Source organism: Oncorhynchus mykiss, chromosome 12 (assembly GCF_057628025.1).
Source record: "Oncorhynchus mykiss isolate SJ-2025 chromosome 12, ASM5762802v1, whole genome shotgun sequence".
NCBI classification, from domain to species: Eukaryota; Metazoa; Chordata; class Actinopteri; order Salmoniformes; family Salmonidae; genus Oncorhynchus; species Oncorhynchus mykiss.
In genome coordinates, this window is record NC_143033.1 from 80,904,800 (window position 1) to 81,045,862 (window position 141,063).

The following is a 141,063-nucleotide window of genomic DNA, read 5'->3' on the forward strand; positions in this document are numbered from 1 at the left end:
TGACCTTCATTCGTCGCTCTCTCTTCCTCTCACAGACATTTATTGAAGGGAGTGTGCTAAAGGTCCAGTGGTGGTGAGTCCAGACCAAAGCAGAGCGGAACGGAGGTGAGAACAGTCGGGCTAATCCAGGGCTCGCTCCCATGGACACGGACACAGGAAGCTCTCGGTTTACCTGAGCTGGAACACACTTTGACCAGAGAGTGTGCCCTGTTACACACTGATACTGTGTTAGAGGTAGACATACATACAACAATCCACTGACACACTGTTAAACTGTACAGCATATCATGCAAACATACAGTACCAGTCAAAAGTTTGGACACACCTACTCATTCAAGGATTTCTTTATTTTTACTAATTTTCTACATTGTAGAATAATAGTGAAGACATGAAAATTATGAAATAACACATGGAATCATATAGTAACCAAAAAAGTGTTAAATCAAATATATTTTATATTTGAGATTCTTCAAAGTATCCACCCTTTGCCTTGATGACAGCTCTGCACACTATTGGCATTCTCTCAACCAGCTTCATGAGGTGGTCACCTGGAATGCATTTCAATGAACAGGTGTGCCTTGTTAAAAGTTAATTTGTGGAATTTCTTTCCCTAATGTGTTTGAGCCAATCAGTTGTGTTGTGACAAGGTAGGGGTGGTATACAGACCACATCCATATTATGGCAAGAACAGATAAGCAAAGTGAAACAACAGTTTATCATTACTTTAAGGTATGAAGGTCAGTCAATCTGGAAAATGTCAAGAACTTTGAAAGTTTCTCCAAGGGCATTCACAAAAACCATCAAGCACTATGATGAAACTGGCTCTCATGAGAACCGCTACAGGAAAGGAAGACTCAGAGTTGCCTCTGCTGTAACGGATACATTCTTTAGAGTTAACTGCACCTCATATTGCAACCCAAATTAATGGTTCACAGATAGACACATCTCAATAGACACATCTCAACATCAACTGTTCGGTGGAGACTGCGTGAATCAGGCCTTCATGATCAAATTGCTGCAAAGAAACCACTAGTAAAGGACATCAATAAGAAGAAGAGACTTGCTTGGGCCAAGAAACACAAGCAATGGACATTAGACCAGTGGAAATCTGTCCTTTGGTCTGATAAGTCCAAATTTGAGATTTTTGGTTCCACCACCATGTCTTTGTGAGATGCAGAGTAGGTGAATGGATAAACTCCGCATGTGTGGTTCCCACCGTGAAGCATGGAGGAGGAGGTATGATGGTGTGGGAGTGCTTTGCTGGTGACACTGTCAGTGATTTATTTAGAATTAAAGGCACACTTAACCAACATGGCTTCCACAGTATTCTGCAGCGATATGCCATCCCATCTGGTTTGTGCTTAGTGGGACTATAATTTGTTTTTCAACAGGACAATGACTCAAAACACACTTCCAGGCTGTGTAAGGGCTATTTAACCAAGAAGGAGAGTGATGGAGTGCTGCATCTTATGACTTGGCCTGCACAATCACCCAACCTCAGCCTAATTGAGATGGTTTGGGAGCAGTTGTACCGCAGAGTGAAGGAAAAGCAGGCAACAAGTGCTCCGCATATGTGGGAACTCCTTCAAGACTGTTGAAAAAGCATTCCTCATAAAGATGGTTGAGAGAATGCCAAGAGTGTGCAAAGCTGTCATCAAGGCAAAGGGTGGCTACTTTGAATAATATAAACATATTTTGATTTAACACTTTTTTTGTTACTACATGATTCCATATGTGTTATTTCATCGTTTTTATGTCTTCACTATTATTCTACAATGGAGAAAATAGTCAAAAATAAAAATCCTTTAATGAGTAGGTGTGTACAAACTTTTAACTGGTACTGTACACTGACACGAACTGTGACGACAAAGTGTGCCGCATTGCACGCTGTTTTACTGAGTAAGACACGCAGACTGTACACACACATACACACACTCCTTTATCCTCTTCCCACTCAATCCATCTCTGTCTCTTCCTGACTGTGTAATGAGGTGATGTAATTGGTCAAGGTAAGAAGATCCCTCCCAGCGAGCAAAAATGGAGGGGTACGTAATAGATGGACACACTCACAGCCATGTTGTTGTTTTCATATTTCCTCAAAGCTTAGGCTACCATGACTCATCAAAGGACTTGTCCTTTCCACTGTAGTCTGAACTGGTCCCACCCAATGCATGCATACACTTTCCAATATATAACACCAACAGAAAACATACACGCACAGACACTCAAATTCACACACACACTTCTATCTCTCTCTCTCTCTCTCTCTAATGAGATGGATATTCACGCATAGACATTGCAAGTGTTCAATGACCTTTCTGCTGACCTTTGCATTCTATGTTGATAGCAAACGTCAACTGGTAATAGCTAAAGTGACACCGTTTTTTTTTTCTTTCAGATCTTTGACTACTTCAGTGGAAATCCCTCCCTGTTTATGATCAAATGGAATTCACAGCGGTAAGCGGGAAGGTAAAGGGGGAGAGGAAGGAGCGGGAAAAAGGTGGGCGGTGGCAGCTGAGGAAGAGATCAAACATTATACTTTCATAAACAAGTCTGTGGAAATCAGTGGAGGCTGCTGAGGGGAGGACGGCTCATAATAATGGCTGGAACGGAGCGAATGGAATGGAAAGGGGGTTACCTAGTCAGTTGTCCAACTGAATGTATTCAACTGAAATGTGTCTTCCGCATTTAACCCAACCCCTCTGAATCAGAGAGGTGACGGCATCAAACCATGTGTTTAAAGTATTTGAAACCATTCAACTCATCCTCCCCAATTAAGATGTCACAAAGCTTCTGTGGTGGAAATAGAAAAAGAGAGGGAGAGACTGAGAACAGAGAGAGAGAGTAAAGAAGGGGGATAGTTCTGTGGGATCACTGAAAAGAAAGATGAGGTCTGCCATTTCATGACTGGCAGTTCAGACCCAATACCTCCATTACCAACTTTTATTCCAAAACAACAGAACAAGTTGGTTCCATGAGGAAGGTAAAAAAAAAAAGATGGTCAGATGGAGGGAAGGCATGGGGTGTGTAAGAGGTATAGATAGTGTGTTTAAACCACAAGAGGTTGATGGTACCTTAATTGACCATGTTGTTGCTACCATACTGTGTTGTCATGTGTTACTGCCTTGCTATGTTGTTGTTTTAGGTCTCTCTTTATGTAGTGTTGTGTTGTCTATCTTGTTGTGATGTGTGTTTTGTCCTATATTTTAATTTTATATTTTTAATCTCAGCCCCCACCCCATAGGAGGCCTTTTGCCTTTTGGTAGGCCGTCATTGTAAATAAGATTTTGTTCTTAACTGACTTGCCTAGTTAAATAAAGGTTAAATATATACAAAAAAAATAAAAACTATTTGAGAGGACCTGCTTGTGGTAATTGTTGGAGAGGAATTGGTGAAATGGTATCAAACACATAACCATATGCCATTCCATTTGCTCCCTTCCAGCCATTATTATGAGCCGCCCTCCCCTCAGCAGCCTCCACTGGTTTACACATGCGAGGCGAAGGGTGGAGGATTAGAAGAGAAGGGGGACAGGTGTGGAGTGTTTGTTAAGGTCAGGAGGGAGCTCTTGCTTGCCACACCTGTTGAGGTGCATTCTGTTACACAAAAACACACACACATTTTTGTGCACTACAACTGTATGTATATGTTCAAATCACATCAGCATTGGGTGTGTGTCTCAATGCTGGCACATGGGAAGGGACAGGGTGACTAGGAGTGAGAGAAAGAACACAGCCTGTTCTAAAACAAGTGAAGAGAGAGAGGTTATGGGAGAGAGAGGGAGAAAAGAGGAAAGAGAGAGAGAGGGAGAAAAGAGGAAAGAGAGGAATTTAAGTACCACAGTTATTTTTAAACCTAGAACAGGAACTCTTCTGTTGACTTCCACACTGGTAGAAGAGTAGAGCAGCACGGAGACGGAGAGGACAGAAACATACACACACACACACGTCCCTTGTGCACCTACACACATGTGCACTCCTCTACTGCTACACACTATCAGGTTTAGCTCCCTCCATGCATTTACAGTGCCTTGCGAAAGTATTCGGCCCCCTTGAACTTTGCGACCTTTTGCCACATTTCAGGCTTCAAACATAAAGATATAAAACTGTATTTTTTGTGAAGAATCAACAACAAGTGGGACACAATCATGAAGTGGAACGACATTCATTGGATATTTCAAACTTTTTTAACAAATCAAAAACTGAAAAATTGGGCGTGCAAAATTATTCAGCCCCCTTATGTTAATACTTTGTAGCGCCACCTTTTGCTGCGATTACAGCTGTAGGTCGCTTGGGGTATGTCTCTATCAGTTTTGCACATCGAGAGACTGACATTTTTTCCCATTCCTCCTTGCAAAACAGCTCGAGCTCAGTGAGGTTGGATGGAGAGCATTTGTGGACAGCAGTTTTCAGTTCTTTCCACAGATTCTCGATTGGATTCAGGTCTGGACTTTGACTTGGCCATTCTAACACCTGGATATGTTTATTTTTGAACCATTCCATTGTAGATTTTGCTTTATGTTTTGGATCATTGTCTTGTTGGAAGACAAATCTCCGTCCCAGTCTCAGGTCTTTTGCAGACTCCATCAGGTTTTCTTCCAGAATGGTCCTGTATTTGGCTCCATCCATCTTCCCATCAATTTTAACCATCTTCCCTGTCTCTGCTGAAGAAAAGCAGGCCCAAACCATGATGCTGCCACCACCATGTTTGACAGTGGGGATGGTGTGTTCAGCTGTGTTGCTTTTACGCCAAACATAACGTTTTGCATTGTTGCCAAAAAGTTCAATTTTGGTTTCATCTGACCAGAGCACCTTCTTCCACATGTTTGGTGTGTCTCCCAGGTGGCTTGTGGCAAACTTTAAACAACACTTTTTATGGATATCTTTAAGAAATGGCTTTCTTCTTGCCACTCTTCCATAAAGGCCAGATTTGTGCAATATACGACTGATTGTTGTCCTATTGACAGAGTCTCCCACCTCAGCTGTAGATCTCTGCAGTTCATCCAGAGTGATCATGGGCCTCTTGGCTGCATCTCTGATCAGTCTTCTCCTTGTATGAGCTGAAAGTTTAGAGGGACGGCCAGGTCTTGGTAGATTTGCAGTGGTCTGATACTCCTTCCATTTCAATATTATCGCTTGCACAGTGCTCCTTGGGATGTTTAAAGCTTGGGAAATATTTTTGTATCCAAATCCGGCTTTAAACTTCTTCACAACAGTATCTCGGACCTGCCTGGTGTGTTCCTTGTTCTTCATGATGCTCTCTGCGCTTTTAACGGACCTCTGAGACTATCACAGTGCAGGTGCATTTATACGGAGACTTGATTACACACAGGTGGATTGTATTTATCATCATTAGTCATTTAGGTCAACATTGGATCATTCAGAGATCCTCACTGAACTTCTGGAGAGAGTTTGCTGCAATGAAAGTAAAGGGGCTGAATAATTTTGCACGCCCAATTTTTCAGTTTTTGATTTGTTCAAAAAGTTTGAAATATCCAATAAATGTCGTTCCACTTCATGATTGTGTCCCACTTGTTGTTGATTCTTCACAAAAAAATACAGTTTTATATCTTTATGATTGAAGCCTGAAATGTGGCAAAAGGTCGCAAAGTTCAAGGGGGCCGAATACTTTCGCAAGGCACTGTACATCCTTATGCAGGTACACTTTACTACACTACAGTATGTGTGCATGCACATATTCACACTCACTCTTAAACACATGCGCACATTAGCATTATACTGTACGTGTAAATATGCTTTCCTATATATCGACAGTCAGTGTAAACATAGACCAAGTAGTCATTCATTTCAATCAAACAAAGCCCTTTTCAAATAGCTATGCATTTGAAATCAAACAATCTCCTAATTGACAATAATTTAAGATGTATAGAGGGGAAATAAAGAGCAGACAGAGGTCTAAATTAGAGAGCTTGCGTCTGGACAGAGAGAGAAAGGCTCTGAGTCTGTATACAGCACAGATGACAGAGCAGAAACAGTGAAAATGAAGAGACTGAGAACAAGCGGACTTGGACTTTGGTGTCTGTTTCACTTTAATTTAAATAAGTACAAGGCTATTTACTGTACTTGCCCTGTTGGGAACAATTTGAGCTAACAACAGCCATTTTCCTGTGCCATGTACTATATGTGTCACCAGGCCATTATGAGTAAGGACATTGGGGTTTGGCGAGGATGAGGCTTGGACAAAACCCAGATAGCACCCTGTGAACAAATAGTGTACACTTTCTCATTCATTATTCCTTTGTTTGGGGGTGACATAAAATCTCAGCCTCATCAATGGTTGTTCTGGGCCCACTGTCCTGTCTGTCCTGTGGAGTGAATGGGCAAGGGGGAGAAGGAATGAGAGGAAACAAGCTAGACCAGTTAGCAGTCCAAAAAAGAGGTTGCTGCTACATGTGACATGGGGCCTTATAAAAGCTACGTCAATGGTTACCATTAGCCTAGCGCTCGGGTCAGCTTGGTGATGAGTGAGGTCAGGGGTGGCACGTACTGTGGGCTCAAGGAACGTAACAAGGTCAAAGGGCACCGGAAACTGGGCCACCTGTGCCTGTTGATCAGTCGTAATGAAGCTTACTGACTCTGCCCACCCCCTGCCACCCAGCCTTGGTCACACCCTCTCTTTTGGCCCACTACCCCCCCCCCCCCGTCCCCCCGTGTCCCCGTGTCCCCCCTCACCTCACCTCTAAGATGTCACAGAAAGCACCCTTGTTCTCGACCTCGCCCCCTGTCTGCTGGGATCCCTCAAAAATCCCAGATATCCCTGAAATTTCCGGTGCAATGTTTGTTTGGCGGCTAATGGGAGGGGCGGGTGGACTTTAAAAAAAAAAAAGAGCCTGACTCACAAACATTTTGGGCTGCGTTTGAGGGTAAACACATAAACGGCAGGCTGTGCGAGGCGGGCAGTGAGGAGGACTGAGACGCCGGTGTTCTGGCCCTGACATGCAGCTCCCACCACAGGCTGCACACAGAGCACAGCACTGTTCAGGCCCCAACAAACACCTCAAAAACAACATGGGCCTCCTCTCTGATCAGGGGAGGGGGCTCTCTGCGGGGGTTATCTGGACACGGTCTATAGACGGTCAAGGCAGGGCACACCATTACTGAAACGCTGAGGTTGGTTCACTTGTTGATGTTAATCCTGAGAAACAACAACGCCCTGGATCTTTCAAACTATACATGCTAAATTTAATGAAATTGAAATGTGACAGGACAACATATCCTTAGAAACTATTCATGTGATTATTTGTAAAGGACGTACAGTATAATAGGCAAGAGCAAAACATTATACCTGCATAAGACTTGTTAAGGATGTGTAGGCGTAATGAGCTATAGGCAAATACATTATATAACCTTACATAAGCTAAGTGTCAGTCAGAATATGCCAAAGTAACAAGACATAAAACCGCACACAGCGTAAACACAAATGGGCCTCTTGAGTTGAGACCCCTTTCCTTTGCTGGACAATATCACTTCCTCCTGAAGGGCAGAGAGTGGAGGAGGGGTACAGGCAAGGGGTGGAAGGGGGCGTGTGGGGAGGTGCATGGCGAGGGTGGCGGAGAGTTTTCGGGAAGCAGCAGGGGTACATGCAGGAGGGAGCCAGACTGACAGATAGGCGGGAGGAAGTGGGGGCGTCTGTCTCTCCTGTGGTTAGCTGCTGGATGTGAATACCCCTCTCTGTGTTCAGCCATCCTCTGTCTGAACCCACTCTGCTGCGGTTTACTTCTGTTGGGGGAAATGGCCTCCTCCTTTCTATCTCCAATCCCCAGACTTTGTAACCACTGGCACAGTTCACCATCTCCCTCTGTCTCTGGGGTGAAGGACGGGACATATCTGTCATTGGCTTGGTCCTCTCCTTTACAGTCCAGCCTCCTCCTTCTCCTCTTCACCTTCTGCTTCTCTTTCACTCCTCCCTCTCCAGTCCCAAGATCATCTCTCATTTTAAGAGGAGACACTGCTCTGCCCCATCTTGCCCTGCCTTTGATATGGGTCCTTAGGGGTGGGGAAAGCTGAGAAAAAGGCTGTCCGCCCTGCTGTCTGCTTTCAGCACTGACTATGAATGAGAGTGTATCTGTGAGAGGTCCTGTTGGTGGTTCTAATACAGTGAGCCCATGTGCACTCATGAGTCTCTTGGGCTGTGTTTGTGTCTCTGAGTCTGTGTTTATGTGAACGTCCTTCTCTGACACTACGTCATTGGGAGTCAGTTGATGTGGGAGTGTGTTGATGTGGGTGCCTGACAGTAAATCTTGGAGGGTGTGTGTTCCTGAAACCTCCCCGGCGTGTGTATTCGCAGGCAGCACCGCTCTGGATCTGCGGAATATGGAGCGGAGACGTCGGTGGGGTGGTAGGCTGGCCGACAGCCCCGACGGCCCGATGCTGCGGAACAAGGGTGGGGGGCAAAGGGTGATAGAGGGTCTCTCTCTCTTCACCCGTCCTCTGAAGGATTACATCTGCTCCTCTCTCCTCCTCCCCCTCTTGAAGGTGCCTGCAGAAGTCATCAGATCTGTCCACACGTTCAAACTGCCAGTGTCGGGAAGGCTGGGACATTTTCCCTTATTACAGGTGGCGGTAGATGGGAGTCTGTGTTTAATAGTATTGGATGGGGTAAAACATTTCACTTGGTAAAATGACCACCTCTGGTTGATATGCTCAGGGAAGACCTCGTTAGACTTTTCCTAAATGTACTTAGTTTTAAAAAAATCCTGAAGTCACTTCACCAATGTCCGGATAGTTCATAAACATCTCGTTCAACAAGGCACCCTATAAGTAGACAGTGGATACAAATTTACAGAATTAACACAGAGCACAGGAGGTTGGTGGCACCTTAATTGGGGAGGACGGGCTCATGGTAATGGTTGGAGGGGAATTAGTGGAATGGTTTGAAATACATCAAACACATGGTTTCCATTTGCTCCGTTCCAGCCATTATTATGAGCCGTCCTCCCCTCAACAGCCTCCACTGACACAGAGTTATTCAGAGTTATGTCATCAAATCTATGGTACTGCACTACATCCAGAGAAAACAGTCACTGTCCATGAAATCACTGAGACATAATACAGCAGTGGTGAAACAGAGGAGGCTGGTGGGAGCAGCTATAGGAGGACAGGCTCGTTGTAATGGCTGGAATGGAATACATGGGACGGTATCAAACACATCAAACATATGGAAACCACAGGTATGACTCCGTCCTATAAATTCCATTCCAGCCATTACAATGAGCCTGTCCTCCGATAGCTCCTCCCACCAGCCTCCACTGCTGTGAAAAGACAGAATAATAAACACAGAGAGGAAAGGATAGTCAGGGAGAAAACATTGAGTGCAGTGCAATGAGTATGTGTACAAAAGCTAATTCATGGTAAGAAGTACTACAGGTCTACAAAGAATACCTGAAAGCCACTCAGAGGGTCAGGAGTATTCTCTCTGCATTCTCAGTTCTCAACTTCAGGAATGAGCTGTTTTTGATTGAATTCATTGTTAATGCAGCAGTCTGGTCCTCCTGTCCATCTCTCCACATCATCATCATCAGCAGCAGCAGCAGCAGCAGCAATGCCTTGCCCCCATTTCTGAATCCATTGTCGGTCTGTCTGCTGTCTACTCTACTCTCTCCACATCTAGTCTCAGTCTCCTCTGCACCTCACACACCCACATCTCTCTACCTTTCATCCCGTGGCCATCTGACATGAAAGGTGGTCGAGACAGCCTCACTTCTCACTTTCATTTTAGTCTCCCCATCAATTATGAATGAATAGCTCTCTGAAGAGAAAGGGCCAACATGGTACCCATATTGACAATTTCGCTTAGGTGAATTTATAGGTGCCTGAGCTCAATGCAGTGAACTTTGTAGGCAGATAGCTTATAGCGGTTTAGAGCGTTGGGGCAGTAACCGAAATGTCGCTGGTTTGAATCCCTGATCCGTGAAGGTGAAAAAAAGGTGAAAAATATACCGTTCTGTCCTTGAGAAAGGCAGTTAACCCCAAAGAACTGCTCCCCGGGCACCGATGACGTAGACGTCTATTAAAGCAGCCGCCAGTACCTCTGTGATTCCGTGTGGTGGGGTCTCCACGATTTGCATATCCACCTCACCTCTATCTCCAGGTCTTCCCATTGTTTTGCCAGAGAACCTTTCATAGCCCTTCAAGTGCACTGGTGCCACTGTAGTTCTGTATTTTAACTCTTGGCGGCGCTACTCGCTCAAACATGAGATTTACAAATAACCTGTGCGTTCTCTTTAATCTGAACTGTAAACGGAAGTACTTCATACAGGACGTTAGTGTACAGAACGGTAAGTGTTTTGTGTTATTTGTCTGTGCCACTACAATGATATTCTGGGTGACATTGGCACATAATGGCAGTAGTTTTGCTCCGGTTTGTGGATGTGGGCGTTTTATAATGGGAGGACACAGGCGCGTGGAAAGAGAGAAGGAAGAGAGGCAAAGTCACACGGAGGTTATTCGAAGAAAAAATCTAAGCCCAGTTCGTAAATACTCGCACAATGGGTGCGAAACACGACGCCGTTCTATTGGATGGTCAAGCCACAAAAAGAACTATCTAAACTCTTTGGTGGTTTATTGCCTCCCCCCATCAGCAGTTGTCCGTGACGTTAGCTAACTAGGAATCTGTTTGAATCTTGTTCCCAGCTGTTTATGTTGTGCATAGCCACTAAGCCAGCCATCTCTCACACACCTACATGTTACTACTGTATGGTGGTAAACATGAATGTCTTCTATAGGTGTCCTCCCCCTGATGTCACTGTCCAACCATAGTAGCTCTTGCCTGAGTAGTGGCCCTGTTTTCTATTATGGTGAAATGAAATGACATTTATTGATCATTCTTCTGTTCTCTTCCCCCTGTATGTCTAATTTCAGATGGCTCACCGGCTGCTAGTCCGTAGAATTTGGACCCTCTCAGTGAAAGACCTTCGCTGTCTCCCGGCCTCCACCTCCTCCTTCTCTACCTCTCTGCGTTCATCCACTACCCCTCTATCCCTCCTTTCCCCCAAACGCACTCTGCCCCGCTCCCTGCCCCACACTTCCCGCAGAGAGGTCTCCTTCAATGTGCAGGACCATGAGGACTTCACAGAGAGAGTCATCAACAGTGAGCTGCCTGTGCTTATTGACTTCCATGCCCAGTGAGTAGCTAATATATTAATTAATGAATATGCTTCATGGACCCCCAGAGGGGATATTAGGCTCCACTTACAGCATTTACAAACTACCCTCTAATGAGAAAGCAAAGCCCCTAAGAGAGAATACATGGATAAGCATTTGTCTGCCTGTTGGAATTAGACAACTGAGATGACAGCAGGAAACCATTTTTATAGAAGGTATCAAATTATGGTTTACAACAAGGCTTGTAAATCTGACCATAGCTTTTTCAACAATGCACCCAACAGGTGAATGTATTTATCAATTATATTGAGTTGGCATAACATGCTCAACAGCTTTCCTATTGTAAGACTAAAGCATAACAGTGAAAGTTGTGACTGAGTACATATCATGTGGGATAACAACACCTTACCCATACTGTATGTGTCTGGCTGCATGGCTTGACATCTGATGGTGTTTCCATTGGAGGGAGATCATTTGAGGTTACACAACAAGAGGCAATGCGAGGACAGCCACATTGGGTTCATGCTCTTCTACAACGTGTCAAACTCATTCCATGTAGGGCAAAGTGCCTGTGGGTTTTCGCTCCTCCCTTGGGCTTGATGAATGAATGTCACTGTTTAGTAAGGAACTCCCCACACCTGGTTGTCTAGGTCTTAATTGAAAGGAAAAACCAAACCCCAGCAGACACTAGGCCCTCCATGGAAGGAGTTTGACACCCCTGCTCTAGAAAATTACATTCACAGCCTGAATGAATATACTTGCATGAATACACACAGTGGCTTGCGAAAGTATTCAACCCTTGGCATTTTTCCTATTTTGTTGCCTTACAACCTGGAATACAACCCCCCCCCCCATTTTAAAAAATGTATCATTTGATTTACACATGCCTATGACTTTGAAGATTCAAAATATTTTTTGTGAAACAAGCAAGTATTACGACAAAAAAACAGAACTTGGAGCGTGCATAACTATTCACCCCCCAAAGTCAATACTTTGTAGAGACACCTTTTGTGGCAATTCCAGCTGCAATTCTCTTGGGGTATGTTTCTATAAGCTTGGCACATCTAGCCACTGGGATTTTTGTCCATTCTTCAAGGCAAAACTGCTCTGGCTCCTTCAAGTTGGATGGGTTCCTCTGGTGTACAGTTGGAGTACAGCTATCTTTAAGTCATACCACATATTCTCAATTGTATTGAGGTCTGGGCTTTGACTAGGCCATTCCAAGACATTTAAATGTTTCCCCTTAAACCACTCGAGGGATGCTTTAACAGTATGCTTAAGGTCATTGTCCTGCTGGAAGGTGAACCTCCGTCCCAGTCTTAAATCTCTGGAAGACAAACAGGTTTCCCTCAAGAATGTCCCTATATTTAGCGGCATCCATCATTCCTTCAATTCTGACCAGTTTCCCAGTCCCTGCCGATGGGGAAAAACATCCCCACGGCATGGTGCTGCCACCACGCTTCACTGTGGGGATGGTATTCTCGGGGTGATGAGGTGTTGGGTTTGCGCCAGACATAGCGTTTTCCTTGATGGTCAAAAAGCTCAATTTTAGTCTCATCTAACCAGAGTACCTTCTTCCATATGTTTGGGGAGTCTCCCACATGCCTTTTGGCAAACACCAAACGTGTTTGCTTATTTTTTGTTCTTTAAGCAATGGCTGTTTTCTGGCCACTCTTCCGTAAAGCCCAGCTCTGTGGAGTGTACGGCTTAAAGTGGTCCTATGGACAGATGCTCCTCCTTCAGGGTTATCTTTAGTCTCTTTGTTGCCTCTCTGATTAATGCCCTCCTTGCCTGGTCAAATCAAAATAAAATTTTATTTGTCACATCCACATGGTTAGCAGATGTGTAGCGAAATGCTTATGCTTCTAGTTCCGACAATGCAGTAATATCCAACGAGTAATCTCACAATAATTTCACAATTACCTTATACACACAAGTGTGAAGGAATTAATAAGAATATGCACATACATAATGGTCCATGAGTTTGTGGGTGGCCCTCTCTTGGCAGGTTTGTTGTGGTGCCATATTCTATCCATTTTTTAAATAATGTATTTAATGGTGTACTGTCAGATGTTCAAAGTTTCTGATATTTTTTTTATAACCCAACACTGATCGGTACTTCCACAACTTTGTCCCTGACCTGTTTGGAGAGCTCCTTGTTCTTCATTGTGCCCCCTGCTTAGTGGTGTTGCAGATTCTGGGGCCTTTCAGAACAGGTGAGATCATGTGACACTTAGATTGCACACAGGTGGACTTTATATAACTAATTATGTGACTTCTGAAGGTAATTAAATTACAGGTTGTAATGCAAAAAAAATAGGAAAAATGCCAAGGGGGATGAATACTTTTGCAAGGCACTGTATACAGTAAACATGATACAAATGACCTTTATGCATGGTGGTCAGTGTTGCCCTGGTTTATGTTTTTGCCAACTTGTTGACATTGTCTTGCTCGGCAACAATTTAATGTTATTGTCAGGTTTTATTCTGTACTCATATATACACTGCTCAAAAAAATAAAGGGAACACTAAAATAACACATCCTAGATCTGAATGAATGAAATATTCTTATTAAATACTTTTTTCTTTACATAGTTTAATGTGCTGACAACAAAATCACACACAAATTATCAATGGAAATCAAATTTATCAACCCATGGAGGTCTGGATTTGTAGTCACACTCAAAATTAAAGTGGAAAACCACACTACAGGCTGATCCAACTTTGATGTAATATCCTTAAAACAAGTTAAAATGAGGCTCAGTAGTGTGTGTGTGTGGCCTCCACGTGCCTGTATGACCTCCCTACAACGCCTGGGCATGCTCCTGATGAGGTGGCGGATGGTCTCCTGAGGGATCTCCTCCCAGACCTGGACTAAAGCATCCACCAACTCCTGGACAGTCTGTGGTGGATGGAGCGAGACATGATGTCCTAGATGTGCTCAATTGGATTCAGGTCTGGGGAACAGGCGGGCCAGTCCATAGCATCAATGCCTTCCTCTTGCAGGAACTGCTGACACACTCCAGCCACATGAGGTCTAGCATTGTCTTGCATTAGGAGGAACCCAGGGCCAACCGCACCAGCATAGGGTCTCACAAGGGGTCTGAGGATCTCATCTCGGTACCTAATGGCAGTCAGGTTACCTCTGGCGAGCACATGGAGGGCTGTGCGGCCCCCCCAAAGAAATGCCACCCCACACCATGAGTGACCCACCGCCAAACCGGTCATGCTGGAGGATGTTGCAGGCAGCAGGACGTTCTCCACGGCGTCTCCAGACTGTCACGTCTGTCACGTGCTCAGTGTGAACCTGCTTTCATCTGTGAAGAGCACAGGGCGCCAGTGGCGAATTTGCCAATCTTGGTGTTCTCTGGCAAATGCCAAAAGTCCTGCACGGTGTTGGGCTGTAAGCACAACCTCCACCTGTGGACGTCGGGCCCTCATACCACCCTCATGGAGTCTGTTTCTGACCGTTTGAGCAGACACATTCACATTTGTGGCCTGCTGGAGGTCATTTTGCAGGGCTCTGGCAGTGCTCCTCCTGCTCCTCCTTGCACAAAGGCGGAGGTAGCGGTCCTGCTGCTGGGTTGTTGCCCTCCTACGGCCTCCTCCACGTCTCCTGATGTACTGGCCTGTCTCCTGGTAGCGCCTCCATGCTCTGGACACTACGCTGACAGACACAGCAAACCTTCTTGCCACAGCTCGCATTGATGTGCCATCCTGGATGAGCTGCACTACCTGAGCCACTTGTGTGGGTTGTAGACTCCGTCTCATGCTACCACTAGAGTGAAAGCACCGCCAGCATTCAAAAGTGACCAAAACATCAGCCAGGAAGCATAGGAACTGAGAAGTGGTCTGGTCCCCACCTGCAGAACCACTCCTTTATTGGGGGTGTCTTGCTAATTGCCTATAATTTCCACCTGTTGTCTATTCCATTTGCACAACAGCGTGTGAAATGTATTGTCAATCAGTGTTGCTTCCTAAGTGGACAGTGTGATTGACTTGGAGTTACATTGTGTTGTTTAAGTGTTCCCTTTATTCTTTTGAGCTGTGTATGTATGTGTGTATGTATATATGTGTATATATTGTGGAGACTTTTGATTGAAATTTCACATACATTCAGTATTATTAGTTCTAACCAGAAATCCCATGTTTGTTCTATGAAGGTGGTGTGGTCCCTGCAAGATACTGGGGCCAAGATTAGAGAAAGCTGTCGCCAAACAGAAAGGCAAAGTTGCCATGGCAAAGGTTGACATAGACGATCACACAGACTTGGCCATTGAATATGGGGTAAGCGGAAGCTGTTGACATTATTGATTGATATTGTAAATGTTAGTTAGAAAATGTGACCTTCTTTCCTCCCTTTCTTGAAGTAATTCCTGATCTAAAATGGTGGGATTTGTGAAAGCAGGGATTCCACTAAATAGCTTACAGCAACCCAGTCAGATCAGGGATTACTGGAAGGAAGGAAGGAAGGAAGGATGAATTTTGTTCTGGAACAGTGCCTTTGACTGATGTCATTGTGGTTACTGACCTCTACTTCTCTCTACAGGTATCGGCGGTCCCCACGGTAATCGCCATGCGAGGAGGTGATGTCATCGACCAGTTTGTGGGAATCAAAGATGATGAGGCGCTAGACTCGTTTGTCAGCAAGCTCGTTGGACAATGAACATGTCAATCACATCCCTGTGATCTAACCCCTTATGACCCCATTGTTGCCTGGCCTGGTCCTCAGTGCTTCATGGCCGTGTTGAACCTGTTTAAAACAACTAACAACCCACCCACCACTTGACCACAACCCCACTTGACCACAACCCCACCTGAAAAACAGGCACACGCTCACACCCATCCCTAACCTCTCTGCTTTGTATTATTCTGTCTGTCTATTGTTTAGTGATGGGTGTGTGCTTGTGTGAACTTCAATTCCCCTCTTTACTCATATAATGCTCCCATCTTGCAGCGGTTTCCTCCCTCCATCAACATGTAATGTAATGGCCCCAACCTGTAATATAATGGCCCCACCCTGTGGAAACTGGTAGAGCAGCCTGAGCCAGTGTGTACCAGTTTACTACAATAGATTGTTTAGGGTGGGCAACTACACTGCTGTACTTTACTGCATTGTACGGGTGGGTACAACTCGTTTAGTATTAAGTGGGGAGGGACGTTAACAGGAAATGTGATATTGGTGAATGAGCTGTGATGACGCTCTCCTTGCAGTTCCTGCTTAGTCCACTCGAGTGTGACCTTCTCCAAGCATTGTTGGCTGCACCCTCATTTTACACCATTATGCCTAATGTGAGTTGGATGGATGTATCTGTGTATGAGTTTCTCAGTCTGTCTCTTGGTTTTGACTGAGAAATTTGAGATAATCGGGAAACACAAATATGGTTATATGGGTTCGATTTGAGATTTTATTTCAAACTATGTAATATGACCAAGAGAATAAATAAAAGATATTAAAGGTGTTCTATATTTGGAGTGTGAATTGGTTTGTGGTCTGCTATTACATGCGGTAAAGGACTAAGAATCATGAGGAAGTGGTTTCATAGTAATATTGGAGGACTTTAGACCTATATATGACTTCTTTAGCTGTAAAATAATACTCTTTATCATTTTATTTTTGGGGGTATGCCAACTATGAAGTTTACATCTAATCAGTTGTGGTAATATTTCAGCCATGTGATTCCCTTGTTAACTATGTGGGCAGTCTAGTTAGGGGAGTGGTGATGGAATGTTGACTAAGGATGATGGTGTGATGTTTGTTTGCCTGGGAGGCAGGGATGTTTTCTGTCACGCAGATTAATTTACATATTTCTTTCTAGTCGAATGGGTGTGATGTTCTCACCATTACTGACAAACCTCTGTATGGCCCTAATGAGCTGGAATAGTCTTCTGTCTATAGCTACCTTGCCACATTCTTTTCCTTCTCATTTAATTATTTATTTTTATTTAACGAGGCAAGTCAGTTAAGAACAAATTCTTATTTACAATGACGGCCTATTTATCCCCCATTCAGTTTCTCCTCTTTTCCATTTCATGTCTCTCTCCATCCTCCTGTATTTTCAGTTTTATCCTTTACTCCAGTTTCTATTTAATCGGTCTGTCTCTGTTTCACTCTGTTTCTCTCTGTTTCTCTCTATCTTTACTTGTTTCACCCCCCTCTCATCAGTGTAATGGTGTGGTAGGCTGAAGCATGCCCCACCCCAGCCTCCACTTAACTCCTCTAAATTACCCCTCTCTCTACCCCACCCCCCCAACACCACCACCACCAAGCTGTCTAGGTAGGCACCTGGCTCTGACTCCCCCTCTCCAGTTGTCATTCCGTCTCACATGACAACACACAGGGTCATTCCCACACTGCAGTAAATTAGTTAATAGACTAATAAAGAGTTCCAAAGAGAGTTCTAATGAAAATCTATTACAGTAAGGTACTTAATTGTTACCCTGAAATTATTTGCTATTGATATAAAAAGGCTGCATTGGGCCTTTAACTACTCTTTGTCTGACTTATGCTGTGTTATTAACCAAGTGGGAAATTACAATTTACCACATTTGTCTGGGAAAAATCCACTTTTACACCCCTTCAACTGGTAATCACTAGTGGGAAACTCATCTATCATCCCGAGCTCCCACTTTTCCCACATGCTGACCTCTGACATCAACTACTAAAGAAATTACCTCGTTAACAGCATTTTCAGCAGATAAATGCAATAACAAAACATTATTTATAAAAAGCAATCTATTAATAGGGTTTTTGAACACTATAATTTCTTTACAAGCATTATAGCTGTAGTTTTAGTTTTTGGTTTATGCAGCTTGTTGGTCATTAGCCAATCAGCGTTTCTCAACAAGTTCAAAGCGCATGAATGCGTACACCTTGTATTTACGACTTCACAACTGGTAAATTCCCACCTCCCACTTGTTTATGAACATGACATTAGTCATAGGAACGAGGTGAAGAGATGACGGAATGCTGGAAAGGTTCATGAGTAGTGTAACCCTACACTAACCCTTCCGCCAAAAACAATAGACCACACCTCCATCCTCGCTCCGCTGTCTCTCTCTCTCTCTCAACCACTCTGTTACCATATAAGGCAAAAAAGACTGGGGAAGCCAGTGACTGCTGAACAAACGGGCTGAGAAGGGAGAGTTGCAGAATTCCTCTGCCATCTCTCTCTGCTTTTCTCATACTCTAAAACTTGTAATGTTTGTTGTGGGATAATTTGACTGGCCCTGCCTGTGCCACATAGTCAAAATGCCTTTGGAATGTGTGTGATGCTGTAACAACGGCCATACCTGGCACAGCCAAGAGTATTCTGTGTTTATAGTAAATACTTCGCTCTATTTATATTTCAAACACATTTCACCCTCCAGCTTGTTGAATGTCCATTCTGTTCCAGACAAATGTACATTTACCATACACAAAGCAGACACCGTTTCTCTTTATCGCCCCCACCTTTTCCTCATCATGTACATTTATTTTATATTTAACCTTTATTTAACTAGGCAGGTCAGTTAAGAACAAATTCTTATTTACAATGAGGGCCTAGGAACAGTGGGTTAACTGCCTTATTCAGGGGCAGAACTACAGATTTTTACCTTGTCTGCTGGGGATTCGATTTAGCAACTTCTCGGTTACTGACCCAACGCTCTAACCACTAGGCTACCTGCTGCCTCAATGAGCAATGTATACTTTTTATACATACTGTATACATGATCTGAACTTATATTTTGTCTATGAGAGTTGATTACTGCTGAGTGGAAAAGAGAATATGAAAGAAAAGGAGCCCCCCCCCCCCTTCTCTACATTCCAGAATGTTGTGAGTCAACATGGGTCTGTCTTATCACCCTTTCCTGTGCACTGATTACTGGGGGAGGGAAGACGCGCGAGGGATGCTGAAAGGGACAAATGAAGGAATAAATTGCCATGTGTTCTACTACTATAATTTCATGACACCATATTTGGCATGCTGGAGCTGTTTTTAATTACTTTGCGGTTGTGTTTGGACATTGCCCCTCAGGGATGCTCTATGCCATTTAAGGACACACAAAAATACTTTCACACAGCCATACTCTGTCATGTCAAGACAAGCTGGCTAAATGTAAGTGAGCTGCGTAAATAGTTTTGGCAGGTGGTTTGACATTATTGGTGAATGGTGTAAAACAACAGCAAGGTGCTGGATGCTGACAATGTGTTTCTACAGATAGCCGTTAGGCTCATATTCAAATGTGTTGTATGCTTAATATGTGTCACACCATGTTTAGATATGTTTTTTATCTGGAATGAACAGGATACAGCACTCCAATCACTTACAAATCTGACACACATGTAGGCTGGCCCATACACATTACTCTCACATATGAATACACATACATGAATTCACAGAAGCTATTGGTGTGTAAAAGAGCTCAATGAACTCATTCACTAGCCTGTTCACATTGTGCGAGTCAATGGGTGCCTTTCTTTCAGAGCAGATGATGTGACTTTACACACCCAGAATTACAGACACACCCAGTTGCTATTACAACTGCAGGTGAAAGAGAGATAGACTGTCATAGCAAGGGAGAAGGGACAGAGTGAGGTCAGGAGTGTGTCTCCATATTTGGTTATCTACTCTTAGTTATAGGCTTCTGTTTTAATCCCTCGTTGCTGCCGTCTGGGCCCAAATCACTTTGTTGTGTCCTGTCACTCCTGTTGTGACTATGATTGAGCAGAGTATGATGTAGAACTAAGATTAGGTCTGGATGGGCGGCTGCACATATCTTTCCCAAATCCCTTCCTTTCTGCTCCCTCAGCATCTGGTAATGCTCAGAGGAGACCCTTGACCCCCGGGCTAAATTCCTTGTATTTCCCAACTGACCGATGTATTGATTTTTCCAACTACATGGCATGTTTGTCAGGGTCGTCGTGTGCTATATGTGATGCACAGTTGCAAAATATGCAGGAACAAACACAGACACATTCCACACAGAACAGTATAACGTTGAACAAGTCGAACATTAATCATGTTTTTCTGCTTTAAATTTTTTTACACGTAACGTGTAAATATTTGAATGAACATAACAAGATTCAACAACTGAGACATAAAATGAACAAGTTCCACAGACATGTGACTAACAGAAATTGAATAATGTGTTCCTGAACAAAGGGGGGGTCAAAATCAAAAGTAACAGTCAGTATCTGGTGTGGCCACCAGCTGCATTAAGTACTGCAGTGCATCTCTTCCTCATGGACTGCACCAGATTTGCCAGTTCTTGCTGTGAAATGTTACCCCATTCTTCCACCAAGGCACCTGCAAGTTGCCCCTGGTCAGACAAAACCGTGACTCATCAGTGAAGAGCACTTTTTGCCAGTCCTGTCTGGTCCAGCGACGGTGGGTTTGTGCCCATAGGTGACGTTGTTGTCGGTAATGTCTGGTGAGGACCTGTCTTACAACAGGCCTACAAGCCCTCAGTCCAGCCTCTCTCAGCCTATTGCAGACAGTCTGAGCACTGATGGAGGGATTGTGAGGTCCTGGTGTAACTTGGACAGTTGTTGTTGCCATCGTGTACCTGTCCCGCAGGTGTGATGTTCGGATGTACCGATCCTGTGCAGGTGTTGTTACACGTGGTCTGCCACTGTGAGGACGATCAACTGCCCATCCTGTCTCCCTGTCGCGCTTTCTTAGGCGTCTCACAGTACAGACATTGCAATTTATTGCCCTGGCCATATCTGCAGTCCTCACGCCTTCTTGCAGCATGCCTATGGCACGTTCACGCAGATGAGCAGGGAGGGGCCCTGGGCATCTTTCTTTTGGTGTTTTTCAGAATCAGTAGAAAGGCCTCTTTAGTGTCCTAAGTTTTCATAACTGTGACCTTAAAATGCCTGTCTTAACGACCGTTCCACAGGTGCATGTTCATTAATTGTTTATGGTTCATTGAACAAGCATGGGAAACAGTGTTTTACAACTCTTTACAATGAAGATCTGTGAAGTTATTTGGATTTTTACGAATTATCTTTGAAAGACAGGGTCCTGAAAAAGGACCGTTTCTTTTCTTGCTGAGTTTATGTTATTTTAAATATATATATTTTCAAATATATTTTCCTTCTTTATTATTTTCCCCAGAACACAGACATATTCCACACCTGCTGACACATTGAACAGTGTAATATTGAACATTGAACATATTTCTCTGCTTGTTATTAACATATATTCTACCTTTATTGGCTCATACTTTTAGTTAGTTATAGGCTATATCTAGGGTCCTTTTGCTGATCATATTGTGTGGTCTGGAAAAACTCCTTTCTCTAATAATCGTTATGTCATCCTATGGTTATAATAAAGCTGTTTACCCAGACTGCTTCTGTTAAGTGCACATGAGATATAGGTTGTGTATGTCAATATGTTGATGTCACCTGTGTCGAGGATGTTTTTGCCAATGTTGGTTGTGTTAACCCTTGTTTATCCAATGAGGTCACAACATCATCTGTTTCACATTCAGGTCATTTGGAACGTGTACAGAGCCAGCGTCACCCCTAGGAGAGAGTGAAGATGAGAACGAGTGAGGTCAGGAGTGCAAAGTATTAAATTACCTTATTCTTCCTCTTTCATCTTTATTCCCACCCTTTTCTCCTTGTTCCACCATACTAATTTTCACCTGGGCATTTCTTCAATGTAGTTCCTTTGCCACATTTCCTTTTTCTTTGCAAAGGGTATTGTCTCCCTGCTGTTAGTAGCCTGGACACTGGTCCAATGCCTTTGTTCCGACTGTCTCACCTTCTCCAGATCTCAGGGGAACACAATGGAATGACTAGGTAGACGTGGTACTGAACCACTCTCTATGTACTTACGCTCTCTACCCTCTTAGAATCCATCAGCTCATATCATCCCCTCTTTCTTTTTCATCTTTTCATAGTCTCATTCTTCACTTCTGCTTCTGCTACTCTACCCCCAATTCCAGCCCTTCCCCCATCACTTAACCATGAAGTTGAAATTGTTGTCTTATGTTTTCCAGTATTGTTATTTTAAGGTTCCTTTCCAGGTAAACTTGTCCAGAGATCTGGATATGCCTAGGCTGTGCAGCCTTGGTACACCCACACACACACATACACATACATACACACAGCAGTGCTCTACTTGGGAGTGAATCTGGTTCTCTCCACTTTTTCAGCCTGCTGTCCATATTACATCTCTTGGCTTCAAGTGGGGACAAAACTTGCCCTTCTCACTACAGCCATAGTTTTAGCAATCTCAGCTACTGTATCTAGACTACTCTCAGTAAGCAAAATTACAATGAAATAAGTATTTCCCAGACGTTGACATTACATGCATTTCAGGTGCTGAATGGAAGGTTAGAAGACGTATATTCCAGATGTCAAAAATAAACATTTTCCAGATGTTGAAATCAGGTGCATCTTAGGTGTTGAAAAAGTAAAAAAAGTGACATTTCCAGTACATGTTTTCCAAAATGTTTGAACATCACAGTACTGTATGGCAGTTTAGGACAGTAGAACACAGACGAATACAGTACAGTACAATACAGTACTGTATGGTACAGGAGAGTAGAGTTTTATTCAGTAGAGTGCAGTACAGTAGAGTTGAATTCATTAGAGTAGGGTACAGTATAGTAGAGTTTAATTTAGTACAGTAGAGTTTAGTACAGTAGCATAAAATATAGTACAGTATAGTTTAATTCAGTAGAGTACAGTACTATACAATAGAGTTTAATTCAGTAGAGTACAGTGCAGTAGAGTACAGTATAGTTTAATTCAGTAGAGTACAGTACAGTTTCGTTTAGTAGAGTAGAGTACATTAGAGTAAAGAAGGGTAAAATACAGTGCACTATACTTTACTAGTCTTTACTGTATTGTGTACTGTAATATACCTTACACTGCTGTGATCTACTGTGATGTAATTTGCTGATCAAACTTGTGAAACATAGATGCCGATGATTGGTTCAGATTCGATCTGGTATGGGACGGACCAAATCTGGCCCAATTATAGACGTCTATGTTTGGGCTAAATCATGGCTGGACCGGACAAAATCTGAACATCTATGTTTGGCCAAAATCATGGCCTGTTCGGACGAGACCAAATCTTAACCAATTATACACTTCTATGTTTGGCCCAAGTATAGGCCGGTCCGGACGTCTGTGGACGTTGAAATCAAGGCCATTCTGGACCGCACCAAAAAAAGACCTAAAAAATACCGTCAGTCCGGACAGGACTGAAAAAGACGTCCAGAAGACGGCCCCTGACGGTAAAAGCTGAGTGGGCTTTTGCACCTCAACAGGAAAGCACATGTTGTTGAATCTACCTTCCTTCTTTCAGTTGTTATTGTTTTTGTCCATTTTTATATTTCCTGGAAGATTCTTGATCATTCAGCAAGACACTGTTGACAGCTTTCTATGTTATCAGCATTGTACATTGTTTTTTGTTTGACAATAGACACTTCCCTGTGGACCAGGTCTACCTGTCAATAATCTGAAACATATCAATTCACACAATCACACTAATAAGTGCTTTGCACAGGTCAAGTTTCTGTCACGTGGAATGCTATTGACCATTTTAATGCAATTTACCTTTTTTTTCTTAAGGTGGAAAAATCATCTGAATTGTTGTTTTGTCTATTTGGTGCGTATTTTCATATGCACATACACCTACATTTATTATGCCTCAGTGTGGTTTCAGTTTCAGTATGTTTCTCCGGACAATAGTGTTTCTGTGTCCCTAATATCACTATTATTAGTGTGGTGATGGTAATACTATCACCAACTGAAAATGTGTTCTCAGTTAACTTACCTGTCAAAATAAAGGTAAATGGATAAAGAGTAAAACAGTAGGCTACAGTTGTAGCCCAGTTTGTGTAGTGGTAGATTCCTTGACATGAACCTTGGTAGGTTCTCTCTAAGCAGTGTCTGTGAGCTTCAAAGCAGCCCCAGTCTAGCCCCATTCGAATGACACAAGGGGATAACCTGGATGATGTAGCCCATCCTGAATGGACTGGTACTTATATGGTCATAAAAATCCTTACAGTGCACATACCTCCTTCATTAAACACCACCTTATCTGTGCCCCCCTTCTCCTCCCCTCAACTATTTCATGTTCATGATTTTTTTGCCCAGTGGCACTAGTTTCTTCACTGGGAAACGCCCCTTCAATAACATTATTGGCCCAGACGGTAAGGATTATTATAACATTGGCTGGGAGAAGCTGGGAGGGCGGAGACATAACATATAGGCCCCGCCTCCTCTGGACCGCACCCCGACTGACAACGCAAAGAGCGAATTTAACTAGCTAGTGGAAGAGAGAAGGAAAAAGAAAGATAAAAAAAGAGAGTGAGGGAGAGCAAGAGAGGGAAGAAGAGAACACTATAGTTTGATCCGAGTTCTTTGCGAGGCTGCTGTCGACGGAAAATAAGTTTGTTTCGCGGCGACACGGAGACAGACTCAGCCACCGGTTGTAGCTAGCCAACCCCAAAAGCCTCTGCATCTCAACAGCAGGTAATAGTCCCGCTAGCTAGATATCTATTCTAGCTACATTCTCATTTCCTTCAACCTTGGTTCTACACATGCTTGTGTCTAGCGGTGAGCAAGTGTACCTAACCAGGAAGGACGAGAACAGCAACTTCATCACCTCACTGGGTGGGACCTCATAAACCAGATGTATGAATTATTGTTAACTTTTTTTGTGTACATAGTTAATACAATTTAAGGTGGAAAGTAGTTTCATTTTACCAGGCGCGGTGTCAAAGCAAGATTATATCAGCGAGTAAAGAAGCAATGGCGAGAAAATGTTGCAAGTAACGTAAGCTAACTTGCTAACTACAGGAAGTGATTCGCATGAATGAGATGTAGAAAGGGAGGGAATGAAAAGTTACGCAAAATAATGGAACGCATCAACTATAAGCAAGGTCCTGTTATAGAACCCTTTTGACTTGTCTATTCCATCGCGGATTAACATGTTTTATTGTTTAGGACTCGCTGTGTGATCAGCCGCGGGGCAAGCAAACAAGTTTGTAGGCTAACGTACCCCGGGAGTGTTGTTGCGCACCATTACGTCACACTTTAATTGATTCGCTGTGTACGTCCACGCTTCCTGTTCGATTGATGCTTTTAGGTCTACGTCATTGAATTTGTTTGCATTTCTCATGCATTTCATCCTACACTCCAATGAGCTCATTATGCGTGAAATGGCAATATAGCCAGTCGTGTGCAGTTAATGTATATTTTTTTTTTAGGATAATCTATCTTGGTTTAAGTAATTGAACTAAATTGAACTAGATTAACTTTACTCGGTAGGCCTAGTGAACCTTGTTACACGACCAGACATTATATATGCAATGACCCCAGTCTATTTAAGTGCTTTGTCAGTAATTTGGGTTTGGTTAGTCAGTGTTTTGTGTTGTGAAATTATAGATTGCTGCAGTACTTTGATTCCGATTATTTCGACCTCAGGGACTTTGCCTGGCCAACCAAACTCGTTGCTCCGGCTAAACGCTACGCCACGCCCATTGACATTTAGTTTCTTTTCCACAGTGAGTCTGGATCGGAGTACCTCCCCAACGCAGAGGCTAGCATTCTATAAATCAGAGTCCCCAACAAGGGTGTTTTCAGGGTAAATGGAGAGCATCTGTGATGCCACTTCCACTTTTGGACGTTAACAATGTGACTCCATCTTAACTCCTCCTGCATATTTATCGGATTGGTTGAACATTGCAGAAGATAATCTCCCAATAAATTGTTTTTCTCATCAAGACCAGTATGTAGGGGATCTAGTTTCAGGAGTTTCTTTTACACTTGCTAGTTAGGTTACTAGAACACAAACCCGTTCTAACCATTCTGATTGGTCCCAGAAACCAATGATTTGGGCCAGAACCATGTTGGTAAAGCAGCATTTTGAAAGTGTCATTGGCTTTGATACTGTTTTTGTTTTGAGATGATCAAATCACTGGAAAAAGCAAGTTGGTTTTTCCACCACAAACGACTTCAACGTTGACAGACTCAAGCTGAAGTGTAGCAAATATAGAGCACAGGAAGAATTCATTTTGAGTCGTCAGGCAATCCGGGTCTCACAAATTACGCATGGTTCTCCAGTCAGCTTGGGCAATTCTCCTGTTATAGGAACCTGGCTCAGTCTAGACCTGTGCAAAAGTCTGTTCCCACTGCACTGAGTGAATGTCTGCCCTACAGATATGGCCACATTTGAATATCATGCCCATTAATTCAAACATGTTATTTCAAGTGAAACACAGGCCTGTGTCTTTATAACAGGGTTCCTGTCTTTTGAAGGCAACAGTATGCAAAGTCAAGTAAATTACTTTCTTGCATACATCCTTGGTCTCTCCGGTGTCTTTCTATTTCAATAGCGCAGGGTGTTTGTTCCTGTCAAGAATACATAATTTCCTGTTTGTGCTTTCACTGCACTGAACTGTGAATCAAACCCCTAGCAACATCTGAAAAGAATCCTCTGGATTTCAACATTGCTCTTTGGAAAGGCATTCACCATTATTATTAGATATAAACTGATTAGTCTAACTTGTAATGATCCTCTTACATTTTACTGTTTCAATGATGTCCCTACTAGAATGTATCCAGTTCATGAACAGTGGGTCGACCACATTTGATCCATATGTAGTCTAGCCTAAAAGTCTGCTTAAAATCATACAGGACAAATTAAAATGCCTGTGAATGTTAATGCGTTGAAGGCCAGCTAGGATGCAGACATCCTGGCTAAGGTAGATTACTGTAGAACCAACTTGTTTTTGTTTCAATTGGAAACATTTGGGTCAAGGCCACCGTGGCACAAAAGTGGCCCACAGTTATCCAAGGTTCAGTGGTAGCTGTGATTCTTGAGTTGATGCCATCAGTCAGTCCCAAGGTGTTTCTGTCGGGTGACATTCTCTAACCTAACTATAGATTTACAGGACGATAGTTGCCCTTTCAGTGATGAGGGGCAGTAACATGGGCAAATGCTTGCTGATAACCCAGAAAAAAATGAGCCCTACATTTGACCATACCATTACAATTAGATCATTTCAATCCTCATTAAGTAAACAATCCTCATTTTATATCCATTTTAGGCCTGATAATTCAGCTAGCTACAGCAGATCAGATGTATTTGATCAAAGGTCATCATCTGGACAGGACTGCAGTTTATGCTACATTGATATTTATGAGCCTTCTCACATAATGTACAGTACATCTCCAGTCAAAGAGGCAAGTGGAAGGCAAAGGTCAATCATCCACATGATCGTCAATGTCATTTGAGTAATGTATACAAACCTGCTCATAGCCACAGATCAGCATATAAACATGGGTCACATTCGCTTCTTAAAGCTGGAATCCTTAATGGTGAAACTGTCATGTCAGTTTGGGATATTACAACAAAGTTACTGTAAACAAGTTTCTTCATCAGACGCCATTGCACGTGTGATACAATAGCAGAATATGTACTGCAACCTTTTTTAACTACACTGCTCGACGCACCTCACCTCTGTTACATTCACAAAACGATAACGACGGTGCTGGGGAGGACAGTGGAGCTGTTTCCCCTAATACGGATTCCATCTTTAAACTAGGGCTGGGAATTGCCAGGGGCCTCACAATATTTTCATGATACTTGGGTGCTGATATGATATGTATTGCGTTTCTCACAATTGAATATGTATTACGATTTGGTCTGTGATTTAAAAAAAAAAATAATAATAATAATTATTGTGTTTTGACAGTCCAAACATATTGCTCATATGCTGCTGAGATACAAGTGAGAGCATGAAAAATAGATCATGGAAATGAAAGTCCTATAAACAAATTGGCTCCCTATTTAATAAGATGGAGAACAAGCTATGAAGGAAAAATACTGGAGTTTTCAAATCAAGTTCAAGGAAATTTTTTCCCATCACTACTTTTAATAAAACAAGTTTGATATCATGGGTTCTTAGTAATGCAGACATCAAACACAGGATATTACGTGCGTGCATACAGTGCCTTGCGAAAGTATTCGGCCCCCTTGAACTTTGCGACATTTCAGGCTTCAAACATAAAGATATAAAACTGTATTTTTTTTTGTGAAGAATCAACAAGTGGGACACAATCATGAAGTGGAACTACATTTATTGGATATTTCAAACTTTTTTAACAAATCAAAAACTGAAAAATTGGGCGTGCAGAATTATTCAGCCCCTTTACTTTCAGTGCAGCAAACTCTCTCCAGAAGTTCAGTGAGGATCTCTGAATGATCCAATGTTGACCTAAATGACTAATGATGATAAATACAATCCACCTGTGTGTAATCAAGTCTCCGTATAAATGCACCTGCACTGTGATCCGTTAAAAGCGCAGAGAGCATCATGAAGAACAAGGAACACACCAGGCAGGTCCGAGATACTGTTGTGAAGAAGTTTAAAGCCGGATTTGGATACAAAAAGATTTCCCAAGCTTTAAACATCCCAAGGAGCACTGTGCAAGCGATAATATTGAAATGGAAGGAGTATCAGACCACTGCAAATCTACCAAGACCTGGCCGTCCCTCTAAACTTTCAGCTCATACAAGGAGAAGACTGATCAGAGATGCAGCCAAGAGGCCCATGATCACTCTGGATGAACTGCAGAGATCTACAGCTGAGGTGGGAGACTCTGTCCATAGGACAACAATCAGTCGTATATTGCACAAATCTGGCCTTTATGGAAGAGTGGCAAGAAAGCCATTTCTTAAAGATATCCATAAAAAGTGTTGTTTAAAGTTTGCCACAAGCCACCTGGGAGACACACCAAACATGTGGTGCTCTGGTCAGATTAAACCAAAATTGAACTTTTTGGCAACAATGCAAAATGTTATGTTTGGCATAAAAGCAACACAGCTGAACACACCATCCCCACTGTCAAACATGGTGGTGGCAGCATCATGGTTTGGGCCTGCTTTTCTTCAGCAGGGACAGGGAAGATGGTTAAAATTGATGGGAAGATGGATGGAGCCAAATACAGGACCATTCTGGAAGAACCTGATGGAGTCTGCAAAAGACCTGAGACTGAGATTTGTCTTCCAACAAGACAATGATCCAAAACATAAAGCAAAATCTACAATGGAATGGTTCAAAAATAAACATATCCAGGTGTTAGAATGGCCAAGTCAAAGTCCAGACCTGAATCCAATCGAGAATCTGTGGAAAGAACTGAAAACTGCTGTTCACAAATGCTCTCCATCCAACCTCCACTGAGCTCGAGCTGTTTTGCAAGGAGGAATGGGAAAAAATGTCAGTCTCTCGATGTGCAAAACTGATAGAGACATACCCCAAGCGACTTACAGCTGTAATCGCAGCAAAAGGTGGCGCTACAAAGTATTAACTTAAGGGGGCTGAATAATTTTGCACGCCCAATTTTTCAGTTTTTGATTTGTTAAAAAAGTTTGAAATATCCAATAAATGTCGTTCCACTTCATGATTGTGTCCCACTTGTTGTTGATTCTTCACAAAAAAATTCGGTTTTATATCTTTATGTTTGAAGTCTGAAATGTGGCAAAAGGTCGTAAAGTTCAAGGGGGCCGAGTACAGTGCCTTGCGAAAGTATATCTCTGCTCTCTGATTCAGGCTTGAGTCATATTTTACTGTGGCTGGCTTGCCAGTCAACCCCTTTCGAACTTATTTTAGTGCCATTACTCTCGCTATAAACGGCTATCTCTTTATATGTAATACACTCATTCCGTAGTTCAGTCTGGCTTGAAAAATATGATTTCAATTGGGTCAATCGGCTTGGTCGACTTGGCAGGGACACCCAATGTATCAGCTAAAAAGGCAGGGTGCAAATCCCGCTACTAGGTGTATTCTACTGTTTGCTTGCTTGCTTGCTTGTTTCTTTCCTTCCTCCTACTCCATTCTGTCAATTTCTCCCTACTCTCCATACCTCCTATTTTGGGCCCCCTTCCCATCCTCCCCCTCACAGTGCACACCTGTAGGCTTCCACTGAATTCAACAATAGCAGGAAATGACTAATCTATGACTGGGGTTCCAAACAAACAAGGCTTGTTCTCACTTCTCTGGACTTAACTGTGGCAACACTGATTGCTGCTTTGTTTATGATACATGCTAGGCCTATGCTGGGTGGGGGGGATAGTTGTCCTTTTTAATTTATAGTGAACAAAAATAAAGCAACATGGAACAATTTCCACCATTTTACTGAGTTCATATAAGGAAATCAGTCAACTGAAATAAATAAATTGGGCCCTAATCTATGGATTTCATATGACTGGGAAGACTGATATGCATCGGTTGGTCACAGATGCCTTAAAACAAAATAGGTAGGGGGGTGGATCAGAGGACCAGTCAGTATCTGGTGTGACCACAATTTGCCTCATGCAGCGTGACACATCTCCTTTGCATAGGATTGATCAGGCTGTTGATTGTGTAATGTCGTCCCGCTCCTCTTCAATGGCTGTGTGAAGTTGTTGGATATTAGTGGAACTGGAACACGCTGTTGTACCCATCAATCCAGAGCATCCCACACATGCTCAATGGGTGTCATGTCTGAGTATGCAGGCCATGGAAGAAATGGGCCTTCAGCTTCCAGGAATTGTATACAGATCCTTGCGACATGGGTCTGTGCATTGTCGTGCTGAAACATTAGATGACGGAGGCAGCTGAATGTCACAACAATGGGCCTCAGGATCTCGTCACTGTGTCTGTGCATTCAAATTGCCATCAATAAAATGCAATTGTGTTTGTTGTCCATAGCTTATGCCTGCCTGCCCATGCCATAACGCCACCACCACCATGGGGTGTTCACAATGTTGACATCAGCAAACCGCTCACCCACACTATGCCATACATGGTCTGCGGTTGGGATGCCAGTTGGACGTACTGCAAAAATTCTCTAAAATGATGTTGGAGGCAGCTTATGGTAGAGAAATGAACATTCAATTTTCTGGCAACATTTCTGGTGGACATTCCTGCAGTCAGCATGCCAATTGCACACTCCCTCAACTTGAGACATCTGTGACATTGTGGCGTGTGACAATTGAACATTTATAGTGTATTTTTGTTGTCCCCAACACAAGTTGCACCTGTGTAATGATCATGCTGTTTAATCAGCTTCTTGATATGCCACACCAGTCAGGTGGATTATCTTGCCAAAGGAGAAATGCTCACGAAGAGTGATGTAGCCACATTTGAGAAGCTTTTTGTGCATATGGAACATTTCTGCAAACTTTTATTTCAGCTCATGAAAGAGAACCAAAACTATATATATATTGTGGTTATTTTTTAATTCTACGTAACTAATGGAGAGAAGCATATTACTAGATAGGTAGAGGTCTTTTACACCATGTGGGTGGTGAAAAGCTACCTTGCATGTCAGAAAATAGACCTTGTTCTGTGTTGTGATCTGCGCACTTGATGTTTGGTTTTATAGGCGTGTATACATGTATGTGTCAGACTGGCCATTGCCCAATGCAGTCAACTTGAGCACTCGAACACAGTTTCACATTGAAATGCTCTCTGCACAGGGACGTCCCTCTGACTGCCACTCCATATTTTATTTCTCCTTCAACCCAAATGCAGGTCAGGTTCCATATACCCCACTAGTTTGAATACAGCACATGTTCAACTGGCCGTGAGTGCTTTTCGACTTGTGAATAGCCTCCATAAACGCTGCACACTTTGTTGTCTTCATGTAGCCTAGACTATAGTGATTCAAAGGGAGTGCTCTTATACTGTAGATAAGACTTCTAGTCAGAGATAAGGAGAGAGAGACTAAACCATCCCCTCCCTTTGGTCTGCTAACCCCTAAGTGAAAATAATGATGAGAAGACCTGTTCACGGTCAGGTGAAAGATGCTATATGTCCTGAGTAGGGTTTAGAAAGACCTGTTCAGTGTTCACCGTCAGGTGAAAGATGCTATATGTCCTGAGTAGGGTTTAGAAAGACCTGTTCAGTGTTCACCGTCAGGTGAAAGATGCTATATGTCCTGAGTAGGGTTTAGAAAGACCTGTTCAGTGTTCACGGTCAGGTGAAAGATGCTATATGTCCTGAGTAGGGTTTAGAAAGACCTGTTCAGTGTTCACCGTCAGGTGAAAGATGCTATATGTCCTGAGTAGGGTTTAGAAAGACCTGTTCAGTGTTCACCGTCAGGTGAAAGATGCTATATGTCCTGAGTAGGGTTTAGAAAGACCTGTTCAGTGTTCACCGTCAGGTGAAAGATGCTATTTGTCCTGAGTAGGGTTTAGAAAGACCTGTTCAGTGTTCACCGTCAGGTGAAAGATGCTATATGTCCTGAGTAGGGTTTAGAAAGACCTGTTCAGTGTTCACCGTCAGGTGAAAGATGCTATATGTCCTGAGTAGGGTTTAGAAAGACCTGTTCAGTGTTCACCGTCAGGTGAAAGATGCTATTTGTCCTGAGTAGGGTTTAGAAAGACCTGTTCAGTGTTCACCGTCAGGTGAAAGATGCTATATGTCCTGAGTAGGGTTTAGAAAGACCTGTTCAGTGTTCACCGTCAGGTGAAAGATGCTATATGTCCTGAGTAGGGTTTAGAAAGACCTGTTCAGTGTTCACCGTCAGGTGAAAGATGCTATATGTCCTGAGTAGGGTTTAGAAAGACCTGTTCAGTGTTCACCGTCAGGTGAAAGATGCTATATGTCCTGAGTAGGGTTTAGAAAGACCTGTTCAGTGTTCACCGTCAGGTGAAAGATGCTATATGTCCTGAGTAGGGTTTAGAAAGACCTGTTCAGTGTTCACCGTCAGGTGAAAGATGCTATATGTCCTGAGTAGGGTTTAGAAAGACCTGTTCAGTGTTCACCGTCAGGTGAAAGATGCTATATGTCCTGAGTAGGGTTTAGAAAGACCTGTTCAGTGTTCACCGTCAGGTGAAAGATGCTATATGTCCTGAGTAGGGTTTAGAAAGACCTGTTCAGTGTTCACCGTCAGGTGAAAGATGCTATATGTCCTGAGTAGGGTTTAGAAAGACCTGTTCAGTGTTCACCGTCAGGTGAAAGATGCTATATGTCCTGAGTAGGGTTTAGAAAGACCTGTTCAGTGTTCACCGTCAGGTGAAAGATGCTATATGTCCTGAGTAGGGTTTAGAAAGACCTGTTCAGTGTTCACCGTCAGGTGAAAGATGCTTTATAGTAGGGTTTAGAAATACATGTTTATTTAAGTGACAGAGGATGCGGGTATGTATGACTCCCTCCAGCATTCTTTCACAACAGTTAAAAGGCTTATGTAACCATGATCTAATATCCAATGCGCTTTCACTTGTTCACCAAGTGGGTGCAAATTTAAAAAGCCAACCGTGTCCAATATGGCTGTCAAAACTACAACAGAAATATGAGCCATTTCATCATCCCTTTGACCCCAAATCATTATACGTTTTTAGGCATTTGTCAGACTGACACCTACTGGCTGTCAACCAGTACAGTTAATAGAACAATTCTAAAGGAAATGTCTGTTATTAGATCTAAACTGGACAGTTCAAATCAGTTATTCACTTTATGGTGCTGCTAGACTAACAGGTTGCTTAGAGTTCAAGTTTTACGTGCATCTCTAGTGAGGAATGTGGAAAAATAGTGGATAAGGGTTTGTCATGGAGTGTGGTTAGTTTCCAGGACTTAATTTACTGCACAGTCTGCAGAGGGCTGAGAACTTCTCGTTTCAATGGTGTCCCCTGGCGCGCTCTGCAAGAATTCATACAACCACGTTCCACAAATGGCAAAACAGTTTTCCCTCTGTCATTTCCTCTTCCCTCTCTCTCTCCTCGGCTCCCCCTCCCTCCCCTGTTTTAGGCAGAGTGATGGTGTCTGAGTCCATAATGAACTTAGACACACCACCTCTCCTGCCCTCTGGCCTCGTCTGGCGGTCACACTCTCTCCCTCAGGGCGTCACAGTGGAGAGGACTAGGAAAGCCAGAGGTAAGGTCAGAGGGCAAGGGATGGAGGGATAGGCCGTTGAAGCTTAACATGCATTCAAGACTGACCATGCTAGACTGGACCCAACAAGAGACCATCTGATGAACTAGAGTAGGTACTGGCAGGACAGACGGGATGTGATCTGAGAGGAGGATGTATTAACGGTTTTATTAATATTCCAGTCAATGGAGACATATACCATGGCCAGTTGGCCACGTCTGTTTAACCACTTTATAATGTGGCTGGTGGGATACAAGGCTTATTGTATATGGTCAGGCTTTAAATGTTGCCTTTGGTCACCGACTGATGAGATGGAGGGTCAAGACCTTGGCTTTTCCAGCTACTCAGCATAACTCTGGGTGGGAAGGCACTGAGCTGGAATGGAATGAGAGTGGAGCAGGGGAGGAGTGAGGGAGGGATGGCTCTGAAGAGCAAGCAGCCTTTGGTGTCCCTTTTAACGAGACGGCCAGGCGTCGACAAGGACACTTTACTTCCTCCCTTTGTGCCTTCATTCTTGTGTCTGTGACATCGGTTCTAAAACCACACTCTCTCCTCCCTCTTGTTGTTCGGCACAGGGTTCCGCTTCTATAGTAGACCACTTCACTGACTAAGCACCACTCTACCTAGATGTTGGTGGTTTTCTTAGCCTTCAGTGACATGTTGGCTGGTCATTGATTGTGATAGGTCCGATAACATTTAGGGACTGTTGGAGGGATTGGTTTCCTTGTATTCCACGTGTCGCCTTCATTAATGTGTAACTTTGCTTGAGTAACTACCAGAATGGCTAATCTCAATGTAGCCAACCTTCAATAGATGAGTCTGTTTGTACAGCTGAACAGTATTTAACGTGACAAGACATGGGGAGACCTTGCAGCTGCGCGGTACTGGGCTTCAGGCTTAGTGGCGTCCCAGGTTGAGTGAAGACGTGGCCAGACAGAAAGCTGTGGACTTTGGTGGCCAGACAGAAAGCTGTGGACTTTGGTAGGGACTCTGTCATAATTAAAGACGTGGGTCTACCCAGTGTTCTCTTAATGCCATGTACAGGCTTGGCAGTGTCTATCAATGGCAACGGCTGACCATCACACTTTAGGTCGTCTTCACCTTTCAATATAGAGCACCTTCCATAGAATGACTATGAAAAGAATAAATGTGGTTATAAATGTAGCCCTGTGCTGCTCTCAGGAGATGGATGGAGGAGATGCGTCACTGACTAATCTGTGTCAAGACGACGTGTATAGGACACAGCACAGGCCTCTCTGCTCCCTCCCTCCCTCCCCAGGGCCGTCCAAAACGGCTGCATGCTCTCCTTTTTGAAGTCTCATTTTATCATTATTTCTGTTCAATATCATTAGGTTATATTCCTATCCTGCTGGCTTATCCATGTCTTGCTGGTAGACCATGCAAGCTGAACTCTCTGGCCCCCATCCTGCCTCCACTCAACAGATGGCCTGTATATGTTTGAGCTGCATGTTTGAGTTTGTTTTCATGTAGGCTACACGTATTTTTCTTCTCTTCATGCTGCACGCCCACGTTAGCCTAGCTGACACTGATAAGAATCAATCCCAGAGCGTTGGTGTGTTGAGGCTGTACTCCCCACTGCTTGTTTTTGACAAGCAGGAAAACAATGGTTAACTATTGCAGTCAGGCATTAGCTGTGTTAGGACTGCATGGAACTGACTAGACTGCCCCTTGGTGTGGTTGCTGATTGTTTGCCTAACGTTGCAGATAGTTAGGCCCTGCCACAGTCAAGGGACTGTCTGAAGGCCACTGGCTTCACCACTGCACACAGTCTAACTGTTCTACTGTACAGCCTGTGGGTGCATTGCCAGGGATCGGTGATGTATTTTGAGTGTTTAAGGGCTCGAACACACCAATAGCGTTTGCCTGCTGAGAGTACTTTGCCAAAAAATACTTTACATGTAGAATCGCGCAAAAATGTGATCCGTCAGACATCAACAGCGTGCTGAACGATCAGTAGACCAACGGGAGATCCACATTCGTTGCGACGTGTGCGACCCTTAAACCCCTCGGGCTTGACTGACCCTGTGATGGGGGGGAAAAAGGGGCAGAAGGACTGGAAGGAAAGACCAGGAGAGACTGATGGTGGTCAGAGGAAAGAAATGTGCAGCGTTCCTTTGCTCTCTGTCTCTGATAAAGGGTCAGTATGGGAGGAATGTGACCCTGGAAGACTGGATAAACAGAGGGGGGGTGGGGAGAGGGAGACTGGAGCTGACCGAGAGGGGTCCGGAGGGACTCATTTGTGGGGTACCTCACTCTAAAGCAGGAAACTGGGAAGTAAGGGTTGAGAAACAGAGTTGGGAAAGGGGAGGGTGTTGTGATGGAAGTCAGCTGTGGAGCTCTGAGGGAGAGGAATGGTGCCACAGTCTTGGTTGCCTTCCTGGTTGCCTGACGTACATCAGGGTTAATGTGCCATTTAGTATTTCTCATAACCCTTTCGGTCAGCAATGCCCATATCCAATGCAGTACAGCCCTTCTCGGTACATTCTCAAACATCTACTTGCCCTAGCCTTTGTGTGCAGTAGACTGCATTTCCCCCAGTGTAGGTTAACATGCCTAAAATAAATTTTCCCATTCTACAGCAGGTAAATCTCACATTCAATGATGTGCTATTTCGTAAGAATATCTTTATGATTGCAGGCAATGTAGGAGAACTTGCCACCTTGGTAACCCCCCCCCACCAACTGCATTTCCAAATTATCCAAACAAACTCTGCCAACAAACAAAGCTCATAAGTATGGTAGTGGAAAAATATCTTGAACTTGTAACCTTTTTGAGTGTTTGCTGTTTTGCAACATTGAATATGTAAACATAACGGAGCCAGTTGTTGTAAAATTTCAACTTTTTTATTTCTACCCTAGGGAGTGAAGGAAAGTTTTAGGCTAACGACCCTGGCGGTGGTGGGAAAGCACAACTCTCCCGTTGTTGGAATGTTCAGATAATGGCCTTCCCTTTTCTCTACCTCTGTGTATAGCTAAACGTTATGAAACACCCTTCCCTCACCCCCACTGGATTCTGGTAATACTTGTCTAGTGTCTCCATGTGGGTTACACCATGGAACTGACTTCAATGACTTAGAGATGTTGTTCATGAGCTGTGAACCGGTCCTGTTTGGGCCTGCAAGCCATGTCGCTCACTTCTGGCATTGTGGTTGTGTTTTACACAAGTTTTGTAAACAAGATTCAAGACTGAACATTGTGTTTAGGCATTTAACACCATTTTTTTTGGGGGGGGGGGATATTTAGACTTGAAGTCCCTTGAATGTTCTCTTACTTTTGTTTTTGAATATGGGAGGTTCCTCAGGCCTCATTATGTACAACAGTCAATTCACCTCCCACTCTGACGTGCTCCTCATCCCTAGAAACCGAACGTTGCGAATCGCAAATTGTTTTGAAGATTTTCCTCCAAGCATGTAATCAATGAAGTCTTCCCCAAAACCACGTATTTGGATGAGATGGTCAGCACATGTTGCACATTACCACAAATAAGTTTTACAGCACTAAGTTACATTTTGTTATAGGCCGCCTTGGCTGGAGAGGGAGTGCGCCCCGTAATTTGATTAGCATCCGTAGTGATTGCCAGAAACGTGGGGCCTCGTTGAGATTAGTTTGTTTTATGTTGGACTGACCTAACCTGAGCACTCCAAGTTGTAGAGGAAACATTGGTGACCTCGGCATTCCTCAGACATTACATCAAGACAAACGGCCAGGGACCAGACCTCTCTGACAGACATCAACTCACAACCCAACAAACTTTCTGGGCAGTGGCTATCTTTACCTCCGAACAATCCCATGGGTATTGCGGATAGAGATTGACACAATGGGGAAATGACAGTTCATGCCCACATTATTGTTTTGGGGATTGATGCAAGATAATGCTTTGTAGCTTAAGAGAAGTCTTTGTTAACTTGGCTCAGTTTGTCAGGACTGTTGCTCATTTACATCAGGTTTGTTTGTTGGTTGAGGTCTAACTAAATATAATTGGTACTACAACTAAATGCTCTATTTCCTAGCCCTAACCAACTTCTGGGTCTCTTTCCACAGCAACCATGGCGACGGACGCAGACAAGTTCCTGTACGTGGACCGCAACATGGTCAACAACCCTCTGGCCCAGGCAGACTGGGCCACCAAGAAGCTGGTGTGGGTGCCGTCGGAGCGGCTGGGCTTCGAGGCGGGATCTGTGAAGGAGGAGCGAGGTGAAGAGTGCCTGGTGGAGCTGGCAGACTCTGGCAAGAAGGTGAAAGTCAACAAGGACGACATCCAGAAGATGAACCCGCCCAAGTTCAGCAAGGTCGAAGACATGGCTGAGCTCACCTGCCTGAATGAGGCCTCTGTGCTGCACAACCTCAAGGAGAGATATTACTCTGGCCTCATCTACGTGAGTATTACACACCAGGCACACACTGAACTGAAGGACCTCGCCTCATTGTATGATACAAGTGTCAATCAGTACTCTGTGAACACTTCTGACTCACTCTTGCCCCCTCATCGGGGCGGCAGCGTAGCCTAGGGGTTAGAGCGTTGGACTAGTAACCAAAAGGTTGCAAGATCGAATCCCCGAGCTGACACGGTACAAATCTGTCGTTCTGTTCCTAGGCCATCATTGAACATAAGAATTTGTTCTTAACTGACTTGCCTAGTAAAATAAAGGTGTTAAACATTTTTTTTAAATACGAGAGCTGATAATATTTGACTCTTTAAAAAAAGATTTAGATGTTATCCAAGGTTTTGCTTAATGCTGGTTATGAAAGCACTGTTTGCTCATGTCACAACTTGGCCTGGTTCCAAACCAGGTGGACCTCCTTCCTAGCCTCATTACCACCATTAAGCCCATTGTGTCAGATGACCCATTGTGTGCAGGTTGCCACCCCAAACGAAAGGCTGTAATCTGTTTACCAAACATAGGAGTATGTTCAGTCCTCTCTTTCTGGCTCCCCTCTCTTACACTCTCCTTCTGTGTTTGGAGTACTGCTGTAAACAGGAATCTGCAGGGAACAATACTCTCTGGGGGGGGGAAGGAAAGAGAGGGACACAATGGGGGGGGGGGGGGGCGGAGAGTAAAGCTGTTCAGAGTTGAGTTTCAGGCAGAGCTGGAAATTAAATGGATATGGAATGTAAATCGTGCTCTAATTATTGTCCCCCCATAATGCCATTTATCCCTCTGTCCACGACGGAGTGATTTTGTGCCTGCTACATTGGGCTTTGACCCGGTCAAGTCAACACACCCTGGCCCTCTTGGGGTTTGGGTATTGCAGTGTTGTGCGCCACTGGACCGGCTACCCTTCTGAAAACCCCCCTCTTGGAAGAGGCAGAGACAACTACCAGACCAGAAGCAAGGGCACTGCGCAATGGGGAGGACAGGAATGTAGCTGAGAGGGAAGGAAACAGAAATATGGAGGGCGGATGAACATAAATGAAGTGGGGAGGAGAGACTCTCCAGATGCCCATACCAAGATGAGGGTTTAGAGGGGTATATGGAAAGGGACAGAGGGGCTGGGGTGAAATCACCTCGGATGATGTCACTGTTTGGTAGAAGCGCTTTGTGATTGTGAAACATGCCTGATCTAGCCCAGCCTCTGGCTGTAGTCAGGGAGGGAGATTGGGAAATAAAGTATGGAGTTGGTGTTGACGAGAGGGTTAGATTCAGAAGATAATGTTCACTATGATTTCCCCATTCACATCTGTCCAGTCTTGTTTTTGGCTGTAGACCATCAGTGATATTGTATGCAGTCAGTTTAAACTATTACATTGGCAGGTCAGAGTGCAGTAGAATCACTCTCTCACTAACATCAACAGTGGAATTTTAATTGAAATGACGTCTCTAGCCAAAATCCATTGTAAGAAGACCAGTCAAGTCCGACTGTATAATCCCTAGTGTTCTTGGTTCAGGACATGGATAGAGGAGCGCATGTATGTTCAGTAACTAATATTAATAAGTGTTTCTCTTTGTATCACAGACATACTCTGGGCTCTTCTGTGTGGTTATAAACCCCTATAAGAATCTGCCCATCTACTCAGAAGAGATTGTGGATATGTACAAGGGCAAGAAGAGGCATGAAATGCCCCCCCATATTTATGCCATCACTGACACGGCCTACAGGAGCATGATGCAGGGTAAGCCACGGTCCTTTTTTACCACATCGTAGTAAGTAACCTAGCAAATTTACTCATTCATCTGAATACAAGGGTTATTGGTAGTATTTTACCATCCATGTTTAGTAAGATAATTTGCCTATAAGATATGAATCGGTTTAGACTCCTCCAGGCAGACTTGGCTCTGAAAGTCTGCATTTAAGTAGTGAAGCATTAGCCTTGATTTCTGAGGGCTCCTGCCTTCCATAACCAAGGAAAGGCCATTAGTCAGTCTGTAAGGGGATGTAGGTTACATACAGTACATTCTCAGTACTCTTTCCCAGACCATTATCTTGATGTACTGTTTGGCTTTGTCAGGCTGTCCATTCACTCCCTCTTGTCTTGTTAGTCCATTGTTGGCCCCCATTGAAGTAAAGGGAATCATTTAACTAGCAGAGGGAGGGAGTTACCATGCAGTATTTGCATGGGAATGGTTCATTGACTTGTTGGTTAAAATTCACAGGAAGCTGGATATTGATTTCCTGTGTGACCAATGCACTTCCTGTTTCAGAGACAAAATGCATGTGCTCCTGAGATAACAAATACACACTGAAGAATTCACTATTTTTTTTTAAAAGCCAGCTGGCAACAACATACTTCAGTTCTGACAATGGAACTGAAGTTCCTCTGCACAACAAGCACCCATGATGGGCTACAAATAGTAGCAGAAACTATTGTCACTATTGAATTGTCCCCTCATGTTATTCAATCCAAACTTAAACCATGAAATATGTACCTTTAAAAAAAAAAATCTTGGCCCCACCTCTTTTCACAGACCGTGAAGACCAGTCCATTCTTTGCACGTGAGTCTTGAGCACAAAACCCTATGAACAGCAAATCTTGGTCTCTCAACATAACCTTGAAATATTACAGCGTTAGTTGTGATATTGCTGACAACTGATTGACTTCTTTACTTTTTTTGCTTCTGTTCCTCCTTTTCTCTTCCACAGAGGAGAGTCTGGTGCTGGGAAGACGGAGAACACCAAGAAGGTCATTCAGTATCTGGCCCATGTGGCCTCTTCCCACAAGACCAAGAAAGACCAGGTCAGTCAGTCCTCATCTACTTTACTATTCTCTCTAGTTCCCTCTGATCTTTACACTCTCCTCTCTGTTTCTCCCTCTACTCTCTTTCCTATTCCTTTTTTTGTTCTCCACCATGCTCTCGAACTCTCCCTCACTCTCTGACGTGGGCCTGGTTTCCTATGGTCCTTTATCAGCTCAGAACCAGGCTTTTCTGAGTCCTCAATGCTCAACTACTTGTACTGTGATTGTATGTGCGTTTGAGAAATAGTGTTGCCAGTGGTACTTAACATTACATCATTGTCAAGCCATCGCCATATTGTTCCAGGTCTTGGATAGGTGCTGCTTCTATCAGTCACACCGCTCTATGGTGCCATAGAGGACCTCTAAATAAGGGTTGGCCAGTCTTGGTTCTTTAAGACTGACCGTAGCACTGCAGGAGGTAGATTAAACTCCCTTGGTAGCTGGTTCATAGTGTGATATCTAAACTACAGTGGACTGGCTATATTATTCCTTTTGTTGACATTCCTCCTCCAGCGGCTGAGCTGAATCAAAGTGACCTCCGGTCAACTCTATAAAGCCATGAGACAAAATGTAACCCTGCAGTGCTGTAGTTGGCCACCCCTGTGATAGATGCAGCTGTGACTACAGGGTTCAAGAGAGGCCCAGTCTTTCCTGAAAGCAGACCAGTATCTGTATCTATCATTCCTTTGAGGTTGTGTGTTTCTCTTTTCCCATCAACAGACCAGCTCGTTCCTGTCACATGTGAGTTACCCTGTCCCTTCATCCCCTTCCTTCCTCTCCCATCACACATCTCTGGATCTCCTCCTCCACACCCTTCCTCCCTCTTCCTGGCTCTTGCGCTGTCTCTCCCTCCTCCCCCGTGCTGCTGGAGCGTGCTCTGTGGTGGGCTAGTGGGTCACTTGGAAGTGTACACATGACCAGTGTCAGTCCAGAGGAAGGAATGTTCTTTATTAAAGGGGAAATTGCCATTAGAATTCAGCCAGACAAAACTGAGAGCGCATCCCTTTTTGTATTGTTGATTTGATCTTCTAAATACTAAGTTTAAAGATGTTTAATGAGTAAACAGCTCTGCAGTTTGACAAGTCTGGCTGGATTTTGATCTTCTAAATACTAAGTTTAAAGATGTTTAATGAGTAAACAGCTCTGCAGTTTGACAAGTCTGGCTGGATTTTGCATAACGCTGTTGATCCTTTGTTTTCCCCCTGGTGGTTCCAGAAGTGTGAGTGATGTGTTCACCTGTGTGTGAGACTCCATCATGTCTGCTTGCTGTGTGTGTGTTCCAGTGTGTCTGTTCAGAGATCTGGTCAACGTTCTCTCAGCTCCCTCTCCATTTCTCACTCTTTGTCTACACCATTTTAAAGATCTCTGGACAAACTCACTGAGTTGCTGTGTGCATTGTGATGCCAGTGAACTAATTGTATACCTGTGTTCGTTCACTGGGGATGCTTCATACCAGTCAACAGATCCATTATTCCCTGCTCCTTACTACTGTTTAAAGCCTCATAGTGGTGTAATGTATAGGATTAGTTAGGGATTGCTTTTAAACTAACATTGTCCTTGAAGATTCAGGAAAAAGGTTCAGTGAGCTCCTCAGATTGATAACATTGACAAAGCCACTACTATAGCAGTCTTTTTAGCAGACATTCTTATCCAGAAAGAGTTACAGGAGCAATTAGTGTTAGTGCCTTGCTCAAGGGCACATTGACAGATGTTACACCTAGTTGCTTGGGGATTCGAACCAGAAACCTTTCGGTTACTGGCCAACCTCTTAACTGCTAGGCTATGTAAGAATATTAGTGTGAGTCTGTATTTTTATTGGGTGGATTGAAGTGATTTCCACCCAATATGCGCCAAGCTCCTCACATGTTGACACAGCCTCAGCTGTAGCAGACTCTTGAAGGTTATCAGTAGGCTTTCCTGTCCATGTATAGATCCTTTTAAAATTGAAATTCACTGTAGTATTACTAGTGGCATTTTAGATGGAGTCATGTGCATGGATCCACCTGTACAACCACAGTCTGCAGTAGAGCTCAGCGTGAACTATGTACAGATTTCTGGCTGTAGGGGTTGTGTATACTTAATGTCAGTGTAGTGAATATTGACAGTCAGTTCTCTGCATGGGGTCTGGGGGTTACTCTGGGTGAAGTGTTACTGATGAGGGCCGCAGGGTCGTCCATTGGGTGTCAAGGTGTGGGCACTAACACTGCGCTGTGTGTGGGGATTTTGTGTACTTGTGTATGTGTTCCCGGGTGTTGTGATATTCAATGGTCTGCATGCAGTTTGTTTTATTTTCTCCATAAGTAAGGTAATGCAGTTGTGAATTCTTATAACTTAAATTATGGACTTGGCGTAAAAAGGGAACATCCAAACACAAATCAAATGTTCAAACAACTGAAATCCTCACAATGAAGTGAAACTAGAGTAAATTAAAAGCAGATGACTGTAGTTCTCACAATGCGTGACGATGAATCATCCATTGGAATCACCAAAGGTATTCACAGTTTGATCCCACTACTGAGAAATGACAAATGGCATGTCCTGTCAGTGTCACTATAGAATTTGTACTAATCTAGATGTGTCCTTATAAGGAGGTGGTGGTTTAAAGAATCCAATGGGATAAAGTCATTGGTTGATAGAGCGGTTCTGTGTTTGTCCTCTAGGGTGAGCTGGAGAAGCAGCTGCTGCAAGCTAACCCCATCCTGGAGGCCTTTGGAAACGGCAAGACTGTGAAGAACGACAACTCCTCCCGATTCGTAAGAACTTTTTTTTTTTATAAAAAAATAAAAAAAATCTCTTAGTGATGCTTTTTTTTCTTTCTGTTGGACAAGTATTTCCTGCTTCCTTAGTCATTCACTATGTTCTCTCTCTCCCAGGGAAAATTCATCAGGATTAACTTCGATGTCAACGGATACATCGTGGGGGCCAACATTGAAACCTGTATCCTTCATACTATGTTAACCACAATGAAATTCACTCCCTCATTTGACATATACAATAGTTTGGGGTCTAAGGCACTGCATCTCAGTCCTAGAGGCGTCACTACAGACACCCCGGTTTGAATCCAGGCTGTATCATAACTGGCCGTGATTGGAACTCCCATAGGGCGGCGCACAATTGGCCCTGCGCCATCCAGGTTAGGGTCTGGCCGGGGTAGGCTGTTGTAAATAAGAACTTGTTCTTTAAAAAAAAAAAAAAAAAAAAAAATTTACCTTTTTTTTTAACTAGGCAAGTCAGTTAAGAACAAATTCTTATTTTCAATGACGGCCTAGGAACAGTGGGTTAACTACCTGTTCAGGGGCAGAACGACAGATTTGTACCATGTCAGCTCGGGGTTTGAACTTGCAACCTTCCGGTTACTAGTCCAACGCTCTAACCACTAGGCTACCCTGCCGCTGACTAGGCTACCCTACCCACTAGGCTACCCTACCCACTAGGCTACCCTGCCGCTGACTAGGCTACCCTACCCACTAGGCTACCCTGCCGCTGACTTGCTTAGTTAAATAAAAATTCTGTAGGCCATAGATTGAAGTGTAGTTTAACTCCAGACACCTCTCGGTCTTTACAGTAAACTAAACAAGTAAGTCACACACACTTGCCCCGGCCAGTAGAAGCTCACAATCCAGTCTGAATGAGTGGCTCCTTGACGGTCTAACCACCAGACCTGCTGGAGAAGTCCCGTGCCATCCGCCAGGCCAAAGACGAGAGGACCTTCCATGTCTTCTATTACATGCTCACTGGTGCTGGAGACAAACTGCGCTGTAAGCCTCCTTCGTTATCAACTTTATCAAGTACAGCTAACTGTGCATATCAGATTAAATAACTCTGTGCTCCCCTCAGCCGAGCTGTGTCTGGAGGGCTACAACAACTACCGCTTCCTGGTCAATGGAAACGTGACCATCCCTGGCCAGCAGGATAAGGACCTGTTCACTGAGACCCTGGAGGCCTTTAGGATCATGGGCATTCCAGAGGACGAGCAGATTGGTGAGGGGGAGGACGGGACACACTACCCTCTCACTGGTTTATTTTGGCGGGTGTGACTCTAACCTCTGGTCTCCTCATGCAGGTCTACTGAAGGTGGTGTCTTCAGTGCTCCAGCTGGGCAACATGAGCTTTAAGAAGGAGCGCCATTCAGACCAGGCCTCCATGCCTGACGACACAGGTATAGCAAACCTTTATGTGGGCTGGTTTGATCCTAAAAAGGAGATCCTAGTATCTGTCAATTACACTCTACTGACCAGCAGATTATACACTTCAGTCCACCAGAATTAACTAATCAAATCAGTTTATTTTTCATGTGAGCTGAATACGACAGGTGTAGTAGACCTTACAGTGAAATGCTTACTTACAGGCTCTAACCAATAGTGCAAAAAAGGTATTAGTTGAACAATGGGTAAGTAAAGAAATAAAAGCAACAGTGAAAAATAACAGTAGGGAGGCTATATACAGATACCAGTTAGTCGATCTGATTGAGGTAGTATGTAAATGTAGGTATGTTGAAAGTGACTATATATGATGAACAGAGAGTAGCGTAAAAGTGGTTGGCGGGTGGGGGGACACAATGTAGATAGCCCAACCAACCACTGCTCCCCGCACATTGGTTAACCGGGCTAATTGAGGTAGTGTGTACATGAATGTATAGTTATAGTTAGTGACTGCATATATGATATATGAAGTAGCAGCAAAAACTGTTGAAGCCTTTTTGTCCCAGACTTGGCTCTCCGGTACCGCTTGCCATGCAGTAATAGAGAGAAGTCTATGGCTGGGGTCGTTGACAATTTTTAGGGCCTCCCTCTGACACAGCCTGGTGTAGAGGTCCTGGATGGCAGGCAGCTTAGCCCCAGTGATGTACTGGGCCGTATGCACTACCATCTGTAGTGCCTTGCGGACGTTTGCCGAGCAATTGCCGTACCAAGCAGTGATGCAACCAGTGCTCTCAATGTTGCAGCTGTAGAACCTTTTGAGGATCTCAGGACCCATGCCAAGTGTTTTTAGGTTCCTGAGGGGGAATAGGCTTTGTCGTGCCCTCTTCACGACTGTCTTGGTGTGTTTGGACCATTGTAGTTTGTTGTTGATGTGGACACCAAGGAACTTGAAGCTCTCAACCTGCTCCACTACAGCCCTGTCGATGAGAATGGGGGCGTGCTCAGTCCTCCTTTTCCTGTAGTCCACAATCATCTCCTTAGTCTTGGTTACGTTGAGGGATAGGTTGTTATTCATTCTGGCACCACCCGGCCAGGTCTCTGTCCTCCCTATGGGCTGTCTCGTCGGTGATCAGGCTTACCACTGTTGTGTCATCTGCAAACTTAATGATGGTGTTGGAGTTGTGCCTGGCAATGCAGTCGTGGGTGAACAGGGAGTACAGGAGGGGACTGAGCACGCACCCCTGGGGGGCTCCAGTGTTGCTGATCAGTGTGGAAGATGTGTTACCTACCCTGACCACCTGGGGACGGCCCTTCAGGAAGTCCAGGATCCAGTTGCAGAGGGAGGTGTTTAGTCCCAGGATCCTTAGCTTAGTGATGAGCTTTGAGGGGACTATGGTGTTGAACGCTGAGCTGTAGTCAATGAATAGCTTTCTCACATAGGTGTTCCTTTTGTTAAGGTGGGGAAGGGCAGTGTGGAGTGCAATAGAGATTGCATCAGCTGTGGATCTGTTTGGGTGGTATGCAAATTGGACTGGGTCTAGGCTTTCTGGGATGATGGTGTTGATGTGAGCCATGACCAGCCTTTCAAAGCACTTCATGGCTACGGACATGAGTGCTATGGGTCTGTAGTCATTTAGGCAGGTTGCCTTCATGTTCTTGGGCACAGGGACTATGGTGGTCTGCTTGAAACATGTTGGTATTAGACTCCATTAGGGACATGATGTTAGTTTCAGTGAAAACACCTGCCAGTTGGTCAGCACATGCCTGGAGCACACGTCCTGGTAATCCGTCTGGGCCCGCAGCCTTGTGAATGCTGACCTGTTTAAAGGTCTTACTCACGTCGGCTACGGAGAGCGTGATCACACAGTCGTCCGGAACAGCTGATGCTCTCATGCATGCCTCAGTGTTGCATACCTCAGTGTTGCTTGCCTCAAAGCGAGCTTAGAAGTGATTTATTTCTGGTTTCAAAGTCTAGTTCCATGCACTGCTGTAGGCATCAACCCTATGTCTCGTCTTTCTGTCCCCCGTCCCTCCCTATCACAGCTGCTCAGAAGGTGTGCCACCTGATGGGCATGAGCGTGACAGACTTCACCCGTGCCATCCTCTCCCCTCGTATCAAGGTGGGCAGGGACTACGTGCAGAAGGCCCAGACCCAGGAACAGGCTGAGTTTGCAGTGGAGGCCCTGGCCAAGGCCACCTACGAGAGGATGTTCCGCTGGCTGGTGATGAGGATCAACAAGGCCCTGGACAAGACCAAGAGACAGGGAGCCTCCTTCATCGGCATCCTGGACATCGCTGGCTTTGAGATCTTTGAGGTAAACTGGAGTGGGGGAAAGACCAACAAGATTACAATGTCTTGAGTAAGACCCAGAGGGTATATTTGTTTAAAGTGATTTCCTCTTCTCTCGCCATTTCCACTTATCTACAAAGACAGAATGGGGGTGGATGCCTACAGGGAATCTGTTTTCACCTGTCTAGTTCTTTCACATCACTGCAGATTAGGAAAAGGGGACAAATATACACTTGAGCCTCCTAGTTTTTGTTCATGATGGTGAATGCACTTTCTGACTTTCTCTTTCTCCTCTAGCTGAACTCATTTGAGCAGCTGTGCATCAACTACACCAACGAGAAGCTGCAGCAGCTGTTCAACCACACCATGTTCATCCTGGAGCAGGAGGAGTACCAGAGGGAGGGCATCGAGTGGAGCTTCATCGACTTCGGCCTGGACCTGCAGCCCTGCATCGACCTGATTGAGAAGCCTGTAAGTCTACCCCTCTGACCCTTTGTAATTTCCCTACCTTTAATCATGTACTGTATACTCCCTTTCTCACTCACCTTTCCCTGCATGTAACTCCTGATTAACCTCACTCCTTAGTCTCATCCCTTTCTCCCAATCCTCTCCCATATCTCTCCACCTGCTACCTCCCTCTCTCTACTCCTCCCTCCATCTCTTTCAGTTCAGTCCCATGCTATGCTGCACCCCCAGGCTCCCTGGTCTCTCTGTCTGTAAGCCTTGTTCTCTGCTCTCCCTCAGGCTAGCCCCCCTGGTATCCTGGCCCTTTTGGATGAGGAGTGCTGGTTCCCCAAAGCCACTGACAAGAGCTTTGTGGAGAAGGTCCTGCAGGAGCAGGGCACCCACTCCAAGTTCCACAAGCCCAAGAAACTGAAAGATGAGGCTGACTTCTGCATCATTCACTACGCCGGGAAGGTAAACAGACCAGTAATGAAGGCGATGTTTAGACTCTGCTTAAACTGTGTGCCCTTGGACATCATGTCACAGGCAAACCTTGTGTAATACTATTGTCTATATATGTTGTGCCGTCTCCTCAGGTGGACTACAAGGCTGACGAGTGGCTGATGAAGAACATGGACCCTCTGAACGACAACGTGGCCACGCTGCTCAACCAGTCCACTGACAAGTTTGTGTCTGAACTGTGGAAGGATGGTGAGTGAAGCCAATGATGAGAGTTAGCAACCAGTAAGAAGAACAGACTTAAGTGGATTAACCTTCATGCTGGGAATTGCTGCTATGTTTTCAGTGAAGGGTCTCTTCCTGTCTCATATCCACTTTTCTCTCTTGTCTCGTATCCAATGTCTGGTGTCTGGACCTTTGTTCTTACCTGTTCACTCTCTGTTTTGGTTTCTATCCATCTGTTCCTCTGTATGGCCCATTTTCGTCTTATTCTCCCTCTTACTGGGTCTCAGAGGTACAGAGGTCTCAGAGAGCTTATTTTTATCAGCGTTTTCCTTTTCTCCACTCAGATTCAGGTGACTTTTCATTTTCATATTTTCAGTCTCCTTTATTTACTCCAATTCTGCTCATCCTTCTGTTCACACTAATATGAACCTTTCCCTCTTCTCAGCATCAACAGCCTATGTTTTTATCCTGTGCTCATACCCTGTTTTCCCTGTGGCTCAATGTTGATTTATCAGATAATTATTTTTTTACCCCCCCCAGCTCTGTGTGCAGTGAGATCTACTACTTGTTGCTCTTTCATTGGACTCTCCTCTCTCCCTCTGTGTAATAGTGTGGTTTGGGACCCCTGGTGTTTCTCATGGGTACTGCAGCAATGGGTATATACTGCATGGGTTTGGTTCCGTCGTCACCAATAAAAAAAAAAACATGCACAGTTTGTCACAAAACATTGATTTCCACATAGTATGTCGGTTCGCACCACACATTTGACATATTAAGATGGTCGCATAGTATAAGCAGTTACGTGTATATACACACACACACACACACACACACACACACACACACACACACACACACACACACACACACTTCACTCACTGCATCGAGTTGAGTCTCGTTCTAGTGTGATTCCCTCACGCTTCACTGGCATTTTGTGACCCCTCTCATTCCCCAAATCCCCCTTCCTACTGTATTTATCCTCTCTGCATTCACCCAGTGTTGTGGTGTCACTGGTTTTGAACCCGTCAGTCATCTCTCTCACCATCGCCCATGGAGAGATGGGACCCCTCCCCATCGCCATTATACTCTGCTTCATGTGTTTTATGTTGTGGTTTGTTTTCACTGTGTGGAGTTTGCCTGGTTAGATATCCTCAAATGTGAAAGCCTCCTATCTAATGTCACCTTTTCTCTTCTCCTCTTTTTCTTCTGTCTTCCCCCTCTCAGTGGATCGTATCGTAGGTCTGGATAAGGTTGCAGGGATGTCTGAGATGCCTGGTGCCTTTAAGACCCGTAAGGGCATGTTCCGCACGGTGGGCCAGCTTTACAAGGAGCAGCTGTCCAAGCTCATGGCCACTCTGAGGAACACCAACCCCAACTTCGTCCGCTGCATCATCCCCAACCACGAGAAGAAGGTACCAGTAGATCAACTCCACCAGTGAAAACATCCAAACAATAGTTTCTCTCAAGATGCCATCGAACACAGTATGCAACATAGGCACCTGCAGCTTATGTTAGTGGTGTTGGCAGCTTTTTTAAATTACATATCTAATATGCTTTTCTTCCCTCCCTTACAGGCTGGTAAGCTAGATCCCCACCTGGTTCTGGACCAGCTGAGGTGTAATGGTGTTCTGGAGGGGATCCGTATCTGCAGACAGGGCTTCCCCAACCGTATCGTCTTCCAGGAGTTCAGACAGAGGTACCGTGAACACTCCCATTGTGGCTGTATACAAATGTCTATTTTCACCAGTTCCCCAACTTAACCTCATATTGTTGTTGCATCATGCTGTGTATGTTGCTTTTAGTGAGTTGAGTCCAACTGATGATCCCATGCATATACCTTTTCTCTCTAAGGTATGAGATCCTCACTCCCAACTCCATCCCCAAGGGCTTCATGGATGGCAAACAGGCCTGTGTGCTCATGGTAAGAGAAGGGGATTATATCTTGTTCTAGAACATTGTCACTCATTTAGAATGAAGAGATGAATGTTGTCAGTTTAGCTGATTGTAATACCTCACCCTCCTGTCAGATCAAAAGCCTGGAGCTGGATCCCAACCTGTTCAGGATTGGTCAGAGTAAGGTGTTCTTCAGGGCTGGAGTGCTGGCTCACCTAGAGGAGGAGAGAGACATGAAGATCACTGACGTCATCATCAGCTTCCAGGCCTGGTGCAGAGGCTACGTGGCCCGCAAGTAAGGAGACCCCCTGACTCCAACTGTCTATCATATGGCTGCAGTGGAAATGTTCTGATGTCTTATAACTGTATTTGGACGATACCAAAGTGTTTCTCGCTCTCTCTCTGCTTGTTCTGCAGGGCCTTTGCCAGGAGACAGCAGCAGCTGACCGCCATGAAGGTGATCCAGAGGAACTGTTCTGCCTACCTCAAACTCAGGAACTGGCAGTGGTGGAGACTCTTCACCAAGGTGCACATTATACTTATGCTAATGTTGTTCCTATACAATGCTACACGACTCAGCCAAACCCCCGGGGAATACTGCCGTACAACTGCCTTTTCTCTTCTCCTCTGAACTGTCCTCCTCCCCAGGTGAAGCCCCTGCTGCAGGTGAGCAGGCAGGAGGAGGAGATGCAGGCCAAGGATGATGAGTTGAGCAAGGTGAAGGAGAGGCAGGAGTATGCTGAGATTCAGCTGCAGGAGATGGAGGTCAAACAGCACCAGGTAAGATGGAGACCCTCCATCACTGAAACAGCCCTGAAGTGACATGTTGATTTTATAATGAAACAATAATTGCTCAAGCTAACTTGAAAATGCATTCATGAACCCGTAACACCATATTGTTTCTGTCTCCCCCAGTTGAGTGCCGAGAAGCAGGCCCTGCAGGAGCAGCTGCAGGCTGAGACAGAGTTGTGTGCCGAGGCTGAGGAGATGAGAGCCCGTCTGGCCGCTAAGAAGCAGGAGCTGGAGGAGATCCTTCATGACCTGGAGGCCAGAGTGGAGGAGGAGGAGGAGAGAGCCACACATCTGCAGACAGAGAAGAAGAAGATGCAGCAGAACATCACGGTGAGGACACACACACAAACCAACACACACTTTGTGTGCAGCATGGCAGGTACACACTGTACTAACTCTTTCCCCTCCTGTGTGTGTGTGTGTAGGACCTGGAGCAGCAGTTGGATGAGGAGGAGGCTGCCAGGCAGAGGCTGCAGCTGGAGAAGGTGACCACAGACTCCAAGCTGAAGAAGATTGAGGAGGACGTCATGGTTCTTGAAGACCAGAACAACAAACTCATGAAGGTCCGTATACAACCAATGGGCAGACAGGTGTGTGGATGGATACAATTATGTTGTGAACTCCTGGTTGTGTGTGTCCCACAGGAGAAAAAGCTAATGGAGGAGCGTATCTCTGAGTTCACCTCTAACCTGACTGAGGAGGAGGAGAAGTCCAAGAGCCTTCAGAAACTCAAGAACAAACACGAGGCCATGATCACTGACCTAGAGGGTAGGTGGAGCACACACACCATGTTGACCAAGTTGCTCTTATTTCCTCAACACGTTCTCCTTCTCTATTAGACCGCCTGCGCAGGGAGGAGAAGGGCCGTCAGGAGCTGGAGAAGAACCGGCGTAAGCTGGAGGGAGATTCTACTGATCTCCTTGACCAGATAGCTGAGCTGCAGGCCCAGATCGCTGAGCTCCGCGCCCAGCTGGCCAAGAAGGAGGAGGAGCTGCAGGCAGCCCTGGCCAGGTGGATCTCTACAAGATCTCTGCAATCACATACATACATAGTGGCTTTAGTGTGATCACTCTGTAAATTTTATTTTCGTGGCATAATGAATGTTATAACTCCCATTTTCCCTCTCCTCCCCTCAGGATTGAGGAGGAGGCAGCCCAGAAGAACTTGGCCCAAAAGAAGATCCGGGAGATGGAAGCCCAGCTCTCTGAGCTGCAGGAAGACCTGGAGCTAGAGAGGGCCGCACGCACCAAGGCTGAGAAGAACCGCAGGGACCTGGGTGAGGAGCTGGAGGCCCTCAAGACTGAGCTGGAGGACACACTGGACTCCACCGCTGCCCAGCAAGAGCTCAGGTACTGACACCCGGAGGAGATCAGTTACATAGTCGGCTACTGTGTTTCAATGAAACTGGTTTATTGTGAAATAAGATGACGCATAGTGGATGCTATTTAAATGCCTTCATGTTGACCTTCTAGAAAAATGATTTCATGAGTTGATGACAGTTCTCAGACTCTCAAATTCCTTTATTTTCCTTGTTTCCCAGTATTTAGCTTGGCGTACAATCTGACAATTTCCAATTCCCTCTTTCCTTCATTTCTCTACTTCTGTCTGTCAGGACAAAGCGTGAGACTGAGGTGAACCAGCTCAAGAAGGTTCTAGAGGATGAAGCCAAGGTCCACGAGCAGCAGGTGGTGGAGATGAGACTGAAACATAGCCAGGCCTTTGACGAGCTCAACGAGCAACTGGAGCAGGCCAAGCGAGTGAGTTATTTATATATACATACACACACACCCCCCCTCAAGATTTCCTGTGCATTACAGCATCTGTATATGCACTGACCCCTGGTGTTCTGCCCTCCCCTAACAGAACAAGGTGTCGGTGGACAAGACTAAGCAGGCCCTGGAGAGTGAGCGTAACGAGCTGGCCATTGAGCTGCAGACCCTGATGCAGGGGAAGGGAGACTCTGAGCACCGCAGGAAGAAGGCTGAGGGCCAGGTCCAAGAGCTACAGGTCAAACACGGAGAGAGCGAGCGCCAGAGGATCGAGCTGGCAGAGAGAGTGGCCAAGATGCAGGTACAGTACTATTAATCTCCTTTCAGGTATGATTTGGCGCATATGGCCTGTACACTAGCTGGAAGGCCCATGTTGATGACTATTTTGGTTCTTGTGTTCCTCCCCAGGCTGAGTTGGAGACTGTCAATGGCTTGCTCAGTGAGGTGGAGGGTAAGTCCATCAAAGCGTCCAAGGACTGCTCTTCTGTGGAGTCTCAGCTGCAGGATGTGCAGGTATAGTACTCCATAGACAACAACAGATCCAAGTATTCAATATTGCACTAGTTTTGACATGGTTGTAAAAGCTCAGTCATTAAGCTGCTATAACTGTGCCGGTCTTTCTCTTCTACCTACAGGAGCTGCTCCAGGAGGAGACTCGTCAGAAGCTGTCCATGGGCACTCGTCTGCGTCAGCTGGAGGATGAACAGAACACTCTGAGAGAACAGCTGGAGGAGGAGGAGGAGGGCAAGAGGAATGTGGAGAAGCAGCTGCTCACCGTGCAGGCTCAGGTATACACACGTACAGCAACATACACTTTAAAATTGGATTGGTGCAAATGTGCTATTAGAACATTTTTGTTCAACACATCACTAGAACCATAAACCGCACCACAGAATGTTTGAGTGACAAGCGGTGTTCCCCTATAGCTGGCAGAGATTAAGAAGAAGTCTGAGCAGGAGGCGGGCTGTCTGGAGAGCGCGGAGGAGGGGAAGAAGAGGCTGCAGAGGGACCTGGAGGGGCTCGGCCAGCGGATGGAGGAGAAGTGCAGTGCCTTTGAGAAACTGGACAAGACCAAGACTCGTCTGCAGCAGGAGCTGGACGACATGGTGGTGGACCAGGACCACCTCAGACAGATCGTAACCAACCTGGAGAAGAAGCAGAAGAAGTTTGACCAGGTTAGTTGTAACACTAGCTAGGTTTCCATCCAATTTGTGACAGATTTTCATGCAAATATTCAAAACTCTGCATAAAAACAATATATGCATTTTACCAGCAGAGATGTTTCCATCAAATTGACTTGTTGTGAATCAAAGGCTGTACGTGATGACGTAGTGCACATAAAAATAACTTTTGTGAGTAAATTCACATGTACCGAGGGGGAAAAATATATGTTAAATGGGTTTTCCTAATTTTTTGGGGGATGTTCTACAACGAATGTGCCTGCTCTGGCCTTGATACGGGCGCTTTAGCCAACAGCTCGCCGATACAGTGCGGGTAAGCTACCTACAAAAGGTTATTATGGACAGAGTTAAGATTTTTATTTGTTAAACGGCAGCCGAGCATCGACCATGTCACCAGAATAAGGCCCTCAATATTTATTGGACAGGAGCATCAAGCTCATTAGTATGTACTTTCACCACCCTGTGAAATTCATCCCAACTTACTTCATCTAACCTAGTAAACTGCTTTCCCGAGTCGTAGTGGGAGGACCACACGTCATCGCGTTACTCCAAGTTTACTTTGATATGATAGTTACTATATCAATATTTGTGCATAAAGGCATTTCACCATTTCTCGCATAATTCATTTTAGACACAAAAAGATCACATTTTGTCTAGTGTATTTTGAGTTGTCGACAGATTTGCTGTTTCCATCAGGCCTGTCACTTTTTTCCCTTTTTTAAAAATGATTTTCCTTATACCACATGTACTTTACTCGCTTAAAGGTTCTAGGAAACCTGGTTACTGTCCACAATTCACTCAAACTGGGGGGTAAACTACTTGGAAGGGTTGATTCTGAAGATCCATAACTATTAGGGAAAAATCTGGGTCTTGAAGTGTAGTATGACATTCCTCCATTTTACTTCTAGATGCTGGCTGAGGAGAAGACCATCTCATGCCGCTATGCTGAGGAGAGGGACAAGGCTGAGGCTGAGGCCAGGGAAAAGGAGACCCGGGCCCTTGCTCTGACCCGCGAGCTGGAATCCCTCATTGACATGAAGGACGAGATGGACCGCGCCAACAAGCTTCTCCGTGCTGAGATGGAGGACCTGGTCTCCTCCAAGGATGACGTTGGCAAGAGTGTAAGACAGCCTAGTGTCAAATCTTTTTTTGGGGGGGGTGTTCTAGGAAGAAATCAATTCAAATCCTCTGTTTTCATACAGGTCCCAAAGTCCTATTTCTCATCACAATCTCCACTGTTCTCCTTCAGGTACATGAGCTGGAGAAGTCCAAGCGTGGCATGGAGCAGCAGCTGGAGGAGATGAGAACTCAGCTGGAGGAGCTGGAGGACGAGCTGCAGGCCACGGAGGACGCCAAGCTGCGTCTGGAGGTCAACATGCAGGCCATGAAGGCCCAATACGAGAGAGACCTGGCAGGACGAGATGAGATGGGCGAGGAGAAGAAGAGACAGCTGGTCAAACAGGTACATTAGCAGCTACAGGTGTAACTTTGTAGGTAGTGGTTTCTTACTGTGTTATGTCCATTGCATGATGGGACATGTAGTCCAGTGATTGAAAGCTTGAATCGCTCTGGTCTTCAGGTGCGGGAGATGGAGTTGGAGTTGGAGGATGAGAGGAAGCAGCGCTCTGTTGCCGTGGCAGCCCGTAAGAAGCTGGAGCTGGACCTGAAGGAGCTGGAGGCAGCCATCGACATGGCCAACAAGAACCGTGATGAGGCCCTCAAACAGCTTAAGAAGCTCCAGGTAACAACCAATTAAATTATCACCAGCTTCTGACTATAGTATACCATGACCACCACCATACCATGACCACATTCTACTCTAATCAAGATGCATTCAGATGGTGAATAGTTTGCTTAAAATATGCTTTGAACCTCTCCCTCTCCACCAGGCCCAGATGAAGGAGCTTCTGAGGGAGCTGGAGGACACTCGTATGTCCAGAGATGAGATCATGGCCCAGGCCAAGGAGAACGAGAAGAAGCTCAAGAGCATGGAGGCTGACATGATCCAGATGACCGAGGTCAGTCTGCGCTGCTGCCCCTCACCTAAGCATCTCACACTAGTCTCTCGTTTTATTCTCAACTAACACCTCGTCCTCCCAAACAATACAAAACCTACTACTAGGTCTTTATACATTTCTGTGAAACTGTATTTGCACTTAACTCAAACTTTTTTGCACAAATCCTCCACTGAAATCATGATTAATGTGGAAAGTTGGTTATGAGAACTTATCTCAAGTTAGGATTTGTCCCACTCCCACGCACACACTTTGGTTCTGCCACACTCCATCCCTCCAGGAGCTGGCTTCTGCAGAGCGTGTGAAGAGACAGGCCCAGCAAGAGCGAGACGAGCTGCAGGATGAGATCAACAACCAGGCCGCCAAGAAGTAGGAACCATTTTCAAAAGCTTTCATAACCTACTGTTTATCTCTGCTTCTAATGACCCAAATGTCTATCCCTTGTTCTCTCCCCATCTTTCTTTCCCACCTTTCCTCTTCCGCTCAGTGCTCTTATTGCGGAGGAGAAAAGGAGACTGGAGGCTCGTATTGCACAGCTAGAGGAGGAGCTGGAGGAGGAGCAGTGTAACACTGAGCTGGTCAACGATAGGCTGAAGAGAGCTCTGCTGCAGGTAGGACAGCCAAGGACGGCAAGTGACTTTCATGCCCCATGTGTACAGACTGGGATAGTGTACTTCTAATGATAAGGTGAGTCAGGCAGTTTAACCCCCTGTCTCTGTCAGACTGACCAGATGACTGTGGAGCTGACGGCAGAGCGCAGTACCTCCCAGCGCCTGGAGGGGGCCCGCTCCCAGATGGAGCGCCAGAACAAGGAGCTGAAGCTGAAGCTGCAGGAGCTGGAGGGAACCGTGAAGTCCAAGTACAAGGCCACTATTGCCGCCCTGGAGGCCAAGATCGCCCAGCTGGAGGAGCAGGTGGACATCGAGACCAGGTGAGTGGGTCTGAGCCTGACCTTAGACCACCTGCATCCTCATTCAGAACCCACATCTCATGTGCGCTCCATAATGCATAAAATGACCGGAATTGCAGCATGGGTGAGATCAGATGGTGAAAATCCCCCAAGCTAAGTAGACGTTTCAGCCTGTCCATGTGACACAAATGTATGTTTCCACAGGGAGAGGCAGCAGGCGTCCAAGCTGGTGCGCCGCACAGAGAAGAAGCTAAAGGAGGTCGTCCTTGCGGTGGACGACGAGAGACGCAACACAGAGCAGTACAAAGACCAGGTCAGGACTCAAACAAGTTTCAACACAAGCCCAACAGCTTTACACCAGTAAACTTAGTCTCTATTTTCCCCTGTGTGATTCTATTTTGAATGTATGTGAATGATTTAATGGAGTACATTTATATAAAGCTTTCACACCATCTTTGTACTTTACATTGTCTTGGATCTCAACCTATCCACCACCTGTATGTAGCATCCACCTTGGTACTTGATGCTAATGCTTGTGTGTGTACACAGTCGGACAAGCTGAACTCTCGTATGAAGCAGTTGAAGAGGCAGCTTGAGGAGTCTGAGGAGGAGGCCCAGAGAGCCAACGCCAACCGCAGGAAACTGCAAAGGGAGCTGGAGGACGCCACTGAGTCAGCCGACGCCATGAACCGTGAGGTCAGCACCCTCAAGAGCAAGCTCAGGTACGTACACATCACCCAACCGGACTAAATGCTGATGCACTGAACTCGGTTGTAAATGAAGCCGTCTGTACTAGCACCCTACACAGCATACTTGCATTTACAATGTATGTATCAAACTCATTCCCTCTGCTACATTACTGATCATGTATCCTCAGAGGGCCTCCATGGTATGTGCTGTGCCTCTGTCACGATCTCTCTGCCCTAATCACTGATCTCTACCGTCTCTGTTCCAGGCGTGGGGACCTCCCCTTCACCATGCGCCGCATTGTCAGCCGCGCAGGCATTGAGAGCGATGAGGAGAGCGAGCCCAAGAGCGAGACCCTCGAGCCCAAGACTGAATGAACAGCCACAGTGTTCCCTGCTGTCCATAGGATGGAACTGCAACAGTCATACACAACACACACAAACCCACACATACCACATAAAGTACACTTAGAGGGACACAAACATCATGATACTGTATGATTTAGAGGCAGTAAATATACTTCACAGCCAGACCTCAGTCTCTCTTTAATAAGAGACTTGACAATCTCTGTACACTTGTATTCCATATAAGCCAATACAACAGTACTTCAGACAATTGCCATACTGACATAACTCATATGAACTTGTGGGTCAAATTTATTTTCTCTTGCTTCATTCTCTGGGAAAAAAATTTAAATGAATGATATTTTTGTAAGGAAACATTCCATTAGAAATAGTCCTGTTTTGGGGATCTTTTTCTAACTGAAGCAAGAACGAACGAAAGAAATATAAATGAAGTAGGATTACTCGAGGGGACCAAAGTAATATCGCAATCTATAGATTTGTATTTTATGCTATAGTTTTTATAATGGTTAAGTATGAAAGTACTACACGTCTATGGCTCTTGCTCGCTCTCACCTCAGTTTATAATGGAGGTTTATGTGCTCAATTGTACCGTATTAATTTAGCTGCGTATAGTACTTAAAACATGAATATGCTATTGGGCTTAAGAAAACGATACAACTATAGACACACACGAAACACACACAGAATTTGAGAATTTGATTTGTGCCAAATTGTCTTATTTTTGCACTGAGATTTAGGACTCTGGATTAGAAATGATAGTCAACTGCATTTGTGCATTAAATGAAGACATTGATAGACAGCAGATGCACCTCAAACAAGAAAAGACTAATTCAGAGAAACTGCAGGCTCCTGCAGGCTCCTCTGTATTCATGCCAACACACACTAAAGCCTCTCAGTCAAATTCTACTGTTCAAGGTTGTTTTTTCCTGGATCCAGGTATTGACTTTTTTATATGCATTTCTTTACTATCAATGTTTTTATTGATGCGCAGGGCGACGGTTACGGGGTGGTGGGGTACTTCATTACTCACGAACACTGTATTCTCAGAGCACTGCTTTGCAGGGTATAGGGGTGGTGGGGTACTTCATTACTCACGAACACTGTATTCTCAGAGCACTGCTTTGCAGGGTATAGGGGTGGTGGGCTACTTTATTACTCACGAACGCTGTATTCTCAGAGCACTGCTTTGCAGGGTATAGGGGTGGTGGGGTACTTTATTACTCACGAACGCTGTATTCTCAGAGCACTGCTTTGCAGGGTATAGGGGTGGTGGGGTACTTTATTACTCACGAACGCTGTATTCTCAGAGCACTGCTTTGCAGGGTATAGGGGTGGTGGGGTACTTTATTACTCACGAACGCTGTATTCTCAGAGCACTGCTTTGCAGGGTATAGGGGTGGTGGGGTACTTTATTACTCACGAACTCTGTATTCTCAGAGCACTGCTTTGCAGGGTTTAGGGGTGGTTGAACAGAATAAAGCATGTTGGGATGAGTGGGACGTTGTTACATTCTGCAGCGCTGTAGTCTTAACACATCACATGATATCCTGATGGTATCTTTACTCTGACAGAAAGATTGGGAAGATGACTCCCTGTTGAAATGCCTGGCCAGGTGTTTATCCCATGTATTTAAGGGATGGGGTGACGTAGATGCGTGAATGTGCTTTAGGTCTGGGTGAACTGACCCCTGCAGGCTGTGCTCAGGGTTGCCTTTTTTGCTCACACTGCTGGGAAGTGAGAGGAATTTGTTATTAATGATGGATAACAGACAAAGGATCACTCTCTTTCTCTCGCACTTGGAAGCAAAAAAGAAAAGAGAAAATAAATCTAAATTTTGTACCGTCATTTTCTCTGCAGCTCTGAAATGAAATCTTGAGTTGTGTATTGTTGGTATTATTGCAATAAAGATGGCTTTCTAAACTGCAACCATTTGACTCCTGAGAATTTTTATGTCCATAAAAGGGCAATCAGCAGTTACTACCCCCCCCCCCCCCCCCATTTTTTTTTTTTTACCTTGCTACATTTATTTTACATATTGTTTCTTAATTAAAGAAAACAACTTACAAATTACTTATGAGCTTAGTTCAAAGTTAAATGTCAAATGGCCTCGAAACATGGTTAACATTTTTATCATGGATGGTTAGTCCTTGCATCCATAGCTTTGTCTATGAATTTTAGTGGTTACATTCCTCCAGCCCCATCCCTCATCTGTTTACTGAAACGGGCTGGGATTTCGAGTTAATGTGTCTACTGCTGATTGCCGCTTTAAACTGACAATACACTAGACTATCTGATCTGATATTGTCCTGTCGTCTTTATTTTTTTAGTAACGTGATCTCAGACATGACCACAAGAGGACAGTCTTGACTCTGAAAAAAAAACCCAGTTGAAATGGTTCCCCAGGACAAACGGCATAACGAAGCAAGTCTCAACCGGTTTAAACAGAATATTGCACACGGATGGACAGATTTGGGTGAGAACTGAATGTCGTTTGTATATTGTGTTAATTCAACGGCCTATTGTAAGCTACACTATTTCAGCGAATGGCCCTTACGTGTTAATCATTGTTTAATCAAATAATTACAGATGCCTGTTTCTGTTGATTACATATTTTGTCCATTCTCCAGTTCAATGCTTTGCTCTATACATTTATAAATGTGAGTTTCTATTCTCGTTATGCACGTTTTGTAACTAACTTGTCTTCGGGTTGTGTTCTCATTCTAATTAATTGAAATAGTATTAGACGTACGATTTTCGGTATAAATGTTTTGTTGGACTGGGAAACGTTTCTGACAACTATCCTGTTCATGATTGTTAGGGTTTTGTATTTGAGCTTACTATTCGTTGATTCTGGTACTTTCAAATTGGAAACTCAGAGCTCATGTTTCCAAGTCAGTTTCCTAGTGCCGACTAGCACGAGAACGAGGCATAAACGCCTAAATAACTGCTGAGATAACTCCTGAGATGCATATAGTTCCAAAGAAGATCACTGTAGGCCTCTGTTTAACATGATTGAAAATTATCTAGTGTGAGACCTGTGGTAAATGTTGCTCATATTTGTTAAAATTAATATAAATATTTTTTAATTACCTTGAATGTTAAGTCGACATGTACATTAGAGGTTGACATGGGAGTGCAAATTCATTCCTGTCCGTCTTTCCTGTGCTGTCCTGATTCTGCAACAGTTCTATAACCCCGGATCATCATCACTCCTATTCCAGTTCCGTGCTAAGTTTTTGCTGAATGAGTGTGCACTTAGTCATTTGGCGATGTATTTGTTACATTAACAATAGTCATTCATTGTATTAATCTGTTTCAATTTATATAATGTGTGCTGAGTCACTTGACTCAATCACAAAATCAGTCACATAGATGTATGCCGATTTAGATGTCTGTCTGTACCCATTTAAAGTAATGTCTTGAAATGACAGAACATATTCCATAAAAAAATTTATATCAAGATTTAAGGGTCTGAATTCTGGACACATTAAAAACAGTCCTGGACTAAAAAGCACTTTCAAACTTAATTTGTCCTCCTGTGCCTCCTCAAAAAGTATTGAGAGCATGAGGTTTCAGGCCCCCCCCCCTCCACATATACACACATGTTCACATCACACACAGAGACATATACACATACTCACACAGATGTGCACACACACACAGAGACATATACACATACTCACACAGATGTGCACACACACACATGAGAAACATGTGCAGCGTGATCAGGGTGTATGTAATGCTAATGTGCTAGGTGGTGATCTTTTGATTAGTTAATAAGGAACTGTGTGTCTTAAATGGGAACCATAGTGTGTGTCAGGTGATTCCTACATTGGGTTTGTGCTGTGGTGAGTGCCCCAACCCCTCGGTGGATCAATCAGAGGCAGTGCAGCTCTCCAGTATCTGCTGTAAGGGACACACTGTATCAACATTGCAAAACACCAGTGCTTTAAGTTACAGCCTGTAAAATTCTATATCAGTTTTGAAAGGTTATTCTGTCTGTTATGTAATGGATTGTGCAGCTGAAATGCCCTTTCTTGAAATCTTCACTTGTAATCTCTTGTGCAGGAGCGTTTGGAAAAGTTGAATGGACAGGGGCAGAGTAAGGACTGAGAAAGTGATTCAAAAAGAGGAAAAGACAAAAGAGGATTTTGATCAAACAAGGACAACATTATTGGATTGGAATTTATTCTCAACTTTCAAAATAACCATGGAATTGTCTCTGGTGAGTGGGATTTTTATAGATAATTTAGTATTTGATCCATAATGAAAGTCTGAAGGACAATAATTCTAGAGTGACTTCAGTGACGGTTGTACATGTACTGTACTCTGAATAGCTGAGTATGTTTTCTTGATGTGGTTATAATATTTAATATCTCAGTTAAGATTTCACATGCATTTTATGTCAGGCTGTGATTTTGGATCAGGGTCACCCAGGACTACTTTCTCAATCAAGCCCCTATGTTAATCACATTACCATTCTGTGACATAGTTGATTGACCCAGTTGTCCTTACCCCTCTAACCTGATGGGAGTTTCAGTACACTTTCATACTATGCACTTTCTCAGGCTGTTCTATAATATTCAATGTTTTCAAGTTCTCTATTGTCCTCTGCCCTGAAGTAGGTCAAACTCCGGTGTGCCACCTTAAATCTTCATAGACATGCCAAACAAGTGAGCAAGGCTTTGCCAAGCCTCCCCTGTGCCAACACTGCCATTGGTCAGCAAGCACTGTTGGTGGGCTGTTGCCATAGCACCCTCATTAAGGGAGGGGCAGGGACATGTTGAGAAAGTGTGGGTTTCAAGTCCCAGTGAAAGAGTACAGGTTGTCAATGTTACATCACAGTACAGGAACTACCATTCATTTACCAGAGCTTCAAGTCATTTACCAGAGCTGAGGACATTGAAATGTACTAGAATTCATGCCCAGTGATAAGGAAATAAAAGCACCTTTACACTAGTTCTAGAGCAGCACATACCCTAAGAACTTACACTCTAGAATGTAAACCGTGATAAGTTGTTTTATGGAAGCCAGAACATACAAAAACATGGGCATGCGCTCATACACACACACACACTGACATTTACAATGTATGACGCATGGCATTTTGCAGAGATGTGCATTAGCTGGAAGCAGAAATATGAGGGGTAGAGTAGGAGAAGCAGAATTGAGAGGTTGTGCGTGAGAGAGAGTGGAAACATACGCCAGTGGGTTAAGCTGCTTTGTGAAGGGAAACTGAGGAAAGCTTACAGAGAAGTGAAGAGAAGGATGGAGGCTTTTGCCCTGACAACCCACCACAGTTCATAACAGCTTAGCCAGAGAGGGGAAGAAAACGGACAAATGCAGGAAAAACAGGATCAGCCACTGAAAAGTAGCCCGGGGAAGGTAGGGATGTGTGCTGTAGGAGGGATGTGTGTGTTGTTTTGTATATTCTGTGTGTGGCGTCTTATTTTTTTTGTCTGTAATGACAGCATGTGGAAATTGGAGTGACTGGGTATGGAGTATATGATACTTTTTCTGCAGCCATCCAGTTCTTTGTTGATGTTTGTGTTGGCAGATTGTTTAAAGAACTAAGCATGCCAATTATGATAATGCATTATAACACTTACTTGATGTAGGGTGACACTTGCAGGGAGGGGAATAGTGTGCGTGTTCATGGGTTGGTGCATCTTAGTTTTTCAATGGAGAGTCCTTGCCCTTTTGCCTGTTCTCTTTGTGGTCCCATGTTAATTTACACACAATTTTTCAATCATTGCTTTGTGTTGTAATCACTCATATTCTTGAGTCTGAATGTTTGTATTTACTACTTGTGTGGGTATTTATGTAATGTGAATTACTGTAGCGAGTGTATGTCCATTTGTCCTATTTCCCAGGACCCACTCTGCCTGGTGCTTTCCATCGTAAACAATCATAAGTCCCATCGTGCTTTGGGCTCTCGCTGAATAGCACTCTACCATGACTGGTGTGTGATCGGTGTTATCACTCTCCCTTCCTCCCCTCTCTGCTTGTCTCTCCCTTCAGGGTCACCCGGCTCTCAAAGCCTTTATGTGTGGCTCTCTCAGTGGAACATGCTCCACCCTGCTCTTCCAGCCTCTGGACCTGGTCAAGACCCGTTTGCAGACCCTTCACAGCAACATGCAGCCTGGGTGAGTAGCCTTCAGCTGGCTCAGTCAACACCTCTACAGCATAGTCCACACTTTCACATAGTAATCAGGTGAGGCTACGTTTGTAGTAAGTTTTCTGGCTCTAGATTACAGTCTTGTCCTAGACCATGAGACCAACTAGCATTGCATTACTCTATTGACTTGCTTCATTGACTAAGCAATATTTTAGATCTGAACATTGAGAGTCCAAAGAGTCATAAAACTCATGCTGGTTCCACATGGCCTGTATGCTAGTACCAATTCAATGTCACGTCAGCTATTTTGAAATGAAGCGTAGTTGCAAGACACTTAAAAATAACTTTTAGGTCGTTTCATAGGACGTGTTAATATGGCTTTCTCTCTCTCTTACGCTCTTTCAGTTCAGCAAGAGTGGGGATGGTGACTGTGTTCTTAAGTGTTGTACGGACAGAGAAGCTCATAGGACTTTGGAAGGGGGTCTCACCAGTAAGTTGGCCTCTCTTTATGATCAGTAATATAAATAGAAACACATCAATTGTGTTGAATCTGTGGGTTGAGTATATGACTCTGACAGTATGTCTGCTCTGCTTCCTCCTCCAGTCATTTGTGAGGACCATCCCCGGCGTAGGGATCTACTTCAGCACCTACTACTCTCTGAAGCAGCACTACTTCCTGGAGCAGGGCCCCGGGGCCATGGAGTCTGTGCTGCTGGGAGCTGGGGCCAGGACTGTGGCAGGGGTCTGCATGCTGCCTGTCACTGTCCTTAAGGCTCGCTTTGAGGTATGTTCAGGTAGAGAGACGTAGGGAGGGGCAGGAAGGAAAATATTAATACTTTTCTATATACTGTATGATTACAGTAACTATGTGAGTACTGTTTAATGTGTGGGTGTTTACTGTAGTGTCTGTTGTTTCAGAGTGGCAGGTATAACTACGTGAGCGTGGCAGGGGCTTTGCGCAGTGTGTGTCAAACAGAGGGACCCAGAGCTCTGTTCTCAGGGCTGACCGCCACCCTCCTCAGAGATGCTCCCTTCTCAGGCCTCTATGTCATGTTCTACAGCCAGGGCAAGAAGACTCTGCCACAGGGTCAGTATCAGAAAACCACACTAATGCTCAACACTGGTATTTGTTTCACTAGTGTGCGATCACTTTGAAGTGTCAGTATGGGGACGCCGATGACATAAACATGGAGCAGTAGTATTGGTTACACTAGAAGCCACATTTGATAACTTTGACGTATCTGTCTCAATGTGAATTGTTTGGTGTGGAGTGGAATTTATAGTGTCTCTCTGTTTCTTCCTCCCAGAGATAAGCACGTCTCCCTACGCGGCCCTGGCTAACTTCAGCTGTGGGATTCTGGCCGGGGTCCTGGCTTCCCTAGTCACCCAGCCAGCTGACGTGGTCAAAACCCATGTCCAAGTCAGCCCACATCTGTACAGGAGGACTGCAGACGCTGTGCGATACATTTACAATGTAACTATCTCTCTGGGTGTTTTATTGATTACAGTGTTGTTACTATGCTTAGGGCAATAGCACTGTTATAATATACTGATGTTGTTCGTATGTGGGTCAGGCTAAACTGTTGTCTGTATGTGTTTATATACTGACCTCTAGCCTGCACACAGTGTCACACTATGTAATAAAACATCAGGGTTGATTTATAGTAGTTGACATATGCCATTCTTTCTCTCCGTCTCTCAGGAGCACGGGTTTCAAGGGTTCTTCCGGGGTGGGGTGCCACGTTCTCTGAGGAGGACCATGATTGCTGCCATGGCATGGACGGTGTATGAACAGCTGATGGCCCGCATGGGGCTCAAGTCCTGAGAAGGGATGACAAGAAGAAGGGATGACAAGTCCTGAAGAGAGAGAATTAAATGAGGAACGTGTGGACCGAGGAAGAGAGTGAAAGTCAAGTCACCGAGGACAAACCAGTACAGTGAGGAGCGCCCTGGAAGGCACTGCTGTGTTTGTGTCTTAAGGCTGCCTAGTTGTGAGTGTGTGCCAATGGACTTCTTCACTGACATACAGTATTCTGCCATAACATTATTAACACATTGCAAAGATATGATACCTCAAGGACTGGTATCCATACTTTGACAGAAAGATGAGGACTAGTAGTTTTATTAAAATGTCTGTATATTTGAATGGATTGCAATAGTTTTGCATTGCACAATATTGTCTGTCATCATTGTATGTGAGGCTACACCAAACAAGACTTTCATTTATTATTCTACTGGGCTACTTTCAAAATTTCATATTGCACTATAAGTCGTAAGATATTGTTGGTCCCTAACTAGCCACTGTACTCCCAGCCACACTGACTGTTAAACTATTCTAGGCTTTAGATATATATCCCACTGTAGAATTCTACAATGTTAGGTACCTGTTTTCTCTAGACTTTAGCACAACTTGTATCTGCTTGTCTTTAAATTGAAGGTAAAGAACACTAATTGCTTAACATGCTGATACTTAGCTGGAAATGCACTTTAACCACTTCCGTAATCTAAAACCCTGGAGTGTCTCATGCTGCAGTGAGTCTGCCTGCCTTCCCTTTGTGCCAAACTAATGCCACTGTTCTAAGTTATTATTCTGGTAGAGATGTTGTAACATATAATAAGCTTTGCTTGCTGTCCATTTGAGCTGTACATTTGATTTGCCTTAGAAGGGTATTATAATTGTTCATGTTTTCATATTTGATATAATTTATTACTGTTTATTGTAATGGTGAATAATTATGCAGGTGTGTTGAAGAGAACATTTTACTTTTTTTTAATGTAAAAAATGTATTAAAAAAAACATAAAATGATATAATACAACATGAGTCTGCTAATATTCATTATATAAGGCATTTGCTTTGTGTCTCATGTATCCCATTACACCTCTTTTTCTCCCTTTTCTCTTTCCTTTCTCTCTCCACACTGTGAAACAACAGAAAGTGACATGACATTAGAGCCTTGGCGAACCTTTCCACCACTGCAACCCATGCGTCCTCAGAAGGAAATGAAATGACACCTGATATACTGAATCCTGGCTGAGGAGGTGGTTAGGGGGTCAATGTGAGAGAGACAGACTGACACGCAGGCAGCTCAGCTTAGTCCAGATACATGTTCCACCAATCCCCTACTTATATGGCCCATAAATCCCATGACAGTTGGTCTCTGAGCGTTAATAAGTACACCTACAACCCAACATTGCCCTCGTTATTCAACGAGGTCATATAGAAAGCCCACACAGTACTTGAGAGCAGTGGATGTTTCTAGTACATGGGTCATTCTCAGTATCAACATTAGTACGGCAATACCGGAGGTTGCTTTTATCTTCATTTCACCTTATACACAGCCATTATACCTACCAACAGTAATAGTAGTGCATGATGATTATATGCTTATCACAGAGCTGTCAGACATAAGACTGGGAGAAGGGGGCAGGGTTGTGACATCAAAGGGATAGTTAATGATAAGGAGAGTGAAAGGCAAGAGCCAAGCCAAAGTAAGGCATTAGGCTATACTGATCTAAACCAGTTTTCTTCTTGGCAATGTCTCGATTTGATTTTGATTATTTTTTTTTATCTAGACACCTTGTACATTAAAACCATGTTATTAGCTAGGTATGCCATATTTTGTATGTTATTAGCTAAGTATGAGTCATATTTAATTGTTTGTGCATTACATGTCTAACTCATTACGTAAAACAAACACTGCTAACCTATTGGAAACTTGTGCAACTTTGTGGGTATTTTTTTTAGCTTAATGACATGACACCCAGTTCCAACGCAATCAGCTATTCTCATCAGAAACCTTATATCAAGGACTGCAGTGTGCATGTGTCACAGTGGCCTTTGCTTTCAAAGTTAGATAGGGTACACTGACATATGAAGTGAGTTTGACACAGATTAGAAGTTTGAGGTCGTAGATGACATATGTGTGTAAACTTGCTGTGGAGAATACCTAGGTGGTTGCTACTTAAAGTCCCCAGGACATTCACAGTATTAGGCAAGACTGCCTTCTCTTCTTGTGCACCAGACGCATGGAATAATCTACAATCCATGCTTCATCTAGATATGTTAGTGCCACTGAATGAATTTAAAATATGGGAGACTTGTTACAGAGGGGTGTAAATGCTTTTTTTTAGGCTGGATCATGTTGTATTGTATTGCTGTATGTTTTAATTATGTAATGTATTGATTGTTTTGCTGCCTTCTTGGCCAGGTTTCATTGAAAAAGAGTAAAGTAAATAAAGTAAGAAAAAAATTTAAAATAGATGCACCGCAAATACATTAAGATTGAGCCACTGAAAGGACTTTGAGAACACCCCATTAACTTAATTATCCTTTTTAAGTGGCCTATTCAATAAGTCATAAAATATTATTTTTTATTCACTCAGTCACATAACCCCACTTCCCGCAAGAACATGTCATACCCTGTACATGTCATACCCATACCCCATACACCTGTAATTACCCCATGACCTTGACATTGGTCAAAACATTTAAATGATCTTTTCCAGCACCCATCCCAAGAGGTCCTGAGGCAAGTTGGCATTTTTTTAATTGATCTATTCTTATACAAAAAAATGAATTTGAAAACATATTGCAAAATCACTATGTACATATTGTGATACCTTCACCTGGAACTCCGTATCTCTAGCAAATAAAGTTGCAACACAGGCCACTCTAACCGGGAAGTCAACGTCTCCCCATTGTCTTAATATGGTCTTTCCATCGCATTGTCTTAATATGGGCTCCTTGTCCGACCTCCAGTTACCGGTTTCACCCAACCCATACGCTGCTACTCGGTGCTGCTAGTGCGCTGGAGTGTTTGCGCCATCTAGTGAATTAAATATCCAATTAGACAGTTATAGTTCCAGTCAGCGAAACAACCAATCATGTGCTTTGAAATTTGAGTATATATTTGGCGTAATTTCCTTTAGTCTTCCTCTTTGGCGCGCGTGGTACATGTTTTGCGTTGTTTCGTGGTGAGTTTTAAGTTACATTTCACGCTTTTTTAAATGTCAAACATCACTTAAATAGACGAAGTAATCAGTGACCATGTCCAGAATGTCTCACATTAGTCTATCTAGACGTTTGAATTTGAAGGCTTTATATGACTTGAAAGCTAACACTAACATGTCGAGTAGACACGTGCCTGACATGCTGGAATAATTGTCCCAGACATTGTAGTTGATAGGTCCATCTACGCGTTGCGCTTATGCGCCAGTGGCCCATTGCCTAGAATTAAATGGCCTGGCTAGTGTACTTGGCAGGACACAGTGCGCTAAACAGCATGTCAGGCACTTGTCTACTTGACTCCTGGTTCCTCTTTTTTTTCTGGCACTCAAGGCAGGGAAAGTGGTCAAGATGTCCGGAAATCTAGATGTCCTTCAAATGAAGGAGGAGGATGTGCTTAAGTTCTTGGCTGCAGGAACCCATCTGGGAGGAACTAACATGGACTTTCAGATGGAGCACTACACCTACAAGAGAAAGAGTGATGGTGAGTGGTTGGCGGTCCTGAACACCCAACACTCTTTGGAACAAAACTACTTGTAGTGGTATAAGCCAGTGGTCAACCCACCCTGGTTGTGGAGGGATACTGTCTATGCAGGCTGCTGTTCTAGCACAAGCATGCCTGATTTTGATTTTTGGGCTGGGTTTCTGTATAGCACTTTGTCGGCTTATGTCTAAAGGGCTTTATAAATACATTTGATTGCTATTCAAGGTCTTGATGAATAGTTGAAATGGATGTCTGTTTCAATGCTGGGCTGTAACAACAAATGCTTCTGTCCCCTTCAGCTCACAGAACTAGAGTTGATCACTGATTCTCTCTCTCACTAGATGGAGCACATTTGGGCAGGGTAAACTGGACACAGATCTGGGTGTACTGACTGCCCCTTGTCCTCAGGTGTGTACATCATCAACCTGAGGAAGACCTGGGAGAAGCTACTGCTGGCAGCCCGTGCCATTGTTGCCATTGAGAACCCAGCTGACGTCTGCGTCATCTCCTCCAGGAACACTGGACAGGTACAGCTCCAACTGGCAGCGTAGTGGACACGGTGAATAATTAATGGAACTGAATACTTGCCATATGTGTTTACCCATCAATTAGACATGTTTCTGTAGATGTGGCTGCATGCGTGCACACGAAGCCTTGCACCGATGTCTGTGTGCAGGTGTCGGAAGTTTGCTAGATTGGGCCCGGTTTACGTCAACAAATCCAGTAAAAGGTTCTGTCATGTGAGCCGAATACAACCGGTTCATTAGGCCTTACAGTGAAATGCTTAGAGGCCCTAACCAACAGTGCAATTTAAGTAAAAAATAGGTGCACAATAGATAAGTTAAGGAACTAAAAAGACAGTGAATAATAACAGTAGCGAGGCTATATACAGGCACTGGTTAGTCGTGCTAATTGAGGTAGTAGGTATGGTTAAAGTGAAGATGCATATAAACTTAACATGTGTAAAATATTTGTATGAACATTAGATTCAACAACTGAGACCTAAACTGAACAAGTTCCACAGACATGTGACTAACAGAAATTGAATAATATGTCCCTGAACAAAGGGGTGGGGGGTCTAAAGTTACAGTCAGTATCTGGTGTGGCCACCAGCTGCATTAAGTACCGCAGTGCATCTCCTCCTCATGGACTACACCAGATTTTCCAGTTCTTGCTGTGAGATGCTACCCCACTCTTCCACCAAGGCCTCTGCAAGTTCCTGGACATTTCTGGGGGTTTGACCTTAGCCCCCAACTTCCAATCCAACAGGTTCCAGACGTGCTCAATGGAGTTGAGATCCGGGCTCTTTGCTGGCCATGGCAGAACACTGACATTACTTCTCGTTCTGTGCGTGATTTCCTGCAAGACAGGATGGCTGGTGGCATTGTCATGCTGGAGGGTCATGTCAGGATCAGCCTGCAGGAAGGGTACCACATGAGGGAGGAGGATGTCCCTGTAACGCACAGCGTTGAGATTGTCTGCAATGATGACAAGCTCAGTCCGATGCTGTGACACACTGCCCCAGACCATGACGGACCCTCCACCTCCAAATCGATCCCGCACTCTTTGCCAGTCCTGTCTGGTGCAACGACGGTGGGTTTGTGCCCATAGGCGACGTCGTTGCCGGTGATGTCTGGTGAGGACCTGCCTTACAACAGGCCTACAAGTCCCCAGTCCAGCCTCTCTTAGCCTATTGCGGACAGTCTGAGCACTGATGGAGGGATTGTGCGTTCCTGGTGTAACTCGGGCAGTTGTTGCTATCCTGTACCTGTCCCGCAGGTGGGATGTACAGATCCTGTGCAGGTGTTACACATGGTCTGCCACTGCGAGGATGATCAGCTGTCCGTGCGGTCTACCTGTTGCCCTGTCTTAGGTGTCTCACAGTACGGCCATTGCAATTTATTGCCCTGGCCACATCTGCAGTCCTCATGCCTCCTTGCAGCATGCTTAAGGTACGTTCACGCAGGGACCCTGGACATTTTTCTTTTGGTGTTTTTTTTTTTGTCAGAATGACCTTAATTGCCTAATGTCTGTAAACGGTTAGTGTCTTAATGACCGCTCTACAGGGGCATGTTCATTAATTGTTTATGGTTCTTTGAACAAGCATGGGAAACAGTCTTTAAACCTTTTACATTGAAGATCTGTGAAGTTATTTGGATTTTATGAATTCTTTGAAAGACAGGGTCCTGAAAAAGGGATTTTTCTTTTTTGATGAGTTTATGATAAACAGAGTAGTGTAAGAGGGGTTGGTGGGTGGCTGGAAAAAATGCAGATAGTCCGGGTAGCCAATGTGTGGGGGCACCGGTTAGTCGGGTTAGTTGAGGTAGTATGTACATATGGTTTAAAGTGACTATGCATATATGATAAACAGAGTAGCAGCGGTGTGAAAGAGGGGTTCGGCGGTAGGATTGCAAATAGTCCAGGTAACCATTTGATTACCTGTTCAGCAGTCTTATGGCTTTGGGGTTAAAAGCTGTTGAAGCCTTTTGTTCCTAGACTTGGTGCTCAGGTACCGCTTGCAGTAGTGAACAGTGACTGGGGTAGGTGGGGTCTATGACAATTTTTGGGGCCTTCCTCTGACACCACCTGGTATAGAGGTCCTGGATGGCAGGAAGCTTGGCCCCAGTGATGTACTGGGCCGTACGCACTACCCTCTGTAGTGCCTTGTGGTCGGAGGCCGAGCAGTTGCTGTACCAGGCAATGACGCAACCTTGCTCTCGATGTAACATTGGTAGGGCTTCCGCACAATGATTTTAGTTTGATAGTTACCTGAGCCGCTTCAATTCTGCATGCTGTCTCGTGCTACTTGCCTTTAGATTCCAAGGGCAGTGATGGGTGTTACACATGCTGTCTGCAGCTAGGTCGCTAATAACCTTTCATATACATTTTTGTAGAGAGCTGTGCTTAAGTTTGCCTCGGCCACTGGTGCCACCACCTTCCACGGCCGTTTCACCCCCGGAACCTTCACCAATCAGATCCAGGCTGCCTTCAGGGAGCCCCGCCTCCTAATTGTAACGGACCCTCGTGCTGACCACCAGCCCCTGACTGAAGCCTCTTACGTCAACATCCCCACAATTGCCCTGTGCAACACTGACTCCCCACTCCGATATGTCGACATCGCCATCCCCTGCAACAACAAGGTTAGACTGCTTTGCCCTCATACACTTAACACCTACGTGAATTTACTGGTTGGTGTTTGTCTTGCACACCGTTAGAGCCCGGCGCAGTCCTGTCAGTGCGGTGCTGGGTGTAGGATGTGTGCTACAGAAACGCAGTGCCTCTTTTCTCCCCTTGCTCCATCCGTGTGTAAGAGGGAGGGGGATTTGGGTATAGGCCTTGCTACATATTTCTGTAAAAGACAGCTGTTCTAGTCTCACTGGTGCAGTTGGTCATGGTCTGAACTGTGCTCCAGGGTCACCACTCTGTGGGTCTGATGTGGTGGATGCTGTCCAGGGAGGTGCTGAGGATGCGGGGCACCATCTCCAGGGAGCACCCCTGGGAGGTCATGCCTGATCTCTATTTCTACAGGGACCCCGAGGAGGTAAGAAGCAGGCCTCTTAAACACCTACTTAAACCATTCTACACCAAATTTACTAGTAGGGCAAGCTTACCTTAACAGTAATGGATCTTGTATGTTCTGTTTGTGTTAGCCTGACAACTCATTGTTTTCCCTGGCAGATTGAGAAGGAGGAGCAGGCTGAGGCTGAGAAAGCTATTGGAAAGGAGGAGTTCCAGGGAGAGTGGACTGCTCCAGCAGCTGAGTTCACCCAGCCTGAGGTGGCTGACTGGTCTGAGGGAGTGGCTGTGCCCTCAGTCCCCATCCAGCAGTTCTCTGCGGGTAAGGATAGTGAAGATGTGGTTTCTGGTTCCACTATGCTGTGACTTGGTTTTAGGTTCTTGATTGATGCACTTGGCAGCATTTTCGAAGTCTAATTGAGTTGGATGTAAATTACTCTTGGTACGTCAGGACCTATCAAATGTGTTTGTCTGAAAGTTCTCATGTTTAGGTGTAATCCTAATTGAGTTTCCGCTTGACTTTCAGCTGCTGCTCTTGCCAAGCCAGCTGCTGAGGGGTTCACTGGTGAGTGTTGTGAGCTTAACATCAGCCTCCCTCTAATTGATTCGCCATAATTGTCATCAGTCGGCTTGATTGATTAACCTACTCAAATGTATCAAATTAGTGGTTGTTGGTCATGTGTTTGCACATCTTTAAAATTCTCTCTTGCAGAGGACTGGAGTTCCCAGCCAGCCACTGAGGATTGGTCAGCTGCCCCTACTGCCCAGGTCTCTGAATGGGGTGGGGAGACTGCTGCTTGGTCCTAAGCAATGGTGGCCTAATGTTTGACAGTACACTAAATAGCTTTTTTGGTGTACAAACTGACCCCTGACAATTTAAACACTACAGTGTAGTAGGCAAGTGACCTTAACAGCAATACTACATGAATATTAGCACAACTGTTATGCTTCCACTTCACATTGAAAGAACTTACTAACATTTAATTAGACTGTTGCCATATGTTGAGCCCTCTTAATGCTGTCAAAAGGGGTAAAGCTCTTTAATTACACTGTTGGGTGATTTAGCAACTTTGGGCACTTTGGCCCTGCAAGCGTTCGGAAATTAAAACTTACTGAAACACCATTTACCAGTTGTCTGATTTGTCAAGAAATAATATTTTACTATTCAGGAATATATTTCTCAGACCACTGTAGACAAATGTAATTTCCATGTCATTAAACATCAATTCTAGTTGCAAATTTAAATACAATTTAAAATACTTACACATTTGTACATGAACTTGTGTATTAAGTTGTTTTTAGGGTTTTCATAACTCAACATGCCTGACTGTATAAACTTGCCTTTGTGACAGCTGAAAACGATGCGAAATAAGATATTTCCGCCCAACATTATAATTGAGTTTCCAATCTAAAACAAATTCTACTCAATTACATCATATAGGTGAGGTGGAGTTGACGTCGATCGCACTGTTAAACATGACAAAGTAAGACTCAAAGGAGCTGATGGGCCATGCTCAACGAAGTAGGCCATTCTTTTTGAGAGATGGGCCCAGATTGCAGAGGGGTCATTCACATAGAGCTCAGTGAGCAAAGTAAAGCAGCATCACCAAAGTGAAATGCCTGGATTGCATTGAATTTACACAGGTAATTCTCTGCAAAGTCGATATGCACGATCGCCTCTTTCTGCAGTTGTTTTTTTTTATTTTTATCTCGAGTATTGGTGTCAAATGTTGTACACTTGTTTCCCCAACGTTTGTAAATCCTTTGGAGAAGTTATCCAGTAGAGTGCAGTGTGCCACCTTATCTTTTACTGACAAATGTACAGGAACTTTTTTTTTTTTTTCAATCTTTGTTTTCCAGTCAAACCACCATGTCTTTTCACCAGCATTAAAGGCAGATATTTTATTTGGTTGGTGAAGGGAGCACTCTGTACATGCACTCTTCAGGTTCTCACAGCACAAAGACTCAAGCTGCAGCTGATCACTATTGTAGTTTTTCCACCATGAACTAGAGGTTGGTGTGGGTTTTGCAGAGATGTGTCCCTATCATGGACTGTTGGCTTGACAACCCAAAAAGGAGGGATTTTGCAGAATTCCTAGGACATTTTATTCTCTGAATAGTCCCTCTTTAAAATTCTGATGACGGTTCTGAATTGTGCCATTTAAGAGCTTCTGCTGGTTCCTTGTCTCCTCTGTCCATGTTGCTTCTACTGTTCATAGAATCTATTGATTTTTCTCTTCTGTGGCTGTTCTAATTCTGTTACATTGCTTTTTCCTGGAGTATTGAAGACTTGTTGGCCTGTTCATTTGCCCTTATTGCTTTTGCTGACAATCCAAATTCACTGTTTGCAGCTTTTCCGTGGCTATCCTTTTTCAGGATGTTGCTTCTAAGCATTTTTGAAGCCACTTGTTTGTCCTAAGCACTGCACATGTTTTGGTACTTTTGCTTAAACTCTGCAATGGCATTTTGAAACAAAATCCTCAAATTATTCAGAGTTCCCTTCATTTGCGGTTTTGTATTTGGGGAATATTGTCTCCATTTTCATCAGTTGATTATACTTTGTATTTCTCAGTTTTCAGTGAAGCTTTATCAAGTTTGACATTTTGTCATGCAAAGATCCCAATGTTTTTGAGCGACCTCTTCCAACCTTTTTCCTTCCAGCAAGTATTCGACTTCTCCCTGTTGCAGACAGAGGAAGGGGTATCAGGGTGTGCAGCAGGGGCAGGTATTTTGCCCTCTGGCTGCAAGTCATCTGGTGACTGGTGTGTTCCCTGATAGGTCTCCAACTTCAACTGTTGTCTTTAACATCTGCTATTCTGTTGGTTGCATTTCCATGGCCTTTCCTTGCTTCTTTGTTCTGGCTTTTGTAAGCTCAGATTTCCCTTCTCTTTCTTTCAGCATCTCTCCCTGTCTTTTTGCAGATGTTCCTAGTATTGTATAGGATTATTTTGTTTCGATGTCTGTGACCGCTTTTAGATGCCACATAAAACAGCAAATACTTGTTTTCAACTTTTGCACACATTGGAGCATTTCCTAGATTAAATTAATTTGAAATATGATTAAAGTTTTTTTTTTTTGTCAATTCCAAAATGTTCTGTCATTTCCACCACAGTTAGTGCCTTGCAAAAGTACTCATTCCCCTTGGTGTTTTTCCTATATGGTTTCATTACAACCTGTAATTTAATTTTTTATTTGTATTTCATGTAATGGAGACACACACACACAAAATAGTCTACATTTGTGAAGTGAAACTTAAAAAATGAATTACAAATGGAAAAGTGGTGCATGCATATATATTCACCTCTTTCATATGAAGCCCCTAAATAAGACCTGGAGCAACCAATTACCTTCAGAAGTCACACAGATTGCACACAGTTGGACTATATTTTACTGAATGTCACATGATTTCACCTGTTCTGAAAGGCCCAGAGTCTGCAACACCACTATGCAAGGGGCACTACCACACAAGCGACACCATGAAGACCGAGGAGCTCTCCAAACAGGTCAGGGACAAAGTTGTGGAGAAGTACTGATCAGGTTTGGGTTATAAAATTTAAAAAATCAAACTTTGAACATCCCACGGAGCACTGATAAATCTGTTATTAAAAAATAGAATATGGCACCACAACAAACCTGCCAAGAGAGGGGCTCCCACCAAAACTCTCAGACCAGGCAAGGAGGGCATTAATCAGAGGCAACAAAGAGACCCAAGATAACCCGGAAGGAGCTGCAAAGCTCCACAGCGGAGATTGGAGTATCTGTCCATAGGACCACTTTAAGCTGTACACTCCACAGAATTGGGATTTACGGAAGAGTGGCCAGAAAAAAGACATTGCTTAAGAAAATAAGTAAAGACATTTGGTGTTTGCCAAAAGGCACGTGGGAAACTTCCCAAACATATGAAAGAAGGTACTCTGGTCAGATGATACTAAAATTGAGCTTTTTGGCATTCAAGGAAACGCTATGTCTGGCGCAAACCCAACACCTCTCATCACACCGAGAACATCCTCACAGTAAAGCATGGTGGTGGTAGCATCATGCTGTGTGGATGTTTTTCATTGGCAGAGACTGGGTAACTGGTCAGAATTGAAGGAACGATGGATGGTGCTAAATACAGGGAAATTCTTGAGGGAAACCTGTTTCAGGCTTCCAGAGATTTGACACTGGGATGGAGGTTCACCTTCCAGCAGGACAATGACCCTATGCATACTGCTAAAGCAACGCTTGAGTGGTTTAAGGTGAAACATTTAAATGTCTTGAAATCGCCTAGTCAAAGCCCAGACCTCAGTCCAATTGAGAATCTGTGATATGACTTAAAGATAGCTGTACACCAGCGGAACCCATCCAACTTGAAGGAGCCGAAGCAGTTTTGCCTTGAAGAATGGGCAAAAATCCCAGTGGCTAGATGTGCCAAACTTATTGAGACACACCCCAAGAGACTTGCAGCTGTAATTGCTGCAAAAGGTGGCTCTACAAAGTGTTGACTTTGGGGGGTGAATAGTTATGCGTGCTAAAGTTTTCTGTTTTTTTTGGTCTTATTTCTTGTTTGTTTCACAAATATTTTGCATCTTCAAAGTGGTAGGCATGTTGTGTGAATCAAATGATACAAACCCCACAAAAATAAACTTTAATTCCTGGTTGTAAGGCAACAAAATTGGGAAAATGCCAAGGGGGTGAATACTTTTGCAAGCCACTGTAAGTTTGTGATGGAAATGACACTTTACCGTTTTTGGAGAAAAACGACAGACTGCTTAGCATGCTTTGGCTAGTATTACAGCAGGCATATAGTTAACACAAATTACATTTAAAACATCGAAATTCTACCACAAATTAAATAAATTATAGCTTGTTTGGAAATGACTGATAATAAAAAATATTCCCTACACCAGCAATATTTACCTAGATTTTTCTTCAACTTCTGGACATGACACGTGGAACAACTGTCCACTGCAGTCATATGCTTCAGTGTCACTACGTTTCCATGGTAACCAAATTAACATTCTCTTGAAACTTTTTTTATTAGGAATTTTGCCCTCAGTGGTGGAAATGACACCACTACCAAAGGACAGGTGTATTTTGTGCAGTGGTGGGAAAAGTACGCAATTGTTATACTTGAGTAAAAGTTATAAAAAATGACTCAAAGTAAAATTATCGAGTATAAGTAAAAAGTACAACTCCAACGCTAAGACATCATTTAAAAACTAAGCATGTGTGTTAAGTGTGTCTGCCAGATCAGAGGTAGTAGGGATAACCAGGGATGTTCTCTTGATAAATGTGTGAATTGGACCATTTTCATGTCCTGCTAAGCATTCGAAATGTAACGAGTACTTTTGGGTGTCAGGGAAAATCTATGGAGTAAAAATTACATTGTTTTCTTTAATGTAGTGAGGTAAAATTAAAAGTTGTCAAAAATATAAATAGGAAAGTACAGATACCCCCAAAAATTACTTTAGTACTTGAAAGTATTTTTACTTAAAGTACTTTATACCACTGATTTTGTGTAAATATAAAGGGCATACTCACAATAAATATTGATATAGATTTTATTTAATTGACTCTTTCTCTACTAGATAACATTATATAATTAAGCAATAAGGCATGGGGGGTGTGGCCAATAGACCAGGCTAAGGGCTGTTCTTAAGCACAACGCATTGTGGAGTGCCTGGACACATTGGCCATATACCACAAACCCCCTGAGGTGCCTTTTGCTATTATGAACTGATTACCAACATAATTAGAGCAGTAAAAATGAATGTTTTGTCATACACTTCTGATATTCCACCGCTGTCAGCCAATCAGCATTCAGGGCTTGACCCACCCAGTTTATAATGTGTAGGTATTAATGTTTTCTCATAGAAAAACATAGTAGAAGCTCAAAAGTATGGGTCAGGGACAAGGCAGAACAGTGAAATGTAGGTATAAAATGAATCTGAAAAGTAGCTAAAATACTTGATAGAGATGTGTTAAAAAATTAGGGGTGATTGTAATGTGAACTTAACATATAAAGAATAAAAACATGTATTAATAAAATCCCCCAAAATTGCCCTTGTGGACATAGTGCCCGTAGCTGCAGAATCACCCTGTTACATCATATTGGGAGAAGTGGTACAATTTTCAACCACTGAGGAATCTGCTATTCCTCATCTGCTGTGATGAGGAATGGATGTGAGACTTTATGTCCATTTATAAGACAAGCGTGTGTAATAGTGTTAGCAGTATAAAACCTTAATGTTTTTTAGCATACTCGCCATGCGTCTATAATTCACCTTCTACAACCCCAGCTCTTAACACAGTGATGAACCAGTATGCTAGGGAGGGGCAAAGACTGGTGTAGACGTTGCTTGGCGACACGAGCTTCCATGCTTGTCAACAGCTATCTGTTACACTAGCTAGCTGGGTTAGCATATATTTCTTGATTAGAAAAACATTTATCTTGTCTGATTATCTGAGCGCTGTTACTGTGCTTTCGTGACGACTAACTCCATTGGCCATGGTAAGTGTTTGCTTTACTGAATGCAGCTACGCTAACATAACTTTCGCTAACATTAACGTACTGTTTTTATTTTATTTTATTTCACCTTTATTTAACCAGGTAGGCCAGTTGAGAACAAGATCTCATTTACAACTGCGACCTGGCCAAGATAAAGCAAAGCAGTGAGACTCAAACAACAACACAAAGTTACACATGGAATAAACAAACATGCAGTCAATAACACAATAGAAAAGTCTATATACAGTGTGTGCAAATGAGGTAAGATAAGGGTGGTAAGGCAATAAATAGGCCATAGTGGCGAAATAATGACAATTTAGCAATTAAACACTAAAGTGATAGATGTGCAGAAGAGGAATGTGCAAGTAGAGATACTGGGGTGCAAAGGAGCAACAACAAAAAATAACAGTATGGGGATGAGGTAGTTGCATGGGTTATTTACAGAGGGGCTATGTACAGGTGCAGTGATCTGTGAGCGGCTCTGACAGCTGGTGCTTAAATTTTGAGAGGGCGATATGAGTCTCCACCTTCAGTGATTTTTGCAATTCCTTCCAGTCATTGGCAGCAGAGAACTGGAAGGAAAGGTGGCCAATGGAGGAATTGGCTTTGGGGATGACCAGTGAAATATACCTGCTGGAGCGCGTGCTACGGGTGGGTGCTGCTATGGTGACCAGTGAGCTGAGATAAGGCGGGACTTTACCTAGCGAAGACTTATAGATGACTTGGAGCCAGTGGGTTTGGCGATGAATATGTATCCAGCCAACAAGAGCATACAGGTAGCAGTGGTGGGTAGTGTATATGGGTCTTTGGTGACAAAACGGATGGCACTGTGATAGACTGCATCCAATTTGCTGAGTAGAGTGTTGAAGGTTATTTTGTAAATGATATCGCCGAAGTCAAGGATCGGTAGGATAGTCAGTTTTACAAGGGTCTGTTTGGCAGCATGAGTGAAGGATGCTTTGTTGCGAAATAGAAAGCCGATTCTAGATTTAATTTTGGATTGGAGATACTTAATGTGAGCCTGGAAGGAGAGTTTACAATCTAACCAGACACCTAGATATTTCCGCATATTCTAAGTCTGAACCGTCCAGAGTAGTGATGCTGGACGGGCGGGCAAGTGCGGGTAGCGATCGGTTGAAGAGCATGCATTTAGTTGTACTTGTATTTAAGAGCAGTTGGAGGCCACGGAAGTACAGTTGTATGGCATTGAAGCTCGTCTGGAGGTTAGTTAACACAGTGTCCAAAGAAGGGCCAGAAGTATACAGAATGGTGTCGTCTGCATAGAGGTGGATCAGAGAATCACCAGACTGCCCAAGGCCAGACAACAGGCTCTCCGATTTGACACATTGAACTCTGTCTGAGTAGTAGTTGGTGAAACAGGCGAGGCAGTCATTTGAGAAACCAAGGCTGTTTAGTCTGCCGATAAGAATGCTGTGATTGACGGAGTCGAAAGCCTTGGCCAGGTCGATGAATACAGCTGCACAGTATTGTCTCATCAATGGCAGTTATGATATTGTTTAGGACCTTGTGCGTGGCTGAGGTGCACCCATGACCAGCTCTGAAACCAGATTGCATAGCGGAGAAGGTACGGTGGGATTCGAAATGGTCGGTGATCTGTTTGTTAACTTTACCTTCGAAGACCTTAGAAAGGCAGGGTAGGATAGATATAGGTCTGTAACAGTTTGGATATAGAGTGTTTCCCCCTTTGAAGAGGGGGATGACTGTGGCAGCTTTCCAATCTTTGGGGATCTCAGACGATACGAAAGAGAGGTTGAACAGGCTAGTAATAGGGGTTGCAGCAATTGTGGCAGATAATTTTAGAAAGAGAGGGTCCAGATTGTCTAGCCCGGCTGATTTGTAGGGGTCCAGATTTTGCCGCTCTTTCAGAACATCGGCTATCTGGATTTGGGTGAAGGAGAAATGGGGGAGGCTTGGGCACGTTGCTGTGGGGGGTGCAGGGCTGTTGACCGGGGTAAGGGTAGCCAGGTGGAAAGCATGGCCAGCCGTAGAAAAATGCTTATTGAAATTCTCAATTATCGTGGATTTATCGGCGGTGACAGTGTTTCCTAGCCTCAGTGCAGTGGGCAGCTGGTGTCTTTAGTGTCCCAGAATTTTTGGGAGTTTGTGATACAGGATGCACATTTCTGTTTGAAAAAGCTAGCCTTTGCTTTCCTAACTGCCTGTAACGGTTTTCTTTCGGTGAAGGAGAGTCGGACCAAAACGCAGCGTGGTATTCTTGATACATGTTTAATAAAGACGACACACGATCAATACAAAAACAAGAAACGTATCGAGAAACCCTAACAGCCTATACTGGTGCACATACAAACACAGCGACAGGAACAATCACCCACAAACACACACTGAAACCCAGGCTACCTAAATATGGTTCCCAATCAGAGACAATGACTAACACCTGCCTCTGATTGAGAACCATATCAGGCCAAACATAGAAATAAACAAACCAGACACACAACATAGAATGCCCACCCAGCTCACGTCCTGATCAACACTAAAACAAGGAAAACACACACGAACGATGGTCAGAACGTGACAGTACCCCCCCCTCCAAGGTGCGGACTCCGGACGCACAACCTAAACCTATAGGGGAGGGTGTGGGTGGGCATCTGTCCGCGGTGGCGGCTCTGGCGCTGGACGTGGACCCCACTCCATAATAGTCTTAGTCCACCTCCTTAGCGTCCCTAGATAGGCGACCCTCGCCGCCGACCTTGGCCTAGTAGTCCTCACCAAGGGCCCCACTGGACTGAGGGGCAGCTCGGGACTGAGGGGTAGCTCGGGACTGAGGGGTAGCTCGGGACTGAGGGGTAGCTCGGGACTGAGGGGTAGCTCGGGACTGAGGGGTAGCTCGGGACTGAGAGGTAGCTCGGCACTGAGAGGAAGCTCAGCACTGAGAGGAAGCCCAGGCAGGTAGTTGGCTCTGGCAGATCCCGGCTGGCTGGCAGTTCTGGCAGATCCTGGCTGACTGGCAGTTCTGGCAGATCCCGGCTGACTGGCGGATCCTGGCTGACTGGCGGATCTGGAAGATCCTGGCTGAATGGCGGATCCTGGCTGAATAGCGGATCCTGGTTGACTGGCGGATCTGGAAGATCCTGGCTGACTGGCAGCTCTGGCTGCTCCATGCTGACTGGCAGCTCTTGCTGCTCCATGCTGACTGGCAGCTCTGGCTGCTCCATGCTGACTGGCAGCTCTGGCTACTCCATGCTGACTGGCGGCTCTGGCTGCTCCATGCTGACTGGCGGCTCCATGCTGACTGGCGGCTCTGGCTGCTCCATGCTGACTGGCGGCTCTGGCTGCTCCATGCTGACTGGCGGCTCTGGCTGCTCCATGCTGACTGGCGGCTCTGGCGGCTCCTTGCAGACTGGCGGCTCTGGCGGCTCCTTGCAGACTGGCGGCTCTGGCGGCTCCTTGCAGACTGGCGGCATCCTGCAGACTGGCGGCTCTGGCGGCTCCTTGCAGACTGGCAGCTCCTTGCAGACTGGCAGCTCCTTGCAGACTGGAAGCTCCTTGTAGACTGGCAACTCCTTGCAGACTGGAGACTCCGGCAGCGCTTGAGAGGAGGAAGGCTCTGGCAGCGCTGGACAGGCGAGGCGCACTGTAGGCCTGATGCGTGGTGCTGGCACTGGTGGTACTGGGCCGAGAACACGCACAGGAAGCCTGGTGCGGGGAGCTGCCACCGGAGGGCTGGTGCGTGGAGGTGGTACTGGATAGACCGGACCGTACAGGCGCACTGGAGCTCTTGAGCACCGAGCCTGCCCAACCTTACCTGGTTGAATGCTCTCGGTCGCCCTGCCAGTGCAGCGAGGTGGAATAGCCCGCACTGGGCTATGCAAGCGAACCGGAGACACCGAGCGCAAGGCTGGTGCCATGTAAGCCGGCCCAAGGAGACGCACTGGAGACCAGATGCGTAGAGCCGGCTTCATGGCACTTGGCTCGATGCTCACTCTAGCCCGGCCGATACGCGGAGCTGGAATGTACCGCACCGGGCTATACACCCGCACTGGAGACACCGTGCACACCACAGCATAACACGGTGCCTGCCCGGTCTCTCTAGCCCCCCGGTAAGCACAGGGAGTTTGCACAGGTCTCCTACCTGGCGTAGCCATACTCCCTGTGAGCCCCCCCCCCCCCCAAGACATTTTTGGGGCTGACTCCCGGGCTTCCTTGCCAACCGTGTTCCCTCGTAGCGCCGGCTCCTCTCTCCGGCTGCCTCTGCTCTCCTAAGTGCCTCCACCTGTTCCCATGGGAGGCGATCTCTTCCAGACAGGATCTCCTCCCAAGTGTAACAACCCTTGCCGTCCAAAACGTCCTCCCATGTCCATTCCTCTTTACGCTGCTCCTGCTGTCTTTCACCACGCCGCTTGGTCCTGTTGTGGTGGGTGATTCTGTAACGGTTTTCTTTCGGTGAAGGAGAGTCGGACCAAAACGCAGCGTGGTATTCTTGATACATGTTTAATAAAGACGACACACGATCAATACAAAAACAAGAAACGTATCGAGAAACCCTAACAGCCTATACTGGTGTACATACAAACACAGCAACAGGAACAATCACCCACAAACACACACTGAAACACAGGCTACCTAAATATGGTTCCCAATCAGAGACAATGACTAACATCTGCCTCTGATTGAGAACCATATCAGGCCAAACATAGAAATAAACAAACCAGACACACAACATAGAATGCCCACCCAGCTCACGTCCTGACCAACACTAAAACAAGGAAAACAAACACGAACGATGGTCAGAACGTGACACTGCCTGTGTATATTGGTTCCTAATTTCCCTGAAAGTTGCATATCGTGGGGCCTATTCGATGCTATTGCAGTACGCCACAGGATGTTTTTGTGCTGGTCAAGGGCAGTCAGGTCTGAGGTGAACTAAGGGCTTTATCTGTTCCTGGTTCAATTTTTTTCGAATGGGGCATGCTTATTTAAGATGGTGAGGAAAGCACTTTTAAAGGACAATCAGGCATCCTCTACTGACAGAATGAGGTCAATAGCCTTCCAGGATACCCGGGCCAGGTCGATTAGAAAGGCCTGCTCGCTGAAGTGTTTCAGGAAGCGTTTGACAATGATGAGGGGTGGTCGTTTGACCGCAGACCCATTACGGACGCAGGTAATGAGGCAGTGATCGCTGAGATCCTGGTTGAAGACAGCAGATGTGTATTTGGAGGGCAGGTTGGTTAGGATGATATCTATGAGGGTGCCCGGTTAGGATGATATCTATGAGGGTGCCCGTGTTTAGGGATTTGGGGTTGTACCTGGTAGGTTCATTGATAATTTGTGTGAAATTGAGGGCATCTAGTTTAGATTGTAGGATGGCCGGGGTGTTAAGCATGTCCCAGTTAGCTAGCTAGCTATTGAAACTTTGCTTAGTAGTCTATGCAATTTAGCATTAATGTTAGGTTAGCTACCACACAAAGAAGTTTGTAAACATTGCCGTGCTGGATGATTATTTTTATATTTTTTTGTTGCAGAAATCTAACTTTACCTAGCATGCCAGCCTGGTCTCATAGACTAGACCGTAACATATGTAACAGTACACTTAAATCTGGGATACTGAAATTAGTATGTTTGGTATGGTTACATGACAGAAGGTTACTTAGGTTGTATGGTTACAAAGTGTATGTTTAGCAAATTCATAACATATCATACGAAATGGGCGATGGACCTCCACAAATTAATACATTTCATACGAAACATAACAGATCATTCTAAATGGAGTGTCTCAGATTTACATAGAGAATAATGCGAAATGCTTTGAGACCAGGTTGCAGCCCAGGTGTGGAGTTCTATATAATTATAATTTTCATTTTCATTCTCTCAGATTCTGTCCAGAGTAAAGCCAGCAGCTGTTGGTGGGGTGATCCCAGCAAATAAGAAGATAAAAGAAAAAAAGTCACCGCTTGTCGAGGACTTCCTAGTTCAAAGAGACTATCTGGGGGCCATTACATTGTTGGAGGTAAATGCCATTCTGGCTGCATGCCTTCTGAAGTGTGACATATAGGTTTATAGCGCTGTTATATCTTTGAACAATGCAGTGCTTACATTACTGTCTGCAAAATAAGATGCTCATCCTATCAATATGGGTGAATTTGCTCAGTTTCAGCGCAATGTTGGCGAGCGAGGGGAGGATGCAGACCTGTGGTTGGCCTACTGTGCTTTCCACCTTGGTGACTACAAGAGAGCCATGGAGGTTTGAAAACCTTTATTGAATTCAGTAACATTGGTTTGGATGTGTGAAAGTATTTTCCTGTTTTTGATTGTGTGAGACATGAACTAATACCTATGTGTCTATTCCTTCTTCAGGAATACAAGGCCCTGACAGACAAACCAGACTGCCGCCCAGATGTATGGGTCTACCTGGCCTGTACTCTCTTCTTCCTGGGGCTTTACAAAGAAGGAGAGGAGGCTTCACGCAAGGGTACCTCATCCACCTTGTTCCCCATTCTCACATTTTGTTGCTTTATTACAAAAGGTGAAATGGAAAATTAAAGACCTTTTCTCCCTGACCACACGTACTTCCTCTACCTCTTTCAGCCCCTAAATGCCAGCTGCAGAATCGACTACTGTTCCACTTGGCTCACAAGGTCAGCTTTCGCCCTTATCGCTAACTTATTCATTCAGTGCTATGGTACCAAACAACTTATATAACAGAATTTGTTCTATTATACCCTTATTTCTGGTCTATTTTATTTTTTCAGTTCAATGATGAGAAGCAGCTGATGGGTTTCCACCAGGAGTTGGAGGATGTGACAGAGGACCAGCTCAGCCTGGCCTCCATCCACTACATGCGCTCCCACTACCAGGAGGCCATCGACATCTACAAACGCATCCTGCTGCAGAACAGGTGACAGGCAGCAGAATGCACCACAGAGTGACAGAGACACTGGGAAACACTCCAAATGTAATCCTGATACATGGGAGTAGCGGCACAGACTATGAGAGGGGGAGTTAGAGAGTGAGTGGAGGGAGGGAGAGTGATAGTTTCCCTGTGTTGAGACAGAGAGAAGATAACGGAGACTGGAGAGGAGGATAGTGACTGCTTGTGCAGGTGAGAGGGTGGGAAAGAGAGATTCATTGAACATACTGTGAGTCGGCGGAGCTCATGCTGTGTTCATACTGTGTCTGCTACAGAGACTTCCTGGCCCTGAATGTGTATGTGGCTCTGTGCTACTACAAGTTGGACTACTACGATGTGTCCCAGGAGGTGCTGGCTGTTTACCTGCAGAGCGTCCCAGACTCCACCATCGCTCTCAACCTCAAGGCCTGCAACCACTTCAGGCTCTACAACGGAAAAGCAGCAGAGGTAACGCAACTTGACAAGAGAGTCCTGAGCAAATCATTCTCAAAATGTAACCTTGTTTGTCTGAATGTTGCTTTGTTATTGTTTGTAAGGCTTCAGTCAGTGACTCAGCAATGTACAACATTGTAGTATTAAACAACTAAAATCACATTTTCCTTCTCTCAGACAGAGCTGAAAAACCTGATAGATATCTCCTCCAGCTCCTTTGAATTTGCCAAGGAGTTAATCCGACACAACCTGGTGAGAGTCATGATTTATCAGCCTAGGGAACATAGCAGTTTTGCACCTCACGTGTGTAACAGCATGCAAGCAAATTACCCTTTTGATTCTTTCTCTGGTGTTCAGGTGGTGTTTCGTAGCGGGGAGGGGGCCTTGCAAGTGCTGCCTGCACTGATTGATGTCATTACTGAGGCTCGTCTCAATCTGGTCATCTACTACCTCAGACAAGGTGGGCTGCCACTTTTATTACTGACTAGCCAATCTAATGATAACTGATTGATAACTAAGTGTGTTTTTTTTACTGTTAATATATGGATAGTAATTGTATTTTTCTATCTCTCTCAGATGATGTCCAGGAGTCCTACCATCTCATCAAAGACTTAGAACCCACCACACCACAGGTTCATTCCTCTATTTCCATTCACCATTTCCAGATTTCTCTCCCTCCCTTTTTATTTTTTTCAACCCGCCTATCATTCGTCTCCTGCCTCTCAGCTATTTTAGGGACCAGTAATCTTACCCTCTCTTCCCTGCTCTCCATTTTCTTCTTCCTCCTTCTACAAGGATAGTGTAGTTTGCGGTGTAGTTCTACGTTTGCAGAGTAGTCATTCGTGATAGGCGTTTGTGTATTAACCTCCCCCTTTCTCTCTCTCTCTCTCGCTCTCTCTCTCTCTCTCTCTCTCTCTCTCTCTCTCTCTCTCTCTCTCTCTCTCTCTCTCTCTTTCTCAGGTTCAGGGCAGTGTTAGTCTTAATGTACATCAGCGTACAGTAAGTGTGTGTGTGCAGCCAGCTTTCTCTCGCCATCTCCCCCTCTTTCCCTATCCTCCTCCTCTCTTTGCCAGGGTTAGTGCAGCCATAAACTCAATGGATTGTGGTGTATGGTAAGTGCATATGTGCTGTAACCTCTCCCTGACATTTTTTCAGGAGTACATCTTGAAGGGGGTTGTGAATGCTGCACTTGGACAGGAGATGGGGTCGGTAAGTACCAGAGATACATTTAGAAACTACACTGAACAAAAATATAAGCACAACATGTAAAGTGTTGTTCCCTTGTTTCATGAGCTTTCTGTGCACAAATTTGATTACATCTTAGTGAGCATTTCTCTTTTGCCAAGATAATCCATCTACCTGACAGGTGTGGAATATCAAGAAGCTGATTAATTTAAACAGCATGATCAATGACACAGGTGCACCTTGAGCTGGGGACACAAAAAAAGGCCACTTTAAAATGTACAACTTTACAATGCCATACATGTCTCAAGTTTTGAGGGAGCGTGCAATTGGCATGCTGACTGCAGAAATGTCCACGAGTTGTTGCCAAAGAATTGAATGTTGATTTCTCTATCATAAACCGCCGCCAACGTCGTTTTAGAGAATTTGGCAGTACGTCCTACTGGCATCACAACAGCAGACCACGTGTATGGCGTCATGTGGACGAATGGTTTGCTGATGTCAACGTTGTGAACAGAGTGCCCCATGGGGGCGGTGGGGTTATGGTAAGAGCAGGCATAAGCTACGGACGACGAACACAATTGCATTTTATCAATGGTAATTTGAATGCACAGAGATAACATGACGAGATCCTGAGGCCCATTGGCATACCTTTCATCGGCCTCCATCACCTCATGTTTCAGCATGATAATGCACAGCCCCATGTCCTAAGTACCTGTGCACAATCCCTGGAAGCTGAAAATGTCCCAGTTCTTCCATGGTCTGCATAGTCACCAGACATGTCACCCCTTGAGCATGTTTGGGATGCTCTGAATTGATGTGTAGGACAGCGTGTTCCAGTTCCCACCAAAATCCAGCAACTTCACACAGCCATTGAAGATTAGTGAGATAACATTCCACAGGCCACAATCAACAGCCTGATCAACTCTATGCGAACGAGTGGTCACACCAGATAATGACTGGTTTTCTGATCCATGCCACAACTTTTTTTGAAGTGACCAACAGATGCATATCTGTATTGCCAGTCATGTGAATTCCATAGATTAGGACCTAATGCATTTATTTCAATTGACTGATTTCCTTATATGAACTGTAACTCAGTAAAATCTTTGAAATTGTTGGGTTTTATATTTTTGTTCAGTGTAAATATATAACTATAGATTCATGTACAGTGTATATACAGGGGGGAGAACAAGTATTTGATACACTGCCGATTTTGCAGGTTTCCCTACTTACAAAGCATGTAGAGGTCTGTCATTTTTTATCATAGGTACACTTCAACTGTGAGAGACGGAATCTAAAACAAAAATCCAGAAAATCACATTGTATGATTTTTAAGTAATTAATTAGCATTTTATTGCAAGACATAAGTATTTGATCACCTACCAACCAGTAAGAATTCCGGCTCTCACAGACCTGTTAGTTTTTCTTTAAGAAGCCCTCCTGTTCTCCACTCCACCTGTATTAACTGCACCTGTTTGAACTCGTTACCTGTATAAAAGACACCTGTCCACACACTCAATCAAACAGACGCCAACCTCTCCACAATGGCCAAGAGCAGTGAGCTGTGAGCTGTGTAAGGACATCAGGGATAAAATTGTAGACCTGCACAAGGCTGGGATGGGCTACAGGACAATAGGCAAACAGCTTGGTGAAAAGGCAACAACTGTTGGCGCAATTATTAGAAAATGGAAGAAGTTCAAGATGACGGTTAATCACCCTCGGTCTGGGGCTCCATGCAAGATCTCACCTCGTGGGGCATCAATGATCATGAGGAAGGTGAGGGATCAGCTCAGAACTACACGTCAGGACCTGGTCAATGACCTGAAGAGAGCTGGGACCACAGTCTCAAAGAAAACCATTAGTAACACACTACGCCGTCATGGATTAAAATCCTGCAGCGCACGCAAGGTCCCCCTGCTCAAACCAGCGGATGTCCAGGCCCGTCTGAAGTTTGCCAATGACCATCTGGATGATCCAGAGGAGAAATGGGAAAAGGTCATGTGGTCTGATGAGACAAAAATAGAGCTTTTTGGTCTAAACTCCACTCGCTGTGTTTGGAGGAAAAAGAAGGATGAGTACAATCCCAGGAACACCATCCCAACCGTGAGGCATGGAGGTGGAAACATCATTCTTTGGGGATGCTTTTCTGCAAAGGGGACAGGACGACTGCACCGTATTGAGGGGAGGATGGATGGGGCCATGTATCGCGAGATCTTGGCCAGCAAATTCCTTCCCTCAGTAAGAGCATTGAAGATTGGTCGTGGCTGGGTCTTCCAGCATGACAACGACTTGAAACACACAGCCAGGGCAACTAAGAAGTGGCTCCGTAAGAAGCATCTCAAGGTCCTGGAGTGGCCTAGCCAGTCTCCAGACCTGAACCCAATAGAAAATCTTTGGAGGGAGCTGAAAGTCCGTATTGCCCAGCGACAGACCCCAAACCTGAAGGATCTGGAGAAGGTCTGTATGGAGGAGTGGGCCAAAATCCCTGCTGCAGTGTGTGCAAACCTGGTCAAGAACTACAGGAAACGTATGATCTCTTTAATTGCAAACAAAGGTTTCTGTACCAAATATTAAGTTCTGCTTTTCTGATGTATCAAATACTTATGTCATGCAATACAATGCAAATTAATTACTTAAAAATCATACAATGTGATTTTCTGGATTTTTGTTTTAGATTCCGTCTCTCACAGTTGAAGTGTACCTATGATAACATTACAGACCTCTACATGCTTTGTAAGTAGGAAACACTGCCGATTTTGCAGGTTATCAAATACTTGTTCTCCCCACTGTATATAGTTCTGCCTTGATACCCACCTGATTTTGTTTGTGTGACACGATCATGTAATTTTTTCCATTACAGAGAGATCATCTGAAGATTGCTCAGCAGTTTTTCCAGCTGGTTGGTGGCTCAGCTAGCGAATGTGGTGAGTGCTCCTCCAGATATTTAAAATACTGACTAGAATGACATTTTTGTACTGCACTAATTCAATGGTAAATACGTTTTTACACTGATGCTTTCTTTAACAATTCCTTTCCCTGTGTCTTAGACACCATCCCTGGCAGACAGTGCATGGCTTCTTGTTTCTTTCTGCTCAGGCAGTTTGAGGATGTGCTCATCTACCTCAACTCTGTCAAGGTAAGCACAGCATAATACCCCGACACATTTGTGTCCACCTAGAATATTGATGTTCTATAATTATCATTCTTCAATGGATTCTAAATACTCTGAACTCTCATTGCTCACAGAGTTACTTCTACAACGATGATGCCTTCAACTTCAACTATGCACAGGCCAAAGCTGCTGTTGGCAACTACAGGGAGGCAGAGGAGGTAAAACCTTGACATGTCCTTTTGGGATTATTTGATGTCATTTTATTAACTTTTTGTATGTGTTTTATTGTCTGTTAAAAGTGTGTGCTTTCTCTTTGTTTCCCAGATCTTCCTGTTGATTCAGAATGACAAGAACAAGAGTGACTATGTGTACCTGAGCTGGCTGGCACGCTGCTGTATGTTCTCCTTCTCATTAAACGATGTAAACATTTGCTGGTATAACACTGTGATTGTTCTATTGTTGTCAATGAACCCTGTTGTCCTATTTAGACATTATGAACCAGAAGGCCCGTCTGGCCTGGGAGCTGTACATGAAGATGGAGACCTCAGCAGAGTCCTTCAGCCTCCTGCAGCTCATTGCCAATGATTGCTACAAGGTTACTCTCCTTTGTTAATTCCAAAATCACTCAACTTCCTAAATGTTTAATTTCCCCATCAGGACAGAAGTTATTTCATTCTGAGAGCACTTCTTACACCAGCGGTGGAAAAAGTACCAAATTGTCATACTTGAGTAAAAGTAAAGATACCTTAATAGAAAAGGACTCGAGTAAAATACTAGAGTAAATGTCTAAAAGTATATGGTTTGAAATATACTTAAGTATTAAAAGTACATGTAATTGCTAAAAAAATACTTATGTATCAAAAGTAAGAGTACAAGTATAAAGAATTTCAAATTCCTAATATTAAGCAAAGCAGACGGACACTTCTAGTTTTTTTAAAAATTTCCAGACACTCCAACATTCAGACATCATTTACAAATGCAGCATGTGTTTATTGAGTCCGCCAGATCAGAGGCAGTAGGCATGACCAGGGATGTTCTCTTGATAAGTATATGAATTCAAAATGTAACGAGTACTTTTGGGTGTCAGAATGTATGGAGTAAAAAGTACAATTTTCTTTAGGAATGTAATAAAGTAAAAGTAGTCAAATACCCCAAAAAACTACTTAAGTAGTGTTTTTTACACCACTGATTTGCACCATGTGTAACTCTTCTCTCTCTCATCTACAGATGGGCCAGTTCTACTACTCAGCAAAGGCATTTGATGTCTTGGAGAGATTGGACCCCAACCCTGAGTACTGGGAGGGCAAAAGGGGGGCCTGTGTGGGTATCTTTCAGCTAATTTTGGCCAGCAGAGAACCCAGGTAGGTACCATGTCTACCTTAGCAATCTATTGGATTGATATAGGATCATGAATGTCACCACTTTGTATAGCGTTAAAATAATCTGTCCTCAGCTCAATGACCTACACTTTTTTTTTTTTTTACATGATGGGCTGTATTTTGCATTGCTGAAGTCTGACAATGTGAGTGTTTATGTTTCCATAATGTGCTCAATTGTGTGTATTTTACAGGGAGGCTTTGAGGGAAGTGCTGCCCTTGCTGAGGCACACTGGGAATCCTCAAGTGGAATACATCATCAGGATTCTGAAGAAATGGGCCAAGGACAACAGGGTTTCTCTGTGATGTTATCATTCCGTACTTAAGAATGCATAGCCTATATGAAGAAAAGGGTCCTTTGGGCAAACTGACAGTCAAATGCAAAAATTCACCAAAAGTGCCAGTTTGTTCATTGTACATCTCTTTCCTGTTTGTTATTTTGTTAGTACATTGTATTGGTGTCGTTTTTTTGCACATTTATTCTGTACATATTTGCTTATGTGAATAAATATTGAAATCTTATACCACATTTGTGCTTTTACTATCTCTGGCCTTGACATCACGTTTTAGAGCACATAAAGACCAGTGCTTATCATGCATACAGAAATATAAAATAGGAGAATTTGTTGGTTTCAATGCATATTTTTCTAATGAAGGGTAGTCCTGTGTTTGTTAGTGCGTTCAGTCCAGGGAGAAGTGTTCAAAAGGAACCTCGTCAAAACATCCCGCGTGCCAGAGTCGGGGAACAATCGATTCTGCATATTCGCGCTAGTATGCAAAGTGGGCGGTTCTTGAAGGGCGTTCTCGCCCTATGATTGGTCAAAGACTGCTCCCTGACTGTTCTGTTTCCGCTTTCTTTTCGTACGCACGCCCAGTTACTACTCTCACTGAATAATGATAATGGTCAAGATGGCTACTTCAGATGCCTCCTTGCGGTAGCTACCGAACAATTTAATGGAAACAACTAAAACTACTCTTCCTCGTGATTTAAAGGCCCCGGAGCTAACCTGGGAGGTGCAGAAGATACCACTGTGTGGTTTAAGGCATTTTATTACCTGACATAGTTTACAATCTAGCTAGCTAACGTTAGTTGTCGAACATTCCCAATTTTAGATAGCAAGCTACAGTAACGTTAGTTCAGTGAAGTCTTGTCCTCCCTTGGGTGTTCCTACCGAGGGGCTCTGTGACGGTCAGCATCAAATGGCCGAGCCGAGAAAAGTACCGTTTGTCACAATCTCTTCCTTTAACAACAATGCACCGCCTTTGGATTCAAAGAAACGCCGCCGGGAAGATGAGGCCGAAATCAGTTTGGGGGAAGATGGAGGGGGTGGAAGTGCAGCAACCAGGCCAGGAGGTGGTACTGGTGCTAGTCCATTCGGTATCGTGAAAGCCGGTGACGGGGATTCAGCGGAAACAAAACGTGTAACAGTGCGCTTAAACCTCTCCTTGCCCGAACCCAGCGAACGGGGATCTGCTGAATTCAACTACAGTGAACTTGTTCAATCTACTCAGGTAAAGACGTGAAATCAGTCAAGGCTACAAGTGATAACAGCAGGCTGGGCCGGTGAACGCGTAGGCAGCTTGAAGTGTAAGCTCTCGAGGCTATGGTGCTGTTGTCAACAAGAGCGATGTTGGCCAACTGTAGCTACAGTATTCTTAGATATGATGTAAGCATGCCAACTTCATGTAGGCTATAATATTCATCTAATTTGTATATGAATGTTTATATTACCGTTATATAAATCATATAATATGGTAATGACACATCTAGTTCCCATCTTTTAGAGGTACAACTTTTAAGATTACATTTTAAGCTGCTAAGAATCCACTGTTGAACCCATTTTACCTACTCTTATTTCCTGACATGCCTGATTGTCTCTTGAAGGTGAAGAAGCCTCCTGCTCCAGGACCTCCTAAAGACCTGACGCCAGCCCTGGACCCCAAAGACCCCTTTGCAGACAACGAGAAGGAGAGAAAAGAAGTAGAGGCGCTCGCCAAGAAATTTGAGAGCAAATATGTAGGTCCCTTTACTTTGTGGGGGAAACAAATAGGTCTACACACAGATCAAATAGATTGAATTAGTTTCATTTGCGTTGTATATTTTCACCTAGTCAACTGTAGTTGTTTGTTTCCTCTAGTCACAGGCCAATACAGGGAAAAAGAAGCGGAAGGACAGGGTGCAGGATCTCATCGACATTGGTTTTGGCTATGATGAGACTGACCCATTCATTGATAACTCTGAGGCTGTAAGTACCCTCTGTCTGCTCATATACTGCAGAATCCTTCCTTTGTGAACAGACTTAAGACTCATGTAAACAAGCATCAACATATGCTTTAACATATTTGCACTTTACCCCTAGCCCCTCTATCATAGATAATTTTTCATTAGCACATTGCATTTCTCTCTCCCATACTTGCTTATTAGTTTCTCTGCTGTTTGTAACCGGTTATGCCATGGCATTGTTGAATAGTATTTCCTGGTTGGCTTGAAGGGCATTCTAGAGCGTGCATGGTAGAATTCAATAGCTACAGTTCATTTTTACATGTTCTATGTTTGAGCTGCATTTGAAAGCAAAAGTTGAGTTGAGAACAGTATTGGCATTGTTGAATTAGATTTTTATAATAGCAAGCTGTTTGTTTGGTTACCAAGGCAACTACTGTAGCTACTATATCAAGAAAACTTGCTAGCTACTTCAGTGGATGTTGAATGAATTTCTAACTGTAAATTTGTTAAATTATAGCCATGGTATAAAAGGGAAAATGAACTCAGAAAATAATGCAACTCCATGGAAGGTTAGTTCCACTCCACTAGCGTGTAGTCGAACACACCTTCCATGTTGTTTATTATTTTCCAGAGAATACATAGCCCCTTGTTGATGATCCCTTAGCTACTTTCTTCCCCTCAGTATGATGAGCTGGTGCCAGCCTCCCTCAACACTAAGCTGGGAGGGTTCTACATCAACACTGGCACCCTGCAGTTCAGAGCAGCCTCCGAGTCAGAGGGAGAGGACTTCAAGGTGGGTTACACACACACACCTTTTCAATAAATGAACAAATGTTATTCATTATTAAACTCTATTTCTATATCATTGGACAAGCTCAGTTTTTGTTCCTCCTGTCTGTAGAAGTTGAAAGATGGTGAGGAGCGTGTGATAAAGAAGCGAATGAAAAAGCAAGATGGCAGTAACATGGATGAGAAAAAGCCCAGGAAGATCAGGATGCCAAAGCAAGGGTGAGCAATGTTCTACATCTGTTGTGCCACTTTTGAAGTTAACTAATGTATAAGCTCATATGATGTATGAACTTATTGCCTGACTTTGACTTGAGCCGTGCTTCATAGTTATGCTATGTGTCTATGGCTTGTAACAAGCTCCGTGTAGCAACTCAACGGTCCTATGTTATCTTCCAGAGTGTCTGGCCTGAATGTCCACCGGCCAGAGAAGAAGAAAAGGAAGAAGTTGATGAAGGACTCTCTGAATCTGGCCGCCATGCTCCGCCGCTTCACGCGGGAGAAGGAGGAGAACCGCAAGAAGAACCCCGGCCTGCCCCATGGCCAGCACAATGCCAACAGTGCCCTGCTCAACGCACACCCTAAACCCAGCAACATCAGCATGGCCGATCTGGCTAATGACCCTGCCATGATGTCACTGCTGGGCTCAGCCAATAACAACGACATGCTGCAGGACATGATGGGCGACCTAGACTTTGGGCTGCTGGACTCTCCTCAGCCCTCCAGTCCTGCGCAGGGGGAGAACGGTGCTCCGGGTAGGGTCCAGGGTAGGGTCCAGGGGGCACAAGGAGGTCTCCTGCCCCCTCCTCCTCTGCCTAATGGACTGCCTGCCCCTCTCAGTAAGCGTATTGAGGACCTCCGTGTGGTAAGTGACTGACATCTTCAATCAAATCCAGTTATATTTCATATTTAGAGATATTTTAGGTCATCAGTCAGTTTCTTTATTTGATTTGTAGGGTCTAAAGGCCCTCGCTGCTCGTTGAAAACGTTCAAGCACATTACATGGAATGCATTGATTTTTTTCCCCCTTTAAAAACAAAGTGTCACCATTCTGATATTTCCTTCCATAAAGAAACCGGAGTAACACATGCATTCTCTCAGGGGCACAAGTAGGAGTGAGAAGTAGAGGTTGCTGTGGCAACAAGAGAGCAGTGAGGTTCTTTGAGGGAGATGATGAGGGGAAAACAAGTGCCAACTCTCTCTGACAGAACGGTGAGGGTGAAGGGAAGGGGCAAGAGGAGAGAAAGGTAGAGGAGTGGAGGCAGGGAGGAGAGGAGGCCAAGAGCAAGCGAGAGGTACTGTAATGAAGGAAGTCAAAAATAAAGGCTTAGAGGACAAGGTGAGGCTTAGAGGAGTGAAATGGCAGGCAATTGATTGATTTGCATTACATTTGTGTCCTTTTGAGCATACTATATTTTGTTTTAGAGAATCTCTGAAGTTGAATTATTCTCCAACAAACAGGCTTCTCATCAGTTTGATCAAGAGGGCAGGAAAAAGTTCTTCACGCTGGACATGAACAACATCCTACTGGAGTGAGTCTCTGCTCTGAGCTCTTTACAACAGGACAAACCCTCTTTCCTTCCCTGACCATCTCTCTGCATGTGTTAGTCAGTGTTTATCTCAATGTCTAACCCTCTTCTTCTGTGTGTTGGTCAGTATTGAGTTGCAGGTCCAGGAGCAGCCGGCAGCAGTGCGCTCTTCAGTCTACTCCCATCTCGAGGCCTTTGTGCCCTGCAACAAGGAGGCTCTGCTCAAACGCCTAAAGAAACTCAGCCTCAATATCCAGGTGTGTGTGTATGCACTAAAATGTTTGACATTTTATGTTTATGTTTGTGTGTGCACATAATATGCCTGTTGTTCTCTTCTATCTAATTGTAGATTGTTTGTTAACGGAGTGTGTGGCGTCAGTGTCATCTGGTGTTAGTGATTGTAACCTTTTCCATCTTTTGTCATCCAGGATGACCGTCTGCGTGCTCCGCTACTGAAGCTGAAGCTAGCTGTGTGCAGCGTGATGCCAGAGCAGATTGCCAGATACAATATGGACTGCATCGCCAAAGTGGCCAAGTAAGGCCTTCTCCTTTCTTCTCCTGCATTCTGTTCACCTCTTATTTCCTCTCATACCTCCCCCTTTGTCCCTTGCTGTCTATTTTTCCACTCCTCGTCAATATTATCGCTGGGTTGTGTATTTACAGGCAGCAGTCAGAAGAGGGGGAAAAGAACGGGTCAGAAGAGGAGGATGAGGAGAAGCCTGGGAAGAGAGTGATGGGACCTCGCAAGAAGTTTGTCTGGGATGAGAAGCTCAGGTGAGCTCTCATTTGTGAATTTAACGTCATACAATTATGTTATATAGGGGTTTTGGTTTAGTGTAGTGATGGGACGTTTGACTCCTTTTACTGACTCCGATCTTTTCGACTCATTCAGTCAAATGAATGTATCTTTCGACTAATTTTGTTCATTTGAGTCAGTAATGCCCAGAGCATGCAGGACCCCAGCGAACGATAACTAAAAACTAGAAATAGTCATAATTCTACAAGCCTCTCGTTCATAGGTCGTTCACCATAAGGGGCTTATTGGAGATGTCGTTTGTGACAGACTTGTAAAATGGTGCTTTAAACGATGTATATTTGTTGATTTGGTAGGTATACAAATACAATTTTTTTCTTGGTACATTTGAAACAAAGTCTAGTTGCAACCGGACTAGATTATTTTTTTAGAGATAGAGCAAAGCAGCGCGACGCAAACAACAACACAGAGTTACACATGGAATAAACAAACATGCAGTCAATAATAAAATAGAAAAAGTCTATATTCAGTGTGTGCAAATGAGGTAGGATTTTAAAAAAAACTATTATTTCACCATTATTTAACCAGGTAGGCTAGTTGAGAACAAGTTCTCATTTACAACTGCGACCTGGCCAAGATAAAGCATAGCAGTGTGAACAGACAACAACACAGAGTTACACATGGAATAACACAGTAGAAAAAAAGGAGTCTATATACATTGTGTGCAAAAGGCATGAGGAGGTAGGAGAATAATTAAAAATGTTCAGATTAACACTGGAGTTATAAATGATCAGATGGTCATGGGCAGGTAGAGATACTGGTGTGCAAAAGAGCAGAAAAGTAAATAAATAAAAACAGTATGGGGATGAGGTAGGTAAATTGGGTGGGCTATTTACCGATGGACTATGTACAGCTGCAGCGATCGGTTAGCTGCTCAGATAGCAGATGTTTAAAGTTGGTGAGGGAGATAAAAGTCTCCAACTTCAGCGATTTTTGCAATTCGTTCCAGTCACAGGCAGCAGAGAACTGGAAGGAAAGGTGGCCAAATGAGGTGTTGGCTTTAGGGATGATCAGTGAGATACACCTGCTGGAGCGCGTGCTACGGGTGGGTGTTGTCATCATGACCAGTGAACTGAGATAAGGCGGAGCTTTAGCTAGCATGGACTTGTAGATGACCTGGAGCAAGTGGGTCTGGCGACGAATATGTAGCGAGGACCAGCCGACTAGAGCATACAGGTCGCAGTGGTGGGTGGTATAAGGTGCTTTAGTAACAAAACGGATGGCACTGTGATAAACTGCATACAGTTTGCTGAGTAGAGTATTGGAAGTTATTTTGTAGATGACATCGTCGAGGATCGGTAGGATAGTCAGTTTTACTAGGGTAAGTTTGGCGGCGTGAGTGAAGGGGGCTTTGTTGCGGAATAGAAAGCTGACTCTAGATTTGATTTTAGATTGGAGATGTTTGATATGAGTCTGGAAGGAGAGTTTACAGTCTAGCCAGACACCTAGGTACTTATAGATGTCCACATATTCTAGGTCGGAACCATCCAGGGTGGTGATGCTAGTCGGGCGTGCGGGTGCAGGCAGCGAACGGTTGAAAAGCATGCATTTGGTTTTACTAGCGTTTAAGAGCAGTTGGAGGCCATGGAAGGAGTGTTGTATGGCATTGAAGCTCATTTGGAGGTTAGATAGCACAGTGTCCAAGGAAAGGCCAGAAGTATACAGAATGGTGTCGTCTGCGTAGAGGTGGATCAGGGAATCGCCCGCAGCAAGAGCAACATCATTGATATATACAGAGAAAAGAGTCGGTCCGAGAATTGAACCCTGTGGCACCCCCATAGAGACTGCCAGAGGACCGGACAACATGCCCTCCGATTTGACACACTGAACTCTGTTTGCAAAGTAGTTGGTGAACCAGGCAAGGCAGTCATTAGAAAAACTGAGGCTACTGAGTCTGCCGGTAAGAATATGGTGATTGACAGAGTCGAAAGCCTTGGCCAGGTCAATGAAGACGGCTGCACAGTACTGTCTTATCGATGGCGGTTATGATATCGTTTAGTACCTTGAGCGTAGCTGAGGTGCACCCGTGACCGGCTCGGAAACCAGATTGCACAGCGGAGAAGGTACGGTGGGATTCGAGATGGTCAGTGATCTGTTTGTAGACTAGGCTTTCGAAGACCTTAGATAGGCAGGGCAGGATGGATATAGGTCTGTAACAGTTATGGCCCAGGGTGTCTCCCCCTTTGAAGAGGGGGATGACTGCGGCAGCTTTCCAATGCTTGGGGATCTCAGACGATATGAAAGAGAGGTTGAACAGGCTGGTAATAGGGGTTGCGACAATGGTGGCGGATAGTTTCAGAAATAGAGGGTCCAGATTGTCAAGACCAGCTGATTTGTACGGGTCCAGGTTTTGCAGCTCTTTCAGAACATCTGCTATCTGGATTTGGGTAAAGGAGAAGCTGGGGAGGCTTGGGCGAGTAGCTGCGGGGGGGGCGGAGCTGTTGGCCGAGGTTGGAGTAGCCAGGAGGAAGGCATAGTGGCCACTAGGCCATAGTGGCGAAATACAGTGCCTTGCGAAAGTATTCGGCCCCCTTGAACTTTGCGACCTTTTGCCACATTTCAGGCTTCAAACATAAAGATATAAAACTGTATTTTTTTGTGAAGAATCAACAACAAGTGGGACACAATCATGAAGTGGAACAACATTTATTGGATATGTCAAACTTTTTTAACAAATCAAAAACTGAAAAATTGGGCGTGCAAAATTATTCAGCCCCTTTACTTTCAGTGCAGCAAACTCTCTCCAGAAGTTCAGTGAGGATCTCTGAATGATCCAATGTTGACCTAAATGACTAATGATGATAAATACAATCCACCTGTGTGTAATCAAGTCTCCGTATAAATGCACCTGCACTGTGATAGTCTCAGAGGTCCGTTAAAAGCGCAGAGAGCATCATGAAGAACAAGGAACACACCAGGCAGGTCCGAAATACTGTTGTGAAGAAGTTTAAAGCCGGATTTGGATACAAAAAGATTTCCCAAGCTTTAAACATCCCAAGGAGCACTGTGCAAGCGATAATATTGAAATGGAAGGAGTATCAGACCACTGCAAATCTACCAAGACCTGGCCGTCCCTCTAAACTTTCAGCTCATACAAGGAGAAGACTGATCAGAGATGCAGCCAAGAGGCCCATGATCACTCTGGAGGAACTGCAGAGATCTACAGCTGAGGTGGGAGACTCTGTCCATAGGACAACAATCAGTTGTATATTGCACAAATCTGGCCTTTATGGAAGAGTGGCAAGAAGAAAGCCATTTCTTAAAGATATCCATAAAAACTGTTGTTTAAAGTTTGCCACAAGCCACCTGGGAGACACACCAAACATGTGGAAGAAGGTGCTCTGGTCAGATGAAACCAAAATTGAACTTTTTGGCAACAATGCAAAATGTTATGTTTGGCGTAAAAGCAACACAGCTGAACACACCATCCCCACTGTCAAACATGGTGGTGGCAGCATCATGGTTTGGGCCTGCTTTTCTTCAGCAGGGACAGGGAAGATGGTTAAAATTGATGGGAAGATGGATGGAGCCAAATACAGGACCATTTTGGAAGAAAACCTGATGGAGTCTGCAAAAGACCTGAGACTGGGACGGAGATTTGTCTTCCAACAAGACAATGATCCAAAACATAAAGCAAAATCTACAATGGAATGGTTCAAAAATAAACATATCCAGGTGTTAGAATGGCCAAGTCAAAGACCAGACCTGAATCCAATCGAGAATCTGTGGAAAGAACTGAAAACTGCTGTTCACAAATGCTCTCCATCCAACCTCACTGAGCTCGAGCTGTTTTGCAAGGAGGAATGGGAAAAAATGTCAGTCTCTCGATGTGCAAAACTGATAGAGACATACCCCAAGCGACTTACAGCTGTAATCGCAGCAAAAGGTGGCGCTACAAAGTATTAACTTAAGGGGGCTGAATAATTTTGCACGCCCAATTTTTCAGTTTTCGATTTGTTAAAAAAGTTTGAAATATCCAATAAATGTCGTTCCACCTCATGATTGTGTCCCACTTGTTGTTGATTCTTCACAAAAAAATACAGTTTTATATCTTTATGTTTGAAGCCTGAAATGTGGCAAAAGGTCGCAAAGTTCAAGGGGGCCGAATACTTTCGCAAGGCACTGTAATTACAATTTAGCAATTAAACACTGATAGATGTGCATAAGATGAATGTGCAAGTAGAGATACTGGGGTGCAAAGGAGCAAAATAGATCTAATAAATAACATTATGGGGGATGGGCTAATTACAGATGGGCTATGTGCAGTGATCTGTGAGCTGCTCTGGCAGCTGGTGCTTAAAGCTAGTGAGGGAGATATGAGTCTCCAGCTTCAGTGATATTTGCAGTTCGTTCCAGTCATTGGCAGCAGAGAACTGTAAGGAAAGACGGCCAAAGTAGGAATTGGCCTTGGTGGTGACCAGTGAAATATACCTGCTGGAGCGCGTGCTACAGATGAGTGCTGCTATGGTGACCAGTGAGCTGAGATAAGGCGGGGCTTTACCTAGCAAAGACTTATAGATGACCTGGAGCCAGTGGGTTTGGCGACAAATATGTAGCGAGGGCCAGCCAAGGAGAGCATACAGGTCGCAGTGGTGGGTAGTATATGGGGCTTTGGTGACAAAACAGATGGCACTGTGATAGACTGCATCCAATTTGCTGAGTAGAGTATTGGAGGCTATTTTGTAAATGCAAACGCGTTATGAACGACTCTTGGCGGAATGCATTGCTTGAGTGGCTTGAGGGTGATAAGCACAATATCGTTCGCAGTTCACGACGATTTGAGTTTGTTGAACAGAAGCCACGTATCTTTTGGTTCTACAAAGCTGTGTCCATCATAGCATTCATTCTTGCACCATGCAATAATGTATTAGTTCTAAACATGTCTTTTTTCTTTTCTATGCTGCCTGCAGCATAATCTATTTTACCTGCACTCATGACGAACAGTTGTTGGTCGGAGCACATCTCCGGAGTCACTGAAGGAGTGCGTATTAATCCTGCTGTAGAATTAAATGCAGCAAGTCAAATGAATGACTAAAATGAACGTGTCACTCAGAAAAGCGAATCATGACTTTCGAGTCAGTAAGAAGAGTTGTCCAAAAAGATAATTCGCCAACAGTGGAGCTGAAATTGTAATGCATAGTTGGTGGAACGTGTGTTGGTCTGTAGGATGTTGCTGTGTAACTTGGTGAGGGTGAAGCTGGGCTGCTATGATCTGGAGGGCCAGAGCTCCCAGTCTCCAGAGGACTATCTCAAGGCCTTCATGGAGACTGAGGTGAAACCACTGTGGCCCAAGGGCTGGATGCAGGGCAGGTCAGTATGTGTGTTTGCATAAAATAATACAATTTGGCCATTTAACCTAGTTTGCATTTCACCACGCCACATGGGGCGGCAGGTAGCCTAGTGGTTATAGCTTTGGGCCAGTAACCAAAAGGTTGCTGGATCAAATCCATGAGCTGACAAGGTAAAAATCCCCGAACAAGACAGTTAACCCACTGTTCCCTGGTAGGCCGTCATTGTAAATAAGAATTTGACTGACTTTCCTAGTTAAATAAAGGTTTAAAAAAATCTCTCCACTCTCCTCTCCTCAGGATGCTATTCAAAGAGAGCCTCATGGTTCATTGTCACCTCACTGGCAATCCGTGAGTCCTTACTTTGATATACTCTGCTTATTTTAAAAATCACTATATTAAAGTGAAGGTTAACACTGGTGTTCTTCATTATGCACTCTTTTCCTTTTGATTTCACTGTTATCCAGAGCCAAGAAAAAGATGGTTCCTACTCCCAAGTCTAAACCCAAAGTTAGTGTTTTGCAGTCTGATGCATTGCTTGCATGCTTGTCATTTCAATACCATTTGTTGTTTGAATAGTTTTAGATCACACTAATTGTTTGCCCTTTCTATCCCTTATGTTGTTTGGTGACCCAGGAGGGTAGTTGGGTCCAGAGATCCACCCCCTCAGTTGGTGCGACCCCCTCCCCTGCAGCCCCAGTGGCCTGCCGGCCCTCCCAGTCCCCCGCTGAGACCATCTGTCTGCTTGACTCCCTGGATGAAGAGCTGACCGCCCCCGCCCTGGACTCCATCTCCCAGGCCCTGGCCCTCCTCAGCAATGCAGCCAAGGGCCTGGTCCAAGGGGACAGTCCCCCCTCCCCTGATAGGCCCAAGACTGCCCCGTCCTCCCTCCATGCCTCACCTCTCCTCCAGAAGCACAAGAAGAGCACCAACAACACACCCAGCTCCAACACACCTCTCTTCGTCTCTACCTCCTCCTCCCCCTCCTCTCTCTCTCGGCCTCCCACCGTCTCCCCTTCTCTGTCCTCAGCGAGGAGCGAGGGGTTGGGGTCGATGAAGGGTGGAGGTGCTCTGGCTCAGGCTCACAGACAATCATTGCAGAGCACTCAGAGGCTTGCTGGGACTGGACTGAGTAAAGCCAATGCTCCCGGCTTTCACTCCCAGCTTAAGCCGCGGCCGCCCCCCAATCAGAAGGGCTTTGGCAGCAATAATACTAAAGCCAACAGTGGTGACACCCCCCTCTCCTCCCCTTCTCCCTCCTTCTCCCACTCTCTCTTAGGAGCCCAAGCTCAGCAGCAGTCCAACTTCATCACCCCCATGCAGGCCACTCTCACCAAGTCCTCCCACAGCAGCACCTCGCCCATCATCAAACTCACCCCTCGCCTCCCCAACCCCTTAACGCCCACCACCTTCTCACCCTCCACCAATCCCAGGCCTCAGGCTGCTTCCAGTATGCACCAGTACTCCTCCAAAAGCCCAGCAGGGTTCCGCCCAACATTCTCAGGTGCTCCGGGAGGGCCAGCCAAACTTGTCCAGGGCAGCTACACCCCTCCAGGAGGGCAGAAGACCCCCTCTCAGATCATCAGCAGCAGCACCAACACCAGCCTTACCAACACCTCATCCATCAGCAAGCATTCGGGATCCAGTCCCTCCCCTACCACAACATCGGCCAATCAGCGACAAAGGCCGGCAGGTGGAACCATTCAGGGGGATAAGCCTATTAAATCTGTATCCACACAGTCTGTCTCTTCTCAGTTGCCACAGGTAAGTGAGAAATAAGAGATGGTAGCTGGGTGGGTCATGGTCATGATGCAGCAAATGTTCAAAATGAGTTTGTCTACTGTTGTCTGTATATTGATGTATTTTATCTCTGTTTGTATATGTTGTCTGTTGGTCTGGGTCTATATTTCTAATTAAAAATTGGGTGGTTCGAGCCCTGAATGCTGAAAGCCGTGGTGTATCAGACCGTATACCACTAGAATGACAAAACATTTATTTTTACTGCTCTAATTACGTTGGTAACCAGTTTATAATAGCAATAAAGGCACCTTAGGGGGTTATGGTATATTGCCAATATACCACGGCTAAGGACTTTATCCAGGCACTCCGCAGTGCGTCGTGCATAAGAACAGCCCTTAGCTATGGATTATTGGCCATATACCACACCCCTTCGGGCCTTATTGCTTAATTATATGCCTTTGTTCTCCAGGTGTCCTCAGCCAGCAGCAGTCTTCTTGGCTCTGCTCCGTCTCTCCCACTGGGCTTTGGGATGTTGGGGGGGCTGGTTCCTGTGTCCCTGCCCTTCCAGTTTCCTTCACTCTTAAACCTGCCCCCATTAGGGGGCACAGCTGGCTCCAGCACCGGGGCCAGCGGCTCCTCAACCAGCAACAGCAACAGCTCAGCATTCTCCCTGACCCAGAGTGAGTGACACAGCCAGTCCACAGAAACATGAAAAAACTCAAATGTACAGTGCTTTCGGAAAGTATTCAGACCCCTTCACTTTTTCCACATTTTGTTAAATTACAGTCTTAATCTACACACAATACCCCATAATGAAAACAGGTTTTTAAAAATGTTTGCAAATGTATTAAACATTTTTAAAACTCACTTATTTACATAAGTGTTCAGAACCTTTGCTATAAGACTGGAAATTGATCTCAGGTGCATCCTGTTTGCATTGATCATCTTTGAGATGTTTCTGCAACTTGATTGGAGCCCACTTGTGGTAAATTCAATTGATTGGACATGATTTGGAAAGGCACCAACCTGTCTATATAAGGTCCCACAGTTGGTTTTGGCTCTGACATGCACTATCAAGCCATGAGGTCGAAGGAATCGTCCGTAGATTGTTTTGAGGCACAGATCTGGGGAAGGATACCAAAAATGTCTGCAGCATTGAAGGTCCCCAATAACACAGTGGCCTCCATCATTGTTAAATGTAAGAAGTTTGGAACCACCAAGACTCTTCCTAGAGCTGATAGCTGTTGAGCAGTCAGGGGAGAATTGAGCAATCAGGGGAGAAGGGCCTTAGTCAAGGAGGTGACCAAGAACCCGATGGTCACTCTGACAGAGCTCCAGAGTTGCTTTGTGGAGATGGGAGAACCTTCCAGAAGGATAACCATCTCTGTAGCACTCTACCAATCAGGCCTTTATGGTAGAGTGCCCAGACAGAAGCCACTCCTCAGTAAAAGGCACGACAGCCCACTTGGATTTTGCCAAAAGGCACCTAAAGAACTATTTGGCCTGAATGTCAAGTGTCACATCTGGAGAAACCAGGCACCACTCATCACCTGGCCAATACCATCCATATGGGGAATCATGGTCTTGGCAGCATCATGCTGTGGGGATGTTTTTCAGCGGCAGGGACTGGGATACTAGTCAGGATCAAGGGAAAGATGAACGGTGCAAAGTACAGAGAGCCTTAATGAAAACCTACTCCAGAGCGCTCAGGACCTCTGATTGTAGCGTCGTACCCAAGAAGACTCGAAGCTGTAATTGCTGGCAAAGGTGCTTCAACAAAATACTGAGTAACGGGTCTGAATACTTATTTAAATGTGAAGTTTCAGTTCTTTTTGCAAACATTTCCAAAAACCCTTTTTTTGCTTAATCATAAGTTATTGTGTGTAGATTGATGGGGAGGGGGGTGATTTAATACATTTTAGAATAAGGCTGTAACGTAGCAAAAGTTGAATGTAGAACAGCTGATCGAGATGGGGTTGCTTTAGTATGTTGATGTCTGGGTATGTGTATAGTTTGTTTTTGTGTATTTTATGTTGTTGGACCATTGTGTTAAATCCCCATGCTGTGTCTGGAAGCCTGCAATGTTTTTCTCCCTTGTCTGACATTCTCCCATATTGTTTCTTTGGTTCATTCCTCCCCTTATCCCTCTGTGCCTCTTCTTTTAAATGTTATTCTTCCATTAATCTCCTGTGATCTTACATCCATTTACTATTTGACCTGGCGCATCTCTTTTCCTTTCAACCTGGTTCTTCTGTCTTGCTTCCCATTCTTGTTTCGTCTACACTGCCTTTCCTATCTCACCATGCCCTTGACCTACACTCTCCTGTGTCATCTCCTCCTCCCTCCCATCTCTCCTCAGATCTGTTAAAGAGTCTCCAGTCAGGGTCTCAGGTTGCTCTGCCTCCTCACTTACAGCTCGCTTTCTCAGGTAAAATCTGCCCTTCCCTGTGACCCCGCTCTTTCCTCTCAGCCCACTGTCACTTCAAGTCTTTTTTTCCCTTCTTGGGGACATCTTCTCTGTCTGTCCCCCCGTAGTCTCTGTGCATGCCTGTTGCTTTCGTCATGTCGGTGGTTGTCATTTGTGTTATGTTTAAATATGTTTTTGTTTCCTATCAATATTTCAAGAACTCTACTCTTCCTGTCCAGATGTCAATCAAACTCAAGGAGGGGATGTGAAGAGGAAGTCTCTTTGACCACGCCTGTTTGGAACACTGAGGACATCCACTATGATATGACAGCTATCAGGACAAATCAGGAACTAGGACGACTTTGAATGACTAACAGAAACTACCCAAACACAGGATGGGGTTGAAATGGAGAATTGGACCCTCTCGATAATCTTCCGGCTGTTACTTATTTTTTAAACAGCAATTTGATAATTGTTTAAATATTGTACATTAAGGCTTAATGACAAGTTTTTGTTTTTGTCAATGTTTACAGAACAGACCTTTATCACTGTGGTCAGGGAGGGAGAATGAATGAGAGGTCTACTTGTTGGTGTGTATGCACTATTCTTTAGCGTCGGTGTGCAACCCTCCCTCTCTGATACCTGGGTTAGTGTGTCTATTTGGTGCTTTTTTTTCTCAATGTAATTATCTAGACCTGTAAGAAATGCGAACGTTGTTGAATTTGTTTAGGGACCGGAGCTGTATTTTTTTGCTGTACATAACTCCACCAAATTCAATAAAACAAGCCATGATCTATGCAGGATTATAACAAAATTGTATATTGGTGACTTTCTATGGTCATCAGCATGGGTAATTCTGTTCCCTCATGTCTTGTGCCTTCACTCGCTTTCATGAAGTGCTACACTCCATAACTTATAAAAATGGAAAACAAGCCAATAACATCCACATAGTGAAAAGTTAGTCTATATCAGCTCTTAAAACCCACAAATGGTCAGCATTGCAAAGAAACACTTTACCATGCTACCTGGAGTCTGATTAATCAAATGTTTATTTGACGGGTAACAATCTAACCGGAGACACTACCTGACGGTTGCTTATCCAAAGCAGCCCAAAAGGTCAAATTAATCAACAAGGCTGCACAACTTTCTGTGCCTCCACCAGAGGTTCTTTAGGGTTCTGGGTCCAGACAAAGCCAACACACCCAAGGCACAACACACAGGTCAATGGGCGGTGCTTATAATTTCAACTTCAGCTGACAAATGCCATCTCAAACTCAAAAAATTACTCAACTTATTCCAGGAGCTACAATCCTGACAGTATAACCCTTAAATAATCAAGCAGGACCAGTAATGTACTCCAATACAATCCCAAAAGCCTTTAACTCCACATCAAAATGCTATTGCCCCATACAGCACACAAGCTAACATTCATTTAAACCCAAAAACAAAACAGGAAAAACAAGATTAAACATTAAAATAGGTGATCGCTTCTACAGCTGTAAAGAGTCTGGCAGTATGCAGAAGGTTTGATGGCTGTCCCAATCACTGTTGGTTTCTTTCTAAAAGGTCCTCCAGAGTCTATTTGACCAGAGGCCTGGTTTTGTCATCATCGCCACACTGGTGTGCTTTATACTTTTTCACCTCTGCCATGTATTTTGTCCAGGCATCCCCCTTGCCCTCCATCTGGAAAACAGAATAAATAATTACACAATGGTTTAGAAGGCAAGTGGTATTTCATGAAGACAATGTCATGACAAAACTATCAGGAAAAAAATATTTCTTGAACCTCAGGGTCCACTTTCTGTTTCTTCGCAACCATGCCAGTCTTGAGGGCTAATTTAGAGCCACCTCTGCGCTTCCCCACCTGGGTTAGGGGATAGAAGACTGAAACCGTTATACGAGCCCTTGCAGGTGGACTGCCAATGATGGAGACTACACAAAACGAGAGAACAAAGAAAAAGCCTATGTTATCACCGAAAACATTCCTTTAGTTGAGTAGCTAATGAATGCTTTCCAATGTCTAGACCTGATGTGGATCTCAGGTTACTTGTTGGCGACATTGCAGTGCACCTCTTCACGTGTGAATGTATCCCTCTATGGTGATGTAACTATACACTAACGTGAGCTGTGTGTGGTGGATAAAAAAAATGTTTAATTTGTTAGTTGAGACATTGCCATTGGCTACAATCTATAGCTAACAACAGCCAAACCCCTTACAAAGCTGGTCACACTTGTAGTCTTCTTTTCCTGTGTCGACTGTCCGTCAGCAGTACTTTTATCACCGCATCCTTGGTCCATTTCTTTTTTCATTTTTTCTTCCTCCATTTTTTTCTTGAACATCTCCATAAAGCTTCCATCATTAGCAAATGAATTGGCCGCAGCTGCTTTGCTGACTCCCGGTGCAGGACTGGCTGGCGACCCCGGGCTGTTACTGCTCGAATCGCTGCTGTTTTGATGTCTTCTGCTGTACCCACGCTTCGGATCCATGTTAGCTTTTTTTTATGTAGAAGGGCTCAGTTCCTTTAGGCCTTTCTGCAACTAGTGGTGTGCTCTCTGGTCGTTCTGTGTCAACGTAAACTAAAGCCGGCTAGCTACTTGACAAAAAAAATGCTATCGGTGACAGAGACTCCACCCGAACCCCAAACAAAACAACAAATTTAGAGGCAAAGTAGCTAGCATACGAAGCCGTCTAATTAAACACGTGTAAATCCATAAATTAATCGGAGCCACACTTGTCCGTCTCCCAGCGAGCTAGCACAGGTCCTCACGGCAAAAAAAAAAAACGCAGGCTTGTTGTTGGTGGCTAGCTAACGTTAGCGTTGTATCTAGCTAGCTATTCGAAAAATGTCAACTAGCTAATGACCAAACAATTGTGTCATGAGTAGATAAACTAGTGCAAAACACAAATCAACCACATTAGATATATAATTTTTTTTTTCAAACGACTCTCAAAGCTAAGTATATTACTGATATATTGGCTACATTTGTCCAGATGTGGTTTTCTTTCACATGTTATCGGCCATGTTGAATTTCGGCTTATCATTTACTTCAGCACGTCAATATTCTATGGCATTATGGCGGTCCGCAAACATTCGTTAGAGGTGCATGCCGCCACCTACTGTGTGGGCGGTGTCAGTTTACTGTTCTGGAGTGTGAATTCAATACACTTCTTGAAATAAAAAGGGGAGGGAAAATGGAAGAAAAATTGCCCTACGAACTAACCCTTCACCCATTAAAACCTCACTACTATTACACTTCTTGACCCTATCTTTTTATTTAACCTTTATTTTATCAGGGAGTCATACTCAGGGCTCCCGAGTGGCGCAGCAGTCTAATACACTGCATCTCAGTGCTCGAGGTGTTAATACAGACACCCTAGTTCATATCCAGGCTGTCTCATAACCGGCTGTGATTGGGCGTCCCTTAGGGTGGTGTGCACAATTGGCTCAACTTTGTCCGAGTTTCGCTAGTGTAGGTTGTCATTGTAAATAAGAATTTGTTCTTAACTGACTTGCCTAGTTAAATAAAGGTTTGAATACTGGGACCAAGGTCTCTTTTACAGATGTGCAGCCCTGAATTACAGAAACTACAGACATCAAAATATTAACACAAAATACAAACCGAAAAAAAGGCACGGCCATAAAAAACAAACATCAGTAATAAGGTCCTCAGTCAGCTTTCTGAATTGCCTTAGAGCCGTGGTTCCCAAACTTTGTATAGTCCCATACCTCTTCAAACATTCAACCTCCAGCAGCATAGCACCAGGGTCAGCGCACTCTCAAATGTTTGTTTTTTTGCCATCATTGTAAGCCTGCCACACTCACACTATACGATACATTTATTAAACATAAGAATGAGTGTGAGTTTTTGTAACAACGCTGCTCGTGGGAAGTGACAAAGAGCTCTTATAGAACCAGGGCACAAATAATAATATAATAATAATCAATAATTTTGCTCTTTATTTAACCATCTTACATATAAAACCTTATTTGTTAATCGAAAATGTTGTGCTTGAAAGAATGCACATAACTCTGCAATGTTGGGTTGTATTGGAGAGTCTCAGTCTTAAATCATTTTCCACACAGTCTGTGCCTGTATTTAGTTTTCATGCTAGTGAGGGCCAGGCGGGAATCCACTCTCACATAGGTAAGTGGTTGCAAAGGGCATCAGTGTCTTAACAGCGCGATTTGCCAAGGCGGGACACTGAGTGCAGCCCAATCCAGAAATCTGGCAGTGGCTTCTGATTAAATTACATTTGTACAGAACCGCTTGTTGCAATTTTGATGAGGCTCTCTTGTTCAGATATCGGTAAGTGGACTGGAGGCTGGGCATGAAAGGGATAATGAATCCAGTTGTGTGTCATCCGTTTTGGGAAAGTACCTGCGTAAATGCACACCCAACTCACTCAGGTGCTTCACTATATGACAGTTGACATTGTCTATAAGCTTTAGTTAATTTGCACACAAAAAAATCATACAATGATGGAAAGACCTGTGTGTTGTCCTTGTTAATGCAGACAGAGAAGAGCTCCAACTTCTTAATCATAGCCTAAATTTTGTCCCGCACATTGAATATAGTTGCGAAGAGTCCCTGTAATCCTAGATTCAGATCATTCAGGCGAGAAAAAACATCACCCAGATATTCCAGTCGTGTGAGAAACTCCTCATAATGCAAGTGGTTAGACAAGTGAAAATGATGGTCAGTAAAGAAAACTTTAAGCTCCTCTCTCAATTAAAAAAAAAATGTGTCAATACTTTGCCCCTTGATAAACAGCGCACTTGTGTATGTTGTAAAAACATTACATGGTCGCTGCCCATATCATTGCATAGCGCAGAAAATACACAGAGTTCAGGGTCCTTGCTTTAACAAAGTTAACCATTCTCACTGTAGTGTCCAAAACGCCTTTCAAGCTGTCAGGCATTCTCTTGGCAGCAAGAGCCTCTCGGTGGATGCTGCAGTGTGCCCAAGTGGCATCGGGAGAAACTGCTTGCACACGAGTTACCACTCCACTATGTCTCCCTGTCATGGCTTTTGCGCCATTAGCACAGATAACAACACCTAAGTCCATTTGATGTCACAAACTTGTCCAGTACTTAAAAAATATCCTTTGCTGTTGTCCTAGTTTCCAGTGGTTTGAAGAAGAGGATGGCTTCCTTACTTGATCACCCATAAACGTAATGGACATATACCAGGAGCTGTGCCGGCCACATCTGTTGACTCATCCAGCTGTAACTCATAGAATTCACTGGCTTGTAGGCGAAGAAGTAATTGTTTCAAAACATCTCCTGCCATGTCACTGATGCGCCATGAAACAGTGTTGTTTGATGAAGGCATTGTCTGGTCTGTATATTTTTTGGGGGCCTTTTCCCCCAGCATTGTCCCAGCCATATCCACGGCAGCAGGAAGAATGAAGTATTCCACAATAGTATGGGGCTTGCCTGTCCTAGCCACTCGGTAGCTTACCATATAAGATGCTTTTAGCCCCTTCTTATTAATGGTATCTGTTGCTTTTATACAGTACATTTCTTACTACTCGAAAGCCATCTTAATTCTCCCTCAAAAAACTCCTGTTGCTTATTTTTCAAATTGTCATGTTTTGTTTCTAAACGTCTGCACAAGAGTGAAGGTTTCATTGAGTTGTGAGATAGTACTTTTGCACATAAAACACACTATGGCTGAGGAAAGGCACTACTCCCAATATAAGTGAACCCCAGATCAATGTAGTTCTCATCATATTTGCGCCTCTTCGATGGTCCAACGTCCCTGTCTGTTGTTCGGTGCTTTCCTGGGTAAGGGGGCAGTAGCTCTTCAGCTGCATCAGATTCACAACTGTCAGTGTCCATGCTAGCTGGGCTAACAACAAATGTAGAATTACTGATGCTAGAATTGGATGTGCCCGTGGAAGCAGAAAAACTTGTTTCGTTGACAGGTGCAGGTGTAGTACTGCTGGTAGTAGCAGTACTACCAGTAGAGCTGGTATGTGTCTCTATGGACTTTTTTTTAACCATTTATCAATTTTCAAGCAAATGGAATGAGCAGCAGTGTCACGCCCTGACAAGAAAAAAAATCTCACCCAAATGTATAGCCCCGTTGGAAAATATAAATGGACTGTTTGAAAATGTGAAGAAAAAACAAAAATTGTGCAAATACCTACCCTAGAGAAACCAAAACATCCAATTTAAGAACATTTTGAAGATTTATTTGTGGAACAGTACAAAACTAAAAGCTGATTTACCTAACTCAGTAGAGACCAAAGGAATTTCCAGGGTGAATGTCTGAACACAAAATCGCTGTGGTAGAACATTTATTTTGATTGGCGATTTTGTGCATTCATCAAAATCACATCTGGTAGCCTGATTTCAGAGGTGTCATGCAAACAAGATTATTTACAGGGAAATCGTTCTTCTTACTCAGCATGTAGGCTAAACACTTAAATCAAACTATTATATTAATCTGACTTGACACCAGCCACACACACTACATGATAAAGGCAACAACAACAAAAAACTGACACAGCTAGAACTTTTCCTGGTTGCTAAAACTGTAATAGTTAACATAATTTCAGTTTGTGACAATACAAGAATCATCATACCATCTAAACCGCGGTTACATATATTTTCAATAACCCAAAATATTGTATATTCAACTCGTTTGAAGCTGGTGAACAAAACTGAAAGTGAAAGACAAAAACTAAACTGAAGAATTTGTTATTTATTTAACCAGGTAGGCCAGTTGAGAACAAGTTCTCATTTACAACTGCGACCTGGCCAAGATAAAGCAAAGCAGTGCGACAAAAACAACACAGAGTTACACATAAACAAACGTACAGTCAATAACACAAAATCAAATAAAAATAGAAAATAAAAAATAAAATAGGCAATAAATAGGCCCTAGAGGTGAAAATAATTACAATTTAGCATTAATACTGGAGTGATAGGTGTGCAGATGATGATGTGCAAGTAGAGATACTGGAGTGCAAAAGGGCAAGAGGGTAAGTATGGGAAGCATAGAAAAAGTGCACATATAACAGATCCACCACTTCTTAGACTTGCTTTCAATGAGAAATAAAAGTTATAGATCTGTCAATGTGAATTTGGTTGGATCACCTAAAAAAGGACATATTGAAGCTTTATCAGGGGGTGCTGCAGAACCCTCAACACCCCTATCTCCCGCGGCTATGAGGAAGTCTCAAGGTTGTGCTCGCCTGAGTTAGAATACGTCATAAACTGTAGACCATACTATTTGATAATGGCGCCAGAGGAGATGGCTGCCGTTTTACAGTCCCCTAACCAATTGTGCAATTGTGTATGTTTTTTCGCAACTTATTTTGTTCATAATGTTTCTGCCACCGGCTCTTATGACCGAAAAGAGCTTGTAGATTTCAGGGCAGCGATAACTCACCCTGTACTGGAAAAATATTTTTTCTTTAACTTCTTGGTGACAGGGGGCAGTATTTTCACGTCCGGATGAAATACATGCCCAAATTCAACTACCTGCTACTCATCCCCAGAAGATATGCATATTATTAGTAGATTTGGATAGAAAACACTCAGACGTTTCTAAAACTGTTTGAATCATGTCTGTGAGTATAACAGAACTTATTTAGCAGGCGAAACCCGGAGGACAAAACATTCAGATTTTTTTGTTGTTGAGGTCCCTCTCTTTTCAATGGGGTTTCATTGGGAATCCAGATTTCTAAGGGACCTTCTTGCAGTTCCTATTGCTTCCACTGGATGTCAACCGTCTTTAGAAATTGGTTGAGGTTATTCCTTTGTGTAATGAAGAAGTACGGCCATCTTGAACGAGGGTCACTTGAAGTGTACTGTTAGAGTCGCGTGACAAGAAAGCATACTTCAGTTTGTTTTCTTCCTGTATTGAACACAGATCATCCCATCTTCAATTTGATAGATTATTTACATTAAAAAATACCTAATGTTGTATTACAAAAGTAGTTTGAAATGTTTTGGCAAAGTTTCCAGGTAACTTTTGGGATATTTTGTAGTCACGTTGAGCAAGTTGGAACCAGTGTTTTTCTGGACCAAACGCACCAAATAAATGAACATTTTGGATATATATCGACGGAATTAATCGAACAAAAGGACAATTTGTGATGTTTATGGGACATATTGGAGTGCCAACAAAAGAAGCTCATCAAAGGTAAGGCATGAATTATATTTTTATTTCTGTGTTTTGTGTCGTGCCTGCAGGGTTGAAATGTGGTTTCTGTCTTTGTTTACGGAGGTGCTATCCTCAGATAATAGCATCGTTTGCTTTCGCCGAAAAGCCTTTTTGAAACCTGATATGTTGGCTGGATTTACAACAAGTGTAGCTTTAATTTGCTATCTTGCATGTGTGATTTAATAAAAGTTTGATTTTTATAGTAATTTATTTGAATTTGGCGCTCTGCATTTTCTCTGGCTTTTGGCCAGGTGGGACACGTCCCATATATCCCAGAGAGGTTAACAAGTCGCACGTGAAGGATTTTCTCTAAAAACCCGACAAGGCCCTCATCCCCGTCATTCGCAGGAGAACGAGACAGAGATAACGGGGACATAGGTCTGGGTGCCTTGTAAGGATCCGACGGCGAGTGGGTAATCTTCCTTCCAACATATAATCATTGGATAATAAAATAGACAAACTACGAGCACGTATATCCTACCAAAGGAACATTAAAAACTGTAATATCTTATGTTTCACCGAGTCGTGGCTGAACGACAACAACATGAATAACATAAAGCTGGAGGGTTTTACGCTTTTTCAGCAGGATAGAACAGCAGCTTCTGGTAAGACAAGGGATGGCGGTCTATGTAGATTTGTAAACAACAGCTGGTGCACGAAATATAAGGAAGTCTCAAGGTTTTGCTCACCTGAGGTAGAGTATCTCATGAAAAGCTGTAGACCACACTATTTACCAAGATAGTTTTTATCTATATTCTTCGTAACTGTCTATTTACCACCACAAACCAATGCTGGCCCTAACACTGCACTCAATGAGCTGTATACAGCCATAAGCAAATAGGAAAATGCTCATCCAGAAGCGGCGCTCCTAGTGGCTGGGGACAGTAATGCAAGGAAACTGCAGGGAAAACCAGTTTTACCTAATTTCTACCAGCATGTTAAATGTGCAACCAGAGGGGGAACAAGACTATAGACCACCTTTACGCCACACACAGAGACACGTATAAAGCTCTCCCTCGCCCTCCATTTGGCAAATCTGACCATCATTATATCCTCCTGATTCCTGCTTACAAGCAAAAACTAAAGCAGGAAGCACCAGTGACTCGGTCAATAAAAAAGTGGTCAGATAAAGCAGATGCTAAGCTACAGGACTGTTTTGCTAGCACAGACTGGAATATGTTCCAGGATTCTTCTGATGGCATTGAGTAGTACACCGCAGTCACTGGATTCATCAATAAGTGCAATGATGATGTTCCCACAGTGACTGTACGTACAGTTAAAGTCAGAAGTTTATGTACACTTAGGTTGGAATCATTAAAACTCATTTTTCAACCACTCCACAAATCTCTTGTTAACAAACTATAGTTTCGGCAAATCGGTTAGGACATCCACTTTGTGCATGACAAGTCATTTTTCCAACAATTGTTTACAGACAGATTATTTAACTTCTAACTCATTGTATAACAATTCAAGTGGGTCAGAAGTTTACATACACTAAGTTGACTGTGCCTTTAAACAGCTTAGAAAATAACAGAAAATGATGCCATGGCTTTAGAAGCTTCTGATAGGTTAATTGACATAATTTGAGTCAATTCAAGGCCTACCTTCAAACTCAGTGCCTCTTTGCTTGACCATGGGAAAATCAAAAGAAATCAGCCAAGACCCCAGAAAAACAAATTGTAGACCTCCACAAGTCTGGTTTATCCTTGGGAGAAATTTCCAAATGCCTGAAGGTACCACGTTCATCTGTACAAACAATAGTACGCAAGTATAAACACCATGGGACCAAGCAGCCATCATAACGCTCAGGAATGAGATGCATTTTGTCTCCTAGAGATTAACGTTCTTTGGTGCGAAAAGTGCAAATCAATCCCAGAACATCTAAGGACCTTGTGAAGATGCTGTAGGAAACAGGTACAAAAGTATCTATATCCACAGTAAAACAAGTCCTATATCGACATAACCTGAAAGGCAGCTCAGCAAGGAAGAAGCTATTGCTCCAAAACCGCCATAAAAAAGTCAGACTACGGTTTACAACTGCACATGCGGACAAAGATTGTACTTTTTGGAGAATTGTCCTCTGGTCTGAAGAAACAAAAATAGAACTGTTTGGCCATAATCACCATCATTATGTTTGGAGGAAAAAGGGGGACGCTTGCAAGCTGAAGAACACCATCCCAACTGTGAAGCACGGGGGTGGCAGCATCATGTTGTGGGGGTGCTTTGCTGCAGAAGGGACTGGTGCACTTCACAAAATAGATGGCTTCATGAGGTAGGAAAATTATGTGGATATATTGAAGCAACATCTCAAGACATCAGTCAGGAAGTTAAAGCTTTTTCGCAAATGGGTCTTCCAAATGGACAATGACCCCAAGCATAGTTCCAAAGTTGTGGCAAAATGGCTTAAGGACAACAAAGTCAAGGTATTGGAGTGGCCATCACAAAGCCCTGACCTCAAGCCTATAGAAAATTTGTGGGCAGAACTGAAAAAGCGTGCGTAAGCAAGGAGGCCTACAAACCTGACTCAGTTACCCCAGCTCTGTCAAGAGGAATGGGCCAAGATTCGCCCAACTTATTGTTGGAAGCTTGTGGAAGGCTAGTTAAACAATTTAAAGGCAATGCTACCAAATACTTATTGAGTGTATGTAAACTTCTGACCCAATGGGAATGTGATGAAAGAAATCAAATCTGAAATAAATAATTATCTCTACTATTATTCTGACGTTTCACATTCTTAAAATAAAGTGGTGATCCTAACTGACCTAAGACAGGGAATGTTTACAATGATTAAATGTCAGGAATTGTGAAAAACTGAGTTTAAATGTATTTGGCTAAGGTGCATGTGAACTTCCGACTTCAACTGTACATGCCCCAACCAGAAGCCATGGATTACAGGCAACATCCGCACTGAGCTAAAGGATAGAGCTGCCGCTTTCAAGAAGCTTATATGAAATCCGGCTATGTCCTCCGACGAACCATCAAACAGGCAGTGTCAATACAGGACTAAGATTGAATCGTACTACACTGGCTCCGATACTCGTTGGATGTGGCAGAGCTTGCAAACTATTACAGACTACGAAGGGATGCACAGCCCCGAGCTGCCCAGTGACAGAAGCCTACCAGATGAGCTAAATTACTTCTATGCTCGCTTCGAGGCAAGTAACACTGAAACATTAATGAGAGAATCAGCTGTTCCGGACGACAGTGTGATTACGCTCTCTGTGACTAAAACCTTTAAACATGTCAATATTCAGAGTGCAGGGCCATACGGATTACCATGACGTGTACTCCGAGGATGCGCTAACCAACTGGCAAGCGTCTTCACTGGAATTTTCAACCTGTCCCTGACTGAGTCTGTAATGCCAACATGTTTCAATCAGACCACCATAGTCCCTGTAACCACAACCGTCAAGGTAACCTGTCTAAATGACTATCGCTACGTAGCACTCACATCTGTAGCCATGGAATGCTTTAAAAAGGCTGGTCATGACTCACATCAACACCATCATCCCAGACACCCTGGACCCCCTCCAATTCGCATACAGCCCAAACAGATAACACAATTTGTATTGCACTCCACACTGCCCTTTCCCACTTGGACAAAAGGAACACCTACGTGAGAATGCTGGTCATTGACTACAGCTCAGCGTTCAGCACCATTGTGCCCGCCAAGCTCATCACTAAGCTAAGGACCCTGGGACTGAACACCTCCCTCTGAAACTGGATCCTGGACTTTCTGACGGGATGCCCCCAGGTGGTGATGGAAGACAACAACACATCCGCCACACTGACCCTCAACATGGGGGCCCCCCAGAGGTGCGTGCTTAGTCCCGTCCTGTACTCCTTGTTCACCCACGACTGCGTGGTCACTCACGATTTCAACGCCATCATTAAGTTTGCAGACAACTAAAGGTGGTAGAGGAAGGCCCTAAAATGTTGAAAGACTACAGCCACCCAAGTCATAGACAGCTCTCTCTGCCGCAAGGCAAGATGCACCATGTCTGGAACCAACAGGACCCTGAACATGTACATTCGTGGCCAAAAGTTTTGAGAATGACACAAATATTAATTTCCACGAAGTTTTCTGCTTCAGTGTCTTTAGATATTTTTGTCAGATGTTAGTATGGAATACTGAAGTATAATTACAAGTATTTTATAAGTGTCAAAGGCTTTTATTGACAATTACATGAAGTTGATGCAAAGAGTCAATATTTGCACTGTTGACCCTTCTTTTTCAAGACCTCTGCAATCCACCCTGGGATGCTGTCAATTAACTTCTGGGCCACATCCTGACTGATGGCAGCCCATTCTTGCATAATCAATGCTTGAAGTTTGTCAGAATTTGTGGGTTTTTGTTTGTCCACCCGCCTCTTGAAGATTGACCACAAGTTCTCAAAGGGATTAAGGTCTGGGGAGTTTCCTGGCCATGGACCTAAAATATAGATATTTTGTTCCCCGAGCCACTTAGTTATCACTTTTGCCTTATGGCAAGGTGCTCCATCATGCTGAAAAAGGCATTGTTCGTCACTGAACTGTTCCTGGATGGTTGGGAGAAGTTGCTCACGGAGGATGTGTTGGTACCATTCTTTATTCATACCTGTGTTCTTAGGCAAAATTGTGAGTAAACCCACTCCCTTGGCTGAGAAGCAACCCAACACATGAATGGTCTCAGGATGCTTTAATGTTGGCATGACACAGGACTGATGGTAGCGCTCACCTTGTCTTCTCCAGACAAGCTTTTTTCAGGATGCCCCAAACAATCGGAAAGGGGATTCATCAAATTACTTTACCCCAGTCCTCAGCAGTCCAATCCCTGTACCTTTAGCAGAATATCAGTCTGTCCCTGATGTTTCTCCTGGAGAGAAGTGGCTTCTTTGCTGCCCTTCTTGACACCAGGCCATCCTCCAAAAGTCTTTGCCTCACTGTGCGTGCGGATGCACTCACACCTGCCTGCTGCCATTCCTGAGCAAGCTCTGTACTGGTGGTGCCCCGATCCCGCAGCTGAATCAACTTTAGGAGACGGTCCTGGCGCTTGCTGGACTTTCTTGGGTGCCCTGAAGCCTTCTTCACAACATTTGAACCGCTCTCCTTGATGTTCTTGATGATCCGATAAATGGTTGATTTAGGTGCAATCTTCCTGGCAGCAATATCCTTGCCTGTGAAGCCCTTTTTGTGCAAAGCAATGAGGATGGCACATGTTTCCTTGCAGGTAACCATGGTTGACAGAGGAAGAACAATGATTCCAAGCACCACCCTACTTTTGAAGCTTCCAGTCTGTTATTCGAACTCAATCAGCATAACAGAGTAATCTCCAGCCTTGTCCTCGTCAGCACTCACACCTGTGTTAACGAGGGAATCACTGACATGATGTCAGCTGGTCCTTTTATGGCAGGGCTGAAATGCAGTGGAAATGTTTTTTGGGGATTCAGTTCATTTGCATGGCAAAGAGGGACTTTGCAATTAATTGCAATTCATCTGATCACTCTTCATAACATTCTGGAGTATATGCAAATTGCCATCATACAAACTGAGGCAGCAGACTTAATATTTGTGTCATTCTCAAAAGTTTTGGCTATGACTGCACATATCTACCTCAATTACCTCATACACATCGACTCAGTACTGGTACCCATTATATATAGCCAAGTTATCGTTACTCATTGTGCATCTTTTATTACTTGTTTTACTTTTCTATTATTTCTCTATTTTCTTTCTCTCTGCATTGTTAGGAAGGGTCTGTAAGTAAGCATTTCACTGTTAGTCCACACCGGTTGTTTACGAAGCATGTGACAAATAAAATGTCATTTGATCCTCCACCAGGCCGGCAGCCAGGAGGACAGGACACTGTCTATCGTTCAACACACCTTGGATCTCTTCTAAAGTAAAATCTTGTAAATCAAAGTATTTCTTTGCAGCTACCACCACATCTATTTGTTTGTGATTTCCGGGGTACAGTTAACAACCATGGCTATTGTAAGGGTAAAATTAGTATTAGCCTTACTTTAAGGCTAAGAACTACACGGCAGGACCTGGTCAATGACCTGAAAAGAGCTGGGACCACAGTCTCAAAGAAAACCATTAGTAACACACTACGCCATCATGGATTAAAATCCTGCAACGCACGCAAGGTCCCCTGCTCAAGCCAGCGCATGTCCAGGCACGTCTGAAGTTTGCCAATGACCATCTGGATGATCAAGAGGAGGAATGGGAGAAGGTCATGTGGTTTGATGAGACAAAAATATATATTTTTGGTCTAAACTCCACTCGCCGTGTTTGGAGGAAGAAGAAGGATGAGTATAACCCCAAGAACACCATCCCAACCGTGAGGCATGGAGGTGGAAACATCATTCTTTGGGGATGCTTTTCTGCAAAGGGGACAGGACGACTGCACCGTATTGATGGGAGGATGGATGGGGCCATGTATCGCGAGATCTTGGCCAACAACCTCCTTCCCTCAGTAAGAGCATTGAAGATGGGTCGTGGCTGGGTCTTCCAGCATGACAACGACCCGAAACACACAGCCAGGGCAACTAAGGAGTGGCTCCGTAAGAAGCATCTCAAGGTCCTGGAGTGGCCAAGCCAGTCTCCAGACCTGAACCCAATAGAAAATCTTTGGAGGGAGCTGAAAGTCCGTATTACCCAGCAACAGCTCCGAAACCTGAAGGATCTGGAGAAGGTCTGTATGGAGGAGTGGGCCAAAATCCCTGCTGCAGTGTGTGCAAACCTGGTCAAGAACTACAGGAAACGTATGATCTCTGTAATTGCAAACAAAGGTTTCTGTACCAAATATTAAGTTCTGCTTTTCTGATGTATCAAATACTTATGTCATGCAATAAAATGCAAATTAATTACTTAAAAGTCATACAATGTGATTTTCTGGATTTTTGTTTTAGATTCCGTCTCTCACAGTTGAAATATACCTATGATAAAAATGACAGACCTCTACATGCTTTGTAAGTTGGAAAACCTGCAAAATCGGCAGTGTCTCAAATACTTGTTCTCCCCACTGTATATGGATTCTGTGAACATATTTAAAAAATTTGATTGTGTGTATAGTCGATTACTGGAGATTTGATGAAGTAATAATAATAATAATATACAAACTTGCACACCCAAACATAGACATACGTAAGGGGTGAAAAAAGTATCCCGAGTTGGTCACTTTATGGAGTATATAGAGTCAGAACATCTGTTTTCTCAGCCACTGCCTGTCACCAAGGGAGTACACCAGGGCTCGATCCTATGCCCCACACTCTTTTCAATTTATATCAGCAACATAGCTCAGGCAGTAGGAAGCTCTCTCATCCATTTATATGCAGATGATAAAGTCTTATACTCAGCTGGCCCCTCCCAGGATTTTGTGTTAAATGCTCTACAACAAAGCTTCCTTCGTGTCCAACAAGCTTTCTCTACCTTTAACCTAGTTCTGAACACCTACAAAACAAAGGTAATGTGGTTTGGTAAGAAGAATGCCACTCTCCCCACCGGTATGATTACTACCTCTGAGGGTTTAGAGCTTGAGGTAGTCACCTCATTCAAGTACTTGGAGTATGGCTAGACGGTACACTGTCCTTCTCTCGGCACATATCACAGCTGTAGGCTAAAGTTAAATCTAGACTTGGGTTCCTCTTATCGTAATCATTCTTCTTTCACCCCAGCTGCCAAACTAACCCTGATCCCTGATTCCTACCCATGCTAGATTACAGACATAATTTATAGGGTACTCTCGTGCGGCTAGATGTGCTTTACCATTCGGCCATCAGACTTGCCACCAATGCTCCTTAAAGGACACATCACTGCACTCTATACTCCTCTGTAAACTAGTCATCTCTATACACCCATCGCAAGACCCACTGGTTGATGCTTATTTATAGAAACCCTCTTAGGCCTCACTCCCCCCTATCTGAGATATCTACAGCAGCCCTCATCCTCCACATAAAACAACCGTTCTGCCAGTTACATTCTGTTAAAGGTCCCCATTGCACACACATCCATGGGTTGCTCGTCTTTTCAGTTCGCTGCAGCTAGCGACTGGAACGAGCTGCAACAAACACTCAAAACTGTTTATCTCCATCTCTTCATTCAAAGACTCAATCATGGACACTATTACTAACAGTTGTGGCTGCTTTGCATGATGTAAATGTTCCCTCTACCTTCTTGTCCTTTTTGCTATTGTCTGTGTCCAATTCATGTTTGTACCATGTTGTGCTGCTACCATGTTGTTGTCATATGAAGCTGCCTTGCTATGTTGTTGTCTTAGGTCTCTCTTTGTGTAATGTTGTGTTGTCTCTTGTCTTGATGTGTGTTTTGACCGATTGTTATATTTATTATAATTTTTAAAAATCTCAGCCCCGTTCTTGCAGGAGGCCTTTGCCTTCTGGTAGGCCTTCATTGTAAATAAGAATTTGTTTTTAACTGACATGCCAAGTTAAATACATTTTCAATAAAAATACAAAAATTGATAATTTGACAGAGAAGGTTAAAACATTACATGACTGTCTATACAGGGTCTGGGAAATAGTCTCACAAAAATATTGGCGTATGTCCACTTTGGGTAAAAGTAAAGGGAACTGATTTACCCCCTAACCAATAAAACTATACATACATGGGATGCCCTCCGTCCTGGTAATACATTTTGAAACAAAACCTATGCCCTGTTAAATAGAACCATTGAAATGTTGAACATGTATAGATTTGGTTTTAAATTTAAGGCTATAATTTATTGTAATCCCGATGGAGTTTTTGTTGATATTCTAAAGGTTTGCGTTCTAAACCAAATCGTGAGTAGGCAAAATGGAAAGTGTCTGATTTCTTATCTACGCCACCTCAGGCGCCAAACATATTATGGACAGAGAGCGCCATCTACAGGGGACTGGTGGATAGTGCCAGGCATGTTATAGTGAAAGTTATAATGAGAAAGAAATCTCGTCTCGAGAACTACTTTAGAAAGTTTATATTTCCCCTTCTGAAATTGGCCGATGTAGTTTATAAATTCGGGGCATTACATGTTAATCTTAAAATAATAGACATTTAATGAGTCTGAAGCAAATAGTGAATATCCAACTGAGATTGGTTATTTTATATACAGTAAATGTTGGAGTGGATTAAAACACAAATTATTAAAGAGTGGAGGGAGGAAAGTGATCTCCCTTTTAACATAAATTATCATGTTTGTTTTGTATATATTTTAAAACTTGGTAAAGTAATGTTAGACGGAGAGATTGTAGAGGGAAACAAGTATTTGAATGGAAGAGAAATGTACAGGGTGATAGTGAGGGCTTCTGAGTTAAAGTAAACAGATACGTAGACTAGTGAAAGTAACAAAGAAAGTGGGAAAGAAAGGAAATGGGAAGTTAACTAGAAAGTAAAATGGAAAATAAGAATTCAAATTTTTAATTGCTTGGACAGATTAAGATTTAACAACATTTTTATTTTCTCCGTGGGATGGGGTGTCCCTATCTCTCCCTTTAAAATTGTTCCATTATTGAAATAATTAATCAATATAAAATAAAGATTGATTGTTTGAATAAATTATAAGTCTCTCTCACTTGACTAGAATTTCCACGACACCATGTACACTAAGAAGCCAATCTTACTGAAGCACCTTATTCCTTTCACTCTCTATTGGTCTCGTCTTACTCACAGGTAGCATCTTAGGATCCCTTGCCCTGGATCCATCTTCCTCTTATACTCTCTTCACTGCTGCAGCATACGACACCTTCTGTACTACTCTGACCCTTGCAACCTTGACCTGCCTTTCTCTGAAACGGACACTTCTGTCTTCAGCAACATACCCCTACAGCAGGGTTCCCCAACTGGCAGCCTGCGTGCAAATTTACACACACAGCTTTTCCCACCAATACTACATATTCCTTTGTCTCATGCCCTCCTGCACACTAATCACATCTCCTTCCTACACACTGCTGCAACATGACCATAAGCTTGGCACCTAAAACACTGTAATAGTTTTGGGACAAAAGCGGTCACGGAATAACTGACACATCCTAACTCGACATCCACTGGGCTTGCGTTGCACCAAACGGCTGGTGTCAGAACCTAACCCCACCCCAGTTAGCGCTCCTTTCAAAGAAGCCCTGCTCCCGAGAGCAAAGCAAGTCACACGTCTTTTCAAGAGTCCACTTCGAGTTCCTTTCACAGATTCAACAGTCCCCAACCCCTTCTCCACCCAACCTGAGACCACGTATGGATCAGCCAAAAGGAAAAGATCTCACTCGCACTGGGCCAGAATCATTGGGGCGAGGCTCGAACTCTGCGGTCTTCACCACACCTGCCACCGCAGGTAATTCACCCTCACGCTCGTCACATTCAATTTCTGAGCTACCAGGGTATTTTTTTGTTTTTGTACTTGACGCCAATCTTCCACACCATACCGCTTCCCTAATGTCATTTCCTTCTCCGTCGCTGTCAATATCCACATCTCCACGATCTTTCCGCTCCTCTATACGCTGTAGTAGCAAACTGTTCAAATGGTAACTGTAACCATGTCGCATCAACTCAAAAAGCTCTTCACCTCAGTTACGTCAATCGTCAGTTAGCCTAGTAAATGAATGCATACGTCATCATCTACCGCACTGGAGGCCAATTTACAAAAACAATATCCTCATCACTGGCTTTTTCAAATACAGGTGTCCCCATTTTATTTGTAGTGCAAAATACTAGAATAGACTGGACTACAAACTTGTCCTTCACCTTATTTTTTTATATAACCCTTTATGCACCGATTTAAAAAGTTATACAAAGAAAAAGACAGATATAAAAATAAAAAGCCATTCACACCATGCATGCTAGAGTTACAAAAAAAAAAGTGTTGAGTCCTTCATTTAGGAGGGTGTTTTGCTTTTGCCCGACACTTCAGCAAATGGTTACAGTGTCTTAGTACAAGGCGTGGATGGTGGTAGGCATGGTAGGTCTGGCCGGGCCAGCTAGGTAGGTCCGTCCAGCCTGATAGCTAAGTATCTAGTACCAGTCGGCCGGCTGGTCCAATCCGGCTGACCAATCCTATCTATCCGGCTGGACCTTATTTTGTAACAGTTGGCCGGACAGATTGGATTAGATGGTCCACCTGGCCGGACCTAGCTATCTGGCTGACCGGACCTAGCTGTCTGGCTGACCGGACCTAGCTATCTGGCTGACCGGACCTAGCTATCTGGCTGACCGGACCTAGCTATCTAGTCGGCCTGCCTATCTGGTTCTATCGACAATTAAAATATCCTTATCATGCTTCCACCACCTACTAACGTTGTTCAAGATGTACCCAACATGTTGAACATCTCATTCCAAAATCATGGGCATTTATATAAAGTTTGTCCCTCCCTTTGCGGCTATAACAGCCTCCACTCTTCTGGGAAGGCTTTCCACTAGATGAAACATTGCTGCAGGGACTTGCTTCTATTCAGCCACAAGAGCCTTAGTGAGGTCGGCACTGATGTTGGGCGATAAGGCCTGGCTCACAGTCGGCATACCAATTCATCCCACATATAATCTAGTCTTTGTCATTATGACTAAAATATCATAAAGTCACATTTTTGTCAGTTGAATAATAATTTAGTGTAGTTATTTTCAAAATGATGCAAATAGTGGTTTAGTCAACTAAATGTCCTTTTATTTTAGTCACATCACATTTGTATTACCTCATTAACTTATAGTAAACATAAATCACTTACTTCCATGTGCACATACATAGCCTTGTCCTACCAACATATATTTCTGCTGTTGGGAAGTGAGTAGGATGTTATGCAGAAAAATGACAAACATAAGAATACATAACAAATTCAGCCTACATAGATACTGCACATTACATAAAAAAAAAACTGAAACACGCTTGACAGTAGCAAAATCACCAGTGTTACAGGATTTGGTTTTTCCATTTTATATTTAAAGGTTGGACATTAGCAAGTGGGGCACACTGATTGGTGTCACCTTGTTAGTCAGTCTGTATTACACCTGTGCTGGTTGGTCATCTCATTAGAAGGGAGGTGTTTCACCTGTGCTGGCCTAGGGGCTATTTAAGAGTGGCTGGCCCAGCATTCCAGTTGTCTTGCGAGACCTCCCTATTTGATTTGATTTCTCAACAAACAATCCTTTATCTGATCTTCTCTGATTTCGTTGTGCTTCACCTTTTTTGGCCAGTTTGGATTAGTCGGCCCAACAGGTAGGTAGGTCTGGCCAACTGGCCCTACCTATCTGGCCGGCAGAACCTTCGCTATAAAAACTCAGCAAAAAAAGCGTCCCTTTTTCAAGACCCTGTCTTTCAAAGATAATTAGTAAAAATCCAAGTAACTTCACTGATCTTCATTGTAAAGGGTTTAAACACTGTTTCCAATGCTTGTTCAATGAACCATAAACAATTAATGAACATGCACCTGTGGAACGGTCGTTAAGACACTAACAGCTTACAGATGGTAGGCAATTAAGGTCACAGTTATGAAAACTTAGGACACTAAAGAGGCCTTTCTACTGACTCTGAAAAACTCCTAAAAGAAAGATGCCCAGAGTCCCTGTTCGTCTGCGTGAATGTGCCATAGGCATGCAGATGTGGCCAGGACAATAAATTGCAATGTCCGTACATGAGACGCCTAAGACAGTGCTACAGGGAGACAGGACGGACAGCAGATAGTCCTCGCAGTGGCAGACCACGTGTAACAACACCTGCACAGGATTGGTACATCCGAACATCACACCTGCGGGACAGGTACAGGATGGAAACAACTGCCCGAATTACACCAGGAATGCACAATCCCTCCATCAGTGCTCAGACTGTCCGCAATAGGCTGAGAGAGGCTGGACTGAGGGCTTGTAGAGCTATTGTAAGGCAGGTCCTCACCAGACATCACCGGCAACAACGTCGCCCATGGGCACAAACCCACCGTCGCTGGACCAGACAAGACTGGCAAAAAGTACTCTTCACTGGCGATTAATGGTTTTGTCTCACCATGGGTGGTGTTCAGATAAGCGTTTATCCTCGAAGGAATGAGCGTTATACCGAGGCATGTACTCTGGAGCTGGATCGATTTGGAGGTGGAGAGCCCGTCATGGTCTGGGGCGGTGTGTCACAGCATCATCGGACTGAGCTCGTTGTCATTGCAGGCAATCTCAACGCTGTGTGTTACAGGGAAGACATCCTCCTCCCTCATGTGGTACCCTTCCTGCAGGTTCATCCTGACATGACCCTCCAGCATGACAATGCCACCAGCCATACTGCTCGTTCTGTGCGTGATTTCCTGCAAGATAGGAATATCAGTGTTCTACCATGTCCAGCGAAGAGCCCGGATCTCAATCCCATTGTGTACGCCATTCCCCCCAGAAATGTCCGGGAACAGATGTGCAGGTGCCTTGGTGGAATAATTGGGTAACATCTCACAGCAAGCACTGGCAAATCTGGTACAGTCCATGAGGAGGAGATGCACTGCAGTACTTCATGCAGCTGGTGGCCACACTAGATACTGACAGTCACTAGATACACCCCCCCCCCCTCATCACCTGATGAGCAGGTATCCACAGTTTTGGTCATGTAGTGTATATTGCCAGTGCCAACATTTCATACTGCAAATGTTGGTACTGGCCTTATATCATGTCTAAAAGACACTGTCCATTTCCAATATATTTAAGCAGTGATTTACATCATCAAAATGACAGGTTGAAATCAACACCAACAAACGATGGAGAGGAATCTCTAGCACTGTTAGGCCGTCCCGAGTTCAACGGGTCGGCGTTTCAGCAATGTAACAGCATGTCCAATTAGTGATGGTAAATGCCCATTGCGATATTTCCATTACATATACAGTATATTGCCAGTTTCAACATATTATACTGCAATTGGACAGTGTCCATTGCCAGTATATTTGAATAGGAATTTACCATCACGAAATGGACAGACTGAAATGACCGCCTAAGAGTGAGGGAGAGGAAACACTGTTTGACTGTATATTGTTAATGGACATGTGTGAAATTGCTGGATATTGGGCGGGAACTGGAACACGCTGTTATACCCGTCGATCCAGAGCATCCAAACACGCTCAACGGGTGACATGTTTGGTGAGTATGCAGGCCATGGAAGAACGGGGACATGTTCAGCTTCCAGGAATTGTCTACAGATCCTTGCAACGTGGGGCCGAGCATTATTATTCTGAAACATGAGGTGATGGCGGATGAATGGCACAACAATGGTCTCAGGATCTCGTCACGGTATCTCTGTGCATTCAAATTGCCATTGATAAAATGCAATTGTGTTCATTGTCCGTAGCTTATGCCTGCCCCTACCATAACCCCACCACGGGGCACTCTGTTCACAAAGTTGTCATCAGTAAACTGCTCACCCACACATCATCATACACGTGGTCTGCTGTTATGAGGCCTGTTGGACATACTGCCAAATTGTCTAAAACAACATTGGTAGAAAAATGTACATTCAATTCTCTGGCAAAAGCTCTGTAGGACATTCCTGCAGTAAGCATGCCAATTGCACGCTCCCTCAAAACTTGAGACATCCATGGCATTGTGTTGTCACAAAACTGTACATTTTAGTGGCCTTTTCTTGTCCCCAGGACAAGGTGCACCTTTGTAATGATCTTGCACTTTAATCAGCTTCTTGATATGCCACCCCTGTCAGGTGGATGGATTGTCTTGGCAAAGGAGAAATGTTTACTAACAGGAATGTAAACAAATTTGTGCACAACATTTGAGAGATGTGCGTATGGAACATATATGGGATCTTTTATTTCAGCTCATGAAACCAACACTTTGCATATGGCGTTTATATTTGTTCAGTAGAGTTTAAGCCCTTTAACTGCATGTCCAATTTGTGATGGTAAATGCCAATTGTAATATATTGCTAATGGACAGTGTCAAGTTATACTGCAATTGGACAGTACATTGACAGATTTCCAGTCAAGACAAGGACAGGTTGAATTGCGCAGGCCCCATCTCAGTACTAGAACATAACAGTTCAGTTGGAATGTTGATTTACTACTTTGAAATTAAAAGTCACCTTTGTAATGATCTTGCACTTTCCTGATTTAATACCAAATAAACAACAAATAAACACCAAATCTACTTAAAGAGTAAAACACTAAGTGAAGTTAAATGTACACACAGTTGTGGTTTCATAGGCTGGCAAATAACATTGCACAGATAGTTACACACTTAAGAGGGTTAGGTACAAGTCATAGAGAGCAGTTTGGGTACCAAAAAGAAGTTCCATGTTTAAGTGGATACTGTCAAAAGTAATCAGATAGATGTAGTGTTCAACAATAGCACTGTCCTTCACAGGTTCATCTTGAGAAAATGATAGGTAAAAATGTACATAAATTCAGTTGTAAATAATTCTGACATTAAAAGAGTACACATTGTCTGTTCATTAGCTAGGTAAGTTCCAGTGTCAGCGAACAGAAGCATCTATAGTTGAGTGTTTCTGCTGAGAACGAGAGAAAAGCTACATACCATTGCTACCTTGAAACCTTATTTCCTTTCAGGATTACACAGTAACAACATCCAGTGTGGCCACATATCAATTAAATGTGAATCAATAACCCCACATTCTGGTTCTCCCAAGCACCAGCGTTTCCTACATTCACATCAGTCTAAAGTGATGTGTGCAACCAATTATAATTCTTAAAAACACCCTGTAACTCTTTAGAGGGGACAAATTAAAGTTAAAAAGAACAACATCTAGTCCATCATTCAAATAATACATTCCCATATTAGAGCTTTAAACAAAAGCTTGTTCAATAGTCTGTGTGAATACTACCAGTCAAACGGTCCTGACAGAAGAGGACCCATATCTTCTAGTCTTTCAGAACTTCTACCATTACATGTGAACACCACACAGGAATTTGATACTAAAGTCTTTAAAAGTAGATAGGTTAACAGAGGAAATTAACCATAATCAAGAAGGGAGGGAGTGCTTTTCTGTACATTATTATACAGACTAACACAACTACAAAATGCGCAGGTTCATTTTGAAAAATAAAAAAAAATGTCTAGAAAGCTATTCTTCCTGCTCTTCAAACAATAAAACAACTCATAACAAATGAAGAAAAATCAAGTAGATGATACAGCTTGAAAGAGTAAACACAGAGAAATAAAGAGGTCATGACTGTGTGTGCAGAGAAAGTGTTCCTCTCATATCGAAGACATTATTGAGCTCTTCTAGATCAGGGGCGCCAAACCCATTTTGCCCCTTGGGCCACATTCAGTCTCCAACAACATTTCCTCGCCATCAAAATTGGCAAAAAGTGATGCTCCCTGACTGTCATTTTGATGATTATTAGTGAGCTGGACAGTCAAACTGTATGAATGTAGGTCCATACGCATTTCTACAGTTTCAAACATGGTTTTAATCATTGAAAAAGAATATCGAGTACACCCCCCAAAAAAAACATATCTGGATCTGGATGACACCCCTGTTCTAGCGCTTCACCAGTCTCTTTCCCCAAGTACATTTAAAAGTGTCAGAGACACAGCACAAGCCATAATCTCCAAATGACTTGGGCACAAATTAATACAAATCGCACAAATTCACCATGATCTCAACCCATAGGTCTCTCTTATTAGTGTTTCCATGTCAGAGTAAGAGGATAATATCTATTTAGCCTGGCAGTGGGCTGGACAATAAGGGTGAAAATATATAGTAGTAGTAGTAGGGGGAAGGTAAAGACCCCTGCCCTATTGACAGCAGAAATCATCGCTTTCCATCTCGGTCATCATTGTGGCCTTCCAAAGCATTGATTCTCATAATATCCTAATCTAAACCTTAAGAAAACATCAAATACATTATAGCTAAAAAGAGGGCTTGAAAGAAATGGAGGGACTGAATGACAAACATTGTCTAAGAATTCCATGACAAAGGATTAGTCACTCAGCTTCTTTCTATCCACTTCATGTTCCTTCATTCCAGCGCTCATTTAGACCCAAGACTCATCTTTGTTCAAAAGTCCTGGCAGCTTTGAAAGCACTTGAAGGTGCATTAAGTAGCTCTGCATCACGGACACTCCAGAAAATCATGTAATAGAGATGCCCAGCAGGGGGCAGCAGCAGCAATCTTCACAAAACACCAAGAGGAGAAGGCATCAGAGCAGTGAGAGTGGGAGTACGGAAGAAGTGAACACTAAGATATAGACAATGTTTTGCCTCATTTTCACATCCTCCCCCAGAGTTGATATGTCTTATCTGGGCTGGTGGCGGGCTGCGAGGCCTCTCCTGGCGTGGGTGGACTGCCTCTGCTGGGCCAAGAAGGACTGGGCCTGGTTGGACGGACCCGACCGCTCTCCCACCACCTTCTGATGTAGGGCCATACCCTGGGGAGGGAGAGAGAAAAATAAAGCCATAAGACAGGTAAATGTCTTACTACCATAAAAACCAAGACCATTATAAGTCATTGCACAGCATTGTAGCACCTATCATGCCAACTGCTTTAATACTATGTAGATTAGGCAGATATGGAAAGGTTTACTTACTCACCATGTTGTACCAGGCACTGATTATGAGTTTCTCCTCCTGGTCATGTCTGGACCTGCTCTTCTCATAGTCATGCTGCACACAGAGGAGTTGTTCATGCATATGGAGGGTCAGAAATGCACCACTCATCTGCATCTCGTCAGTCAATGTAGAGTGTCTCTTACCTCCAGGTGCTGGATCTTCCGGTCTCTCTCAGTCAACTGGTTCTTGAGGGCCTGAACATCAGGAGACACAGTCAGAGGTGGCTGCTTGGGGTCCAGAGTCTTGATCACCTTCACAATGAACACAAACACACATATACTTGGTGCGGAAATTCTCAACTATGTCACAATGTGCATGACAATCTTTGACATCGATATCTGCAACTCAGATTTAAGGCAGCGGCCAAGCACCGTGGTGCTGATGAGTGTTGACTGACCGTCCTGGCCTTCTCCACATAGCGCTTGTAGCGTTGCTCCATCAGCTTCATATCCTCATCCTTCTTCTTCAGGATCTCCTGCAGCTCATCGATCTTCTTCGCCACTGACAGGAGGGAGGTTGAAGAGGAAATATTAACGGCATTTTCAGAGCTTGAAAATGCTCTTAGATTGATACTATTTGATAGCACTTCTCCCAAGGGCAGGAAATAAGAGGCTGCTCACTGTTGCCGTCCGCTTTTGGCTCCAGGTCATCAATGACCTCTCTCTTCTTCTGCAGGTCTGAGTGGGCCTCATGGAGCTTCTCCCTGGGACGAGGACAGAGGAAAAGCATGGAGAAGCCGGACGTGCAAGAATCTACAGAGCGGTAATAATACTCCCTTCACAGGTGCAGTGTGCAAGCATCAGTGATAATAGTACTCACAGGTGCTCCTCAAGCTTCTTCTTCAGCAGGGAGGACTGAACGGAAAGGAAGAAAGTCAGTCAACACTCAAACTACAGAGAAACAGACTTCTGTCAGACAGAGACACAAATAATAAGCATAATACACAACTGAAGTAGTTAAAGTCAAATCAGAGCCCAGGCAGGGATGGGCTGTACTTACGATGGCCTGATTGGCCGAATGTCGGTCGGTGGGGGCAGACGGAGAGACAGAAGGGTAGGCGTTAATGGTGAATCAACACAGCAGACAAGGGTTAAAGTTCCCACACAAAATCTCAGAGAGCAGTCACAGGCAGGCAGTCAACGGAGGGGAGAGAAGGATACAGTCTACAACAGTCCTCAAGGACTATATTGAGGTCTAGGTCTCTTTTTCCAATTATAATGACTACAAAATAAATGATAAAAAAAACAAAAACATATTTGAACTAAGATGGTCAACCGATTAAGAGAGATTGGTCCTTTCATTCCTGATTCCTATACATTTTCAGTATACTGTCGTCTTTGATTGGAGAAGACTGGGTCCACTCAGTGATTGGTATGGACAAGGTAACAGGATGTTTAGAGGAGGAGAGGGGTAAATGAGGAGGGTCTGTCTCTCCACTCACATCCTCAGCCTTGCTGCCCTGCTCCTGTAGAGCCTTCTGGAGATCCTCCACCTGGGACCGCAGCTCAGAGATCTGCTGCTGGTTCAACCTGGAAGGAGGAGAGACAGAACAAATAAGAAAAGGGGAAAGGAAGAGAAAGAGGAAATTCGATTAAGCTGGTTTTGATGAGTGAGTGGGAGAGGCTGGCGACGCATACAATGTCACATCAGCTGCTGCATTAGTCCACTCTAGAGGTGTCCCACCCACCCACTCCCCTCTGTGTGTTGTGGTTCATTAGGGAAAGACTGAGCCACTTCAGCCATACTCCACAGCTCGGGATGCTCTCCTCCTGCTGCTGAAGATGGCTGCCTGCCTCCCACACTCTGGACCCATCGTCACACACACGATCCACTCAGAAAAACCGCCCACCCACAACACACACGCGTGCTGTACGGACAGCCGGGGGACAATCTGGCTCATTGCTGTCCATCCTCTGCTCCGGCCCACACAACACAACTCAACACACAGACCAGAGAGTAAGCTGACATTTAGCTAGATCGCTCCTCCGTTTAGCCAAATGTGAAACTCAAAACAGAAACTCTGGCAATATATACTGTGACTAATATCGTCACGGACTGACCTTGATACATACAATCAAATCACAATGTGCATAACTAAAAACGCTTTATTTTACTTTTGTGGATGAGATGCAGTGGTATTCGTATAGAACGTATCTTTTATTTTACGCATGCCTAAACACACACACACACCTGTTTTGTGTCTCCAGGGTGTTCTGGCTGCGTTGAGACTCCTCCAGCTGACCCTGTACCTCCACCAGTCTCTGTCTGTAGCTCTCCTCCTGGACACACAGCATCTTGTTCTCACTCTGCAGACGCACCACCGTCTCCCTGTGGAAGCAGAAGGGATGAGGTCAAAGAGAGAAGGCAGGGAAGTGGGGCAGAGAGGCAAAGGTCTGTACACTACACACCAACAGAAGTATTCAACTCCACCTCAGCCAATTTAACAGCAGTGCCATCTGACAGAGCCATTCTATTCGTGGACCCAATGGCACATTCTGGTTCTAAAAATAGTGTGGCTGAGGAATAAGACCTTTGCCATTTATCACAGCTGAACACTAGGTTTGGGCGGATATAGATTTCCATATCGTTCCTGAAGCATACCGGGTTTACGGCATTAACGTCAGTGCACACAAAGGGCATAATTTCTGTTCAAATGCTATCAAAGTACTAGCGAATTCCCATAGCGAACGTTAGCTAAATGCTAACAAGCGCAAGCGAACATAAACTAAAAGTAAAGACAGTTCTACAACTTTATGAGCTGGGTTCTATCTCAAAAGGCTACTCACACTTAATCTAGGAGGGTGATTGATTGTCTCTGCTGTAACCAAGAAGCTTGATCTTGCAAGCTAGCCACCTATAGCTAGCAGGTTAGCAAACCAAATGCATAGCTGGAGAAAATGTATTTGGCATTAAGATCGTTAACGTATAGATATATTTACCTGGCAAACATTAGGAGTGAATTTCAAGTCTAACTTGATCAGCTCTTGTACTGCTCGACAGTGGACGTCACGAAACTTCAGTTTGCTCCACATGCTCTTAATAAACAAATATACCATGTGACTGGCTCAACTGAATTGTAGTTTAAAAATTTTAAAAATCGAAACACCCCGGTACCACCCAAGCCTAAAGTTGAAAATGACCAATTGAATTCTGACACCACTGTGTGTCTATTGATAGGTCAGATAGGTGTTATCTAACAGATGAAGCTTTCACTCAGTCTCACATACTTGAACTCTGTGGGCATCATCTCAGAGGCCAGGTTTCCCACTGTGCCAGAGTCCTCACATAATCCACCTGAAGGGGAGAGAGAGAGCCAAGATGTCAGGGGAAAATATATCACATTTGTTCTGACAGTAGTCTTATCAACTGCCACAAAAGGTCAAACAACCCCCCTCTACCATCTTGTCATTTAGAAAAACAGAGGCTGAAGGTGCAGGATGTTAGCTGTGTCCATTGGACTCACCTGGTTGATTGAGGCCCTTCTGTTGGACCTGTGCACACCTGAGCTCATCATTGGTTTCCCGTAGTGTGTCTCGCTCTGAGATCAAACGCTGGAAAACACATTGGGATAACGTGGGGATTAGACTGCACTCAATCTGATCCTACTAGAAGTGTTCAAAGTGACTGCCTCAGAATTTCAGAGATTTTAAATCCACATCCACTTTGACATCATGCCCTTTTAAGTAATACATCTTAGTCTGGAAAGGAGTCGTCCCCGGCCATCCTCTCTCACCTCTTTCTCCTTAAGCAGGGCGTCATACTTGTCCTGAAGGTTCTTGTACTCAAACTGCCACTTCTCAGCCTTCAGTGCCTCTGACGAATGCTTGGTGTGAAGCTCATGGACCTGACAGCAGGGAGGCAAACACATTCAGGGTCTGAAGAGAGGTCGTGTCATACACACATCCATCTCCACACCTTTGTTAACCCTCCCCCATTCTCTAGCCCTCTCTGCCCACCTGTCTCTTGTAGGTGTCCAGCTGGGTGCGGACTGAGTTGGCCCTGCGTAGCTCCTCCTCCAGCTCACATGTGCGCTGCATGTAGACAGTGTTGCGCTCCTCCAGCAGACGCACCTGTCTGCGCAGGTCCCCCAGGTCCTCCAGCTTGCGCTTGTACGTCTCTACCAGCGCCTCCAGCCGGCTCACTCGGTCAGACGAATGCCTGTAGGAGGGGAGAGGGTGAGATGGGGAAGCCGTTTTGAGGATGGGACAGGAAAGGAGAGAAGGATAGGAGGCCACAGACTGCTGAGAGGCTGCTCTCCCCCTGGGCTCACCGGAGGATGTCCATCTCATCTTTGAGAGACTGGGCCTCCTGGGCGAGGCTGGTCAGTTCATCGTTACGGTGAGTGAGGTCCAAAACGTCACGCTCCAGAATCTCCCCTCGCACACGCATGTCATCTCGGCTGTTCTCTAGTCTGTGTCACAAACAGGGGGCAAACAGAAAATGATAAATTCATTGTATCAAAAGAGTAGAATGCATTTAGTTTGGAAGTCTGTGTTGAGGATATGACTCTGACCTGTAGTTCTCCTCCTGTAGCTGCTCCATCTGGCTCTGCAGCAGCAGCAGCTTCTTGCCAGTGATGGTGGTAGAAGCATCCTGTGGGTCACTGAGGCTGAGCTTCTCCCTCAGGGACTGTGTCTCCACCTGCAGGGACGACTTCTCCTCCAGGACGGCTGCCAACTGAGGACCAAACACACACACACAGACAGAGTCAGGGGTGGAGAGGCAGAGAGAGAACCAGACAAAGTGGCATGTAACCAAGACTAGAGAGGGAGGAGACCTAGAGACAAATGAACAAACAGTCACACATTGAGTCATAGAAAGTGCTGAGCACAGAAAAAGGACACACTTCAAAATGCAGAACACCGCCAAAAAAAAAAAACATATTTACTCATGAAAATGCAGAATAGAAAAAAGACACTCCACAAATGCTGAAGAAAAAAGAGCCACACTCACATATCCAGCAATAGACACTGTACAATGCTTGCAAAACATGCTATGTTTTTCCATGAGGGTTGGTGGTAACTTCACATGCACAAACATCAACGCAGTTAGTCAGCTGGTCTGCTATGTTCAGTCGGGTGGGCCACTTTCTCAATGGAGCAGTTGTTAGCATTACCCCTCAAGGAGGGGAATAGAAAACCAGATGTCTGAGTCAGTCTGACTAACAGTTACAAAGTGGGGAGACTGGAGAGTGGGCTCAGAAAGGGATGTTGATTAAGGATTCGAGCTAGTGAGGCTTGATGAAAGATGAACTATCCTTGGGGTTATCATGGACAAGAATGTTGGTTGGTGGTTTAGGGTACGTCCACCCTGAATATGTTTGTGGGTTAGGCAAGCAGGCATGCCAATATAAAAAGGGGGCGTCTATTACTTACCTGTTGGACATCTTTCCAGTTTGAGCACAGCAAAACTCTACACTGAACTTTAAGGACAAATGGCTTGCTTTAGCATCATACCAGGGAGAAAGTAAAGAACTACATAAACTACTGAGAATTTCTTAATGTGTTTAATGTTAACATATTAAGAAATATGCTGAATACATAAGTGGTAATTGCCTTCTAATCCTAAATACTATACAATGTAATTATTGGGGATCAATGACTTAAGTCTTTGTACCCAATGACATTGCCTAATCAGAGGCAGCATTAACAGCACAGTTAGCACTGTTTCATAGAGAATAAGAGGATTCTAGTACCCAAAAGCCCATTTTAGCATGTGTAGCACCATTGAGAACTTTCCCCATTTTGAAGTAGTCAACTGGGTGTGGCTTCCTATTGGTTAAGAAAGGACCACATAATTCCATCCAGGACATCAGGAAGGATCAGCCAATTAATTATTTGTGAGCAAAAATTCCATAACTGCAGGTGGCAGTATGCACCCTTTCAGTTTCTTTACCAACTCATAAGTAGTAGAAGAAAATTGACTACTTCAAAATCAGCTGAGGCTGGTGGGAGGAGCTGTAGGAGGACAGGCTCATTGTAATGGCTGGAATGGAATGGCATCAATAATATGGTAACCACATGTTTGACTCTGTTCCTTTAATTCCATAACAGTCATTACAATGAGCCCAACATCATATAGCTCCTCCCACCAGCCTCCACTGTTCAAAATGGAGATGGCTTCAATGGTGCTGCCTGTGCACTCACAGAAGCCATAATGGGACAGATACAGAAAAAAAAGAGTCCTCTATCACTCTCTATGCACCATTTACACAACAAACCATCAGGGGGAATCAGTCAGACTGGACAACAATCCTCAGCTAAGCGAATAAATAGGGTCACTTCACTCATGGCAAAGAGCTGCAGATACACACTCAACATGCTAACTAACAAACAGTCCTCTCTGCCCACCTGGTGCTCCAGGTCCCGACAGCGCTGGCCCAGATCCTCCTTCGCCTCCACCTCCTCACTGAGAAAATAATACTTCCTGGACTGCAGACACGGAGAGAGGCACAAGGGAGGTTATAGACAGCACAGTGGGAGGTAGAGAACGAGAGAGAGAGAGAAAGAGAGAGAAAGAGAGAGAGCGAGCGAGAGATACCACGAAAGACAAGTAAATGAGACGGCAATTGAGGAATAGCGATAAAACCAACTTGCAGGGGAGTGAAAGTTTAATGTATTCAGAGAAGCAGAGTAAGAAGAGAGCGGGTCCCACCTGGTAGTCAAAGTCCCCGTAGGTCTCAGGACTTCCTGGAACAGTTGGCTCTTTAGCTAGGAGCTACACCACAACAAAACAGTCAATTGCTGGTTCAAACTCCAGAAAGACAGATCACATGGTGAAACCCATTGTCAATATAGAGGTAAGCAGGACAATAAGTGAGCTATTGCCTGTTTTAGTGTATATTGCTGTTAAATACAGAAAGGTTTCAGGGAGCAAAGAATTGTGCTTGAACAGTTGTAGCCAAAAATGTTGAGAATGACACAAATATTAATTTTCAAAGTCTACTGTCTCAGTTTGTATGATGGCAATTTGAATATACAGTGCCTTGCGAAAGTATTCGGCCCCTTTGAACTTTGAAACCTTTTGCCACATTTCAGGCTTCAAACATAAAGATATAAAACTATTTTTTTGTGAAGAATCAACAACAAGTGGGACACAATCATGAAGTGGAACGACATTTATTGGATATTTCAAACTTTTTTAACAAATCAAAAACTGAAAAATTGGGCGTGCAAAATTATTCAGCCCCTTTACTTTCAGTGCAGCAAACTCTCTCCAGAAGTTCAGTGAGGATCTCTGAATGATCCAATGTTGACCTAAATGACTAATGATGATAAATACAATCCACCTGTGTGTAATCAAGTCTCCGTATAAATGCAGCTGCACTGTGATAGTCTCAGAGGTCCGTTAAAAGCGCAGAGACCATCATGAAGGACAAGGTGACACACCAGGTCTGAGATACTGTTGTGAATAAGTGTAAAGCCCGGATTTGGATACAAAAAGATTTCCCAAGCTTTAAACATCCCAAGGAGCACTGTGCAAGCGATAATATTGAAATGGAAGGAGTAAACAGACCACTGCAAATCTACCAAGACCTGGCCGTCCCTCTAAACTTTCAGCTCATACAAGGAGAAGACTGATCAGAGATGCAGCCAAGAGGTCCATGATCACTCTGGATGAACTGCAGAGATCTACAGCT

General features: G+C 44.1%; 8 protein-coding genes and 1 pseudogene across 25 annotated transcripts in view; 6 read left to right on the top strand and 3 right to left on the bottom strand.

Annotated features, from left to right (window-relative positions):
- Positions 1-7,432: 7,432 nt before the first annotated feature.
- Positions 7,433-8,561, bottom strand: LOC149979401 (uncharacterized; annotated as a pseudogene).
- Positions 8,562-10,184: 1,623 nt separating this feature from the next.
- Positions 10,185-16,589, top strand: LOC110538471 (thioredoxin, mitochondrial). 2 transcript variants are annotated; one of them, XM_021625310.3, is made up of 4 exons: positions 10,185-10,297; positions 10,881-11,143; positions 15,286-15,409; positions 15,672-16,589. In XM_021625310.3, the coding sequence occupies exons 2-4, from the start codon at positions 10,881-10,883 to the stop codon at positions 15,786-15,788; spliced, it is 504 nt and encodes a 167-aa protein (XP_021480985.1). In that variant the 5' UTR covers positions 10,185-10,297; the 3' UTR covers positions 15,789-16,589. The 2 variants fall into 2 exon arrangements, with proteins under 2 accessions (XP_021480985.1, XP_021480984.2); XM_021625309.3 differs by lacking the exon at positions 10,185-10,297 and adding an exon at positions 10,306-10,461.
- A 7,547-nt stretch (positions 16,590-24,136) lies between these two features.
- Positions 24,137-60,283, top strand: LOC110538472 (myosin-9). Of its 4 annotated transcripts, none has more exons than XM_021625311.3 (41): positions 24,226-24,602; positions 38,053-38,387; positions 39,967-40,123; positions 40,917-40,944; positions 41,092-41,185; positions 41,906-41,926; positions 43,846-43,938; positions 44,059-44,122; positions 44,845-44,943; positions 45,023-45,166; positions 45,249-45,344; positions 47,371-47,642; positions 47,915-48,088; positions 48,362-48,535; positions 48,658-48,772; positions 49,970-50,157; positions 50,320-50,441; positions 50,597-50,666; positions 50,773-50,933; positions 51,056-51,164; positions 51,287-51,418; positions 51,554-51,760; positions 51,856-51,993; positions 52,075-52,198; positions 52,270-52,441; positions 52,567-52,779; positions 53,043-53,187; positions 53,294-53,500; positions 53,608-53,712; positions 53,835-53,987; positions 54,126-54,374; positions 55,289-55,501; positions 55,630-55,842; positions 55,960-56,121; positions 56,270-56,398; positions 56,676-56,764; positions 56,883-57,006; positions 57,118-57,326; positions 57,510-57,618; positions 57,855-58,027; positions 58,261-60,283. In XM_021625311.3, the coding sequence occupies exons 2-41, from the start codon at positions 38,058-38,060 to the stop codon at positions 58,367-58,369; spliced, it is 5,886 nt and encodes a 1,961-aa protein (XP_021480986.1). In that variant the 5' UTR covers positions 24,226-24,602; positions 38,053-38,057; the 3' UTR covers positions 58,370-60,283. The 4 variants fall into 4 exon arrangements, with proteins under 4 accessions (XP_021480987.1, XP_021480986.1, XP_090049759.1 ...); XM_090193632.1 differs by having other exon boundaries at positions 24,319-24,764; XM_021625312.3 differs by lacking the exon at positions 41,906-41,926 and having other exon boundaries at positions 24,137-24,602.
- LOC110538473 (mitochondrial glycine transporter B) lies at positions 60,131-67,292 on the top strand. 3 transcript variants are annotated; one of them, XM_021625313.3, is made up of 8 exons: positions 60,131-60,830; positions 62,426-62,582; positions 64,379-64,503; positions 64,881-64,965; positions 65,080-65,259; positions 65,394-65,562; positions 65,783-65,949; positions 66,178-67,292. In XM_021625313.3, the coding sequence occupies exons 2-8, from the start codon at positions 62,445-62,447 to the stop codon at positions 66,298-66,300; spliced, it is 987 nt and encodes a 328-aa protein (XP_021480988.1). In that variant the 5' UTR covers positions 60,131-60,830; positions 62,426-62,444; the 3' UTR covers positions 66,301-67,292. The 3 variants fall into 3 exon arrangements, with proteins under 3 accessions (XP_021480988.1, XP_090049760.1, XP_021480990.1); XM_090193634.1 differs by lacking the exon at positions 60,131-60,830 and adding an exon at positions 60,996-61,014; XM_021625315.3 differs by lacking the exon at positions 60,131-60,830 and adding an exon at positions 62,013-62,265.
- A 1,941-nt stretch (positions 67,293-69,233) lies between these two features.
- Positions 69,234-74,604, top strand: LOC110538474 (small ribosomal subunit protein uS2). Its single transcript, XM_021625317.3, has 8 exons — positions 69,234-69,450; positions 69,815-69,965; positions 70,374-70,492; positions 72,860-73,105; positions 73,378-73,506; positions 73,644-73,803; positions 74,008-74,046; positions 74,194-74,604. The coding sequence occupies exons 2-8, from the start codon at positions 69,833-69,835 to the stop codon at positions 74,286-74,288; spliced, it is 921 nt and encodes a 306-aa protein (XP_021480992.1). The 5' UTR covers positions 69,234-69,450; positions 69,815-69,832; the 3' UTR covers positions 74,289-74,604.
- A 387-nt stretch (positions 74,605-74,991) lies between these two features.
- Positions 74,992-93,484, top strand: LOC110538475 (intraflagellar transport protein 56). Its single transcript, XM_090191404.1, has 18 exons — positions 74,992-75,003; positions 85,823-85,957; positions 86,099-86,191; positions 86,305-86,419; positions 86,536-86,585; positions 86,700-86,845; positions 87,133-87,304; positions 87,467-87,541; positions 87,647-87,749; positions 87,866-87,921; positions 88,445-88,498; positions 91,335-91,398; positions 91,522-91,610; positions 91,721-91,804; positions 91,911-91,980; positions 92,075-92,181; positions 92,814-92,947; positions 93,157-93,484. Exons 1-18 carry the CDS (start codon positions 74,992-74,994, stop codon positions 93,266-93,268), a joined length of 1,671 nt encoding a protein of 556 aa, XP_090047530.1. The 3' UTR covers positions 93,269-93,484.
- A 313-nt stretch (positions 93,485-93,797) lies between these two features.
- LOC110538476 (ubinuclein-2) lies at positions 93,798-108,564 on the top strand. 10 transcript variants are annotated; one of them, XM_021625322.3, is made up of 17 exons: positions 93,798-94,474; positions 94,848-94,979; positions 95,101-95,208; positions 95,869-95,979; positions 96,088-96,194; positions 96,372-96,837; positions 97,434-97,504; positions 97,629-97,758; positions 97,930-98,036; positions 98,165-98,275; positions 103,482-103,625; positions 103,904-103,954; positions 104,071-104,113; positions 104,240-105,367; positions 105,813-106,023; positions 107,703-107,771; positions 107,969-108,564. In XM_021625322.3, the coding sequence occupies exons 1-17, from the start codon at positions 94,163-94,165 to the stop codon at positions 108,034-108,036; spliced, it is 3,369 nt and encodes a 1,122-aa protein (XP_021480997.3). In that variant the 5' UTR covers positions 93,798-94,162; the 3' UTR covers positions 108,037-108,564. The 10 variants fall into 10 exon arrangements, 7 of the variants coding, with proteins under 7 accessions (XP_021480997.3, XP_021480998.3, XP_021480999.3 ...); XM_021625323.3 differs by having other exon boundaries at positions 107,990-108,564; XM_021625326.3 differs by having other exon boundaries at positions 93,802-94,629.
- A 217-nt stretch (positions 108,565-108,781) lies between these two features.
- On the bottom strand, positions 108,782-110,825 carry LOC110538477 (telomerase RNA component-interacting RNase). The gene is made up of 3 exons (XM_021625327.3): positions 109,968-110,825; positions 109,537-109,614; positions 108,782-109,433 (listed from the first exon to the last, which is right to left on the bottom strand). Exons 1-3 carry the CDS (start codon positions 110,235-110,237, stop codon positions 109,329-109,331), a joined length of 453 nt encoding a protein of 150 aa, XP_021481002.1. The 5' UTR covers positions 110,238-110,825; the 3' UTR covers positions 108,782-109,328.
- A 16,704-nt stretch (positions 110,826-127,529) lies between these two features.
- LOC110538478 (protein Hook homolog 2) overlaps positions 127,530-141,063 on the bottom strand; it is a 19,295-nt gene continuing 5,761 nt past the window's right edge. The window contains exons 7-23 of one of the 3 annotated variants that reach the window (XM_090193638.1): positions 140,079-140,141; positions 139,775-139,855; positions 138,800-138,846; positions 137,938-138,101; positions 137,695-137,835; positions 137,381-137,582; positions 137,158-137,268; positions 136,888-136,975; positions 136,652-136,718; positions 135,615-135,752; positions 134,866-134,953; positions 134,244-134,278; positions 134,045-134,127; positions 133,822-133,925; positions 133,568-133,675; positions 133,403-133,478; positions 127,530-133,243 (exon numbers count right to left, since the gene is read on the bottom strand). In XM_090193638.1, coding sequence (XP_090049764.1) covers positions 132,990-133,243; positions 133,403-133,478; positions 133,568-133,675; positions 133,822-133,925; positions 134,045-134,127; positions 134,244-134,278; positions 134,866-134,953; positions 135,615-135,752; positions 136,652-136,718; positions 136,888-136,975; positions 137,158-137,268; positions 137,381-137,582; positions 137,695-137,835; positions 137,938-137,966 — 1,524 coding nt within the window. In that variant the 5' untranslated portion in view covers positions 137,967-138,101; positions 138,800-138,846; positions 139,775-139,855; positions 140,079-140,141 and the 3' untranslated portion in view covers positions 127,530-132,989. The remainder of the gene's footprint in view (positions 133,244-133,402; positions 133,479-133,567; positions 133,676-133,821; positions 133,926-134,044; positions 134,128-134,243; positions 134,279-134,865; positions 134,954-135,614; positions 135,753-136,651; positions 136,719-136,887; positions 136,976-137,157; positions 137,269-137,380; positions 137,583-137,694; positions 137,836-137,937; positions 138,102-138,799; positions 138,847-139,774; positions 139,856-140,078; positions 140,142-141,063) is intronic. The other 2 variants (XM_036938574.2, XM_036938572.2) reach the window with 2 other exon arrangements.

Bases quoted from the DNA above. Each gene is read 5' to 3' on its own strand.
- LOC110538471 (XM_021625309.3), top strand. From the start codon at position 10,333: ATGATATTCTGGGTGACATTGGCACATAATGGCAGTAGTTTTGCTCCG. The intron at 11,144-15,285 runs GTGAGTAGCTAA...TGTTCTATGAAG, and splicing joins CTTATTGACTTCCATGCCCA to GTGGTGTGGTCCCTGCAAGA. The intron at 15,410-15,671 runs GTAAGCGGAAGC...TTCTCTCTACAG, and splicing joins ACTTGGCCATTGAATATGGG to GTATCGGCGGTCCCCACGGT.
- LOC110538474 (XM_021625317.3), top strand. From the start codon at position 69,833: ATGTCCGGAAATCTAGATGTCCTTCAAATGAAGGAGGAGGATGTGCTT. The intron at 69,966-70,373 runs GTGAGTGGTTGG...CCTTGTCCTCAG, and splicing joins CTACAAGAGAAAGAGTGATG to GTGTGTACATCATCAACCTG. The intron at 74,047-74,193 runs GTGAGTGTTGTG...TCTCTCTTGCAG, and splicing joins AGCTGCTGAGGGGTTCACTG to AGGACTGGAGTTCCCAGCCA.
- LOC110538476 (XM_021625322.3), top strand. From the start codon at position 94,163: ATGGCCGAGCCGAGAAAAGTACCGTTTGTCACAATCTCTTCCTTTAAC. The intron at 97,759-97,929 runs GTGTGTGTGTAT...TTTGTCATCCAG, and splicing joins AACTCAGCCTCAATATCCAG to GATGACCGTCTGCGTGCTCC. The intron at 104,114-104,239 runs GTTAGTGTTTTG...TTGGTGACCCAG, and splicing joins CTCCCAAGTCTAAACCCAAA to GAGGGTAGTTGGGTCCAGAG.
- LOC110538473 (XM_021625313.3), top strand. From the start codon at position 62,445: ATGGACAGGGGCAGAGTAAGGACTGAGAAAGTGATTCAAAAAGAGGAA. The intron at 65,563-65,782 runs GTCAGTATCAGA...TCTTCCTCCCAG, and splicing joins CAAGAAGACTCTGCCACAGG to AGATAAGCACGTCTCCCTAC. The intron at 65,950-66,177 runs GTAACTATCTCT...TCCGTCTCTCAG, and splicing joins CTGTGCGATACATTTACAAT to GAGCACGGGTTTCAAGGGTT.
- LOC110538472 (XM_021625311.3), top strand. From the start codon at position 38,058: ATGGCGACGGACGCAGACAAGTTCCTGTACGTGGACCGCAACATGGTC. The intron at 44,123-44,844 runs GTATCCTTCATA...TCTAACCACCAG, and splicing joins GGGGGCCAACATTGAAACCT to ACCTGCTGGAGAAGTCCCGT. The intron at 55,843-55,959 runs GTACATTAGCAG...TCTGGTCTTCAG, and splicing joins AGAGACAGCTGGTCAAACAG to GTGCGGGAGATGGAGTTGGA.
- LOC110538477 (XM_021625327.3), bottom strand. From the start codon at position 110,237: ATGGATCCGAAGCGTGGGTACAGCAGAAGACATCAAAACAGCAGCGAT. The intron at 109,615-109,967 runs GTAAGGGGTTTG...CCCCTAACCCAG, and splicing joins CTACAAGTGTGACCAGCTTT to GTGGGGAAGCGCAGAGGTGG. The intron at 109,434-109,536 runs GTTCAAGAAATA...TCTGTTTTCCAG, and splicing joins AACAGAAAGTGGACCCTGAG to ATGGAGGGCAAGGGGGATGC.
- LOC110538475 (XM_090191404.1), top strand. The intron at 87,750-87,865 runs GTGGGCTGCCAC...TATCTCTCTCAG, and splicing joins CATCTACTACCTCAGACAAG to ATGATGTCCAGGAGTCCTAC. The intron at 92,182-92,813 runs GTTACTCTCCTT...TCTCATCTACAG, and splicing joins TTGCCAATGATTGCTACAAG to ATGGGCCAGTTCTACTACTC.